This window comes from Rattus norvegicus, chromosome 1 (genome assembly GCF_036323735.1).
Source record: "Rattus norvegicus strain BN/NHsdMcwi chromosome 1, GRCr8, whole genome shotgun sequence".
Taxonomy (NCBI): Eukaryota; Metazoa; Chordata; class Mammalia; order Rodentia; family Muridae; genus Rattus; species Rattus norvegicus.
The window spans coordinates 208138324-208279047 of record NC_086019.1 but is presented as its reverse complement, the minus strand read 5'-3'; the positions used below and the strand labels follow the sequence as shown (position 1 = coordinate 208279047).

At 46.6% G+C, this 140724-nt stretch overlaps 4 protein-coding genes, 1 long non-coding RNA gene and 2 other non-coding genes across 22 annotated transcripts in view; 5 read left to right on the top strand and 2 right to left on the bottom strand.

The window, feature by feature from the left end:
- Positions 1 to 9204, top strand: part of Tnfrsf22 (tumor necrosis factor receptor superfamily, member 22) — a 15980-nt gene extending 6776 nt beyond the window's left edge. The window contains exons 2-6 of one of the 3 annotated variants that reach the window (XM_039101294.2): positions 640 to 745; positions 4708 to 4836; positions 7034 to 7145; positions 7961 to 8034; positions 8893 to 9204. In XM_039101294.2, coding sequence (XP_038957222.1) covers positions 640 to 745; positions 4708 to 4836; positions 7034 to 7145; positions 7961 to 8034; positions 8893 to 8969 — 498 coding nt within the window. In that variant the 3' untranslated portion in view covers positions 8970 to 9204. Of the gene's footprint in view, positions 1 to 639; positions 746 to 4707; positions 4837 to 7033; positions 7146 to 7960; positions 8044 to 8892 lie in introns of all 3 variants that reach the window. The other 2 variants (XM_006230917.3, XM_039101295.2) reach the window with 2 other exon arrangements.
- Positions 9205 to 26617: 17413 nt separating this feature from the next.
- Tnfrsf26 (tumor necrosis factor receptor superfamily, member 26) lies at positions 26618 to 46677 on the top strand. The gene is made up of 8 exons (NM_001419492.1): positions 26618 to 26741; positions 35872 to 35953; positions 36838 to 36966; positions 37328 to 37439; positions 39441 to 39508; positions 42317 to 42439; positions 43007 to 43045; positions 44943 to 46677. The coding sequence occupies exons 1-8, from the start codon at positions 26694 to 26696 to the stop codon at positions 44957 to 44959; spliced, it is 618 nt and encodes a 205-aa protein (NP_001406421.1). The 5' UTR covers positions 26618 to 26693; the 3' UTR covers positions 44960 to 46677.
- Positions 46678 to 51620: 4943 nt separating this feature from the next.
- On the bottom strand, positions 51621 to 51701 carry Trnav-aac16 (transfer RNA valine (anticodon AAC) 16). The gene has a single exon. It is a non-coding gene; the product is annotated as a tRNA-Val (tRNA).
- Positions 51702 to 52854: 1153 nt separating this feature from the next.
- LOC134483952 (uncharacterized) lies at positions 52855 to 53641 on the bottom strand. Its single transcript, XR_010061163.1, has 2 exons — positions 53586 to 53641; positions 52855 to 53071 (listed from the first exon to the last, which is right to left on the bottom strand). It is a non-coding gene; the product is annotated as an uncharacterized LOC134483952 (long non-coding RNA).
- Positions 53623 to 95956, top strand: Cars1 (cysteinyl-tRNA synthetase 1). 3 transcript variants are annotated; one of them, XM_006230713.5, is made up of 23 exons: positions 53623 to 53777; positions 60095 to 60343; positions 64351 to 64442; positions 65779 to 65867; positions 66409 to 66505; positions 67120 to 67218; positions 68344 to 68493; positions 75743 to 75883; positions 76829 to 76917; positions 78227 to 78348; positions 80739 to 80851; positions 81443 to 81571; positions 81892 to 82021; positions 82105 to 82208; positions 82541 to 82638; positions 82876 to 83065; positions 83665 to 83733; positions 87211 to 87292; positions 90697 to 90777; positions 91580 to 91647; positions 93685 to 93744; positions 94181 to 94264; positions 95125 to 95956. In XM_006230713.5, exons 1-23 carry the CDS (start codon positions 53753 to 53755, stop codon positions 95257 to 95259), a joined length of 2496 nt encoding a protein of 831 aa, XP_006230775.1. In that variant the 5' UTR covers positions 53623 to 53752; the 3' UTR covers positions 95260 to 95956. The 3 variants fall into 3 exon arrangements, with proteins under 3 accessions (XP_006230775.1, NP_001099789.1, XP_038964041.1); NM_001106319.1 differs by lacking the exon at positions 60095 to 60343 and having other exon boundaries at positions 53679 to 53777; positions 95125 to 95908; XM_039108113.2 differs by lacking the exons at positions 53623 to 53777; positions 60095 to 60343 and having other exon boundaries at positions 64353 to 64442; positions 65798 to 65867.
- A 7494-nt stretch (positions 95957 to 103450) lies between these two features.
- On the top strand, positions 103451 to 139943 carry Nap1l4 (nucleosome assembly protein 1-like 4). 12 transcript variants are annotated; one of them, XM_006230824.5, is made up of 16 exons: positions 103607 to 103683; positions 104475 to 104571; positions 111240 to 111270; positions 112885 to 112943; positions 115241 to 115340; positions 117505 to 117646; positions 117811 to 117897; positions 119559 to 119690; positions 121363 to 121434; positions 124403 to 124542; positions 126635 to 126780; positions 129108 to 129130; positions 129784 to 129903; positions 132426 to 132455; positions 133311 to 133367; positions 138903 to 139942. In XM_006230824.5, the coding sequence occupies exons 3-16, from the start codon at positions 111257 to 111259 to the stop codon at positions 138939 to 138941; spliced, it is 1161 nt and encodes a 386-aa protein (XP_006230886.1). In that variant the 5' UTR covers positions 103607 to 103683; positions 104475 to 104571; positions 111240 to 111256; the 3' UTR covers positions 138942 to 139942. The 12 variants fall into 12 exon arrangements, with proteins under 12 accessions (XP_006230885.1, XP_063124152.1, XP_006230886.1 ...); XM_063268091.1 differs by lacking the exon at positions 138903 to 139942 and adding an exon at positions 134761 to 134796; XM_063268066.1 differs by lacking the exon at positions 103607 to 103683 and adding an exon at positions 103691 to 103890.
- On the top strand, positions 122056 to 122182 carry Snora54 (small nucleolar RNA, H/ACA box 54). The gene has a single exon (XR_005500151.1). It is a non-coding gene; the product is annotated as a small nucleolar RNA SNORA54 (small nucleolar RNA).
- Positions 139944 to 140724: the final 781 nt, after the last annotated feature.

Sequence of the window (140724 nt, the reverse complement as noted above, 5' to 3'; positions counted from 1 at the left end):
AGCAGGGTTCTCACTTTTTTGTCCCTTGGCAAGTTGTTCCAGCTGGTGCCTCACCTGGAAGCAGCCCCACCATAGGAAGCAGCCATCAAAGCTTGAGGTTCGGATGACAGGATCCTAGAAGATCACAAGCTGTGCTAGAACATGAGTCGCTAGCTTCTAAAAGTGATCTAGGGATGGAGTGGGGGGGCGTGATACTGCTGTGCAAGCAGCCAAGAGCCACCAGGCTTGGCAGTGATGTATTGTGCAACCTTCTCTGGGCAACTTCAAGCTTCAGAATTTGGTTTGTTTGTTTTTTAAGATTTATTTATTTATTATACATAAGTACACTGTCACTGTCTTCATACACCAGGAGAGGGCATCGGATCCCATTACAGATGGTTGTGAGCCACCATGTGGTTGCTGGGAATTGAACTCAGGACCTCTGGAAGAGCAGTCAATGCTCTTAACCACTGAGCCATCTCTCCAGCCCAGCTTCAGAGTTTTGTAGCATAGCATCAGCTACAGCATAGCATCAGATAGTCCCTGCTGTGCTCTGCACAAGGAGGCCCCATCTTAGTGCTTCCTTTTTCACCATCATGCAAACCATCCTCTGCAGGTACCAATAAATATAAGCTGCCCCTTGTCCTCTTCCACCCACAGGTAATGGCTATGCTACAATCACACTCCAGACAGAGCCTGAACTCCTTCAACTGCGCCCTTGGTGAATACAGGTCTAGTGACCTGTGCTGCAAGTTATGTCCTGCAGGTGAGTTCTTCACTGGAACCCAATGCTGGAGCATAGATGTGGGTGACCTTTGAAACACACCAGAAGCTATACAAGATGAGGAGGGTGTCGATCAGGGAGCTCAACTCAGCCACTGCCTACTCTTTCAAACTCTAGGAAGTGCCTCCTAACCCAAGTACACAGAGCCACACACCCACACCCACAAAGGAGGCCCTCTGTGCTCAAGAGCATTGGTATGAGTAGTCATAGCAAAGCCTCACTGGTGTAGGGTCACCCAACTATCCACCCTGCGAGGCATGAGTTCTATGTTCGTATCCAAAGGCACCCAGCTGAGAGGAAGGTTCAGAAAAGGGAGCCTGGAGGGTGAATGTCATCTACCTGTACTTGCCATGGCTGCCAGGATACCTCCAACCCCCACTGCCACCACTTCCAATGGGGAAAGTAGAGCTGGAACATCTTAAGTAGCTTGCTGTGGTCACACTCTATCCTGGTGGCAATGTCTGTCCTTGTTCTTTCGCTCCCTGCCAACACAGCATGTGTTCTGTATTAGGAACCGTGGTTGTGTAATTTTGTTTTTCTGGGGAGATGTGAACCCCAACTGTTCACTCCGGATAACAGGAAGTGATCATAATCACTGAGAACAGAGCAGAGAAGTGATTTACCCGAGTATGGTTTGGTGAGCCATTGAGTTTATTGGGGTTGCTTAGGGTGACTAAGGTAACTGCATATTGTAACCATACCCCAGCATAGGTGACAACTTATTGCCAGAGTCTCTTTTCTAGAGATTGTTTAAAGTGTCCTGTGGCTGTGAGAAAACACCATGACCACAACTTTTATATAGGAATGGATTTATTTGGGGCTGAATTACAGATTGAAAGGTTTAGCCCATCATCACAAGGGCTGGAAGCCTGACTGCAGGTAGGCTTGAAATAGATAAAATGGTGTTGGAAAAGTAGCTGAGAGTTCTATGTTTGTGTCCAAAGGCAGCAGAAAAAGGCAAACATTTGGACCCCTGAAACTGCAAAGACCAGCCCTAGTGACACACTTCCTCCAACAAGGCCACATTCTTCATCCTTTCAAATAGTGTCACTCCCTGGTGACCAAGCATTCAAACATATGAGCCTATGGGAGCCATTCTTAGTCAAACCCCCCACACTTAGTGCTTCTATAACCCTGGGCAGAGGCCTTGTGACTCTGGTAACTTCACGAGCTTCAGAGCCTCCTAAGCTTGAGTGGCTTCCGGAGTCCTCTCTTCAGGAGGCCCCATTTAGAGAAGTAACTCCACAAGAGCCTCTAAGCTCAGGAGTTTTCTCTAAGGACCCAGAATATGCAGAAAAGCTGCCACCTTCCTAGTTAGAACTCATTGCGACCAAAGGTTAAAATGACCACCACAACAAGAAGAAATTAGACTTCCTGATGGCAAAGATAAAACATGCCCCAAGGAACCCCACCCCCCTAATCTTTAGGAAGTAGTCTAGTGATGATGTCACCCCTTTCTGACCCCTGACTTTATTCAGGGATCTCTTTCCCCTCCGTCCTGTTTTCTCTCTCATCTAGTGTTAGGGGGTAGAAAGGGTGGAAGAAAAGGGGTACAGAAGGGAAGAAGAGAAAAGAATCCACCAAGTAGCCAAATCTGTCATCTGTCAATACAAATGTTCCAGAAATCTTGTCATGCCCCAGATTGCCATGGTGACTGAAGGCCCATGGGACACGCAAGCCCACTGAAGTGAAGCTGTCCTGGTCTGCCACCCCAGATAAATCCTTTAGCTTTTTGTTCCTTAGGCTCCTGTGCATAGCAGAGCTCTCCTTGCAAAGTCTAATTCCCAGCTGTTGAGAGAGCTGAGCAAGTCTGTGTCCAATGTAGGGAGAGTCATGTAGGGCCTGAGGGCAACTACTTATAGCTAGCTGTAAGCCTCAGTTTCTCCCCTCCTTCCTGGAGCAGAGCAGAGGGGTTCCTCTGGATACAGAACATAGATGTGTGGTAAATAAAGATGTGCACTAGTCTTGCCAAGTCCAGTCTCAGTCTGGATCCTCTGCAGGGACACCATGGCAGCCCTTGCCAGTCAGAGTCAGCCTATCCCCTGCTACCTCCTAACAGTCCTTCAGGAGAAGGCCATCTCCTGATACCAGAAGACAAGTAGGTTTGAAGCCAGTGCTGCAGACAGTGACAGGCACTACAGGGGCACTGTACTCTGTCCCCAAAACTGGCCACTCACGTCGGCCTCAATCCCAAAATTTAGTGCTTGATTTTAACATTCTTTTATGGTCACTCATGTTCTTGTTTCAAGTTGGTTCGTTTCAAGAAGAAAACAGGGCTGGAGGGGTGGCTCAGCAGTGAAAAGAGCTTGTTTCCCAGTACCCACATCAGGCATCTTACAACCCCCTGTAACTCCAGCTCCAGAAGTTCCAGTGCCTTCTTTTCTCTCTATGGGTACCTACACATATAGGTGCAGACAGATAACACACACAAACACAAACAATAAAAATAAATCTTTAAAATTACAATCGACTTCTGTAAATGAAGATTTACTGATGACCAAATAGAGTCAAACACAAGATGTCCACCCGGCTTGACCCACCGCAGGCCTAGCTGAAGACCTGGACTGACTCTGCTGCATCCCACCGCTGGCAGCTCTGACCCCATCATGTCTAAGTCTCCTCTCCAGTGGATTCTGTATGTCTCTCACCGTGTGCTAGTGTCTGGGATTGTCTTTCAGGGAACACATAAGAGTCACATGTTTGCTGGGCCTGATCGTTTCCCCATAGTTTATTGTTTTCTTTACAATTAATAGGAAAGAAATTCCAGAGCCACCTAAACACCACTACCATCACCTTCTCCTCCTCTTCCTCCCCTCCTCCTCTTCCTTTTGCTCCTCCCTCTTTTCTTCCTCTTCTTCCCTTTTCTTCCTCTTCCTCTTCTTTCTCTTCCTCCTTTCTTCCATTTCCTCCTTTTCTTCATTCTCTTCATTCTTTCCTCTCCCTACTTCTCTTCATCATCATCCTCTTCCTCCTCTTCCTTCTTCCTTCTGCATCTTCCTCCTCTTCCTCCTCCTCCTCCTCCTTCTTCTTTGGTTTTTAGAAACTTGGTTCCTTCATGTAGCCCTGGCTGTCCTGGCTTTGTAGACCAAGCTACCCTATAGCTCACAGATATCTGCCTGCCTCTGCCTCCCACGTGCTTGGATTACGGGTATGTGCCACCATGCCTGGCTTCAGTTGAACACGTGTAGCTTGACAGCAGAGCCTGAACCAAGAGGTACAAAATGGTCCCAGGAGAACCTGCTAGGACAACAACAACAATGAAAAACTGTCCTGCCTTTAGGAAAGGCATGAGGAACCGAGGCAATGGTGTTATTGTGAGTTCAAGGCCAGCCAGGACTCTTGATTGAGCCTTTGTCTTAAAAAAAAAGTAGGAAAAAAAAATCTAGGCATGGTAGCTCAGACAAATTGCCCCAGCACTCAGGAGGCTAATGCAGGAGGATTGCTATGAGCTCCTAGCCAACTGGAGCCATACTGTGAAAGCCTATATTAATGATTAATCCCAACAACAAGAGCAAAAAGAGGCCTGAGAAAGAAAGTTCCTGGTAAGTGACAAGTTTATGGGGCAGTAAATGGAAGTGACCTGACTTTACTTAGGTCTCAACTGCCTCTGGGAACACTGGGACTGCTACTCAAAGGGAGAACGTGGGGCTTGAGGTTCCCCAAGTCAGTTACTTGTGCCTTAGACGCTGAGCTCCTAGGGAACCAGGAGGTCATTCTACTCACCCCAGGTTAGCTTGGTTCCTAGTCCCCTGAGGGTCAGATATCCACAGGACTGAGTACAGCTCAGGGAGCCAGCAGCCCTTACAGAAGATCCTCAAGCAGTGTGTGACAGCCCAGAGATTATTTTGAACTTGTGCTAAAGACGCTAAGCCTACCTAAAGCCACCTAGCCCCTTATCCCTGTGTACCTGGAGCAAGGCTTACCTCATTTGTCCTGATCCCCAGGTATGTTTGTCCAGGAGCCCTGCACGATTCCTCATACCCAAGGACGGTGTGAGACGTGTCCCCCAGGATCGTTCTCAAGGAGTGCTAATGACCTCAACTCTTGTATACCTTGCTCCACCTGTACTAAAGGTGAGTATATGACTGAGCAGATGCTGGACTAGCTGTGAAAGCCAGCAATAGCGTCAGAAGCATGTTAGTCTGGTACTGGGATGGAATATTTATGACTGATGGATGCCAGGATACAGCCAGAGAGTCCCCACTGGCAGAAAACTTATTTCTTACAGATGGGCACGGTTGTGCAACATTTAATCCCAGCACACAGGAGGCTGGTCTCTGAGTTGGAGGCTACCCTGTTTATACAGTCAGTACCAGGGCAGTTCTAAAGGTTACACAGTGAGACCCTGTCTCAAAATCAAACCAAGGCAAAAATTATTCATCATGAGTAAGAGGGACTCAGTAAAAAACAATGTCAGAAAAATCATTATCACAGCCTTCTGCCATTTTTTTAAGATAATTTTCCTCCTAATTATCAATTGAATGCAGAACGTAGGGAAACACATGCAGGTACCTAGAAAAATAACCCCTCCATGAATTAGCAGTCATGTGTGTAAGTTCTCAGACACAGAGAAGGGCTTAAAGAATAGGCCAGAGGGCACAGGGATCTGGGAAAGCAGTGGAGGGAAGAGGCCTACACCTGCAGAAGTCTTGACAGGATACAGAAATGTAATAAAACATTTTTCAGAAACTTGAAGCAGGCTGAGCATGGTGGTATATGCCTTTAATCCCAGCACTCTGAAGGCAGATCTCTGTGAGTTCAAGGCCAGCCTGACCAATATAGTGAGTTTAAAGACATCCAGAGCTACATGTGAGACTCTGCCTCAAACAAAACAAAACAAACAAACAGACTTTAAGCAATGGCTGGTGGGATCGGTGCAGCTTAGTGATAGAGCGCTTGCCTAGTGTGCAAAAGACCTGGGTTTGTTCTCTGGCATTTTGGGGAGGATTCTGTTCTGTGGGTGCATGCATGCGTGTCTGTGTACACACTCCTATGGCACCGAATCATGTTAAACTAAGTGACAAATACTACAATATCCCATGCTTCATCCCTGTCGTTTGCATCTACTAAGCACAGAGATGGAAGCAGGCTGAGTGTAGGGAGGGGCACATAGCTCTGCTCCCCAGAGCTCGGTCACTTCAGTGTGGAGCCTCATTGGAGAAATTAGGATCCAGTTCTTCCTCCCAGCTCCATGCTCCCAGAAATAAGACTCAGACTCAAAATATATTTTCAAATACCTTGGCCATATAGCTAGGCTCTTTTCTAGCTAGATCATAACTTTAAATAACCCATTCGTCTTAATCTACACTCTACCACATGGCTGGTTACCTGTACTCAGGTACCGTGTGTCTGTCTCCTCACATCTTTCCGGACCAATCTCCTTCCTGGCTCTATCCCAGAATTCTTTCTCTCTCCCGGTTGTTCCACCTCCTATTTCCTGCCTAAGCCATGGGCCATCAGACTTATTATTGACAGGTGCCACATCCATCTAGGCATAAGACATTCTCTCTACACAGCCTGATCTATGTCGTGAGTTCTAGGACATCCAGGGCTACCCAGAGAAATATTGTCTCAAACAAAGCAAAAAGACAGAACCATATTCCACAGTCACAGATTCCCCTGATGCTGTAAGACATCTGCAGAGAGCTGGGCTGAGAGCCCTCTCCGCCTATATTCCCTGCTGTACTCTGAGAAAGGACACTGCGTAGCTTCAGAGAATGGTGAGAGGTAACGTTTATAGCTTGAGTGTTTGTGGTGCACTGAACTATAGGCACAAGGTTAAAGTGGAATACCCCAATGGGAAACTATCTTCTTTTATAAGCCATTGAGTAAGTCTCAATTGAGAGAGGTGTACGCCCAGAGCCCAAGGACCCTCCAGGGGTCTGCTCACATGGTCGCGAGGTGTTCTTCAGCAAATAATAAGGCCATTAAATAAAGCACCTTCGGAGACGTCTGACGGGGAACCTTGTGGGGCAGCAGTGGGCCTACAGAGCAGGACCACCAGTGACGGAGTCCTCAGGACAGTTGGATGCTCTTACACAGGATGCTGAACAATGGACCTCCTAAGCCATCATCTCGGGTCTGGGTACCACCCTGGAGGCCCGAGGATGAGGATGCTCACAGCAGAGCTGTTTATCACTCAGTACATCTGTGATGAGGATGTGAAGCTTTTACCAGGACACGCTGTGTGCCTTTCAGGTGACGGTGGGGTCTGTGTTCATATGTGAGGGTTCTCACCTCAACCTGGCCCTATTCTTCCCTTGATTGCAGAGCAGGAAATGGTGGCCGACTGCTCTGCCACCAGTGACCGGGTATGTCAGTGCCAAACAGGTCATTACTACTATGACCCGGAAGTTCCAGAGTTTTGCTGCCCATGTACCACGTAAGTACCACTGTGGCCTGGGTAGGTGGTAGCTTTGTAGGTTGCCTGAATAGCCTCTTATGTCCAGGGAGAGGGACAGTCTGCATTATACTTTGTCAGGCGACATTGTGCGGTGGATACTTTGTGGTCTGGGTGGTACAGGACGTCTTGCTGGAGATCTCCATGCCTAATGTCCCTTGAGACAAAGTAGACAGCACCTGGCAAGGGACTAGGTTTTCCTAAGTGATGTCTTCCAGAGGGCTCTTGGGTGTGTTTGGCTTTGGAAAGGCTGGTTTGGGAAGGTAGGACCGGGTTAAACTGTGTGAGGGAAAAAAACTGCTGGGCAAGGTTTGAGGAAATCCTGTGGTTTTGCCCCTCAATAAGAGAGACAGTGTCTGGGACTAGAAAGATGGCTCTGTGGTTAAGAGCACCAACTCCTCTTCTAGAGGTCCTGAGTTCAATTCCCAGCAACCACATGGTGGCTCATGACCATCTGTAATGCGATCAGATGCCTTCTTCTGGTGTATCTGAAGACAGCGACAGTGTACTCATATACATACATAAATAAATAAGTAATCTTTTAAAAGACTTTTAAAAAAGAGTGTCACTCCAGTCAGATGGAGTTGTTGAGTCCTCAGACCACTAGAGGGCGCCAGTACAAGGCACATCATCCCTCCAAGGCCACCAAAGAAGTGTGGCCAGAACACTGCTTCAGATCTTGGATCATAACGCTGCTGCGTGATGTGGTATGGAGTGGCATCATGGCCTGCTGGACATCTTGTGCTGCTGATGGCAGGAGGGTTCTGGCAGGAAGAACTGAGGGTGTCTCTCTGCAGGTGCCCCCAAGGAATCCCTGCCCTTCAGGAATGCAACCCCACCAACGACACAGTGTGCCGTCAGTCTGCTTCAAGTAAGACAGGTTTGTTTTTAATTACTATGACTATCTTCTTACTGAATGAAAATTTACATACCATAGCATTAACTGTTTCAAAGTGAATATCAAAGTGACACTGAATGTCCCCCAAAAGTATATCTCTGTTAGACCCTGACCCTCCCAGGATGATCTACCTCAGTGGCCTGGCCTATCTGAATTCTTCACAGAGGTAGAGTCACCATATGTCACTTTAGTGTCTGGGTCTCTGAACATCATGTTTTCTTTTAAAATATTTTACACATATGGGTGTTTTGCTGCATGTATGCCTGTGCCATGTGTGTGTAAGAGGTGTCAAATTACCTAGGACTGGAGTTACAGATGGTTGTAAGCCACCATGTGCATGCTGGGAACTGAACCTGGGTCTTCTGCAAGAGCGCCTTAACCACTGAGATACCCAAGCATCATGTATGGAGGCTGATCTAGACTGAAGCTCTGTCAGGGCCTCATACCTTTTCGTGGCTGAATCATCCTGTACATACATTGTCTTGTTCCTATGTTGATGGGATTTTTTAATAATTCTTTATAATACATAGACCCTTGCGCCAAACATTCAGTGGGGGAAAGGGCAGCCTTTTCAATAAATAATTCTAGCAAAAGAACCTATACCTGTGAAAGAATGAAACTGGAACCCTGTTTAACAACATATGCAAAAATGAGGGCTTGGAGTGAACCTCAGTGGCAGGGTATTTTCCTGGCATGCATGAAAACCTAAATTCAATCCCCAGCACTGCTAAAAAAAAATACAATAAATTCAACTAGGGCACACTGGTCATGGCTTATAATTTCAGCATTCTATTCTTGAGCTGACCAACTTCTTGTTTTTCTCACTTTTAGATTCCAGAGACCGGGTATTCCTACCAATTTCCCTATTGCTGGGCATTTGTCTGATGTTGTTGTCTGCTGTATCATAAGACGATAATGGTTCTACAGATGTTGTCTTGGCTATCGTTTTATTGCATGAAGAAACACCATGGAGGCAACTCTTTTTTTTTTTTTTTTTTTTTTGAGAGAGAGACAGAGTTTCTCTGTGTAACCAGCCCTGGCTCTCATTGTCTTTGACTCATTTGTAGACCAGGCTGGCCTCATCCTCACAGAGATCCAGACTAAGGCAACTCTAATAAAGGAAAACATCTAATTGGGACTGGCTTACAGTTTCAGAGACTCAGTCCATTATTATAATGGGGAGCATGGCAGCATCCAGGCACACATGGTGCTGGAGAAGGAGCTGAGGGTTCTGCATCTTGATCTACAGGTAGCAAAGGGAGACTGTGTGCCATACCGGGCAAAACTTGAGCATAGGAGACCTCAAAGCCTGTCCCCACAGTGACACACTTCCTTTAACAAGGGCACACCTGCTCCAACAAGGTCATAACAACTAATAGTGCCCTTCCTTACGGGCCAAGCATTCAAACACATGAATCTATGGGGGCCAAACCTATTCAGCCCAACACAGATGTCATTTGCTGAGTGAAGCGCTCTGGTAGAGGCCCTCCTTGAGAATAAGTGACGGTTTAGAGGAAGGCAAGTCCTGGGTGTCTGGTTCAAAAGAAACTCAGAACAAATGGTGAACTGTGGTTCCTATTAGCATACCAAAGAGCATGCTGGCCTCTAGGCTCACTCAGCACCTGTGGCTCTTCTCACCTCACCTCTACCCTAAACTTCTCCAGCTCATTGGCTTTCCTTCCCCCAGCTTCTCATTCTTGTAATGTAATAACACTACCATTTCGGCCGGCCATGTGCTTTCTTGATTCTCCCTCCCTTTCCCCCTCTCTTTTGGTCCTTACTTCTCTTCCTCTCTCACTCTCCAACCCCCCCATCAGTCTTCTGGCCATGTTTAATTTCCTACTGTCTTTCCACTCTGGATTCTTCCAGATGCCTCTGGCGGTGTTCTCCCTCCTATCTACAATAAAAACCTTCCCCCTAACCATAATTGGAGCAGTCTTGCCTCATTTTATATATCTGGTGCCTGAAACCAGGGAGGAATATATATGAGCCCCTTTGGGGTTCAGCCTCTCCTAGCCAAACCATGCTGATGGTTTGATGACTTCCTACATAGTCTCCTAAGATACACATGTATGGATCATTTGTTCCTGCAGGCTTCTGCCACCAACCATACTTGACTCCAAACCTAGAGTTCACCTCTTCAGCTGCTTCTCCCCTCTTCCTGCTCTAACCATTTGTTTTTCCTCACCTACTCAGAAAATTTCCTCTTGGCTAAGGGTGGGGTCAGAGCTCTTGCTCTCATGCCAGTACCAGCTCTCCTCTGATTTCCAGATGAGGGGTGGGGTCAGTTCTGCACAGCCCTCAGACATTTGTGTCCCCAAGAAGAAGCCCAGCCCAGGGATGTCCACCTGGACTTTGGTAGGTGTGAGATTATTTCATTACACAGGTGAAGGCAGGTACAAGATAGAACGAGGCCTGTTGTTGGACGAGAAGGAAGGATGATAGTTTGAAGGAAAAGTTTGAGGGAAGAGGAGGAAACTAGAATGACAGAAGGGGTGGGGGGAGTGAGTGAGGGAAGGAGGGAGGGAGGGAGAGAGAGACGGGGCGGGGGAGGCACCTCAGAGAGGACATGGAGGCTGACGTTAAGATTCCACTCTGTATATTTACAGGATGTTATGAATATTCTTAAGGGGTGGATGTGTATAGGGCCTCATATGTTTAGGTGGGCAATTAATATCTTATCAATTGGATCAAAAATTATTGTGCTTGTTGTGTCTTCTTTCATGTAGCAATTTAAGTTTAAGAGAGTGTGTGGCAGCTAGAGACACGAAGCCACCACGGAATTGGGATGTGTGTTTCTGGCAAGATATCTACCAGATATCCTGGGGTGCTGTGGTGCCAGACCTAGTGGGGGCGAAAGACGGCCTTCTATTTTTTATAATTTTACAGCAACAGGTAGGAGAGCCCTGTTGCTGCAGGACCAAAACAGTTACATACAGGTACTCTAGCTCGGCCTCACAGACTGTTTCAACTGGGCATGCACACTCCTACCTCCAGATGCTCCCACAGCCTGGACAGCAGGGAAACAACCAGCTCCTCCCAGGTGTGGCAAACAATCCAGATTATTGGCTCAACCCCTATAACGATGCTCCAGTGTCAGCAGGAAGAAGTCATAGATGATTATATCCCCCTTGTTTATCATCAACAAAAGGCTGGGATGTTTGGTTTCAGACCCCTGGACAAGTTGCTGGGGTGCATATTTTACATACCAAAGCAGACCTGGCCTTCGGGTTCTCCCAGTCCCTTCTTGGCATACTCTGCCCCTAATCCCAAACTTTCCACCCCAGGGGCTGGGCTGCTCTAACCCAAAAGGCTCTTCCCTATATAATCCAGATGTTTTGGTCTCCCTTGCTCCCCACCCCCCCCTGCACATGCACACTTTCTCTTCTCCTTTCTTCCCATTCCTATGGTGACTTCCCTGGCCTCCTTTCCTGGAATCGGTGAATTCACTGAGAACAACTTCCCAATAAACCTGTGTTTAATATAACCTAATCTGACTTGAATTGGCTCATTTCACCGATGGAGAAATAACTTATCAGCAGGGAGTATTTCTAACTCTTAAAAGGGCAAAGAGGAGTGCAGTTCAGTTCTCACTAGTTTCTATGGTTAATTTAGTTAAGGTCTCCTTTAAGGTCAAACTCATTCTTTCAATCTGTCCTGAACTCTGAGGGTGATATGCACAGTGTAATTTCCATTTAACTCCCAAGGTTCTAGCTATATCTTGCACATCCTAAGTTACACATGCTGGTGCATCATCAAATCCTAAGGAACACCACACCTGGGGATGAGTTCTTCTAACAGTTTCTTTGTCACTCTATGTAAAGTTTTCTCTCTCTCTTTTTTTTTTAAATCAGGAATACTTCAGTCCACCCTGAAAAGATATTTACAAAAACTGAAAATATCTGTATCCATATCAACTTGGTTGGATCTCAGTGAAGTCCAATTCCCAATACATCCCGAGGCAGTTTCCCATTCTCTTTTGCCCTTGGCACAAGAACTCCCAATAGGGTCAGTCACCCATGAGTCAAGACATCTGGAGACTGCATCTTTCAGAATCCGCTCCAGGCCAGGGATACAGTAGTCCCTGTTGAGTAAACTGGTCAATTTAGTCATACCTGGATGAATCCAATTATGTAATCGTTGTACCAACATCCTTCCCGGATCTAGGGAAAGATTCATCTCCCATCAGTGGTGAAGTGCCATCCTTCCTTGGCAGAGGTGTTGGAGACTCTTTGCATGGTACCCTCAGACCCTTTGGTGACTTCATATAAAGATCTAGCTAATTCAGCAAATCCAGTAATCCAGAGCCTTGCTTATCCTGTTGACCCCAAAAATTCTGACTTGACTTTTCATTGATGGGATAGGAATTCCTAAGATTGTCTGTTTATGTGACATGGACAAGGACCTCCTACCTTCCTAGAGGTCAAATGCCAGGTACATGGCCTTCCTACTGCAGAATTGGAACTTCTTGGCAGACACCCTGCATCCCAGCCATTGGAGAGCTCCTAGGAGCCCTTCAGTGACCAGTCTATGTGGTGGCAGCAATCAGTATTAGATCATCCACATATTGGAATAACGTTACCTGGGGAAACTTCAGTCAGTACTCACTCAGATTCAACTGGGGAAATCTCATCAATGATGGTAGGAGAGTTTTTGAAACCCTGCAGTAGCCAGGTCCAAGTTAGTTGTCTGCTTAAACCATTACCCAGATCAGTCCAACAGGGACTTAAATAGGCCAACAGGGATTGACTTTTACAGGTCAGAGGTATACTGAAGAAAGCATCTTTTAAGTACAAGACTGTGTGTGTGTGTGTGTGTGTGTGTGTGTGTGTGTGTGTGTGTGTGTTTCTAGTGATAGCATAGTCAACAGTGTATACAGGAGGTTAGGAACTGTGGAGTGAATGTCCTCCACCCTTTTGTTGACTTTCCTTTAATTTTATACTGAAAGAGCAAGAGTTGGGGCCAATCTGGGGCCAATGGAAAAATTCCCACCAAAAACCTCTGAGTACAGGGCCCCCTCACAGGAAGAAAAAAAAAGCTAGTTTAGTTCCTAGAACAAGTCAAACAAGCCACCTGTGGCTTCCAACCGACCCCCACCCTGGGGAAAGTCTTGAACAATACACTGAGTCAATCTGAAAGTTGTTTCAATCCACCAAATGTGGATAACCACATAGTACCCTGGTTAACATTGTACAAATTCTGCCCCAACTGTTTGAATTATGCCCCAGTTGTTTACATAGCATATAACTCCCTGTTAGAGTCTGCTCAGGGTTGTCTCCCCTTGAAGTGGGAGGACCCCGACATGATTAAACTCCTCTTGCTATTGCATGAATCACCACCTCTGTGAGTCTCACTCAAGAGGTCCTGGAAGAGGTTCAATTCGGACCTCATAATACTGGCTGATAGTACTTTGTCCCTGCTTTCTTTATGAGAAGTAGTAGATTGTTCCATGATCACCTACGAGATACTAGGATTCCCAATTCTCTCCCTCTATCAGTATAAATTTGGATTCCATGTTGGGCTTCTGGGCTTCATGGGATACTGGGATAATGTACCCAAAAGGGATCTACCAAAGCCATTGGGACTGCTTTTCCACCCACACACCCAGATTTGGACCCTAATGAGGCAGCAGGTAAGGAGTCCCTTAAGGCTTTTGCCAGACTCTCTTGGGAGGTTTCTGAATGGCCACCAGATGGCCTACAAATTTGTCAAAAGTTGTCCAAAGATAATGGCCTATGTGGAGTAAATTACAGTTAAATTGAAAGTTCCCTCAGAGAGCCAATCTATCCTGAAGGTGGGCCATTTACAATGTCAGAGGGTCTCAAGTTTGCCAGGGTAGACTGAGAAGCTTTGAAAATCCTTAAAATGAAGAACAAGTTCAAAAGAGAACTGGATGGCTGATTCCCATCTTAGCATCAAGGACAAACTCCAACACCAAACGGAAAGCAAAAGTAAGACCTAACAAATGTAGACAGTCTAGCCCTACAAAAAGACTGACAAGAGACACAGACAAACCAGATCCCTCATCAAAAGGGACCAGAGGGGGCCTAAGGGGGCCAAAGGTTTTTCATCCTCCCTAGACTCAGAAAGCAGCACCATGTTGAGTTTCTCTCAAGAATGACCAGAAACAAACAAAGCAAGAACCAGAAAATCAGACATAAATACAGAGGTTTCCTTGAAGCCTCCAACTCAAAAAATTGCCCTTGGGTAGCAATTTTTGGGAATCACAGATGAGCTCCCAATTGTTGTGAAGTCAGGTAAAAATCCAATACCTGAGACACACCACGTTTTCTTAACCAGAGCAACTTTATCGGTTTGAACAGCAACCTAACTGGCCAGAGGCACAGCACAGACTTTCGAGCTGATACTGAGACCCTGACACTTCTGGGTAAGCAGGTTTTACCTAGAAAACCACAAGCAACATGTGTAAGATAGAATCACAAGATCGAAACCCAAAAGCAAGTGGTCTCTAAGATTACACAAGAGGAAATAATGGCAGACTGGCTTCTTAATAATAGGTTTCTGTCTCATGGGTTTTGAGGTTAGAATGGAAAAAAAAAATGGAAAGAAAGAAAGAAAACATATGTGTAGCCTTGGCTTGATGTTAAATGATACTCAAGTCTCAGCCAATGGGTGTCTGGCTGACTTCGGATGCAGTACTCAAACCAAGCTTCATCCTTTTACTACGGTCTATTCATAAACTGACTTGAAAACATAAGTCTACCCTTTGTCTTTGCGACTGTATTTATAGTCTAAAGTTTTGTTTTGGTGCTAAAGGATCTTCAATTAAGTCTTCACTTTAAAGGCCCAAATTTAACTGAGATAAAAATCGTAAAATCTTAATCTTGTATCAGCTACTAACTTGTTGTAAACTGTTAAGAATGATTAAGACAAATTCTTTAATGATCTCAGAACTATTCTCATAGTCATGCTAAGCATAGATGTAATTTATTTACAGGAACAAGCTTTATTTAGCTTGCTATATGTTTTCAAGGTTAAGTCCAAAGCAGGTAACTAAAAGTTTGCTTAAAATTAAATGTACAGAGAGCAGGGATCTCAGAAGTGTGGCCAATCCTGAGAGCACAGGGGAGACCACCACTTCTGCTCATTCCTGGCCCAAGAGGAGCCTGCTCCACTTGGAGCTCTCAGGACACAGGAGCTGAGGAAGAGTCTGAGACAGGGTCCTTCTGGTTGACCCTGTGACATAGCTCTCTGTACACAGATCCTGCTGGGAGAAAGCTGGTCTCCAGGACTGCTGACACACAGGCTTACAGGAGGGTCAAACCACTGTTAGAGACAGCAAGACCAGCTAACACCAGAGATAACCAGATGGCAAGAGGCAAGCACAGGAACCTAAGCAACAGAAACTAAAATTAAATGTACTTAATAGATGGTGCTCAGACTCCTCAGAGATCTGCTGAATATGACATTTAAAGTATTTAATGAAAAGGCTTCCCGTGATAAACAGAAATTCCAGCTACTAGCATCAACCCTAAGGTCTCCAAAGAAGATGGGGCATAGACAACTTTACCTGTATTCTGAACACTAACTGTTGGGCAAAGAACTGTTTCATGTTTTGCCCCCCACCAGGGATGTGCCTAAACCGTATCCACTGCTAGGTTGACTACCCTCCTCTGTCTCACCAAGATAGGTCAGTTTTCCCAAGTTCCTCCTCCACAGGAAAATCTCTCAGATCTGGGTCTTACAGCTGAGGACTTAATGCTGTCCTGTGTGCCATGGGGGGCGGGGGGGGACTTAGGATAACTGCCCAGAGGCCACTGGGTTATACCTCCTACTCTAATGTATCTTTCTCAGCTCTCTGATGCTGTTGACGGCTAACTGAAGCTTTATCCTTTAACAGCTGCAACCAGCCAGCTCCTCTCCCAAGGCTGCAGCTCCCTGGTCATTCCATTTTGTGTGTAAAAATAAGACTAGACAGTTTCCTCTGCTGGACTTCACACTGGAAGAGACAAACTCACAAAACAGGTTTCAATGTAACTTTTTGCTATTCATTTAGTTAAAGGAACTTGCTCTGCAAGGACTGCTGTCACTAATTAATCACTTAGGCCTCATAGCGAATTACGGAATGGGAAAAGACAATCTTTGATGTTTATGTAAGTTGTGAGGGTCTAAGAAAGTAATTTAAGGTATGTAAATGCAAGTTGTAAAGGTCTACGGATGCGAAAGCTTAAATAAGTGATGAGGGTCTATGAAAGTGATGGTAGGCACGTGAATATGAGTTATAAATGTCTGAGGAGGTGATTTAAGGTATGTGAAAAAAGAGAAATGTTCCACATTCCTTCTTGCTATGCTAGTTTTATTCTTAAGACTTCCAAGTTCAGAGTTTTCAGGTTTGTTTGTTTGTTTGTTTGTTTGTTTGTTTGTTTGTTTTATATGTGTTCACTATAGCTGCCTTCAGGCACACCAGAAGAGGGCATCAGATCCCCCTATAGATGGTTGAGAGCCGCTATGTGGTTGCTGGGAATTGAATTCGGGGCCTCTGGAAGAGCAGTCAGTGCTCTTAACTGCTAAGCCATTTCTCTAGCCCCCATCAGAGTTTTACATTCGACAATGGATTTCTGATAAACTATTTATCTGTCCCTGGTAAAGTATTGACTACTTTTTGTTGGGTTTCAAGCCCAGAACAATCAGCTGAATGACTACCTAACATACCAAAGTGGACCCAGCCTCCAGGTTCTCCCAGCATCCCTCAGTTCCTATTGTAACTTTCCAGTCTAGAGACTAGGCTTCCTCTCCAACCAGCTGATCTTCACTACATAATCTATATATTTTTGGCTCTCTCTCTCTCTCTCTCTCTCTCTCTCTCTCTCTCTCTCTCTCCCCCCCCCCCCCCCGTCTCCCTGCATACATGTGGTCTTCCCTGGCCTCCTTACTTGGGACCAGAGTACCTGCTCAAGAGCTGCCCCTGATAAACCTTCCTTTATGCTTTATTTTGACTTGAATTGGCTCATTTCATCCTTGGAGAAAACCTATCGCTATTATCATAGTCACAAGCTCAAATTTTTAAAAGCGCAAGTCTGCTGATTTTTACTATGTGAATTTCAGTACAGATTACAAACAATGGTAATGCTAACATATCTAAAACTTTTATCTCTTTTTGTAAACTTTTGAAAAAAATCATGTAAGCTTCAATGAGTCATAACTTGAATCCACCTGTCATAGGTCAAACAGGTTCCTGAAAAATACTCCTATCAACCAATAGCCTATGCTTCTCCACCTACTCCCTTAAGAGTAGGCGTTCTCTCTCTCTCTCTCTCTCTCTCTCTCTCTCTCTCTCTCTCTCTCTCTCTCTCTCTCCCTCCCTCCCTCCCTCCTTCCCTCCATCCCTCCCTGTCTCCCTCCTTCCGTCTGTCCCTCCCTCTCCTCCCCATACCTCCAACTTCTAGGACCACAGACCTGGAAATTTTAAGTGTACTTCCAAGATAAAGATTTCCCCCCTAAGGTCCTTAATTTTAGTTTCTGACCCTAGTCTATATCTGTCCAGATTTCCAATCAACTGAAGACTGAAACTGCTCCAAACCAAAGCCAGTTAGCCCCAGACTTGTTAAAAACTGATGTAAACTGGATAGATGCTTCAAATCTGACAAAATTTCCAACCAGCCTGAGCCCTTGGCTTGAACCAACATTTCCAGACTGATCCAAAGCTACCTGCTCTAGTCCAAAGTGGTTCCATAGAACCTGAGTAGGAGAGAACCAGAACCCCCCCCCGCCCCCCAGGCCTGCACTCTCTCTTCCCAGTCTTTGACCAACATTCTAGCCTTCCTGTGTCCTGACAATCATGATTTCAGTCAAGAAGCAGTTACAAATGAGATTGTGTAGGCCTTTGTCACAACAAGTTGGAATAGTGGGTTTAAAAGAAACTCAGGATAAATGGCAAACTGTGGTTTCTATTAGCACACCAAACAGCATGCTGGCCCCCAGTCTCACTCAGTACCTGCAGCTCTTCTCACCCCACCCCTACCCTAAACTTCTCAGACTCATAGGCTTTCCTTCCTCCATTTTCTCATTCCTATATAGCCCTGACATTTTGGCCATTCACCCTCTTGGCCCACCCCCAACTTCCCACCCCTTGTGTTCTCTTAGCCCCAACTCTCTTGGTCCTTATTATTATTTATAAAGCAGTATAATTACAGCAGCTGCAGGAATACCCTAGAGGGCCCATGCTGAGGAATCACTTCGTGCAATATGCCTAGTATAAAGGGAAATTTATCGGAGGAAGGGAGGGTGAGCAGGGACCTGGAAAGAAGGTAGAGAGAAAGAGAGAAAGGGAAGGAAATGATACAGAGAAGGACAGCAGAGAGCGAGAGAGAGAGAGAGAGAGAGAGAGAGAGAGAGAGAGAGAGAGAGAGAGAGAGAGAAGAGGCCAGCTGGGAACATGTGGGAACAGAGAAAGAAAGTGAAAAGGGGGAAGAGAGTGGGATAGCAAGAAGTCTTATAGGCCTGGTTCACACCTGGCAGGAGGGAGAGGCTAGCAAGCTGTTACTAGCTGGCTGTTAGGTGGAGACTAGTGGAATTGTCTGTCGGCCAACACCCCTCTGTAAATCGCACCCCTCCAGCAGCGATCTGGGTCAGTCTGCTGGTCATACTTAGTCTACTACTTTATCTCTCTGCTCCAGACACTTCCAGATACCTCTGGCTCCCTCACATCTATAATAAATCCTTCCCCTCAAACATACCTTGGAGCAGGCATATTCTTACTGGCCTTACATTGGGAAACTTGTTGTCTTAACCCTCCCCACTTCCCCCACCTCCACCCCATATCCTCTTCCTGCCCTGGAAAAAGTGTTGGTCTTGGGGCATGAGTCATCTCCAGAAGCAGCAGGGTACAACGCTTGCTTCCTCTAGAGGTCCACCAGTTGACTTATTTGTGATCCAGGCAGGATATTTCTTAAGGGGCTGCTAGGTTCATGAGTAAAGCTCACTTTACTCTCCTTTACCTGCTTTACACCCGTACTGACAGATTTGGTGGCTTAAAACAACAACAAATTTTTTTTTTTTTTACAGAGGCTATGATAGAGTCTGGAAAGAAACTGGTTGATCATGCAACCCTGAAGATGAAACCTGTGACTTCCTGCGAATTCCAGGCCAATTTATGCTACATATTGAGTTCCAGGCCAGCCTGGGCATAGAAGGAACCCAATCTCAAAAGCGAAAATGAAAAAGAAAAGATAGACTCAAACAAACATGAAGGTCACAGGTGTGTCAGACTGTAAACTGCTAAGCCGGAGAGAGATGACACAGTGGTTAAGAGCTCTTGCTTCCTGCCACACTGAGCGCCTTCATCTGCACCCCAGGCATCATCCTGTACGGGGGTTCCCTCTCAGGGCCACAACCCCAGCACCAAGTAAAACAGAAACAGGAAGACCCCCTGGGTATATTAAGTGAAAGAATATGATATCCAAGTCACGCCTGCCTCAAAGGAACTGATACTACTTAAGAAAGCCACAATTTAAAGTCTTCATTTCATATTACGTATTCACTTGAGTGGTGTGCATGTACCTGTGTGAGGATGTCAGAGGACAGCAAGCTGTGGGAATTAGTTCTCTCCTTCCGTTATGTGGGTACCAGGGATTCTGAACTCGGGTCATCTGGCTTAGCAGCGAATGTGGGAGGTGGTACCTGGCTTGGATCCTCTTTTAGTTTCCCATGGGCCCAAGTGAGGAGGCAAAACTTTGTAGCGTGAATTTTAAGTTTCAAGGCAACTTACAGTTTGAGTTTGTGCTTTTCCGATTATAGTTTTGTGTCTGTGTTAATCCCACCAGGCAAGAATAAGACCACTCCCACAATTTTTGAGCCGAATTTGAATCAAGTTTTATTAAATACTGGCCAGGATGATGGACACTGGTCAGGTCCATACCAGGGCTACCAGAAAATGCACAATTTGCAGAAGCTTACAAAAGCAAACTCAAGTGTGGACTGAGCCGTATGACCTTCTATGATGGTTCATATATGCTCGGCTGAGGGAGTGGCACTATTAGAAGTCATGGCCCTGTTGGAGTAGGTGTGTCACTGTGGGTGTGGGCTTTAAGACCCTCATCCTAGCTTCCTGGAAGCCAGTACTCTGCTAGCAGCCTTCAGATGAAGATGTAGAAATCTCAGCTACTCCAGCTCCATGTCTGCCTGGGCACTGCCATGCTCCCCCCTTGATAATGGACTGAACCTCTGAACCTGTAAGCCAGCCCCAATTAAATGTTGTCTTTATAAGAGTTGCCTTGGTCATGGTGTCTGTTCACAGCAGTAAAACCCTAACTAAGACAGAGCCCACCGCCCCCTGCAGTGGGAGCCACCTCCAAGTATGTGGTGGAGGGATAGGAGAGACGGGGAAGAACTATGACAAGAGGCGTGAAGGATCCCCATTTGATATTAATGCAGCCATTTCTTAAGAATGGGAATCTTTTAAGCTGGCCCTTGCTTAGCCCCTAGACGTTAGACAATAGACCAGAAAGTACAGAAAGCACATTCCCACCCACTCTCTAGGAAGCTGCCCGACCATAAGAACAGGTGGTATAGAACATATTTACAGCAGGGCATTTACAAGGCAGGAAACATCTCCGGGAAACTGACTGACCACTATAGATTGTGCCCCAGGATGAAAAAACCTACATCTAGTTAGATGTCCTTGGTACTGACATAGCTGTGCTGACATGGGTGCGGCCTTGTCCCAGGAATTCCAGGATGAGAAACATCTGCCTAGTTATCCTTGGCACCGAAATAGCTGAGCTAATGAAACTGTGTAACCTTAACTGACTGTTTAAGCTGTACATTTCCGTTGTTCGAGGCTCTTCACATCCCTCCTGTGTGAGGACCGTGTCGAGCCCCAATGCATTGGTATCCCAAAGTAAACCTCTTGTTTTTACATCAAGACTGAGTCCCGTGTGTTTGTGCAGTAGTGGGTGTCCTCAGGACTGGAGCGAGAGTCTCCTCTGTCTGAGGGTCTTTCAGGTGGAGAGGAATAGTCTGATGTGAGCAGCCTGCCCTGCCACCTGAGGCCACGGTGAAGTCCTGGCCAGTGCTGCTGCTAAGGGCTATGCTTTGGTCTGTAACCATGAAATAGCACAGGCAGGTCTGTGTCGATGTCTGTGGCTCATGTTACCACCAAAGATCATGCAGATGTCCCTGGTCTAGGCTGGTACCTGGAACCACATTGATGTCCAAGGCCTGAGCCAGAGCATTTCCTGTCTTTCACTGGCTGCAACACTCAAGAGAGCAGGCCCTGGATCTTACCTGGGCAGCACAGTTGAGTTGGCCCTGGTGGCAGGGGCATGGAAAAACTGCCCTTGCCACCCATGTACTGTGTGGTATTGTGGGTGAGGGAAAGATGTCCTTCCCCTATGGCCCCTTGCCACCTAGGGCAGGCAGGAGAGCTGCCTCTGGCGTCGTGAGAGCAGGAGGGCTATTGCTGCCTCTCACTGGCTACAGCACTTGGAAGAGCAGGTCCTGTACCTCACCTGGGCAGCACAATAGAGCTGGCCCTGTTGAAGTGGGAGCTGGAGAGCTGGCCCTGCCCCTTGCCAGCTGTGGCATTAGGTGACCTAGCTGGGGTAGTACTGGAGAGCTTGGCTTGGCAGTATGGAAGTGGAAGAGCTGGTGACTTACCAACTTAGCTAACTGACCCAGATTCAAGGCCCTGAGTTGACCCACCCCAACATCTACCCCCATCTATTAACTGTTAGAGTGTGTGAAGGGGCCAGTCTTACAGATACGAAGCTGCAGGATACCCAGGACACAAGGCAACAGGATATCAGAGAGGAGTCCCAGTGAGGATTCAGTATTGATGGTGTAACAGAAACCAGAGGCCTTGGACCAGACCAACCAATCATTGTAATGAACATTTGCAGATGAAGATGTTTTTTGGCAAAAGGGTATATACTCTGTGACACATTACAGTTTCCACAACAAGATGAAGGTTTTTGGTTTTTTTAATTTTCTTTTGGGGTGAAGGTTACAGGGGAGGAGGGCATATATGAAGGGGTAGGATTGGAGTACATGATGTGAAGTTCACAAAGAATCAATGAGAGAGAGAGAGAGAGAGAGAGAGAGAGAGAGAGAGAGAGAGAGAAGAAGGAGAAGAAGAAGAAGAAGAAGAAGAAGAAGAAGAAGAAGAAGAAGAAGAAGAAGAAGAAGAAGAAGAAGAAGAAGGGGGAGGAGGAGGAGGAGGAAGAGGAGGAGAAGGAGGAGGAGAAGAAGAGGAAGAGGAAGAGGAAGAGGAGGAGGAGGAGAGGAGGAGGAGGAAGAGGAGGAGGAAGAGGAGGAGAAGGAGGAAAAGAAGAAGAAGAGGAAGAGGAGGAGGAGGAAGAAGGAGAAGAAGAGGAGGAGGAAGAAGAAGGAGAAGAGGAAGGAGAAGAAGGAGAAGAGGAGGAGGAGGAGGAGGAAGAAGGAGAAGAGGAGGAGGAGGAGGAGGAGGCGGCGGCAAACCCAAAAGCCATAGGCTACATTATTTCCCATCAGGTTCAATCAGGGCTAAGTATACATCAGATGAACTTCCTGCCTGTGTACCTCTTTTGTCTACATCCAATCAGGGACAAGCATACATCCTGACGTATTTCCCCCTGCATACCTCCCACCTACATGTGTGATCAAGCACACCGGGTGCAGTTAAGTCAAACTTGTTTAGGGGTGCAAAACATATGACTTGTTATCTTTGTTAGCATGTTGTCTAAGCTCCACCCCCACAGTTATCTGGCAACAGGCAAGGTATACCTGACTCACTATAAAAGGGGCTGCTTGCCCCCTCTGCTCTCTCTTGCTCTTGCCTTCTTGCCCCTGCTCTGTCCTCGAGCCCCTCTCTCCCCATTCCCCTCCCTCTCTCTCTCTCCACATGCTCATGGCCAGCCTCTACTCCTCTACTCTCCCTCCCCATCTGCCTTTCTCTGTCTATACTGTCTTCTCAACTCCCATCCCCATGCCCTGAATAAACTCTATTCTATACTATACCATCCTGTGGCTGGTCCCTCAGTGGGATGGGATGCCTTAGCGTGGGCCTGCGGAGGTACCTGCTTCCCCCACACCTCATTATACATCCACCAAAACATATTCCTCCTCTCCTTATCTTTTTATAAACACAACCATCTTCCATAAATATTAGCTTCCAGGACTTCAGGAGGTATCTGTCCCTGGGCAGGGTGGGCCTTAGAGGTTAGAGGCATTTTTGTTTCATAGGTCTCTTCAGCACAGTAATAAAAACTTAAAGCATAACTCTGGTTCTCACATAACCTGAATAAAAAGCAGCTTCTCTGGGATGGCTGAGAACTAACCAGTTATTTGTCTCCAGACACTGTATGCCCCTCTGTGGCTCTCTTGAAAGTACCAGAAACCTAGCTGATGTCAATTCCAGTAACTTTGGTGACTCATGACTTCCCAGCAGCCCCTCCACCCAGCACCTGTGACTGCCGATTGGGCCTGCTCATTCATTGAGCTTCTGATGAACCATTTTCTTTTTTCTTTTCTTTATTATTTTAAAGACAGGTTCTCTCTAGATAGTCCTGGCTGTCTTGGAGCTCACTATATAGACTGAGCTGGCTTTGAATTCATGAATATCCTCCTGCCTCTGAATGTTGGAGTTAAAAGCATGGGTCGGGCCACCACATCCAACTCCCTTTCCATTCTCTGTTCATTCTCTGTTTTCCGTGTTCTCTCTCCCCCCCCCAACCCCCCACAAATACACACACACACTGGCTCTGATGCAAGGATCACAGTTGTGACACCCTCACAGGTATGACTAAGGATGAGCCATGGGTGGGCCTGAGATTTGGACATGCAGAACTCTGGGGCAGCTCTAGGCCTGTGTGTGTTGAGAGTGGTCATCTCTGCGGCCTGAATTATTGATTGGTTGTTGGGGGTCTCTGATTCCTACAGGACTGATTGATTCTCGAGGGTCTCTGCTACCTGCAGTATTGATTAATGAGTAGCACTAGTGAATAGCAAACTCAGGTCCTCTGAGTTAAGTCTCAAACCTGGGGCAAATGGCTGAGGTACCTATTTAACATATTAAAGCAAACCTAGCCTCCAGGTTCTCCCAGCATCCCTCAGTTCCTACCTGCTACAGGATATTGCTGACATATATCACCCTCTAACCTGAACTCTGCAACCCAGGGGATGGGCTGTGTGATATGTTTTATTAAGCAGTGGCTTGATGTGGTGGGAGGGGATGCCTTTTGGGTGTTTACTTGACACGAGCTGGAGTTACCACAGAAAAAGGAGCCTCCCTGGAGGAAATGCCTCCATGAGACCCAGCTGTACAGCATTTTCTTAATTAGTGATCAAGGGGGCAGGGCCCCTTGCGGATGGTACCATCCCTGGGCTAGCGGTCTTGGGTTCTATAAGAAAGCAAGCTGAACAAGCCAGTAACTAGTAACATCCCTCCATGGCCTCTGCATTGGCTCCTGCTTCCTACCCTGTGTGAGTCCGAGTCCTGGCTTCCTTTGGTGATGAACAGCAATATGGAAGTGTAAGCCGAATAAACCCTTTCCTCCCCAACTGGCTTCTTGGTCACGATGTTTTGTGCAGGAATAGAAACCCTGACTAAGACAAATTGGTACCAGCATAGTGAGGTATTCCTGTGACAACCTGATCATGTTTTGGGGAAGACTGTAAAAAGACTCTGGAAAAAAGACTGTAAAAAGAGCTCTGTGGGATGTTCTGTAGGAGCTTGGAAGATAATGTTGAAAACAGTGCAGATGATGGAGGCCTGCCTTGTGAAATTTCAGAGGGGAAATTAAAGACTCTTATCAGGGTAGCCGCTATTTTGATTGTGACGATCCTGTGGTTTTTGGTTAGCTGGGGCTGAAGAATCAGCTGCGATTAACAAGATGCCAGAACTACTAACTCGAACCTTTGCATTACTGGGACTATTGATGCTGGTCAGCTGGAGCTAAGGAAGTAGTGGTGATTAAGAAGAGGCCAGCATCACTGAGGTGAAATCTTCTGGAAAGTGTTTTCTGAGAGCACAAAGAGGCTGTGTTCCAGAGATAGCCAAGATTGAATCTTGTGCTGTGGCTGGACTTAGTAATGTGTAAGAGTCAGCTGGGTGGTACTGGTTTTGAGGGCATGAAGGAGGAAGACCAGCTGAGGCTGGGCACGTGAGAGGCCATGGAAGGTCATTGGTGGAGGTGCAGCCTCAGTTGCAATCGATGCCCCAGGACTGACGGGGTCATGCAAAGGATTTGAGGCTTGGCACCATAAAGAGAACCTGTGAGAGGCTATTGGTGAAGCCTAGTTGCATCAGAAGATAGCAGCGTATTGAGATGCCAGTACCATGAGATGACCACCAAGAACAGCAACAGCAGTGGAGTACAGTCATCTAGAACCTAGAAGACAAGGTGTGTGCTACAAAGGGCAGAGCTACCAAGTCCCCAGATCCACATTCTTCTAAACAAAAGCATAGTGAGGCCTATCAGCAATACCCCAGTCCCTGGTACCAACTTCTGTCTTAGTTCTGGTTTTACTGCTGTGAACAGACACCATGACCAAGGCAAGTCTTATAAAGGACAGCATATATTTGGGGCTGGCTTACAGGTTCAGAGGTTCAGTCTATAACCATCAAGGCAGGAGCGTGGCAGCATCCAGTCAGGCATGGTACAGGCAGAGCTAAGAGTTCTACACCTTCATCAGAAGGCTGCTGGTACAAGATTGACTTCCAGACACCCAGGCTGAAGGTCTTAAGCCCATGCCCACAGTGACATACCTCTTCCAACAAGGCCACACATCCCAATAGTGGCACTCTCTGGGCCAAGCATATACAAACTATCATGGCTAGCTTTTTTGGTTTTTGTTTCATTTTTGTTGTTTGTGTTAGATCAGGGTTTCACATAGCCCACGCTGGTCTGGAATTCATTCTATAGGTGAGGGTGACCTTGAGGTTTTGATCCCCTACTGACACCTCCTGAGTGCTAGGATTACAAATGTGTACTACTATCTAACTGGGTAGCCATGTTAGGGTTGGAACCCAGGGCTGTGTGCATGCCAGGCAATCATTCTACCAGCGGAGTTGTATTCCTAGCCACCAGCAATAAGGGCTACATTGTATACCTAGTATTGTGCAATCAAGCCAACTCCACCCATCCACCTTCAGAACTTTCCTTCTTACTGGCTGAAATTCTGACTCAATAAACTACTTACTCATTCACTGTTGGTCCCTCTCCAGTCTAGCTGCTTCATCCTGCTTTCTGCCTCGGTAGCCTGAGACTCTAGGGTCCTCAGAAGTAGACATATATACTGCTTGTCTTTTGAGACAAGCCAGTTCCTTGCAGTCCAGGGCTCTGGAAGGGAATATAATGTGTACGAGGCTCTCCTTCCTCTTTAAGGCTGACCCACAGTCCCAGGTCTGGTTAGTCTCACTATTGGTCAATGCATGCATGCATCTCTCAGCCTGCCTCAGCTTTCAAACATCTTGGTTCTGAAGTGCCTTTCGCTGCCCCTTGGAGCCAGTGAAGCCCTGAGAGACTCTGAAAAACTTCTCTGTAAATTTCCAAAACACTAACAGCTCGAGTGAGCAAGGAAGTTAGTCTTGTGGGGACCGGAAGTAGGGTGTGGTTTTAAGTGCCTCCTAGTTGGCTGGGCTGCAACAGGCCACTCTTCACACTGGGCATCTCTCTCCTTGTCCTGCCTCTTTTATGATGGGCAAGCTGAAGACTCTGCTACTGCCAGGGCTGCTCCTATGGGTGAGTAGAGGCACACGCGTGTGGGGAAATAGCGGGCCACCAGCAGGCTCTCATGGCCAGCACGGCACACAGGATCTTGCCAGCGGTAACACTAGATCTCCTTTCCCAGCTCCTGGCCTGTACAGTAGAGGTGGAGGATGGGGTGAGAGAATCTAACGGAGGAGGAGTAGTTGGTTTTGTATCTTTTATTTTCTTGCTACAAACCCCTGCTATCTAGCTTTTTTTTTTACCTTTTCCTTTCCTCTTTCTTCCTTGTTTTTTGGTTTTTGTTGTTGTTGTTTTTTTGTTTTTTGTTTTTTTTTTCTTCTTTTTTTCTTTTTTTTTTTCGGAGCTGGGGACCGAACCCAGGGCCTTGCGCTTGCTAGGCAAGCGCTCTACCACTGAGCTAAATCCCCAACCCCTGTTTTTTTTTTTTAATATATATATATATAGGGTCTCACTCATAGTAGTTCTGGCTTTCCTGGAACTCACTGTGCAGACTAGCCTGACCTCAAGTTCACAAATACCCATTCACCTCTGCCTCCTGAGTGCTGAGATGAAGTGCATGAGCCAACGTGCCTAGCTAGCTTTTCTATGAAAGTGGGTTCATCACTTTCTGAGAGTCTCCTGTCCCTTCTTACTTTATAAACATTTGTTTTTTTATTTTAATTTTGTGTATGGTATGTGTGTGTGTGTGAGAGAGAGAGAGAGAGAGAGAGAGAGAGAGAGAGAGAGAGAGAGGCAGAAGAGTGAGGCAGACAGAGACAGAGTGAGGCAGAGTAAGGCAGACAGAGTGAGGCAGAGTAAGGCAGACAGAGAGAGAGTGAGACAGAGTGAGGCAGAGACAGAGTGAGGCAGACAGAGTGAGACAGAGAGAGAGAGAGAGAGAGAGAGAGAGAGAGAGAGAGAGAGAGACAGCTGTATTCCTATGTATCATGCCTGTGGAAGCTAGGGGCATCAGATTCCCCTAGAGCTAGAGTCCCTGCTTGTTGTAAGCCACCATGTGGGTGCTGTCCTTTGCAAGAACAAGTGCTTTTCACTGCTGAGTCATCCCCCCAGGCCCTAGCTTTTATTTTTAATATTTTTAAATTATTTTACTTATTTATTGTGTGGGGGGCTCACCTGTGGTGGTCCGAGGACAATCGTCAAGAGTTGGTTCTCTCCTTCGACCATATGGCCCCCAGGAATCAATATTAGGTTGTCAGGCTTGCTAGCAAGCACTTTTCCCATCTTGCCAGTCCATTCCCCCTCCCTCTTTTGAGACAGACATTATATAACCCAGGCTGGGCTCCAAGCCCGGTCTTCCTTCTCAGCTTCAGGACTACTGGAATCCCAAGCCTGAGCCACCAAGCCTTGACTACCCATTGGCATTTTTCAAGTGTGATTTTTTTTTCCTCCAGATTGTGCTACCAACCTGATACGGGATGCATAGGCCTGTAATCCCAGTACTCAGGAGGATCAGTAGTTCAAAGTCATCCTCGGCCACATAGGGAGCCCAGACTATAAAATACAGTCTCAACATTGCTGTAGTTTTTGTATTACTACCATAGCTGGTTTGTGATAGAAGCTGATAGAAGCAGGCTGACTCTCTTTTAACCTCACACAAACAAAAGTAAAAGTAGTCAGCCCGCAACAATGACACTTCCTCCCCACTGTCTGGTGAGATTCTGTCTTCTAGATAACAGTGCCTTCCAAGTGCCTGCCCTTCAGGCAGTGGACCCCAGCCACCTCCAAGGCATCAAATGTCCACAGGTTAAGGAATATGCTCACCTCTCTACCTAAGGGACTTGTGAGGATGGGCATGTGATTCTGGGCACTTTCTTAGTGTTCCTGGCCTCTGGGAAAAGAACTGAGATTCAATCCAGTTATAATTAAAATTTGTATTGATTAATGTTAGCAGGACAACAATCTTTGAGCCAAACTTGAGATTGCCAGGCAAACTGGGTGATGAAGAAAAGATCTCTCTCTCTCTCTCTCTCTCTCTCTCTCTCTCTCAGCCAGTGGTCTTAACTGCTGATCCATTTCTCCAGTCCCAGAAAAAAGGGTTTTTTAAAAGCAAAAACTGCAAGAAGACTTTGAATGTCTGCACATGCAAGCCAAGAGCTGTTTTGCTCGCTAAGATTGAGTAGTCAAGGTGATCTGAACATCCGCATGAGCAGGTTACAAAGGCCAGAAAGGAGTCAGTAGGAACATAGCAAGTAGAAGGTCACGGTACAGGTCTGGGTGAGTCGGGTTTGTCAAGAAGAGAGTTGTGTGTGTGAGGATTCTGAGCGCTTACGAGAAACTCAAAAAAAAAAAAAAAAAAAAAAAAGACAAGAGTCTTGTGACCTCAGTTCTTTCAAAAACAGGAAATTGGTTTTTTCTTCACAGCCCTCCCAGGTGTAGATAGGAGTGAGTTTCTTAGATTATTTACTACAGTGGCTGTTGTTATTCATTTATATGCCTCTGTGGAAAAATAAGTTTTTGCCACATGCACCTCACCCTTGTGATCACATACTTTATTCATGTGACTCTTCTTAACCCTCGGAGTATAAATTATCTGATGCTCTGAATGAAGTTGGCTATTGCATGAGACTTTAGTCAGCCTCATGTATCGGCTCCACTCTCCCAGGTCCCACTGACTTCAGAGCACAGGGTCACTAGGAACTTATCTTCCAGGGACTGGATTCAGAGACCAACAGCTAGTGGGTGTGAAGATGGACGCCTGGTATAAAATAGAGGGTGGTTTTTTTTTTGTTGTTTCCTTTTTTTCTTTTCTTCCACATGGGAATTTGAAGAACAATAGTCACTTCCTCTCTTGTGGCTTCCTTATCATCATACCAGAAGCTTTGGTGAGTCACTGTGGCTAACTCTAGTATTTATGAAGCCCAGGGAAGGAAAAGGAGGTACTGTTCTTTTTCAAGTTCTGATTTTCTCTGGTCAGGCTACTCAGTGAGTCTCCTCTGTTGGATTTATAAGAAAGTGCCGGCATGTTCAGCTTTCTGTCTGGCTTCTGAGGATCTAGGCTCAGGTCCAAATGCTTGTGAGACATGTGTTTTACCAACTGAACCATCTCCTCATTTATTAATTAATTTAGTTACTTATTTGGTGCTTTAGATTGGATATGATGGCACAGACTGTAAACTCAGCATTTGGGTAAGCAGAGGCTGGAAGATCGCCATTTCAAGGTCATCCTCAGCCTCACGGTGAGAGCCCAGCCTAGGCTACATGAGGACATGTCTAACAATAGTAACATCAGATAGAAAAGGGAGAGCCAGGAGATGGCCAGCAGATAAGGCTCTTGCTATGCAAGCTTTAGGAGTGAAGTTCCAATCTCTATAACCTATATAAAAGCAGTTGGGAGGGGTTGGGGATTTAGCTCCGTGGTAGAGCACTTGCCTAGCAAGTGAAAGGCCCTGGGTTCGGTCCCCAGCTCCGGAAAAAAAAAAAAAAAAAAAAAAAGCAGTTGGGTATGGTAGCCCATCTGTAACCCCACCCCTCAGGAAGCCCAAAGTGGCAGGGCTTCCTTCAGGCAAGCCCTAGATTTCAGTGAGAGACCAAGTCACAGTAAACAGAGTGGGAAGACAACCCAAAGTCAAACTCTGACCTCCACATACACATGCATACAAATACACAGGATCCATACGTGTCCACACCTGCACATGTACCATACACAAAATAAATAAATAAAAGGAGAACTTTGAATGAAACTGAGGCCATGACCGCTCTTGGGTATGGTTGAGGAGAAGGTTTTTATTAGAGATGTGAGGAAGAGAACAGCCACAGGCATCTATCTGCAAGAGTCAAGAGTCTACAACAGGGAGAGAAAGTGGTAGACTGGACATGGCCAGCAAACTGAATCAGACCATGAGAGGAAGGAGGGGAGAGCAAGAAAGGAGAGAGAGAGAGAGAGAGAGAGAGAGAGAGAGAGAGAGAGAGAGAGAGCGCTCTATTGACTGAAATGTTAGGATGTTTGTTTGGTTGGTATGTTGGTTGGTTTGGCTGGTTGTTTTTTTTTTTTTTTTAAGACAGGGATAATGTCAGGTTTCTAACAGGAAAGAGAAGCTAGGGAAAGGGAAGCTCAGGAGCTGTAGAGGTTTATGTTAGAGGGCAGGTAGTGGTGGTGGCTGGGTTGATGAGAAACTTGAGAGGAGCCAGGACTTTGTCCCAGGTACTTGTGGTGCTGGGAGAGCCTGGTGGCCAGCAGAATGCTTTAATATGTTAAATAGGCACTACAGTTGTTTGTCCTGTTTCTTTGGAACCTGACCGACATTAGGGCTGGGGATGTAGCTTCCTTCGGGTCATGACCTTGAACTAAGGATCCTCCTGCCTCTCTATCTCCAAGAGCTGGGAGCACAGATATGTTCCACCACATCAGTGCTGAACAGGACTGAGAATGGAAACCAGGGCCTCATACGTGCTAGACACTCTAACTCAACTACATCTTCAGTCTCTTGGTTTTATTATTTTATTTAAAAAAAAAAATTTGGCCATGTTAAATACTGAGGCCTTGTCCATGGTAGACAGTCATATATTCAGCTACATGACCAACCCCCCCTTTTTAACCTCAGAAGGCACCGGTGCCCTTTTGAAAACAAAATTAAAGCCTGGGGTGGATGAACACACCTGTAGTCAAGCTATTTGGAAGACTAAGGTGAAAGGAATGACTTAGTCCAGGACTTTCAGACTAGCCCAGTGTGTGATTTGAATAAGAATGGCACCCAAATAACCTCACGTCTTTGAATGCTAGGTCATTAGGGTGTGGTGATACTTGAGAGGGATTAGGAGGTGTGGCCTTGTTGGAGGAAGTGTGTCACTGACTGGAGGGCTTTGAAGTTTCCAAAGTTCAAGCCAAGCCCAGTAGCTCTCTCTTCCTGCTGCCTGCATCTGGATGTAGAATTCTCAAACTCCTTCTTCAGCACCATGTCTGCCTGCATGCTGCCATGCTTCCTGCCATGATGTCAATGCACCAAAGTTCTGGGGCTATAAACCAGCCCCAATTAAATGCCTTCTTTGATAAAGAGTTGGTCATGGTGTCTCTTCACAGCAATAAAACCCTGACCAAGACATCTGTCCAACTTACCAAGAACCTGTTTCCAAACCAAAATGAACTAAATGGGTGGTGATAGCACATGCCTTTAATCCCAGCATTTGGAAGACAGTGGGAGATGGATGGGTCTTTGTGAGTTCAAGGCCAGCCTGGTTTACAGATCTAGAACAACTAGGACTACACAGAAAAGTCCTGTCTCAAAACCCTGGTACTTCCCCCAAAAAACTAAATATGAGCCTGGTGCCCGGTCTTGTAATCCTAGCTATTTAGGACAAGGCAGGAAGATTGCAAGTTCAAGCCTTCCCTGAGCTATAAAATGAGTTCAAGGCCTGCCTGGATATTTAGTGAGACTCTGTCTCAAAAAATACAAAAAAGAAAAAAAAAACAAAAAAAAACAAAAAACAAAAACAAAAACAAACAAACAAACAAACAAAAAAACCAGGCATAAAGTGGCAGAATGTTTGCCTAGCATATACGAAGTGCTGGGTCTAATTCCTGGGGGCCTGGGGTAGGTAGGGATGGGGAGTGAGAGGTTTGGGGAGCAAGCCAGAGGCTCCAACCAACCCAACAACCCCAACTGGTAAACTGGCCAATATTTAGCCACCACTCACACATGGTTAGATGCTCTCTCCCTCCCTCCCCACCTCCTTCCCTCTTCATGTGTAGAAGAAGGCACACGTATCCATGCAGGCCCAAACGAAAGGCTGGTGTCTTCCTAGATTATTCTCTTTCTTTTAAAAAACTGTTTAAAAATCTGGGTGTGGTGGTTTCCCAGCACTCGAGACAGAGACAAGAGGATCTCTGAGTTTGAGGCCAGCATGGTCTACAGAGCAAATTCCAGGACAGCCAGGGCTACACAGAGAAACCAGGTCTCCAAAGACAAAATTCAAAGGTACAAAGACTTCCAGAGGTGTGGGGCACACACATTTAATCAAAACACTCATAGACAGAAAAATAACTAAATTTTAAGATTTAAAAAATGTTTATGTGTATGCATCAAGTAAGTTTATGTGTGCTGTATGCGTTCCTGGCAACTACAGAGGTCGGAAGAGGGTGTTAGGTCACCTGGGACTGGAGCGTAAATGGATGTTTGCCTCCATGGGGTTACTGGGAATGGAAACCAGGTCCTCTGGAAGAATAGCCAGTGCTCTTAACCACCGAACCATCAGCACAGCCTTGGAGACAGGACCTTTCAGTGAACCTAGAGCTAATTCATTCAGCTCTGCTGACTTTCGGTGACCTTCAGATATCTGCCTGTCTCCATCCTTGAGACTGGAGTTAGAAGTCTTCACCATATTCAGGTTATGTGAATGGTACTGTTACAAATTCAGGTCCTCGTACCCCAAAGACACGTTCTTGCAAATGTCTGCCCACCTTCAAAAACTGCTCCGTAGATCATTTTATGTTTATTTAAAGGTATCTTTATTTCTTTTTTTTTCTTTTTTTTTCTTTTTTTTATTTTTTCGGAGCTGGGGACCGAACCCAGGGCCTTGTGCTTGCTAGGCAAGCGCTCTACCACTGAACTAAATCCCCAACCCTAAAGGCATCTTACATAATATATGTTGGTTAATATTCAACCCACGCTCCGCAGCCTGAAATTTATGCCTCCAGCAGTTTCTCCAACACACGTTTCATCTGTAAGGGTATTATTAGGACATTCTAATACTCGGGATAGGAAGCAGTTTCTTGCCTCTATGCTTGGAGCCATTTTAAACAGCAAGATAACCCATGTAAAACACCACAAAAGATTCAGAAACAAGGGTGACTGATATCCGGTAAAATAGACACACTTGTGCAGTGAGAGAGAGGTGAAACAAGAACAGAAAGTACGTCCTCGCTTACCTTCAGCTGGGAGGATGTGTCAGATGACTCGGGAAATCTTAACAGCCCAGTGTGGTCACATTTTAATCCTCACACTCGAGTCAGGAGTGGGTGAATCTCTGTGAGTTGGTGGCCAGCTTGGATATGTAGCAGGTTCCAGGCTAACCAAGCTGCATAGTGAGATGCTGTCTCAGTGTGCATGTATGTGTGGTGTGTGTGTGTGTGTGTGTGTGTGTGTGTGTGTGTGTGTGTGTGTGTGTGATTAACTAATTTAATTTACTGGGTCCTCTGAAAGAACAGTAAGTGCTCTTTACTGCTAAGCCATTTCTCCAGTCCTGGGGAGCTCATTTTTTTTTTAAACTTGGTGCATATTAGTGAATAACTGAAAAAATACCACTGGCCAATATTTAGCCACCACTCACACATGGTCAGATGCTCTCTCCCTCTCTCCCCACCTCCTTCCCTCTATATGTGTAGAAGAAGGCACACGTATCCATGTAGGCCCAGACGAAAGGCTGGTGTCTTCCTAGATTATTTTGGAATAAATGTTAGGGAATAGTTGTATTGACAAATACGCAATTTGTGAATAATGAGGCTCAAATATACTGGTTAAATAAGTAAACACGAAACTCTGTCGAAAATACAAAAAAAAAAAAAAAAAGCTGGCAAGACAACCTCAGCATCCTGTAAAAACCAGGTATAGCAGCATGTGTCTCTAACTCCAGCACAGGGGAGTGGATTCTGGCAACTCACTGGTAGCCATTCTAATCAAAACTGAACTCTGAGTTCACTGATAGTCCTTGTCTTAGGAAGACGTGGGGCCAGAAAGGTGGCCCAGTGGGTAAACTTGCTGGCCCTACAAGCCTGGTAGCTTTAGTTCAATCCTCAGAACCGTGTGTGGGTCGAAGGAGACAATGGACCCCACAACATTGTCCTCTCATTTCCAAATGCACACCACGGCACAGGCTATAATGCTATAATAATACCTTTAATTCTAACGCTGAGGAAGCGGAGGCAGGGGGATCTCTGAGACCAGCCTGAGCTACATATTAATTTCCACACAGGTAGGAGCTACATCTCAAAAAACAAACAAACCAGTAAGGTTATAAAAAAACTGAGGCCACACAATGAGCACACTCTGTATGCATACAAATGTACATTCATGCACAATAAGTGTGCACAGATACAACTTTACAAACATTCTTTTTTGTATGTTTTGTTTTCTGAGACAGCATTTCTTTGTGTGGTCCTGGCTGTAACATACTTTCTTTTCTTTTTTTTTTTAAAGATTTATTTATTTATTTTATATATAAAGTAGCTGTCTTCAGACACACCAGAAGAGGGCATCTGATCTCATTAAAGATGGTTGTGAGCCACCATGTGGTTACTGGGATCTGAACTCAGGACCTCTGGAAGAGTAGTCAGAGCTCTTAACCGCTGAGCCATCTCTCCAGCCCCCTTTCTTTTCTTTTTTAGAGATTTGTTGTATGTATATGAGTACACGGTTGCTGTCTTCAGACACACACCAGAAGAGGGCATTGGATCTCATTACTGATGGTTGTGAGCCACCATATGGTTGCTGGAAATTGAACTCAGGACCTCTGGAAGAGCAGTCGGTGCTCTTAACCACTGAGCCATCTCTCCGGGGTAATATAGGTTCTTAAAATGTAGGTTACAGCTGGAGAGATGACTTAGTGGGTAGAACCATGGCTGCTCTTGCAAAGGACCTGGATCGTGTTCCTAACACTCACATGGTGGCTCGCAGCCATCTGTAACTTCATTCCTAGAGGATCCACACCCTTTTCTCTCCAAGGATACCAGGCACACACATGGTATACATACATACATATATATATATATATATATATATATATATATATATATATATATACACACACACACACACACACACACACACACACACACACACACATATGCATGCATATGGGAAAAAGACTCATGCACATAAATGAATCAGGGAGAAAATTTAGAGGGTAGGTGTGACCACCGAAAGAAACATAAACTAGAACATAAACACTTCACTGACATCAAAGGCTCACAGCCATGCAGGTCACACACCAATGGCAAAGGCACAAAACTGCCAAAATTTGGAAACTGAGGGAACCTATTTGCAGGGTGGCCCGCACTACTACCAGTCAGACATGAACAAAATCGTAGTGTATGCTCTGCAGGAAGGTTCCATATGGTAGCCAGGGTCAGGTTGGGGGCCATTCACCTCCTCTGTGCGTCAGGTCACATAGGGCTGGTTTTTGAGGGTAGTTTTCCCCTTTCTGCTTCTAGGTCTTCAAGGTAAGCAGCACAACCCAGTGTGAGTCGAATGAGTTTAAACACGAGAACTTCTGCTGCCAACTCTGCCCTGCTGGTGAGTCCTGGGATGCTTTGCAGAGGTCTGGCCTTCTGACTGGAAAAAGGTGCTACAGGCCTTTAGCCAGGGCTGGGCTGGAGACTGCACTGAGAGAGGTAGAATCTAACTGAAGTAGGGAAATGGGGGTCACCTTGGCAACCAGCTGCTTCTTGGCCTCCTATCCGCCCTCCCCCCTACCCAAGCACTGCCCCTGGCTTTGGAGGGCAGAAACCAGAGGGGTTGGTGTGATGTGTTCTACAGAAGCAGCAAGGATCTACACATTTCTGTAGGCACACCTACCTGCAAACACACTTACATGTGCACTTATTTGCAGATGAGTCAGTGGACAGCCGTTTGGGTCTGTACACACATCTGCACACACTTATGGGCACATAGCCATGTGTGGGCACATCCCTACAAGCACACTGCAGAAACCAGATGGGACTGATTTGATTGACCGATGCAGAAGCTGGCACGTGCACAGAGCTCCTGTTGTTAGGAGTGTGTGTCTCTCCTGTGCTTCTTCCATAGGCTGAGAAGATAGCCACCGTGTAACTCATGTGCTGGGGACCTCGTCTTTAGAATTTGGAGCTCTGCAAAATCATCCTGGGCAGGCAGGAATGGAAGGGGGAGACGGGCATATAGGCTGATTATAGGTCCGCTCTCTGGGAGTAGAGAGGAAGAACCTTACACAGACACCCTGGAGGATGTCAGTCTCAGCCAAGGGCTGACGTAAGGCCTCCACACGCTAAGTATGAAGACTATGGCTGGGTATCCAACTAGAAAGTTCCAAGGTGGCTAGGAGCCCAGGAGTGGGTAGTGTGGGAGGTCTGGCCACCAAGGACATCAGGGGATAGGGCTTTTGCTGGGCCCTTAGACACTTCTTTTTCCTCTCTTCATAGGCACTCACCTCATTAATCCATGCCACAGGAACCGTGGTGAGAGTGAATGTGCCCCATGTCAAGCTCAGCACTTCATAGATGTGAACAACAGGGAACCTGTCTGCTCTCGCTGCTCTAAGTGCCGGGATGGTAAGCACACAGCTGTGGCCATGAGGGCAGCCCTCCCGCTGATGGTTAAAGAATGAAGACTGATAGGGAGAGGGGCCTCAAGTAGATAAGAAAGATGCCCAACTCTGACTTCTTCACACTCCTTACCTGACACAAAAGCCTGATGGGCTTTTTCTCACCTCCACCCCACCACCTCTCCCACGATAGAACACCTGAAAGAAAACGTTGGGGGCTGGATACTCCTTGGGTGGGCACCCGCTCATTTCCCAGGAGGCTGCTTGGGTTATGTGTCTAGGGGGAAGAGCCTGAGAAGGTGACTTTAATATGTCATTGAGTGGTGTATGTTAGGACGAACTCCCACCCTGATGACCTGTTTCCACAGACCAAGAAGAAGTGTCCGAGTGCTCCAGTACTGCTGATCGTAAGTGCTGGTGTAAGCAGGGCACCTACTGTGATTCTGAAAACTGTTTGGAGATGTGCCATGATTGCAGCAGGTACCAGCCGGGAGAGGGATACTGAATAGAGTTCCCTGTTCCTACCCGCTAGCCCCCTAGTCTCTGAGTCCCTGTCTGTAGAGGGGCTCCTTAGGGAAGCACCTGCCACAGAGACAAAATCAAAGGATGCTTCCTCCTGGAAGCTGCCTGGAGTCAGTGCTCATTCCTTCGCTAACTCATTCACTCACTCAACAAACAGCCTTTGAGCCCCAACAGTGAAAGACATAAAACATAATGCTATGTATGTATTATCTCCAGCACCATTAGTGGTAGACTGGGGATGAGGCTAAATTGGTAGTGTTTATATGTGCAGCATGTATAAGGCCCTGGGTTCTGTCTCCAGAACTATAACCCAGGTGTGGTTAGCCTGGCCCCGGGGAAGTAGAGGGAGAAGGATCAGGAGTTCAAGGTCAACTACATAGCAAGTTTGAAATCAGCTCGGGGTAAGAGATACTGTCTCAAAAGCAATACTGGTGAGCGAGTTCATGACCATGGGGACCATAACATACTCTGTTGGAGGAATCACTCTGACAAGATTACCTTTGAGTAAAGACTCAGTGAATCAGGGGGAGATGGGACCATGAAAGTTTGGGGGACAGAATTCTAGGCAGAGAGGGTGACAAATGTGACTCAGTTAGGAGTGGGGAAGGAGCGCTAGGGAGGTGGCCCAAGGATAAGCATTTACTGCTTTCCTAAGGACCTGACTGAGTTCACTGCTCCCACATCTAGGGACTCACAGTTGCCTATAGCCCCAGCTCCAGGGACTCGAATGCCCTCTTCTGGTGACCACTTACAAAACTACACATGGAATGAAACAGAAAGTTATTCTTGTGTGGTTCTGGAGCCCAGAAGTCCAACATCAGAGGTTTTCACCAGTCCTCACGCCCTCTGCAGGCTCTGGGGCAGTGGCTCTCAACCTTCCTAATGCTGCAGTTCTTTAACACAGTGTGGTGACCCCCAACCATAAAATATCTATCTATCTATCTATCTATCTATCTATCTATCTATCTATCTATCTATCTATCTATCTACCTATCTACCTACCAACCTACCTACCTACCTATTTTGGGTTTTCAAATTAGGGTTTCTCTGTGTAGCCCTGGATGTCCTGGAACTTGCTTTGTAGACCAGGCTGGCCTTGAACTCACAGAGACCTGCCTGCCTCTGCTTTCTGAGTGATGAGATTAAAGGGGTACCCCACCACTGCCAGCTCAAAAAATTATTTTTGTTGTTACTTCATAACTGTAATTTTGCTGCTGTAATGAATGTAAAAAAGTCATAAAATAAATAAATATTTATTTTTTATGGGCATAGGGGTTTGCCTGCATGTCTGAGGCCCATGGAGGCCCAAAGAGGGTGTTGAATCCCCTGGGACTGCAGTTATAGCTGATAGTGGGTCACCATGTAGACGTTGGGAATAGAATCTATGTTCTCTAGAAGAGCAGAAAATGTTCTTAACCACTAACCTATCTCTCTGCACACATACACCCCTTCTATTTAAGACAGAGTCTTACTGTGCATCACTGGTAGGCCTGGAAGTCCCAGCCAGACTGGTTTGAACTCACGACATTCTGCCTGTGTTTGCTTCCCAAGTGCTTTGATTTGTTCACCACCACACCAGGCTATAGCTTACACCTCTGAGGCAGGCTACACATGCTTAAACATAATTCAGGAGCCTCTGGACTGTGAGGGGAGGAACCTGATGTGAGTGAAGACTGCCTTCAACTCTAGTGCGATGGAGGCTCTTGCTTGTCTGTACCTGCTTTCCTCTTCCTCATCTTTGTCTCTAGGAAGACTTTCCTCTATGTGGTCTTGATAGCCAGGCGCTCTATCCAGGAGGAGGGAGGGTCCTTCCCCTAACCATCACAGACACCTAAACTATAATCACGCCAGAGTGCTTTTGCCAGAATGGCTAGTTATAGCACCATGCTGGGATGCGGTTGATCCTTCCTAACCCTGTGGGTAGTGGGAAGGAAGTGACACACCCTGTTTTCCTTCCAGCTGTCCTGAGGGCAGAGTCATCCAGGAATGCAATGCCACAATGGACACTGTGTGTGACTCCAAGCAAGGTAAGGGCCTGTCTCCTAAATTCGCACTAAAAATTTCTACTGCTGCATTGGCTAGTTTTTATGTCGACTTAACACAGGCTAGAAATATTTAGGGAAAAAAAAGAACCTCAATTGAGAAAATGGCACCCATCAGATTGACTGGTAGGCACTCCGATGAGACATTTTCTTAATTAGTGATTGATGTAGGAGGATGTGGTCCATTGTGGGTAGTACCACTCCTGTACTGGTGGTCCTGGGTTCTATAAGAAAACAAGCTGAGCAAGCCAGTAAGGAGCACTTCTCTCTGGCCTCTGCATCAGCTCTTGCCTTCATGTTCCTGCCCTGTTTGTTTCTCCACCTGGAATTCACCTGTTGATAGTCTCAAGCTGTAAGTTGAAATAAACCTTTTCCTCCCCAAATTGCTTTTGGCCGTGGTATTTTACTCCAACAAAAGACACTGTAACTAAGGCAGCTGAGAAGGTAACATTGGCATCTATAGTCACTATTAAACTCTACCACAGTAGGAAAAATACTCAGGGACTATGAATAAATGACTGTTTGGTCATGTGCCAATAAAACATTACAAAAGCAAACAGTGAGCTGGATTTTGCTTGGAGGCTGGAGGTCGGGAGTCTCATATTTGGGCTGAAGAGATGGCTCAGCTGTTAATGTCTAGGCTCATAACCCAAAATACAGAAATCTTGTCTTGGTCAGCAAACGGAATGCTAGAGTCTAGTTGGAGCTTCTCCTCCTCGATACCTCAGTCTCAAACCAAGGTGTTTGTGAGTCTGGGCCTTCTGACTCTGCGTCTGCCACTGGTTCTGTCTTCAGGGAGGGTCCTGATGTCTGAGGACTCGAACCCTCTTTATCCTCTGTCTACAATGTAGCGTGAACACCCCTGAGAGCTGGGACATGTTGATCTACCTTTCAAAATCAGCTTGTCCACTTCCACAGAAGTTTTTTTGTGTGTATATATGCATGTGCGTAGTATATGTGTTTGCGTATGTCTGAGTGTATGCACACATGTGTGCATCTGTGTGTGAGGGCCAGAGGGCAACACTAAGCACTGAGTGTCTTCCTCCATTGCTCTCCCCTTTTTTAAAATTTATTTTTATGTATGTATATACATACACATATGTATATTAATATATTATATATAAATATATAATATGCATGTACATGAATGTATGCTGTGTGAACAGGTGCTTACCAAAGCCAGAAGAGGATGTTGGATCCCCTAGAGCTGGAATTAGAGGTGGCTATGAGCACCTGACCAAACTTGGGTCCTCTGGAAAAGTAGCTCCTCCACCAATTTTTTTTAAGACAGGGTCTCTCGCTGAACCTGGAGCTCACCAATTTGGCCAGAGTGGTTTAGGCAATGATCTGCAGGGATCTGCCTGTCTCCACCCTGCCATGCCAGTGTTGAGGTTACAGGTGTAGACTGTGTGTGTGCTCAGGCTACAAACCCAGATGCTCACGTGTGTGGCTAGTACTTTACCAGCTGAGCCATCTCCCCAACTCAAAGAACGTTTCCATTAAAAACTACAAGCAGGGGGTTGGGGATTTAGCTCAGTGGTAGAGCGCTTGCCTAGCAAGTGCAAGGCCCTGGGTTCGGTCCCCAGCTCCGAAAAAAAGAAAAGGAAAAAAAATAAGGCTGGGGAGCTCAGTGGATAAGAGTGCTTGCTGCCCAAGCACGAGGACCTAAGTTCAAATCTCAGAACTTTGTGTGTTCATGCTTCTATCTCTGGGGATCACTGGCTGTCAGCCTGACTGCAGGTTCAGGGAGAACCATGTCTCAAGGGAATAAAGCAGAGAGTGATAGGGAAGCCGTTCAACATCCTCCTCTGACGTCTGTACACACACGTGTGTGCCAGAGCACACATGCACATGGGTACACAAAGCATGTGATATCTAAATAATTAAAGAGTAAAATAATTTAAAATGAAATTTAATAAAAAAATAAAGTAAGGATAAACACCCAAGTGTGAGGGCACAGGTCTGTAACTTCACTGCATAGGCTATTGAGGCAGGAGGGCCTGTGAATTGAAGGCCAGTTTGGGCTATCTATCTAGTACTAGACCAGTCAGGGCTACATAGCAAGATCTTGCATTTAAAAGAAAAATAAGTAAGTGGGAGCTGGAGAGATGACTCATTGTTTAAGAGTGTTGGTTGCTGTTACAGAGAATGTCTAGCACCCACATGGCGGCTCACAACGGAAAGTAATACCTAGGTAACTCCTGTTCTGAGGGATCTGGAGCCCTCTTCTGGCCTCCACAGGGACTGCATGCACGCAGGGGCAAGACATACCTGTAGACAAAACACCTACACATAGGGAAAGAAATATTAAACACTAAAAATAAAGTAAATAAATAATAAGCAACGGTTTAGAAGGATACTTAATACAAATGACAAACAATAATTAAACACACAAAATATAGTCAGGTCTTATCTGAGAGTAAGACAACCTTTAGGTTGAGTGCTGTGTGGGAGAGACTGGCTTCACTGACCCTCAGCCATTCAGGTAGCAGATGACAGAGCCTGGGGTCCACAGTTCCCTCTAGCCTGTTCCCTCCCCAAAGTATCTACCTCCTGGGCTCTCCTTGGGCTGTGATTTCACAAGGAGGGAGCCCAGGACTCCTGAGTGGCCTCAGCAGTCTGTGGGCAACAGAGCCACCTGCTGCTGTTCTGGTGAGGCGCACACACCCTTTGCTCCTTCTAAGGACCTTATCAGGAGCCCACACCTCTGAGCCTACAAATGAAACAGGAACTTCTGTGGTCTGTTACTCTAATGAAGATTGTTCTGCCTCAGTCTTTTCTCTCTCATTCCAGGACTGTCAGGCCACTCCCCTGAGCTTTGGGTTATTTTGGTTTCCATAGCTGCCGCTATTGCCACCGTTGCCATCGCTGCCGCCGGTGTCATTGCCTTCATTCGCTACTCCCGTCATAAAAAAGGTGAGTGAATGCCTGGCAGTGGTGGTGCATGCATTTAATCCCAGCATTAGTAGACAGAGACAGGCCGATCTCTGTGTTTGAGGCCAGCCTGGTCTATAGACTGAGTTCCAAGACAGCCAGGGCTACACAGAGAGACCCTGTCTCAAGAAACAAACAAACAAACAAACAAACAAACAAACAAAGAGAAACAGTGGTGAGTGAAGGCTAGAGCAGTCTGTATCCATGACAAAAATGCATGTGTAACTGTGTATTCCTGTAAATGTGCGTGCTTTCGTGCATTTGTGCATGGTGCATTGTGTGTGTGTGTGTGTGTGTGTGTGTGTGTGCACACGCACATGCATGCGCGCACACACACATACACATATGCCGCATGTATGCAGCAGGTGTCCAGAAATCAAAGCATCAGATGCCCTGGAGCTAGAACTACATGCAAGGGGCTTGAGCTGCCTGATATGGGTATTGGGAACCGAACTGGGGTTCTCTGCAAGAGCAGCTTTCACACTTAACTGCTGAACCATTTCTTCAGTCTCAGAGTGTTTGACAAGCTCTCTGGCTTTCTCGTTCTAGATAGAAGAGCCCTAAATGATGTCAACGACACCGTCTCAAGTAAGTAGGTCATGATGGCAATGAGCACCTTTCAGAGTGCCCCAGCCTGGAGCAGGGGATGGAGGGATGGGTTAATGGGACTCCAGCATCCCACTCCTCCCAGAGGTTCAGCTATAGGTTGCCAGGTTCTGGAAATACAAGTATAAGTTTGCTATGAGTTCAAGACATTTCCTCTCCCTTGAGAAAGCCACTGCACCAGTGAGTCTAAATTCACTGAATGTATCTTTTTTTTCTGGATCCAGGAGAGATGATTTAGCTCTGGAAATAGTATGCTGGGAATTCTTTTTTGTGGGGAGGAGTGGTCAGAATCTCATATAGCCCAGGCTAGCCTCAGGCTTGCTATAAAACAAATGACCTTAAATTTTTTTTAAAATGTTCATATGTGTATATATGAAATGGATTTATTTTATTTATATGAGTACGCTGTTGCTTTCTTCAGAGACACCAGAAGAGGGCATGGGATCCCATTACAGATGGTTGTGAACCACCATGTGGTTGCTGGGAATTGAACTCAGGACCTTTGGAAGAGCAATCAGTGCTCTTAACCACTGAGCCATCTCTCCAGCCCTGATCTTAAACGTTTTTTTTTTTAAAAAAGTTTGTTTCGAAAAGTATATGCATGAGGTTCCCCCCCACCCCCCATCTATTTGTATGTCTGTGCAGTGGGTGGATCCCTTGGAACTGGAGTTACTGAGCTGCCCTCTGGATGTTGGGAGCTGGATAAGCAGCCAGTGCTATTAACACGAAGGCTGACCAAGAGCTCCTGGTTCTTCCTTCACCTTAAGTACTAATACACACCTAGTTTCCCGGTCATTGTGGGTGCTATGCCTGTCATCTTTTCCTAGAAATTCATGATGGTGGCTCCTGGCCCTCCCATTGCTGAGGGCTCAGGTCTTGTTAGGGTGGCAACGCAGTTCCAGAAAGCCGAGAGGTGCAGCTGCCTAGGCCTCCCCACCTGCGCTTGTATCTACTTTATGAGAGTGGAAGTCTGCTCTGGGAGGAGACCTAAAGTTCCAGTGGTTTAGACAGAGTAGAAATTGAGGCAGAAAATCAAAGGGATGTGTCTTATCTTTATAAAGAGTACCTTGAGATGTCATAACAGATGACCGCAAAGTGGGGGTCAGCCCATCAGGGATATACTGTCTCATCATTCTAGTGGCTAGAAGTCTAAACTTAAGGTGTGCCTACAGCTAGGTCTCCGAGTGGATGAGGGTCCCTCCTGTCTTTCCAGCTTCTGAGAACTGTCAGTGCTTGGTTTGAGGCTGCCTAAACCAGTGTGCCACCATCTTCAGATGGCCCTCTCTCTGCCTGACCAGTCCTTGGAGCATGTCCTCACCTATTAAAAATCTATCCAACTAAGATCCTAGTTGAAGGCAACAGGCCAGGTCAAGGGTTTATCTTTTGGAAACCATGGATCACCTCAGGATAGGCTTGTCCCAGGATCTATCTGGTCATGCCCTGATGTCACATAGTGTAGATCTCCCTGGCATCTCATCTTCTCAATGAGCCTTGGGCGGAGCTAACCACTTCGCCAGGCACTACCCTGAATGCTGGAGGCCTCATTAGGGTAAGGGAAGGGCAGGGTTAACCTCCATAAACTATTCATCCAGAGCCTCTGACCTTCCTACAAGAGAGCAGAAGTTCCTTTCAGAAGGAAGACTTGGCTTTCTGCCACCTGAGTAATAGATTAGTAGGTTAGTGACGGTCTTGATTGGCCCTGTCCCAACCTGGGTCTCCTGACCACTGGGGATTACTTGGGGACACAAAGAGCCTCTCCTCTCCTGAGAAGCCGAATCACAGGACTGCTGCAGCTTTCCTCCAGAGTGTTTGAGAGATATAAATAGACCCTTGGTTGTGTGTGTGCATGCATTATTGTTGTTGTTGTTTGTTTCCCCAGCCTCCACTATGCTATAGAGTCCTGGAAGGTAAGCAGATGGCATTCCTGAAGCTCACCCGGATTGAAAGAAGTTGAAATTCCTGAGGTGCACGGACGGTTAAGGACTCAATGAACAACGACAGCTCAACACTATTGTTTCTAAACTTGAGAGAGACCTTTCGGAAACTGTGACAATTTAGCTGCTAAAGCTCGTGTTTGTCTTGCCCTCAAGACAGAGTCAAATGTCTTTTGGTACAGGACTAACATTCCTTTGGAGCCGATACCCTTCCTTCCGATGGCACACCCTGTAGACCACAGATCTGTGGCATGCCTTTCTCTCCTGTGAAGCTGACAGTTCTCTGTGCAGCTAGAGGGCTTCCCTCCTTGAAGCCTGCCATGACTGGCCTCAGAGATATGAGGCTTTGTGCTGTGAACTTGTAAGCTAGAATGAGTTTGGGCTTCTGGTTCTCAGAATGTCTTCTTAGAAGCTGAGGATGGGAGGACCCAAAATATTGTCCTTTGAGCCCACATCAGGGTGTGACTCAGACAAGGTGCTTTGTTATACACATAAGTTCATAACAAACCCACCCTGGTGGGCCACCCTGAGCAACTGTGGACTTTGGGACACCAGGCATTGGGATTAGTGTCTGTGTTTTTAGGTTCTCTATTCCCCAGGCATCTTAAGAACTAGCTTTAGTCAAATATAGTAAGAAGGTATAGGTGTGAATAAGAGTTTCTCAGAAGCTATGTTTACATGTTAATTGATTAACTTATTATTATTTTTATTTTGTTCTTGTGTTTCGAGATAGGGTTTCTCTGTGTAGCCACGGCTGCCCTGGATCTCCCTTTGTAGACCAGGCTGGCCTGGAACTCACAGAGATCTGCCTGTTTTTACCTCCTGAGTGCTAGCATTAAAGGCATACGCCATCGCCACCCGGCTGGGATTGAAGGTGGACACCAGCACCGCTCAGCTAACAGAACCCAGCTTTATGGAAGGGGCCTTGTGAAGTGTGTCAATGTGAACACGTCTTAAGTTTTATTGTACACAATTGATCGAGTTGATTATCATCAAAAAACTTTCTCCCAAAATTGTGCTGTGCTCAAATATAGCTAAAGTATACAGCTGCGGTCAGACTTCAGAAGTTTGGACTAGTGCAGGCGAAGTCGTGTTGAACTGGATTTCCTTTTCGCCTCTATTGGATCATTACTCTGCCAGCCTTGGTGTTTGCGGAGATCCCCAAACATCCTAACAACAGATAAAAACAACAACAACAACCACAACAACAACACTATAGAATTATTCCGTTGATAGAACTCTATTCTCCACCAGTCCAAGTACTGTGAATGCTGTCATGCACTTGAAGCTGTAGCTGATTACCACTGTGCCTTAACTCTTAACTCTTCCTCTCATGTGCCTTACTTTATAACGTTTTGTTCTGGTCTATAAAACTCCATGGAGCCATGAAATTGGGATAGCTAAACCCGTTTCTAGGGCCACAGTCATTGAAGTTTGGGACCAGGATAAAGTATTTCTAATTCCCTTTGAAAACTATTTTCATCTCTACTTCAGGACTGGGGTCAGTGACAATGCCCAAGACCTGCTTATGTGCTTTAAGTTTTTTGAAATGCTAATGCTGCCAAGGTAGTGCCTCTGCCCAAAGTTGTACAATATCACAGTATATGTTTTGGTCATTTCCTTTTCCTTGACATAATGTGATGGTTAATTCTTTAAATTAAAAAAAAATATTTTATTTGATATGTGTGGATGTGTTTTAGTCTATTGCCGTGACAGACACCAAGATCAAAAGCAGCTTGGGAGAGAGAGTTTGTCTCCTCTTACACCTTGTAGTCCACCAGGAAGTAAAGTCAGGGCAGGAACTCAAGCAGGAACCTGGAGTCTGGAACGGAAGCAGAGGCCATGGAGAAAGGCTACCTTACTGGCCAGACTGACTTTCTCAGTCTACTTTCTTACATACCCCAGAACCATCTGCACAGGGGGTGATCCCACCCACAGTGGGCTGGGCCCTCCCACATCAGTCATATTTTTCAACAAAATGTAGCCGGGTGTGGTGGCACATACCTTTAATCCCCAAGTAGAAAGCAGGCCTATCCATATGAGTTCCAGGTCATTCTGGTCTACATATAAGGTCCAGGACAGCCAAGGCTACATAGAGAGACCCAGTCTCAAAAAAAAAAAAAAAAAAAAAAAAGGCCCCACAGGCCTGTCTATAGGAGGCAATTTTTCAACTATGGTTGAAATATTCAGATACCTCAAGCTTTTGGCAATTTGACAAAACAAAACAACCAACTAGCCAGGACAAGGGGTTTTGCCCTGCCTTTGCCCATGTACCAATCCATGCCTGGTGCCCATGGAAGCCGTAAGAGGGCCTTGGAAACTCTGGAACTGGAATCATGGACAGTTATAAGCTACATGGATAATTGAACCCAGGTTCCACTGAGTCATCTCTCTAGCCCTGTGATGGTTAATTCTGGTTTTCAGTACGACGTGATTGAGAGTCTCCCAGGAAGTGACTACAGGCATACCTCTCAGGAAATTTCTAGCTCCAGTTAATCAAGGGGTGAATGAACTGTGAGTCAAAACACACCTTTACTGCTTTTGTCAAGTGTCTCTCCCCCCACCCACCAGCCCCAAGACTGGATCTTACTCTGTAGACCAGGCTGGCCTGGAACTCACAGATAGCTGCCTTCCTCTGCTTCTTGAGTGCTGGGGTTAAAGATGTACACCATCATATCCAACAGGTCTTTTGTTTATTTCAGTTTTTTGCCTTTGTTTTGAGATAGGGTTTCTCTGTGTGGTCCTGGCTGTCCTGGAACTCATTCTGTAGACCAGGCTGGCCTCAAATTTGGGGGTTGCCTGCTCCTACCTCCAGAGTACTGGGATTAAAAGTGTATACCACAGCCAGACATTCACCACAGCCAGATACTTTTTTCTTTCTTCCCTTTTTTTTTTGGAGACAGGATTGCACTCCGTAACCCTGGCTGGATTCTAGGTAGGTGCCTATTAATAGTATGTACCACTACATTTGGCTGCTGTTTTAATATCATATTTATTAACATGCATCTGTGTGTGTGTGTGTCCGTGTGTCTGTGTGTCTGTGGGCTTATCCACATGAATGCAGGTGCCCTTGGAGGCCAGAGTAGTCAGATCCCCTATAAACTAGAGTTAAAGGGCAATTGTGAGCTGGGAACTGAACTCTGGTCCTCGGAAAGAACAGCATATGCTCTAATGGCTGAGGCATCGTTCCAGCCCCAGGGGTTGGTTTGCACACACGATCTAACTCTTTGCCCAGGTTGCCTATCTGTGCCATCCAAGCATCAGACACACAGTCCTCTGTGGAAGCCACCACAACAAAACATAAAGCTTGGAGTTCCTGATATGAAGATAGACACACGGATTCTCTGGGTTCCTTATACCTGGAAAAGAGAACTATATTTTACACTTCAGTATATTAAAAGGCTGAGATGGGTTACTGGGTTACTGGAAGTGTCCAGCCTTATCTAGAACCTTAGAGGTCAAAAGTGGTCAGAGCTCCCTGTGAACATACTTTCCCAAAATGGTACAGCAAAAGGCATTTCCTTTTGGAAAATCAGTCTACAGTGGTTTCTGTTCAGGAGAGACTTAAAAACACCCAAGGGAGATCAACTGAATCACAGATGGCCTTTGAGTTTAGATTTGCCCTCAATGAAAGCTTTACAGGCTGTCTGTATAGCTAGTCATTCTCCTGCCTTAGCCTCCAAAGGGCTGGGATTACAGGTATGTGACCATCACCTGTAGCTTCATGCCTTATGCTTTTTTTTTCTTTTTTTTTCGGAGCTGGGGACTGAACCCAGGGCCTTGCGCTTGCTAGGCAAGCGCTCTACCGCTGAGCTAAATCCCCAACCCCATGCCTTATGCTTTTAAAAATTATTGGTAGTATTAGGAATAAGTTCAGGGTTGAAAAGAGACCAGCACTCCAATGAGAGTGAAACTTTACCTCTGACCTTAGGGCACACAGAGGGAGAACAGCAAGCATGCAGGGAAAGGAGGTTTTCTCAGTTCTTATTTTAACACAGGGGATGGCTGAGACTTTCCCCATTGTCTGGGGTTTTTTAAGGTGCAAAGGTGGGGCTATAGAGTTGCCTCATGACCGAGAAGTTGAGAGCATTTGTTGCTCTTGCCCAAGACCTGGGTTCAAGTCCCAGCACTAGGGGATCTGATGCCCTCTTTTGACCTCTGTTGTACTGGGCATACTTATGGTATACATACAAATGTCCAGACAAAACACATAAAATAAATCTAAAACTTTTTTACAGTGCTAAGGAAATGAAGGAAATTGGTAAGGAATCAGCGACTTAATTCATGTACATCCCAAGAATGCAACTGGGCCTATGTGTGTGAGTGTGTGGAGGGGATTAATACGTTTGCGTAAAGATTTTTTTTATAAGGTGGAAGAGATAAAAAGACTGGAATATTTTATCCTAAACAAAAGTTTTAGTTTTACACTGTTTGACAGAAAAGACTAACATTTAATATTTCTTATAGTATCATACACGTGACTGACATTCTTCCACTCAAAGTTGTATCATTTATCAATATGTACCTTGGTAATTTTAGTCATTTTTTTAAAGACAGGATCTCATATAGTCCCTACTGGCATGAAATTCACTTATAATTGAGATTGGTTGTTTTTTGTTTTTTTTTTTAAGATTTATTTTATTTTATTTATACGAGTGTACTGTAGCTGTCTTCAGACACACCAGAAGAGGGCATCGGACCCCATAGGGATGGTTATGAGCCACTGTGTGGTTGCTGGGAGTTGAGCTCAGGACCTCCGGAAGAGTAATCGGTGCTCTTAACCGCTGAACTATCCTCTCTCCAGCCCCGGCGGATGATCTTAAATTCCTAAGTCTCCTGTCTCAATCTCTGGGGTTGTAGGTGTTCCCGACCATTTTCCCTGTCAAAAGTCACGGGTTCTTTTTTTTGTTGTTGGTGGTGGTGGTTGCTTTTTGGTTTTTTTGTTTTATTTTTTATTTGTAAAACAGGGTTTCACTCTTAGCCCATGCTAGCCTGAAACTATACAGCCTAGGTTGCCTTCAAATTTGTGGTAGTCGTCCTCCCCCAGTTTCCCAACTGCTAGGATTGCAAGCATGCGCCACCATCCTGCTCTCTTTTGTGGGACTCATCAGAGAGGACTGCTTAGACATGGGAAGATGATAGAGAATCTTATTAGTTGGCCAGCAACTACACTGGTTGTTCAGGGTCCCAGTAGAGCACTGAGTCTTTCTCAGGGTCAGCTTTTAAGCACAAAAATCAGGTTCTGGGTTGACGTACTTCAGTTAACAAGAACAGCTAGACAGAAGTAGAACTACAGACGCCATAAGCAAGGCAAGTACATTTAGAGACTGTCCCCAAATTGTATGGACTTGGACACGTTAGGTCCCTGTTTTAGTTTTGGCAGGTGGTGCTTGCCTCGTTTTACAGCCTAAATGCCACTTCCATATGGAGTCATTTGTACTAAGGTCTGGGGCCCTGTTACACGCTGGGCTTTACTTTTTAAAGTACTGCTGTCACAGGGCTGGAGACACAGCTCAGCAGCTAAGAGCTTGGCTGCTGGGGTTGGGGATTTAGCTCAGTTTACACACTGGGCTTTACTTTTTAAAGTACTGCTGTCACAGGGCTGGAGACACAGCTCAGCAGCTAAGAGCTTGGCTGCTGGGGTTGGGGATTTAGCTCAGTTTACACGCTGGGCTTTACTTTTTAAAGTACTGCTGTCACAGGGCTGGAGACACAGCTCAGCAGCTAAGAGCTTGGCTGCTGGGGTTGGGGATTTAGCTCAGTTTACACGCTGGGCTTTACTTTTTAAAGTACTGCTGTCACAGGGCTGGAGACACAGCTCAGCAGCTAAGAGCTTGGCTGCTCTTTCAGTGGACCGGGGTTTCGCACCCAGCACCCACACCGCAGCTCACAACTACTGGTCTCTCTACTTCAGTTGTTGGGGGTCTGTTGCCCTCTGCTGGCCTCCTCAGGTACTGAACAGATGTACATGCTGGCAAAACATCCCTACACATAAAATAAAAATAAATCTCAAAAACTTTATAAAGAAAATAGAGTACTGGCAGTAAAAAAAAAATGCAATACTTTTTGAAAAAGTTGAGAAATTACCAATATATATTCTTTTTTTTTTTTTTTTTTTTTTGGAGCTGAGGACCGAACCCAGGGCCTTGAGCTTGCTAGGCAAGCGCTCTACCACTGAGCTAAATCCCCAACCCCACCAATATATATTCTAATCAATTTAATGTGATGGTTTGTATATACTTGGCCGGGGAGATTAGGAGATGTGGCCTTGTTGGAGTAGGTGTGTCAGTGTGGGTTTGGGCTTTAATACCCTCATCCTAGCTGCCTGGAAGCCAGTCTTCTCCTAGCAGCCTTCAGCTGAAGGGGTCAAACTGTCAGCTCCTGGACTGAACCTCTGAACCTGTAAGCCAGCCACAATTAAGCACTGTCCTTATAAGAGTTGTCTTATAAGTTGGCTGGAGAGATGGCTCAGTGGTTAAGCACACTGACTGCTCTTCCAGAGGTCCTGAGTTCAAATCCCAGAAACCACATGGTGGCTCACAAACATCTGGAATCCAATGCCCTCTTCTGGTGTGTCTGAAGACAGCAACTGTGTACTCAAATACATAAAATAAACATTTTTTTTTCGGAGCTGGGGATTGAACCCAGGGCCTTGCGCTTGTTAGGCAAGCGCTCTACCACTGAGCTAAATCTTCAACCCCAAAATAAATATTAAAAAAAAAAGAGTTGTCTTATGTGGTCATGGTATCTCTTCACAGCAGTAAAATCTAACTAAGACCTATGTGATAGGTTACTTCTCTGCTGCCTATGAAATGAGCCAATTCAAGTCAGATTAGACTATATATAGGCAGTGTTGGTATCAGGAATTACTTTCACCTCCATCAGGGATACCATTTGGTCACTGTTGCCACGACAACGACCTTACATTCCCAGTATATCTTTGGCTTAGTTCCCAACTTCACCTGGGAGCAGTTATGTTATATTTCAAATAAAAAGCATTTTTTGCCCCCTCTTTCTTTTCTCTTCTTTCATCCCTTCCCCTTGTCTTGTTCTCCCATTAAATCTCTCCATGTGGAACTCTGTTGGCTTGGTGTGCTTTATTCAGGCGTGGGCCAATATTTAAACAACAGGCGCGTTTATTAGGAAGCTACTCTTGGACAGGCGAGTTCACTGGCCCCAAGAACAGAGACCAGGGAAACCACCATAGCAAAGGAGGAGAGAAAAAAGAGAAAGGGAAGGAGCACAGAGAGAGAAGACAAGGAGAAGGACATATGAGGAAGACCAAAACTTTTGGATTATATAGGGAAGAGCCTCCTGGGGGAAGGGCAGCCCAGCCCCTGAGGTGGATAGTTCGGGGTTGAGGGCAAGCGTTTGTCGGGTAGGAACTGAGGGATGCTGACCTGGAGGCCAGGTCTGCTTTTTTTTTTTTTTTTTTTTTTTTTTTTTTTCTTTTTTCCGGAGCTGGGGACTGAACCCAGGGCCTTGCACTTGCTAGGCAAGCAGTCTACCACTGAGCTAAATCCCCAAGCCCCAGGTCTGCTTTGATATGTAAAATTTGCACCTCAATCCCTTGTCCTGGGGTCCAAAACCAAACAATATATATTACTGTGTATCAGTTGTTCGTTGTTTGTTTATATTGAGACAGAGTCTCCTTATGTAGCCATCCATGGCTGACCTGGGAAGGGAACTGCCTGTTTCACCCTCCTGAGTTCCTGGGTTCCATGGTTGCCACACATATATGATTTTTTTTGGGGGGGTATTTTCATTGTATTTATTTCCTTGCACACATACATATATAATATATATGTATATATTTTGTATAATTTATAATATAAATATATAAACTTACTTACTTACTTACTTACTTACTTACTTTATTTATTTATTTATTTATTTATTTATTTATTTTCTTCCACCACAAGCATGCAAAGCCCACAAAGGCCAAAAGTGAGTTAGGATCCCCTGGCACTGGAGTTCCGGTTGTGAGCAGTTTTGATTGCTAGAAATCGAACCTGTGTCTTCAAGAAGGGTAGCCATGCTCTTAACCGAACTGTCTTCCAACCTCAAAATAGAGCTTTTGTAAAAAAAAAAAAAAAAAATTGAGACAGGGTCTTACCATGTAGCTGGCTATGGTTTTTGTTTGTTTGTTTGTTTGTTTTGTTTTGTTTTTGTTTTTTGGTTTTTTTTTTTTTTCGGAGCTGGGGACCGAACCCAGGGCCTTGCGCTTCCTAGGTAAGCGCTCTACCACTGAGCTAAATCCCCAGCCCCAGGTTTTTAAAATAATACTTTTCATTTTTTTCTCACAAACCTCCCTCTGGTCTTGGGAGGCGATATCATACACTCAGGCAAGAAAAGGATTTAGGAGAGTGTACAACAGGACCAGCCTGTTTACTGGCTTATTGCTTTTTGGAGAATGTCTCAGAAAGGGCGTCTTCTTTACCCTATCCCTCCACTCTGAGTCCCTTGCCCCGCCCCTTCCTTGCATTTCCTTAATTTCTACTGGCTTCTCATTCCCTCGTTTCGCCCCGCGCCTCCCAGCCCTTTTCAGCACCCCGGGAATACGCTTCTCATTTAAGTTCCGCGCCAACCTGAACTGGAGTATTCTCCCATCGTTCCCCACGCCGGCGTCAGTTCGCAGTTGCCTAGCTACTGGACGTGCCGGAAGAGGACTGCTTGGGCAGGACTTCCGGCGCCGCGGTTGCATCAGATTCTGGAAAGCGTCTGTGGCGGCAGACGCGGGTCTTGATTCCCAGTGATGGCAGGTTCCTCCGCGGAGCAGGGTGAGATTTGCGGGGTGACTGTGGGGCTCTGGGGACAGCCTGGGCTGTGTGGGCAGCATGATCCAAAGAGGCAGTGCCCAGGCCAGTGCTGTGGCGACAGCAGTGGAACGAGTGGGTAATGCCAAGCGAGGCTGGGGTGGAGGGCAGCATGGGCCAGGGACACAAGTCCAGCTCGGGTCTGTGGAGACAGCCATGGACTAAGTGGGCAGTGCCCAGACCAGTGATCTGAAGATAGCAATGGCCCAAATGGGCAGTGGCAGGCAAAGACTGTTGGGCAGACGATCCCTGGACGGGAAGTGACCAGTTAGGGCTCTAGAGTGGAGGCTGTTTGGCTGGGCAGTGGCTAAGTCAGGGCTCTAGGAACAGTTCATGCCCAGGTGAGCAGTGGCAGGCTAGAGATCTGGATTTGGCAGTGGCTGGAGTGGGCAAAGACAGATCCTCAGGTAGGTAGAATCCAGGAGGCCAGGGGCTCTGGGATAAAAAAGTCTTCAGGTAAGACTGTGGGGACAACTGTTGCCCAAGGGGGCAGTGCCAAACCAAAGCCTTGGGGATGGCCAGTGTCTCAGTGGACAGTGACAGGCCAGGACCTGGGGGTAGGTTGCCGTGACCCCCTGAAACTAGAATATTGCTTGATGGGACCTGACTGTTTTTGTAAGCTCATCCCTTCCTCAACTTCAATTTCTTAATTGGGTTAAGGCTAAAGTCTCCTTGGATACTCAGCAGTAGGAGAGATGGTCCTGGACCAAATAGTGTGTCTCCAGCTGGTGACTGCATGAGACCTCACCACTCCCCCTCCTGCCCTGGCTGGACTTTGGGGGTGAGGCAAAGGCCCAAAGATTATTTTGGTCTTCTGCCCAAGCAGGTGGGTGGAAGGGCATATGAGGTTGGTACTTAGGGAAGTAGGGCAGAGGAAGCAGGGACTCCATGTACACATACATGAAAGAGCTTGGGGTTTTATGAAGGCTTTAATCTCCAGTGTGGTCAGCAGTCACCACAGGGCCCTGTCCAGTCAGAGCATCACTGTCAGAGCATCATTGGCCATCTACTTTATTGCCAATTGGGAGAATCCCTTAGAAGGCAGTCACTTATGTCACCCCGGGGTAGACCTGGGCTTTGGCAGATCTCTGAGGAGCAGTGTCTTTTCTCACTGTCTTTTTAGCATGTGGGTTCTAGAAAGAACAGAGGCCTTAGCCCAGATCCTGAAAGGTCAGAAGCAAGTCTTCAAAGGCAGAATGCTTGATGTAGGTTTTAGTCTCTGTGAGGCAGGCAGAAATTAGATGTGAGTTCTGACTTCTCAGTTATCTGTCTGCAGTGTAGGGTACACCAAGATTTCTTAGGCATCCTGTGGTGCTCTGTGGTCCCTGTGGCCTTGCTGAGTCCCTGGTAGGTGGTTCTGATCACCTGAGTACCCAGATAACATGACTGCTTAGCATGTGCCTAGTGACAGTGGTACCTGGCTCTGTATTCCAGTAGTCCACTCAACTGACATGCCTAGATTCTAGCTGCTTCACCACCCACAGCAGCTTTTAGAAGTCCACTTAGACTACTGTAACACAGCAGCATGGCCAGCAATTCCACCCTGAGCTGCCCAACAGGTCTCTGATCACAACTGTGTCCATACTCACAATACAGGAAATGGTTTCTGCCTCTGAGGGTGGTGTAGGCATTGAATGAGTTCATAGGAAGAACTTGCAACAGTGCTTGGTGAGTAAGGACCAGATCTGTCAGAATTGAGACTCTATGACTCACTCACTCCATCCATCCATCCATCCATCCATCCACCCACCCATCCACCCATCCATCTAATGAGACAGGGTTTCATATAGCCCAGGCTGGAATTCCTGATTCTTCTGCCTCCTGCAGGGATGGCAGGTCTCACAACACCATGTCTAGCCTCCTCTTTGACTTAAATAAAAATGTATATATGGTGTGCAGATCACAAGGGAGATCTCAAGTCCTGAGGGAAGATGACCCAAGAGTCAGAACCTCCATGAAAATCCAGGAATGGGCGATGGTGGGTGCGATGGCATGTGCCTGTCATTGAGTAATTTTAGTGCTTCAGAGGCCGAGGTAAGGGGATCTCTGGGAATTCAAGGCCAGCCTGGTCTACTGTAGCAAATTGGAGGCCAGCCATAGATACATAGTGAAACTTTGTCTCAAACAAATTAACAAAAAGAAAGAAAGAAAAAAGAGACTAGGGGAACTTTCAACAAACCCAACAAAGCTATGTGGGTACGCATGAATAATTCTTATACTCTGGGAGATGAGACAGGAGGATTGCCAGTTTGAGAGCAGCCTGGACTACATGGAATCTTGTCTCAAACACCATAAAACCACTCAGGAACTGGAAAGCCACAGAGCAGAGATGATCTTGAGTTGCAACGTGGCAGCATTTCGGTGACTGCTTTCTCCTTCCTGTTTCCTCAGAAGATGACCAAAGCTCTGGGTGACATGGGGCCCGATGTCACCCAGAGTATGGGATAGCAGGTTTGTTTCAGGACCTCCGATGGGTGGAGCTCATCTCAGATACCAGATTTTTCCCATAGTTTAACCACGCAGTCTTCATAATCACACCTAATGTGTAGTCTGTCTCGGTACAAGTCCCAGCACAATTGTAATGGCGCCTGTTCCTTGTGACCCTTCCTGTGCAGATGAGCACCCTGAAGACTAGAGAAGTGAGGCGATTCAGTCTGCCATTACCAGAGCTAGAGACAGGGCTAGGTACCCCTTGGTGCAGGCGCTTCAGCCACCATGCAGCAACTCTTTTTCCGAACCTCTTAGAATGACAGGGTTGGTTCCAGTTGCCAGGTACAGGAAGTAGAAAACAGAGCAAAACGGACCTTTTCGAAGGATGTAGATATTTGCTCATCTGTGACCTTATGTTCCTGGGATGTCATTCATGGCAATAGCCAAATATGAGGGTGTTGTCTAGGACCTTGAGTAGCAGCTCCTGGTGGCCGTAGAATGGGAACCCCATGGGAAAGCAGAAGCAGGAACAGCTAGAGGGCCCAAGGGGTGCTTTTGCTGGGAGGAAACAGTCTGCAGGTGTGGGTATTGTTGGGACATCTGCAAGGTGACAGCTTTGAGGGACACTTAGCAATAGTGGCAGTAGTAGACTGACAGTCAAGAGCAAGTGACAGTATAGCCCCCTATGAAGTCCAGGCTTGCTTACCCTCTGGGAGCTTAGGGGGCTGCACCAAGAAATGCATTCTTCCAGTGCACTTGAAATGGGACAGGGACGGCACTGAGAGCAGGTGTGAATGCTGATGGAAAAAGCCAGGCGGGATGCTGCCTTCCACATATTAGGACTATGGGTCATTGGAAGTGACTCTTGCTTCTTCGTTGTGCTGAATGCTAGCCTCTGTGCAGTCTCAGTGGCTGTCTGGCGAAGAGTCCATAGCTGCGTCAGTTACTGTCCACCTTTGGGGCAGTCCCACCATCAGAAGGCTCTGCACTTTGTATGTTCAGGGGATGAGCTGCAGCTCTGCACTTCAGTGGTGGCAGAGTAGATTGGGCATGATGTGTGAAGGGTCCTGGTGATGTCAAATTTGCAGACTGGGCCTGGGAGGAATTCTTTTGTTGTCAAACAGTCATAAGCTGGGGAATGGCTTAACCAGCTACCCTGAGAAAGCTGACCTGTTGTAGGCATTTCCTCCAGGAGTTTCTGCACCGCCCTGGTTGGACCACCTTACACATTCTCAGTTCCCCTTCTCACCTGGCCAGGCTTTGTTCCCTCACAGTGAGTGACCTAGGCTGCTCTAGGCAGAGCCTTTGGGATCCTGTGGTCTGGCACATTCCTCAGGGAGCCTCTGGAGTCCTTCAGTGATTACAGTCATCGTAAGGCAGGAGCAATTACAGTAATGACAGCAGCAAGCCTGGCGCTGGCTTCTAGCCAGAGGTTTGTAAAGCATGTTAAGTGTAATTGCACTTAGTGCTCCAAGGCTTTACGAGGCTGATGCTAAGGGTGGTTCCTTCTGAAGAGGGCAGGTGCTTAGCCTGCTGGCTAGGCCCATCTCCCAGAGCGCCCTGCAGCCCAGTGCTATTTTTCAACACTGGCAATTGCAGTTCTCACTGGGGAACCTCGTGGGTACTTAGAGAGGAAAACAGAAGCGATGAAGTAAATGTTTGGAGTTTTCCTGGGCATGGCGCAGTGGTGCTCAGGGATTGCTAGGCAGGTGCTGCCTAGCTTCTTGGGTAGCCTCTTTGTCTGAGAAGAGATGTCCTGCTAATTTCACCCACATGGCCTAGAGGCAGTACCAAGAGAATGCAGTTGGAGGGCCCTCTTTGTAGAGTGAAGGCCCCTATCTAGCCCCCTCACCTTGGCTGAGGGGCTGAAACAAGGAGCTGTTCTTCAAAGCCACAACTGAGTCCTGAAAGCTCCTTGCTTAAAGAAGGAAAGGGAACCGAAACCAGGAATTGTAACTTTTATTCTCCTGTAGTAATTGTTATCCCAAGGCTTACTGCCCCAGTCTGCTAACCCAGGCCTACTCCTGGAAGCTTCTAGCCTCTGTCCAATCTAATCTAGGGCTAGATTGTTTTCCAACTCTGAGACTTACTGCTGGATAAGATCGCCCTTTCCACTTCCTTCTGAACTCTAGTTGGCTGGTTCAACTTAGCTGTTCTGGTTCAAACTCCTTTCCAATGCTGACTGTTTCAATCTGCTGTCTCTTTCTCTTGGCCTCACCTGAATAGCTCTGCTTATCCTCATACTAACTTTGGCAATCTTTTCTAATGTTCTGGTTTCTTTTCATTTCTCTGGCCCATTCTGTCCTCACCTGTCTCTCCTAGTAAAACTGCTTCCTCCCTTTTTACTCTCAACGCTGCCGTTTAAGTAACTTCCCTTTCTTCTTGTGAGAGTTGAACATAGCCTATTCCGTCAAATCTTTGCTTCATCAATGTGTGTGCCACACAACTTTACTTTCCTTGTTTGGAATTAAAATTGTGTACTAAGGGCTGAGTACTAAGGAAAAGATACAGGGCTTGGAGTGTGTCCTAGGGTTTCTACTGCTGTGCTAGAAGGGCATGACCAGAAACCACCCTGTGAAAGAAAGGGTTTATTTCTTCAGCCCTCAGGTATCATTCTATATTGCTGAAGGAAGCAGGGAAGGAACTCAAAACAGGGCAAGGACCTAGAGGCAATTGCTGATGCAGAGGCCATTGAGGAGTACTGTGAGTGACTTGTTTCTCATGACTTGCTCAGCCTGCTCTCTTACACATCCCAGGACCACCTACCCAGGAATGGCACCACCGTGATGGGCTGACTCTCAATGACTAATTCAGAAAATGCGCTACAGACTTGCTCCTAGGCCATTCTGGTGATGGAATGTTTCCAACTGAGGTTCCTTTCCCTAAGTGACTAGTTTATACCAAGTTGACATAAAACTAGCCAGGGCATGATGTAAAAGTCCATCCATGATAGAAGCTTAGAGTTCTATCCTCCTGGAGCTCATGCAGAACATTGCCTGAAATCTGTCCACTCTTAGGGGTATGGGTGATAGCAGTCGTAGCTGTTACACCCTTTGTAGCGGGTGCCCCAGTGGAGGGGTCACGTGTCCTCAGAACAGTTCCTCCTGGCAGGCCTGAGCACTCTTAGTGGGTTTGGAGAACCTAAGGATGTATATGGTATTTCGCTTCTGGAAGCCATGTTTGTTCCAGTCTACAGGCTTATGCATGGCTGTCATGCAGAGGGCTCCTTCAGCTGCTACCCTCTCTGAGCATACAAGTAGCCATTTCATTAATTGTGATTAATCATTTATTTTGTGATGCTGGGCCTCCCTTATACTTGTTAGGTGAGTGCTTTGAGCTGTATCTCCCAGAGATCCAGTCTGCCTCTGCCTCTGCTGAGATTAAAGGTGTACATCAAAATGCCTGACCCAAGTTAGCCATTTTAAAGTACACCATCCCTGGTATTAACATCACTCATGGCACTGCAGGCCACCTCAGTATACATGTGAAACCTTTCCTAAAGGCTCTAGGAGGAAACCTGACCTGCTCCACTGTCACCCTACCTTCCTCCTGCCAGCCACTTCTCTGCATGCCCACCCTGAGGTCCTTCCTCCTCTGGATGTCTGACATGCAGGAAAGGGCTTTGACAAACACAGCTGTCTGGCCCTTGTTCCTTGGCAGCTTCTTTGCGCATGCCTGACATCCTGTGACCTCTTGGTTTTTCTATCCCATGCTCCCTTGCCTGCCTGTCTGATGTCACATCTCCCCTACTCACTTACCTGATATGTGTTCTTCAGCCTGCTTGCCTGCCTGCCTGATGTCATGGGTTGCCTGCCCTCTGACCTGACATCCTGTGCCCTCTGTCTTTGCAGCTGCTGACTACAGGTCCATTCTGAGCATTAGTGACGAGGCAGCCAGGGTGCAGGCCCTGGACCAACACCTCAGCACGCGTAGCTATATCCAGGGGTACTCCCTATCGCAGGCAGACGTGGACGTGTTCAGGCAGTTCTCTGCCCCTCCCGCTGACTCAAGGCTCTTCCACGTGGCTCGGTGGTTCAGGCACATAGAAGCGCTCCTGGGTGGCCCCCAAGGCAGAGGCGAGCCCTGCAGGCTCCAAGCAAGTGAGTAACAGCAGTGAACCTCTGCTCCAAGGTCAAGGGCATGAGGTACTACAGGGCAGTGGATATCCTGCTGGAGACTCACCTCCATATTTCAGCCAAGTATTCCCATGGGGAAGAAGCCATGCTTGTTGGATCTGTAGGGTGAAGTCATGGCTCAGACACCTTTGGGACCACTTCAGGGCTATACTAGATGCTGCTATAGGCCAGTCCTGGGGTTTAGCTAATGCTTTGCTGATAGTGGCTCTTGGTTCTTGTCTTTAGTCTCATAGGTTACATTTGTTTCTCTTTAGGTACAGTGTCACTAAATATTAGAGCTGTATTCATTGACATTGAGCTTTCAAAAAAACTCATAAGTCCTTCCTGTCTGTGCTTTGAGATGAAATCAGTCAATGCCTGTGGGTGCTGCTGGTATCCCTGGGCACAGTTGTTAGGATGGGGAGGCACTACTGGAAAGGCTGTAGCTTGGAACGAAAATGGTTTGTCATCTTGATCTGGCCATGTGGGAATGCTCCCTTCTGTGGGTGTTCTAAGGCCCTTGAGCCCCAGATTCCTGTTGCTGTAATACACTTCTCCTCATATGGCTGAGTGCTGACTTATGGAAGTCCTTGCTGGTGGCCTCCTTGGGGCTTTGCAGGCTTGGGTTGGGAACTTGGAGCATGTTGAAGGATCTGCTAGAGTCAGAAGATGTCTTGATTTTTCGGGATTATCCCAAGTAAAACCTTGCTCCAGCCTAGGTGGGAGGTATGGCTGCATAGAAGTCACCCCTGGACCTGTGCTGTTCCTGTGTCCAGCACTGTGTCCCAGGTGTCAACTCTGTTCCAGATGTAGCACCAGGTGTCTTCTCCAAAGGTCTCAGGGTGTCAGATTGAACACTGTGCCCCAACTCCAAGTTATGGCAGTAGGAAGGAGATCAGGAATGGACTCTGGTCTCAACAGCCACCCATCTAGACTTCGTTTATGGTCCTGGGAAGAACCAGACACACCAGTGCCTGTGCCAGTGGACACAGCAGAGCATTGCTTCTCAGGGGCCTGCCTCATGACCATGGAGGGAAGAGTCTCCCACTACAGTCAGCCACTGTCTACTGAGGCTTCTCTGAGGGATGCTGTTGAATGGAAGATGGACCAAGGACGGCACTAACAGGATTATCCTGCTCCCTCTAGCCCCACAACTGCCCACAGGGCCATCAGGACCATGTAATCTTGTGAAGAAAATGTATTAGGTCAGATCCCTTAAGCAAAAACATGCAAAAGCATGGCTGGGGGAGAAGGAGGCTGTGGCTGGGCTGCCCGTAATGGTTTACTGGCTTTTGGCAGGCCTAGGCTCCAGAGTCCAGTGTTTGCACCATGTCTCTGGATTGACAGTAGCTCTGTCTGGCTATGATGATTAGAATTCTGCCTGTCCTGAGTGCCTTCTAAAGCATGCTCTCCAAATGAGGACACTTTCTCACTTGAAGCTCGCAACATAGCCCACTGTTCTTACTGCTTGCTGCTCTGTATATGTCACTTCTTGTGTTCACCACCCTCGCCTCCTCAAGGCTGAAGCCTCAGCAGCAAAGTATCCTCTCACATGTGGAAAATGTTTATGTCCTTTTTAGCCTTCATAGCTCTCTTCCCGAGGAGCCAGCCCACTTCCCACCATCCTTCCCTCCGTTGCCCTCAGGGCTTTGAGCTTGCTGGAGAGTGCTTACCTGGATGTGGGCTCAAGCTACCTGATTACCTCACACTCTTGAGGCTGGCTGTTGCTTCCCAGCAGCTTCTCCATCTTTGGACCTCCAGTGTCTTGCATCCTATTTTCAAAGTGCAGCTGTCTGCGTTACAAAGCTGTCTGTTTGTAGCCAAGGACACTTTCAGTACCAGGACCCATGCTACCACTGGAGACCTGGAGTGGAGTGGGGCTGTTTTCATGTGCTTGTGTGGAGGGACTTTCAGAAGAAACCTAAACAGGCTGGTTACATCTGGGGAACTGTCCTGGCTGGTTCGGCGTGTCAACTTGACACAAGCTGAAGTTACCACAGAGAAAGGAGCCCCAGTTGAGGAAATGCCTCCATAAGACCCAGCTGTAAGGCATTTCTCAACTAGTGATCAAGGAGGGAGGACCCAGCCCACTGTGGAACAGGGACATGGAAGTGTAAGCTGAATAAACCCTTTTCTCCCCAACTTGCTTCTTGGTCATGATGTTTTGCGCAGGAATAGAAACTCTGACTAAGGCAGAAACTGTTGTGGGTCATTGGGTCATGGGTTCGGGAAGAGCCTAAGAACCTCACCTGTGTGTGCCCTCTTGATTCACAGAGCCTGGGCAAGGCAGGCTGTTGTGTATCTTGTTCTGTTGTGCCCTTTTTCAACCCAGAAAGTGCCCCTACCAGATGAGCTTAAAGCCTGTCACTGACTGTGGGGTGTGGCAGCCTTCAGTGTAGCAGCCTTTGGTAGTGTCTCTTCTTGTGAGAATCCAGCCACACCTCCATTTTTGGTGTCACCTTTGAGTCTTTTGAGGCAGGACAGTTTCAGAGTCCTCCATCACATTGAGATATTTTCTGGTCAGGTACTGGTGTGCTCAGAGTAAGCTGAGACTGAGCTTGGTGTCTGGTGAAGGTTTGGGGTTTTCTGCCATCCCATCCTGTGTCCGCCTGTGATCCTACACTTACCTGGAGGAAGGAGCTCCTGCTTGCTGCTGACCGATGTCATCTCGCTCATCTATCCCCACACAGTGATGGTCCTCTCCTTTATCCTGAGCCTGTTTATTACCAGTCTCTCTCCTCTATTCTTTCTAGTATGATCTGGGCAAGGATGGAGCTTGGAAATGGCCTGTACCCATAACATATTTCTCTGTGACTCTTAAAGCAGAATCAACAGGTAGACCTGCTCAGGTGTTGTGTCTTATAGGCAATTTTGCACAGGAGTCAGAGGTGGCCAGATGTAAGAGAAGTATCCATGGTGAGGGAAGGCCAGGACCAGGTCAGCTCAAGACCTTCCACCTGTGCTCAGCAGAGGTGAGGGGGGCTGATGGACTGGACACCAAGGTGCATTACAGGTGGCCCAGTGAAATCCATACATAGACCTGCATAGGGGAGCAGCATAGGGCCTAGCTCTCAGCAGGAGTAAGGAAGAAGGCAGGTATGTCCAACGGAGCATGGGCAGACTGTGGGTGATCACATGGTTTCCTGGTGGGCTTCAGTCAGCTTTTCTGGACTGAGATTGTGAGGCTTGAAGCATCACCCCGTGACATCTCAGAGTGCCCAGACATGCAGGTTAGGGACAACTTTTCAAGAAGCAGGTCTGTCTTCAGGGAAAAAACCTCAGGCCTCAGACACATTCTAAAGAGTGACTGTGTCGTGTAGTACCTAGAGAGCAGGCACCGCCTGAGAGAAAGAGGCCGGGTTGTGGGGCTGGCCAAACCAGTGTGAACCAACCAGGATCAGGGCAGGGGTGCAACAGACTTGTATCCAGAGGTTAGGGTCAGTCTAACTGTGAGGCCAAGCCAGATTTGATGCCAAGTCAGAGACAAGGAGGAGCTAGAGGCATTCTTACCTTGACTTTTGTTGCACCTGGTGACTTAGAGGTGGCCCGTGTGTCCCAAAGTGTCCACAGACTCTTACCTTGCTCAGGCAAAGGATCCTAAGAGCTGGAGCTAGCCAGGGCTACAGTGCTACTGCCATGTCATAGTCAGAGCCTGTGGAGATCCAGAGGCATGGATAACAGTGTGTGGTTAGAAGGGAGCATGACCAAGGGGTGGTGGTGGGTGTGGCATGGCCTTGAGTCTCTGGAAGTCTTGTGTGTTGGGATGCAGCAGCAGAGTATTAACTGAAAATCACAAACCACATGCCTCTAAGCCGAACACTGAGGAGGTTGAGGCCAGCCTGAAGTACATGGGACGTTCCAGAACAGCCAAGGGCTACAAAGTGAGAACCTTGTCTCAAAAGCACAAATGCCATTGTTCAACCCTGGTGTTGAGAGGTGACCCTCGTACTACAGGATGCTGCCATGTGACCTATCTGCTTTTCTGCCTCCAGGTAAAGGCCGGCGAGTGCAGCCTCAGTGGTCCCCTCCAGCAGGGACTGAGCCCTGCCGGCTCCGCCTATACAATAGCCTCACCCGGAACAAGGTAAGAAAGTTAGGGTGGCCTGTGCCCTTGCAGGGCACACCATAGTCTGTTAAGCACATAGCTCCCTCAGTTTAGGCTCAGAGTCCTTCTGTTATTGCTGTACTATGGACTCTGCATCTTCTGTTACTCCTCTGCCTTGGCCTCTGCAACCCAGACAGAACCGTGCTCTGAAACTAGGGCACAGATGCCTTGTACACGATGCTTTGGGGAAGTCTGCCTGCTGGCCTCCCAGCATTGGCCAGGCCTGAGTGTTCAAGGTCGCAACAGCCAAGCTGAGTGCTGGCAGCTTTCAGGCGAACTCATGGTTATCATACACTGTCCTAAGCCAAGCAGATTAGGCAAAGTGGCAAATCCAACAGGTGGAGCCCCAGCATGTGCCAGGAATCCGGTATGGCCTCTTGACCTGATAGGCTCCTCATGGTTTGTTATACTTAGCTCACACCCATAGTGCCACAGGCTTCAGAAAGCTCTCCAGTTGTGGGATGGTTATTATTTTTTTATGTTTCACTTCTAATTATGTGTATATACGTGTGTCTATGTGAAGATATATGCATGTGAATACAATGCCCACAGAGGCCAAAGGCTTCAGGTCCCTTAGAGCTGAAGTTACAGATGGCTGTGAACCTCCCAGCATGGGTGCTGGGAATTGAATTCAGGTCCATCAAAACAGTATGCACTCATCTCTCCAGCACCCTGACTGAGTATTTGATCACGCACTCAGCAAGCAGGAGACACGTCTGGGACAGGTCATGTATGCACAGCTTATGTACTCGCTGGCAGTAAGATCCCCAGAGAAGTCTGTGAGTGTTTGGATGCTTTGGCCCCTAAGCCAGGCTCCTCTGGGAAGGACAGACCTTGGCTATCTGCTCTCAGCCTTTTGTTCTTTTTCTGAAGGAGGTGGCACTGGTGCCAACCCCCTGAGGTGGTTGTCTAGAGCAGTTAGGATTCAGACTGGTATTTGTTAGCTGCAATTTTTGCTAAGCTGACATTTTCACAACTTTGTTTCCTTCTCCAGCCTGAGGAGGAGGACGAGGAGGAGGAGGGCTCCAGGGAGGGAGGGGGTGAGGATGCCTCACCAGGCTCTCACTACACAGCTTACTGAATCCTATGATATTATCAGTAAAACAAGAGACAGGAGGGTATTGCTGGCTGTGGCTCAGGCCTGTCATCCAAGTATTTGGGAGGTGGAGGTAGGAGGATTGTAAACTCAAAGCCAGATTCTGGCCCCCAAATAAATGGCCCTCAGCCATCAGTTAGCGTGCTGTTTGTGGCTCCTCTTGCTGTGCTGTGGAGTGTCTTGAGTTTCTGGTGATGGCATTCCTTGTTTTTTAACAAGGATGTATTTATACCTCAAGATGGGAAGAAGGTGACGTGGTACTGTTGCGGGCCGACTGTCTATGATGCGTCTCACATGGGACATGCCAGGTGGGTCTGATGCTGGGGATCTGTTTGCTGGAGGAGTAAAGGCAGCAGAAGGGGGAGTGCACAGAGCCTGTGCTTGCCATGCTGGAGTCTACCCAGACACCGTCTCCACCCCGGGACCCCTTCCCTGACCCACACAGACACACAGATCGGGTAAAAGCCATGGAGCCTGCCCCAACGAGCTGAATTTCCTTAGCCCGGGTGCATGGTCCAGAAGTGCTGAGGGCCACAGGTTTTCAGACTTTGGACTATTTTTGTATAAACAGGAAGTCTTTGGGATGGAACCCATGCTGAGACATAGCATCTACGTATTTCATGTACATCTTATACACATAGTCTAAAGGTCATTTTAATTCTTAACAGTTTTGTTCACGAGACATTATTTCATAGTGTAGAAGTTTGTCTTTGTGGCATCATGTGGGTGCTCAGAAAACTTGGGATTTGGGGGTGTTTTCAGTTTTAGGGTGCTCTGTTGATGTTCTTCTTGCAATATCAAACTCACAGGCACTGTGTGCCAACTGGGGGCCGTGCTTTCCTCTGCCAGGTCCTACATCTCTTTCGATATCCTGCGGAGGGTGCTGAGGGATTACTTCCAGTATGATGTCTTTTACTGCATGAACATCACAGACATTGATGATAAGGTAAAGGGAGCACCCGTGTCAACGTGCAGACTTGAATGGGTAATATGAGAGGAAGCGGGACTTTAGGATAAGAAAATACAACTGCCAACCATCTCTTAGCGGGCTGGACTGGATGGTTTGAGTGTGAGGCCATTCTGGACTGTGTAAGGAGTTTCGGGACTTGGCTACATAGATGGACAGATGGGCTGGAGGGGAGGCAGGCTCATGTCTGACCTAATAAACACCGAGTCCCCACTGTGAACTGATTCACAGTTTATACAGATGTAGAGTCATTTGTATAGGTGCCCAGATGGTGCAAGAAGTATGCAGATTTGGGGCATTGGCTAAGTTTTCATAACTCGGTTCTTTGGAAGCAGGTCCACTCTGTATCTTGCTAGCTGAGAAAGCGGGGGCCTTAGTGACCTGTCCTTAGACACCCAGATGTTCACAGTAGACCTCAGCCCCACTTTACAGGTACAGAGGGAAGGGTGGTAATGGTGTGCCACAGTGTTACAGTGGTTGGGACCTGTGGCTGTCCCCATGCCTCTTGACCCTCACTCAGAGTTGCAGTGTAAGAGCAGTTCTACACATGGGAGGCATAAGCTCTGATCATAACCAGTCTCCCACCTCTGCAGATCATCAGGAGGGCGCGGCAGAACTACCTGTTTGAGCAGTATCGGGAGCAGAAACCTTCGGCTGCCCAGCTTCTGAAGGATGTTGGTGATGCCATGAAGGTAGAGACCGTGGATACTACCGTTGCCTCCCCTAGTGCCTCTTAAGCCCTGTGTAGGCCCTTTCTAGGACGCAAGCCAGCTTCACTGGGGCCCCAAAGCCACAGCAGGTGTTGCCCCTGCCAGGCCTAAGAGACAGTCACCAGGGCAGAGTTCTGTAGGCTCTATAGTGTGGAGTAGGTGGTGCTCCTGTCGCTTAGGGAAAGTACTTGATCAATTTCTATCCCTCTTGTTGTCTGGTCCTTAGGTCCTCAGTGTTAGGCTCACGAGCAATCCAATGCTCAATTCTGACCACAAGGCAGACTCATGATCTGTAAGTCCTCGTCGTGTTCATGGTGCTGAGGATGTATGTTCTCCCCACTTCCACACCTTTGCCCTGAACGAGCCTCCTGTCAATGTGTAGTTCTTAGATGTGTCTTAGTTGTTTTCCTATTATTGTGATTAAACACTGACTGAGGCAACTTACTGTTTATTCTGGTCATGAGCCCATCATGGCAGGGAGGCATGATAGCAGGTGCAGAAAGCCCAGAGTTCACATCCTCAGACACAAGCACAGAGCAGAGGGAGCAGACTGGAAGTGGTAGGGCGTGGCTTTAAGATCCTAGAGCCTGCACCCTCTAAAGCTCCCCAGACAGCACTGCCACCTTGGGACCAAGTGTTTAAATACAAGAGCCTACAGGAGACAGATCTCTTTTAAACCATCATACTCATGGTTATGATCAGTCTGCTTCCTGTCACATACCACCCTTAGCAACTACAGTAACAATCTGGGACGCTTGTGGCATTGTCCCTGGGAAAGAAGAAATTAGGCCTGAAGTTAGGGTGTAGCTATCTTTGGTCTGACAGGACTGAGAACTCGGGAACAGGGGCACTTTTGACATGAAGGTGTCCTCCAGCTGTTGGGGTTTGCTGGGTGTGCACTGTTACACCTATTTTGCTTGGGGCAACTTACTCAGTAAGCTTAAGCGCCCTGCCTAGCCACGGATGAGGAAAGGCAGCAGATGTACCTGAACTGGGAGCTAAAGTCTGAACAGTGGGGAACACAGTATTCTCATGCCTTGAGTTAGCTTTTTAGGATGCAGGGTTCTGCCCATGCCTGACATGTTTGATGTGTTCTTATGGTTGTAGCCATTCTCAGTCAAGTTAAGTGAGACAACAGACCCTGACAAGAGGCAGATGCTGGAGAGGATCCAGAACTCTGTGAAGCTTGCCACAGAACCACTGGAACAGGCTGTGCATTCCAACCCCTCTGGAGAGGAAGTAGACAGCCGTGTACAGGTGAGCTCTCCCAGGTCCTGAACAGCCCGTTTGTATAAAATGTCATACTGTGCATAAGGATGATCCACATTCAAGGTGACCCGGGCCTGTGGCTCCATTCTTTGATGCTTACTTAGTCAGTGTTCCATCTCATCTGTGACCCTCAGGCTCCTCTGTGATTCTCCAGGCTTGGAAGCTCAGCACTACCCGGCCTGAACCTGGGCTTACCTGAGAACCCATATTGCAGCTCCCTTTCCCCGTGCTCCCTCCTACCATTTCTACTTGGAGTGCAGGGGAGTAGCCAGCTGTTTTCCTGATTCCACAATTATCCACTGGATCTTGCCCTCTGTTTCAGAACCAGCAATTGAAGGTGAAGTGAGCAGCAACTCATGGTTGGCAGTGCAGTTGGGGCTGTCCCTCCCTCTTGCCTAGTCTCCCACTCCTGAACAAAATCTCCTTGAGACAAAAGTGAGGGCACCATCCTGCTCTCTGTCCTTCCCCTTCCTGCTAGCACCCCCTGCTGGCCACTCTTTAACTCAAGGCAACCAGACACAAGGATCCTGGCAGAATGAAGGTGTACTTGGGAGATGTTTGGGCTTTAGTGTTACAAATTGTGGCCCACCTTCCCCTGACCTTGGGTCCCCACCTGAACTGACCATTCTACCTTTGCTGTCTTTTTCTATTCAGGTTTCTCTCTTCTGTGTTCCTATAGGACAGAGTCTAGTGTTTATGACAAGTCAATGAGTCTATGTGGATAACCTTGAGGGCCATGTTCTTTCCCTCAGTTGTGTTTTTGAGATGGGCCCACATGAGGTCATTGCCATTCCTCTGGGCTAAGATCCTTTCTAATGCTTCTGAAGTGACCCAACAATCTCACCATAAGGTTTCTCTCACCAGAACCCGTCCTAAAAATATCAGATATTCCAGAATTTGGGAGACTGAGGGAGGAAGATTGTAGCCAGTACCAAGTCATCCTGTGCTATATATGGAAGTGTGTGTGTGTGTGTGTGTGTGTGTGTGTGTGTGTGTGTGATATGTGTAACATAAAAGCCGCCATGTTAACCCTGTAAGCACACAAATCTCAGTACTGAGATCAGCCACACCTTCATCCACTGCACCCACATCCACCACTGGAGCTTGCCACCTTCTCAAACTGAAGCTACCAATGACGCACTGGTTGTCCCACCCTGTCCCTAGACCCTGGTACTATATGCTGCCTTCTGTGTGTCTGAGGGTTTAGGGACCTTGAGTGAGTGCAATTTTAGTTCTTTTGACTGACTTCTCAGCACCGTGTTTTCCAGGTTCATCCATGTTGTAACATAGGCCAGCATTTCTGTCTATTTAAGGCAAATGACCTTTCATTATGTGGTGGACCCTGGCTGTCCACTCCCACTCTGTGCCCATTTATGTTGTTCTACTGTTTGCTGTTGCAGTGCTGAGAACATGGTGTACAAATCTCTGTTCAAGCGCCTGCTTTTGGAAGCTCTTTGCTATGCCAGAAGTGGAATTGCAGGATCCTTCGTTGAGTCTGCATTCCCTTTACATTCGTGGCATGCTGTTAGCACAGCACACTGGTGCATTTTCACCAGCATTGGTCCTATACCTGTGTGGGAGACACTCCCTCCTGTGGCCTGTGTTTGCACTTCCCAGCTGCTAGTGCTCTATCCATGTGTGAGCTGTGGTGTGGCATCTGTGGTGCAAGTTTCTAGGGGTTTCTTTAGGCCATATTCTAACATGGGATTGCTGCCGAGTGTTAGACCATATATTTGGGTGACTCCTGGGAGTCCCCAACACCACCCATACATCCCCAGGTTCTCTGAAGGACCTGGGGTACTCGGTACAGAGTTGTGTTGTCGTCTGAGATTGGTCACAGTGACACAGGTAGGACACCCATGTTGAGAACAGGCAGATGCTGCAGAATTCCACACAGCTCTGAGTCGGCCTACACCCAGGACAGAGCACGTCTGCCTGGAAAGATCAGCCATGTAGGGAAGCTCACAGCAGCCTCAGCAGTCAGGGCTGTGGTTTCTCCACTCAGCACAGTCAACAGCGCAGACTCCAGGAAGCAAGGCGAGGGCTCCATGCCCATGGTCTGCCGTGTCAGAGCAGAGCCCATGGGGGCTGCTGCAGCAGGGAGAGACACCAGCTGCTCAGGAGAAGGAACATTTCAGCTCCATTGGTGATCAGCTTGGCCTTCTGTCTTCCCCGTTTGTAACCTTGACAGTTGGAACTCTCTTGACAAGCAGACCCATTCCAGGGCTGTTCCTTATGGAACAATAGATGCTCCTTCACTCAGGAAATTCCAAACAACTTAGAGGCTTTGTGTAAGGAACCAGGTCTCTGTAATTATTTCATAATACCACTGCTTCTCATAGAAATGCGTCATTTAAGTTTCCTCTGTACCTTCCTGTGGCCTGATATAGCTCCTGTCTTTAAGACTGGCTGATAATCTATATCCCATTGTCTAGATGGACCCATATGCTTATCTGAAGGGTATCTTGCTTCCAGGTCTGGCAGTTATGAATAAAGCTGCTACAGACAGCTGTGTGTGGGCTTTGTGTGGACATAAGTTTTCAGTTCTTTTGGGTAAATGACAGTGAATGTAATTGCCAGATCATATGGCAAACGAATGCTTATTCCTTACGGAACTGCCAACTGTCATCTAAAGTTTCTGTACTTCATTGGCCTTAAAAGGAGTCGTCCCTACTGCTGTGCCACCAGTAGAGTCCTGAAGACTCTGTCACCACCATAAGTGTGGGGCTTGTGGTAATTGGGTTGGGTTTATTATGTTGTTTGGTGTGTGTGTGTGTGTGTGTGTGTGTGTGTGTGTGTGTGTGTGTGCAGAGGTCGGAAGAGGGAGTCAAAGCCTTTGGATCTGCAGTTATAGGTGGTCATGTGTACTAGGATTTACACTACCATGGTTGAACAGCAAGTGCTCTTAACCTCTGAGCCAGCCCTAGCCCCTGTACTGGGTGTATATTATTTTATTTTGAGGCAGGGTCGGTCTTTTAGCCCAAGCTGGCCTGCAACTCATGTAGACCAGGTTGACCCTGAATTTGTAGAGATCCACCTGTCTCTGTTTCTGTGCCTGGCTTTGCTGTGTTGATTTGTATGTCGTTGATGGCGTGTGTTGTCAGGGACCTTTCATGACTGTTAGTTTGTATGTTGTTGATGGCGTGTGTTGTCAGGGACCTTTTCATGACTGTTTTGGAACTACTTTAAGGAACATTTTAAAAATGTTGATCTTCAGGTGTTCATTGCTACTTATAGCAGATACATATCTGTTCCTGTGATAAAACACCATGAACAAAGGCAACGTAAGGAAGAAGGAGTTTGAGGGGGTGGTTCCAGAAAGTCCATGATGATGGGGGAATGCATGGCAGCAGGCAGCCAGACCAGGAAGCTGAGAGAGCCAACGGGAAATGGGGTAAGGCTATAAACTGAACACCCCCGCCCCGAGCCCTGATGTACTTCTGCCTGCAGAGTTCTGCCACTGCCCCAAATAGCACCCCTATCGGTGACCAAGTCTCCAAATGCCCGTGCTTGTGGGGACATTCTCCTCCTAACCACCACACTGATTCTTTTTTTTTTTTTTTTCTTTTCTTTTTTTTGGAGCTGGGGACCGAACCCAGGGCCTTGTGCTTGCTAGGCAAGCGCTCTACCACTGAGCCAAATCCCCCAACCCTGATTCTTTTTTTAAAATTGTATTTTTATTCATTTGTCAGGGTAGAAGCACATACCACTACATGAACAAGGAGGTCAGAAGACAACTTGTAGGAGTTGCTTCTCTCTTTCCACCATGTGGGTCCCCGTGATTGAACTTAGGTTGTCAATCTTGGTCTCGTCGCTTTGCTTTTCTTCCCCTCCCCCCTCCTCCCCTCCCCTCCCATCTCTCTCAAGGTTGGTTGTTTTATTTGTTGGTGTTTTGTGTTACTGTGACAAATTCCTGAGGCAGCCAACTTACAAGAAGTGTCCTACTGGGTTAACTTCGGAGGTTTGGGCCTTTGTTGGCCCTGATGCTTTGGGCCTGGACTGAGACTGCAGAGTGTGGCAGGACAGGAGGATGGAGGATGCTACTCATTTTGTGGCTGTTGGAAAGCAAAGATGGGAAGGGCCCATCATAGTGACCTGACTTACTTCTGCTAGACCCTACTTCCTCTCTTCCTCTCTTCACAGTGTCAACGCTGAGAGGCAACACTGGGGCCTCTCTGATAGACACTGACATCTCTGTCTACACTGTGGCCCTCACAGTGGTCCTCAGTTTCCCTGCTTATCTAGAACAAGCTGATTGGAGCTGCCCAGGGTTGGCCATTCCCTCCTCCAGGTATTCTTTGCTCTGGCAAAGCTCTGACAGGTTCCTCATTGGTTAAATAGCTTTCCTGAAGTCTGTGTCATAGGTCATAGAGTGTGACTATACCAGAACATTTGAGTCTTGGCAAACTAAAAATTATAGGGATATATTCTTTATAGTTCCTGAGGCTGGACTCTCCATCATCCTCTGTCAGGGCAGACTGGAAAGAGAAGCATGTAGGAAGTTCACCTCTGACTCTTACACAGGGCACACTAATCCATTCATTGAAGGGTAGTGACCTGAACACCGATTAGCCTGGCTTCCTCACAGTATCAGGGTTGAGTCTGCAGCCTCTGGGGAACATGAAGCTCAGGGCAATTGGGTAGGCAGACCTTCTGTACTTCAGAAAGGCCCCTTCTCCTCCTGTCCCACAGGTATCCATGATGAGAACCTGGTAAAGCATGGTGACTAACTCTCTGGGAGTTGACCCTGGGGAGTCCGTCCAGGCTCTTTTGTTATCGGTCACATTGCTGGCTTTGCTGCCCACACTGGCTCCATTAGCTGTCAGCTCATACATCCTCTCCTGAGCTCTGCTGTCCTACTGCAGTTAGGACCTCACATTCCCTTAGAGCTAAGAAGAGTCTGTGCTTTTGTTTCTGCCCACACCTGCTCTGTGAGTGGCACAGCATTTTCTACATTCCCTGTGTGTCCTCACTGCTGACATTAGAACTAAAATCCAGTCTTTTTCTCTTAAGAATTTATACATTTGGAAGCCATCTGATTAGGGATTTCAAGTTTAAGGTTAGTTTTTTTCTGAGGTATTTCATTTCCTGTCATGTTGAAGGCAACTTAGTCCCTAGAAGTACTCAAACCCACTGGCCCCTGCACTGGATGGCCAACATGGACTTAAGGGCCAGCCTACCTCTATCCCTCACTCAGTGGCCTGTTTCTGGGGCAGGTATTGAAATCCAGCCTGCTGCTTCCTGTTTGCTGAGTGATCTTGGCCGGGCTACCTTAAAATCAGTGTAGGCCAGGCTAGCCTTTCTTCACACTCCTTAGTGTCCCCAGTGCTGGTATTGCAGGTGTGAGCCCAGGGTCTTCGTTTCTTTTGCCCTCTGTAGTTACTGCCTTGTGGGCTCCTAAACCATGCTAAGTGGGTGTTGTCACTCAGCAGCACATCAGAGTGGTCACTTCTGAAATAGCGTTTCATGTTGTAACTAAGTGGCCTAAAGTACATGCTCCCCCTCCTTCCCAAGTAACCCCTCACAGCTCCCAACCGCAAGCTGTAGTCTCGATTTTAAAGCTTCTGTTATGAGTCTCAGCCCTCTGCCCTTTCACCCCAGTCTCTTCTCACTGAGGTCAGACTCACTTTCATGACTTCTATTTTCTGCCCAGCATTTCCTGAACATCCATTGGTCCTGTCACTTGTAGCTGTTAAATACAAATTTCTGGGCTGGAGTAACAGCTCAGTAGTTAAGAGCCAGTGGTTCAAACGACCTATAAGTCTAGCTTCTGGGGTTCTGCAATCCTCTTTTAGCCCCTGTTATACTAACATTCATGTGGCAGGCACATATGGATACACATGAATAAAAATCCTTTTTAAAAAAGTGCAGAATTGGGGTTGGGGATTTAGCTCAGTGGTAGAGTGCTTGCCTAGCAAGCGGAGGGCCCTGGGTTCGGTCCTCAGCTCCGGGGGAAAAGTGCAGAATTATGGTACCCCCTGCTAGTGGGTGCTGGCTGGGCTTTGTAGCCTACCTTTCTAGAGCTCCCAAGAACAGTCACAGTATAGGCTTCAGGTTATACTATGGCTTTAGTGCTGTGACCTTCGAATGGACTAGATTTTGATGGTACCCACTTTCCTACGGATGGGGTGCCCATGGAGCCAGCTGTCCCTTGGACAAGACAGTTCCTATTAGTCACACCAGATGGGTGTGTGACTAGGCTCTGAGTCTTCTCTCTGGTAGCTTTGAGAAGCACTGCTGAGAGTTCTTAGTGGGAAGTCCAGCTGTTGGCTGCTTAGAACAAGGTCCGTTCTAGTTTGGTCTCAGGAGTGGTTTGCAGGATGTGCTGCTTGGGTACACTTTTCTCCAAGCCTCTGGGCTGCCCTGCTGACTGCCAGCTCCCAATGTTGGCAATAGCTAAGTGCAGGATGCTGTCCTGTAAATGTCGTCTGTTTCTTCTGCCTAGCTCCTTCTAAAGGCTCTCTTGTGGCCTCCTGCTGTCTCATAAGACGACCAGGTATGCATGTGCTGCCAGCCTGCTGACTGTCACCTGAGTTCTTGGCTGTCCTAGAACTCATTGCTCACAGTATAGACCAGGCTGGCCGTAGCCTCACAGAAGTCTTCCAGCCTCTACCTTTGCTTTTGAGGCGCTAGGATTAAAGGCATGCTACCACACCTGGCTCCTTATTTATAGCCCAGACTGGCCTCGGGTCGTAGCAGTCCTCCTGCCTCAGCCTTGCAAGTGCTTTGAGTAAAGGCATAAGCAACTACACCCAGCTTCCTTTTACCTTTTCTCTTTCCCCTACCCCTTCATTCGGGGAAGAATGTGAGCCCCCTGAAGAGAACATTGACAGCAGTACCAGCCTGTGAGCTTCCCTGAATCCTTTCCTGCCAGTGTGCTGGGCCTGGTGACCTCCCTGGTGCTCTTGCTGTGCCAGGTTATCTGCATGTTGTCCTCTGCCCCTTGCTCTTGGCTTTGTGCTCCTGTGATGGCTTACAGACTGCCTGTGTGGCCTCACAGCCCTGCACTGCTGAAGGTAACATGCTCAAAACATTCATCCTGGGGCGGTGAGGACAGGCGTTTTCTCACCCAGCAAGAGTACGGTTGGAACGTGTTTTACAGCACCAGTGGGAGTGGCAGCTCGTGGATGCTGCTCTGCAAGGCTGGTTGTGACCTCAGGGCACTGATTGGCTCCTGGCATCTTGCTGGTTTTGCTTGCATGAGACCCAGCCTGTGTATGGGTCTCCTTTCTCGTAGGTGTTGCTGGAGGAAGCAAAGGACTTGCTCTCTGACTGGCTGGATTCTACAGGTGGCAGTGAGGTGACTGACAACTCTATTTTCTCCAAACTGCCCAAGTTCTGGGAAGAAGAGTTCCACAAAGACATGGAAGCCCTGAATGTGAGTGTTTTGTGTTACCTGATCCTTGCTTTCTCAGGCCAAGCTCTGTGTTCCACTTTCTTATTCTGGTAAAGCCACAAAGCCTGTGGTCCACAGTTATCTTCGTTTTGCAAGCTCAGTGAGTGGTTGAGTAAACCTTGACCTTGAATGAGGGGTGAGAGATGCTTCTCCTTGTTTTTGTGTTTTCATGTGTATTGTTCCCACTCCGGGCACTTAGGAGTTCCTTGAAAGGGAGTCAGAGGGGTTGGGGATTTGGCTCAGTGGTAGAGCGCTTGCCTAGCGAGCGCAAGGCCCTGGGTTTGGTCCCTAGCTCCGAAAAAAAAAAAAAAGAAAAGAAAAGGAGTCAGAAACCCAGGGTGGAAGCCAGCATTCAGGAGGCAGGGGCAGGAGGATCATGGAAGTTCATGGCCAGTCTGAACTGGATAGTGTGATACTGCCTCAGAAATCAATAGCCTTTAACCCCAGGTCTGGGAGGGCAGAGGCAATGTAGATCTCTGAGTACCGTCTCCAAAAAAAGAAAGAAGCAAGGAAAAGGAAAGGAAGGGAAAGAAGAAAAAACGATACATAAATAGGGAGTAGCTGGGATGGCGGACTCCTCAAAGACAATAAGTCTGTCATGGTCTTCAGGACTGTCCAGAGGCCATGCTCGGGTGCCAGCCCCCTCCTCTGCAGGCCCCAGGCAAGGAAGCACCAGGTCTCTCGGCTACCTTGTATCTCTTCCTGCTGAAACAGTTCTCTGGCCCTTACCTTTTATTTTAAACTGGTTTCTATGGAATGTCCCTAAAGGCCTTAAACTTGTGATCCTTCGGCCATAGTCTCCCAAGTAGCAGGGCTGACACACTTTGTGGGCAGTTCCAAAGTCATGTGCTTTTCAAGGAGCATGCTTAGCAGAGGCTGAGGTTTTCACACTCATCAGGAGAAAGTGCTGAGACTCTGTCCTTACAGGTTCTCCCTCCTGATGTCCTGACCCGTGTCAGTGAATATGTGCCGGAAATTGTGAACTTCGTCCAGAAGATTGTGGACAACGGTTATGGGTGAGCGTGAGACACCTCTCCTTTCGGGCCACACCACACAGCTCCGGGGGGAGGGAGTCTGGGTGTGGGGGCCACACCTTCTCACCACCCAGCTCAACCCTGACCTAAGCCCTCTTCCGTCTAACTCCCCTGCAAGAACTTGCATTACATTATGGATGAAGTCCTTGCTTTATACATACATAGATAGTATGCTATTGTCACAAGATTTAACTGGGAAAATGCCACTTTGCTAATTGAATCAGGAAACAGGCTGGAGTGGCAGAACTGGTTACAAACTAGCACCCAGCAGCCATTCTTTTGTAGCTCTGTTACAGTCTTCATGACTGCCCAGAGGCCTGTGCTCAGCTGTCCTCAGCCTCTTCTTCCTGCTAATAGGGAAGAACCAAGTTTTTCTGTCTACTATGTGTTTGTTTTTCCACTAAACCAACCAGTGGGAGGGGAGCCAAGGAGGGAGGAGGTGCTATCTGAGCAGTAAGAATTCTTCTGAGTGGCCCAGTGGCCTCCCCTAGGTGTTATCAGGAAGACCTGGCCCAATGTCTGTTTGGAAGCTTGACAGTGATGACCATAGGTCATTGGGGCCATGATAGTAAGCTTGGACACTGCAGGGCCCCTTGAGTCATTGGTACCATTCAGACACTTTAAGAGTGTGTGTCCTATTGCCTGGCTATAATTTTTAATATACCCAGCTCACGGCTACTGCTTTAGCATGTGTGACAACTGCAAACTTTCCCACGTCCCTCAAGTTAGCCTCTTCAGAGGAGTCTTAACAGGGAGTTATGAATGGTGCCCTGGTGTGCACCTGCCGACTGCACCACTGGACCCGATCTCAAGTCTGTGCTCTGCGTGCTGGCTGCTCAGGCTAGCGAAGAGAGGGCTCTATGCACAGAGTCTGCTGCCACTGTCTCTGAAGTGACAGTGCCACTTTACCCAACATGACAAATGGAGACACTGGTCTAACCAAGTGGCAAGCTGGGTCAGAGAGGGCATTCCTTGGTGCTGACATACAGTAGCACCACATGGAGAGCCGCAACAGGATCGCACAGTAGATGCAGACAGAGGAGAAGCTGTGTCACACGGGGTTATGCCATTGCTGTGCCATTGAGTGGAGATGTAATCGAGTGTCTACATACACCAAGCAGATCCGTGTGGGGTACACTGCCCCAGGCATCTCAGCCCATGAAACTGTGGCTTCTGACCAGCTGCAGAGAGCAGAGGATTGGTGGCCTCAGGCCTTGGCACTTCCTAGCCCTTCGTGCTTTCTCTCCAGTGCTTTGGTGTGCGGTGAGACCTCTTCTCCTCTTGTTTGCAGCTATGCTTCAAATGGGTCTGTCTACTTCGACACAGCCAAGTTCGCTGCTAGTGAAAAGCACTCCTATGGCAAGCTGGTGCCTGAGGCTGTTGGGGATCAGAAAGCACTTCAGGAAGGGGAAGGTAAGAGTCCACAGAGCACATGTAGAAGTAAAGCTAAGCTGCTCTTCCTTGCTCGTGGCCCTCCTACACCAGGTCTCTACCCCATGTACACTGCACAGGCACATGGAGAGCAGGCTGCTTCCCCAAAGGAATGTCAGGATTTTTCTTCTCAAGACAGCATTGCTTAAGAAACAGAAGTCAGGGGTTGGGGATTTAGCTCAGTGGTAGAGCGCTTGCCTAGCAAACGCAAGGCCCTGGGTTCGGTCCCCAGCTCCGAAAAATAGAAAAAAGAAAAAAAAAAAAAAAGAAACAGAAGTCAGTACTGCACGGTCCTGACACAGAACTCCTGGGACTTCAGCTGTTATAGCAGGCACTTGTCAGAGAGGCCCTGAGCGACCCTAATCTGTTGTGATGAAGCACCTCGCACAGAGGCCCCAGAACCCGTGGCAGAGCGTGTTGCTTAGATGTCTGTGCAGTGGTGTGTGTTGGTGATCTGGTTCTCAGTATTTTAGACACAGGGGTCAGGGTTTTCCTGGATCAGGAGGAACCACATGAAAACACTTTTCAGAAGTGCTTATCTTATAGTAAAGCTAAGGAGAGGCTCACAGAATCCAGGGTTGGGAAAGTACAGTGTCCTTAAGATGAGGAATTACTTTCTTGCCAAATATATCTCCAGATGACTCCCTTATTTCTGGAAGTCAGTCTAGCCATTAAAATGTAGGCTTTATAAAAATACCAGCTTTGGGGCTCTATTCTAAAGAAATATCAGAAATGAAAAACTCAACAAGGGCTGGAGAGATGGCTCAGTGGTTAAGAGCACCCGACTGCTCTTCCAGAGGTCATGAGTTCAATTCCCAGCAACCACATGGTGGCTCACAACCATCTGTAAAGAGATCCGATGCCCTCTTCTGGTGTATCTGAAGACAGCTACAGTGTACTCATATATATAATAAATAATAAATCTTTAAAAAAAAAAAAAAAGAAAAACTCAACAAAATAACATGGGAACCTTGGCAAGAGAGAAACTAATTCAATTGAGCACTGGTATTGGGCCCAGTATTAGGTGAAGTGTGTGGTATTAAAGAGGAGACTTCACAGTGATAAAGCTGAGGGTTCCAAGGCCACATGCTGACACATGCCTAGAGCCAGACTCCTAGAGCCAGAGCCGGCCTTGCATACTTTGCAGAATCAGAAATGTTAGGTAGGCAATGGCTAACAGTGAATAAAAGTTTTGAATATGCCAGATGTGGTTAAGGAATCAAATAGCACCTTTCCCCTTTGACATTTTGTTTTTAATGTGTATAGTGTTTGCTTGTGTGTATGTCTGCACCATGTGTGTGCCGGGAGCTGGAGAACAGAAAGTAGGAGTTTCAGATGGTTTAAGCTACCATGTAGGTGCTGGGAATTGAACCCAGGTCATCTCATAGAGCAGCCAGTGACCCATCTCTCTAGCTTCTGGGATCTTTCCCTTTAAGCCCCCAGATCGCAGGCCAGGTGCAGAAGGAGTTCTGAGCTACTCCCAAAGGGTCCTTTCATTGTCTGACCAAGGCCATGGTCAGGCTTTCACACTACAGCGATGGGAGACTGGCAAGCTACCTGAGGTTTCTACCCCTGAGTCCTTCAGAGGAAAGGAGGCCACAGAGGCACAAGAGGCACAGAGGCGGCTGTAATGCTGACCGCCAGGTACATGTAGCTGGGAATAAGCAGAGAGGAAAGAAATGATCTGGCAGCCAGGCAGAAAACTGGCAAAGAAAACAATACATGGAGAGTGCAGAGGAGTGAGGGTAAAGGCAGGTGAGTGAACAACTTTACGCCCTGGGAACTGGCTCTCCACACACACACAAATAACATGGAAACCTGGCTGCTAGCCTAGATTGGCTGAAAGAGGGTAGCTGAAAGAACATGTTGTATAGCTCAAGAGCTGTGGTTCTGGATGCTTTTTGCTGGCAGAGGAATAGCAGAAAGGAACAGGAGCCAGGCTGAGGTCTGTCCTGGGTGCTGCATGTATCTGCATTTCTCCTGAGGAGATTATTTTCACTCCGCAGATGAGCACATCAGACGTAACAATGATCATCTCTGGGCAAGGAGGGGATAGCAGGAGTCCTGCTCAAGCATTCTGCATCCAGTGCATATCCCATATCTGGAGCTTATGTTTCAGGATGCCTTAGCAGTGCCTCCCTCCCACCACAACTGGGGAACATCAAGCCTGGGCACTTAGTTCCTCAAAGATGGAGCTGACTTAGATTCTGAGTTAGCTTTCTAGAATAGCAACTGTTCTTTCTGTTCCAGGCTCCCCATGGGGCTCCATGGATGCAAGGATTGGGTAGACTCTAGTACAGGGCCTGAGCCTGAGGTAGAAGATAGTCACCTGATACTAGATGACCCTTCCCGTTGCCTTTAACCATTCACAGGTGATCTGAGCATCTCTGCTGACCGCCTTAGTGAGAAACGCTCTCCCAATGACTTCGCCTTGTGGAAGGCCTCCAAGCCAGGAGAGCCATCCTGGCCTTGCCCCTGGGGAAAGGTGAGTGAGCTACTGGTGGGAGAAGGGGCAGTGAGAAGAGATAGTGTCATGGGCTGCTAGCATAAGTTCCCCAGTACTCCAATGGGCAGCTCTGTTGGTGGAGTGGGTATCAGGAAAGGATGGGCAGTGCTGCTGGGACCAGAATCTGGTTCTGGAGCAGTGAAGAGCTGCAGGGCCCATAGATGCTGGGACCTCTGGGTGAGCAGCTTTTCTTCTCAGGTCTGGGTTTCCTGATCTATTAGTGGGGTGCAGTCAGACTGGGTGCCTTAGAGGCTTCTGCTCTGGGTTTCTAGGCATGTAAGTTGATGTTCTTGGTGCTGGAGTCCAGATGAGTATGTGACATGCTTGACTTGGATATATGTGGCTATTTGTCACTTATTGGATGCTTAGGAGTCCAGAAATAATTCCCAGACTCTAGCTCAGCCACAGCCCAGACTGAACCGTTTACACAAATTTTCCCTTAGCTTCTTCCTGTGAAGATTTTGAGCTGATGCTGCAGTGAGAGGTTCGGAGGCATAAAGGTCATTTGCTTCAGTAATAAAGGCCTCGGCAGGCTTGGAATGGTCAGCAGGGTCCTTTATGTGTCTCTAGGGTCGTCCAGGATGGCACATAGAGTGCTCCGCTATGGCAGGCTCGCTCCTGGGAGCCTCAATGGACATTCATGGTGGAGGCTTTGACCTCCGCTTCCCCCACCATGACAATGAGCTGGCACAGTCAGAGGTAGGTAAAGACCGGTTGTCCTGCTAGAAAGGGAGCATAATGTCCTTCTTCCTGCTTTACTGGAGAGACATCAGCAGTACCCTCAGGAAGAGCCTCCTGATGAACTTGACTTCCATTTTGGGAGCTGAGGAAGGGTTAAACCCTGGTCATTTGTCTGAATCCCAATAACAGCCTGACCTTTGTTAACAGGCAGGCTTAGGTCCAAGTGAGTTGTGCCCTGCTGGCACATCCCTCCAATCCTCAGGGTCTCCACTTAAGAGAGGAGTGTCTAGCACCGCCTGACAGGTGAGGTCTCAGGCCTTCCCCGTCTCTGTACTCAGGCCTACTTTGAGAATGACTGCTGGGTCAGGTACTTCTTGCACACGGGCCACTTGACAATAGCAGGCTGCAAGATGTCCAAGTCACTGAAAAACTTCATCACCATCAAAGATGCCTTGAAGAAGCACTCAGGTGAGCATGGTTGCTGCAGAAACCCTCGGCATGGGTATCAGCAGCTGCTCGGGAATAATGGCAGCCATGTGTCTGCTCCCCAGCACGGCAGCTGCGGCTGGCTTTCCTCATGCACTCCTGGAAAGACACACTGGACTATTCCAGCAACACTATGGAGTCTGCACTTCAGTATGAAAAGTTCATGAATGTAAGTGCCCAGTTCTTGCCAGAGGAGGGGCAGCAGTGTAGGTGGTATGAGTCTTCTGACATAAGCCACGGCACAGTGATGGCCAATTGATGCCCCTTCTTGAAACGGATGGCTGCAAAATGAAGGCCATGTTCACATGCGTGCCATTCATTCTGACTCAGGCTTCCTGCCCGGGGAGTGTGTCACGTTTCTGTGCCAAGGGTAAAGTGTGTTTTTGGAACTATGCGTTGTGCTGACAGATCTCCCCTCAAGTAATATCATGTTAGTAGGACATCAAGCTTTCTAGGTAGAAGCTTGTTCAAATGGCATTAACCTGACTTCCATAACTTCAGGAATTTTTCTTAAACGTGAAAGACATCCTCCGAGCCCCTGTGGACATCACTGGCCAGTTTGAAAAGTGGGAAGCCGAAGAAGTGGAGCTCAATAAGAAGTAAGGTGGAGCCTTTTCCTTGCGGGGAGGGGGGAGAGAGAGAGCATGTGCGCATGTGTGTCTGTGTCTGTGTGCGCTCATGTGCGCGCGTTTTCTGGGCTGGCTGAGTGAGAGGCCAGGCCCTATAACGTCAGAAGTACAATACTTGCTAATGGCAGCGGCTCTGGTTTTGGGCTCCAGAGAACTCAGATGGAGCTTCAGGCCTGACTGTTGCTTCTGTTCCTCTTCCTTGCTCAGCTTCTATGACAAGAAGACCGCAGTTCATGAAGCCCTGTGTGATAACATTGACACCCGTACTGTCATGGAGGAGATGCGGGCTTTGGTCAGTCAGTGCAACCTCTACATGGCAGCCAGGAAGGCCGCAAGGAGGAGGCCCAACAGGGCTCTGCTGGAAAACATTGCCATGTACCTCACCCACATGCTGAAGGTGAGCCTGGCAGCAGGTCCATGATGGGACCTTAGCTTCTGACTGGTACTTGGAAGCTGCTGCATGCTGACCAGGATGGTCACCCTGGTCGGAGGCCTCCCTGAAATGTGCTCAGAGCCTTAGAGCCTCCTGTGGTCACAGCTCTTTGTTACTGCTCTTCTCCCGTCTTGGAGTTTGAGAGCAAAAGCCAGTGAGTGACAACCCTTGGCTCTGAGCTCCGAGCACACCTCGTGCAGCACAGTTCTGGCTCCAGGCCACCATGCTCTGCAGCAGCTCTTCCCTCCAAGGCCAGTGGGACTTTCCCTGCCTCACCCACCAAGCCTCCAGGGGTTTCTAGCTGGAAGAGGGTTGGAGCCACAGCTCAGAGCCAGGGTGCACCGTGGATGGATGCTGCAGGCACTCTGGGATAGGGTAAAAGGGCTTAATGTTGCTCTTTTCCTGCCTCTCCTCTGTCGTGGAGACCACCCACATGGTCTGACCTACCTATCCCCAGAGAAGACAGACAGTTCATGAGCTACTGGCCATAGGTGACACCTCACCTCTGTATATATCCTGTGCATCCCATATACAGTTTGAGTCCTATCTGTTTCTCCCCTCAGATCTTTGGAGCCATAGAGGAGGAGAACCCCCTGGGTTTCCCGGTTGGTGGGCCTGGAACCAACCTGAATGTAAGTAGAGCACACTGAGAAGATTCCCACGCGCCAGCTGCTGCCACCATCTTTATGCTTTGAAGCCACCTATGTCCTTTCACAGTAGTTCCTCCATATCTCTGTATGCCTGCCTGTGTGCATGCATGCATGTATGTGTCTCTCTCTGTGTGTAGAAAGGTCAGAGGTCAGCCACAGAAACCATCTGCTTTGTTCTTTGAGACGTGGTTTGGGGGGGTGTCTCTCACTGACCTGGGACTCTCTAATTAGGCAGGTTGGCTAGCTGTTACCTGTCTCTGCACCCCCAGCACTGGGATCAGAAGCATGTCCTGTCACCCTGGCTTTTTTGTGTGGGTGTTAGGGCTCAAACTCAGGTCCTCATGTTTGTCCAGTAGCACTTTACCCACAGCTGACTCCTCAATCCCCCTCTATAATTCACCTCTAGGTTGTATTTAATCCCATGTTATAGATGCTGTGCAGATGGTTTATATTGTAGAGTTTGGGGATGATGGTACATGTTCGGTACAAACATACAATTTGTTTTTCCTCCAAATACTTCAACCTGAGTGTCTTAGTTAGGGTTTCTATTGCTGTGAAAAGACAACATGACTATAGCAATTCCTTTTTTCTTTTAAAGATTTATTTATTTATTGTATGTGTATGAGTACACTGTAGCTGTCTTCAGACACACCAGAAGAGGACATCAGATCCCCATTACAGATGGTTTCGAGCCACCGTGTGGGTGCTGGGAATTGAACTCAGAACCTCTGGAAGAGCAGTCAGTGCTCTTAACCACTGAGCCATCTCTCCAGCCCAGACTATAGCACTCTTATAACAGAGAATATTTAATTTGGGGCTGGCTTACGGTCTCAGGTTTGTCCCTATGGTCGTGGCAGGAAAGCACAGCTGCCCGCAGATAGACATGGAGCTGGAGAAGGAGCTGAGAGTTCTACACCTTGATCCACAGACAGCAGAAGGGGACTGAGCCAACTGGGAATAGCTTAAGTATAGGAGACCTCAAAGCCTGCCCCCACAGTGACACACTTCCTCCAACAAGGCCACATCTCCTAAGAGTGCCATTCCCTAATGGTCAAGCGTTCAAACACTTGAGTCTACGGGAGTGATTCCTATTCAAACCACCACGCTGAGAATATGGAGTGTGGACACTCCAATCAATGGACTTTTTCCTAAAGGTCATGTGTTCACATACCGCAGTGCTACCCTGGGGGAACTCCCACTATTTACCTTTGCTCTACAGAGCGGCCAGAACCTCATGTCAGGCTATGTCCAGCCCCTGTTCTAGCAGCAGTGCCAAGAAAGTGGGAAGCAGCGGTCCCATAGATCATCTGTGTACCAGTCTAAGCATGCAGAGAACCCCAGTTAGAACAGACCCATGGTCCACAGCTGGCTTCAGTATTTGCTGGTCTGATAGACTCACACGACTGTTACGTTCCTATGCTACATAAGGACAGAGCACTCTTTAATTGCAAAGCTAAGAAAGTGTATATAAATATTTAGATGGAGCATCTGCTGTGCTAATGCAAACAGTAGCTCAGTACAAATGGAAAGACAAAGCTGTCTCAGGGCTGTTTCCTACTGATGAGCAACCCAGGAGGCCCCTCCTCCACACTGGGCTGTCAAGCTGAGCCAGCGCAGCTCAGAGAAGAAACTGTCAGCGGGAACTGTTGGTGTGGTGGCTTCTAGACTTTGCCAGATAGGAATCACTGCTGGGGCTTTTTAAAAATCCCCACAAGGCTCCTCTGTCCTCTTAACAAAAGCCCTGCCAGCTTTCTTTTTTTCTGTCTTTTTTAACATTTTATTTTTAATTGTGTGTATCATGGGGGAGGGTATTTGCAGTGAATTCTGGTGCCCTCAGAAGAAGGTATCACATTTCCTGGAGCTAGAGTTAGAGGTGATTGTGAGTCACCTGATACAGATGCTAGGAACTGAATTTGGATCCTCTACAAAGCCACAAAGTGTTGAGCCATCTCTCCAGCCCTCCCTCTTTTCTTTGAAAACAAAAAAACAAGACATAACTCATAGGTCAAAGTCATTCTGCCTTTGAACTTAAAAGTAGCTTTTAGTCTTCAGCAGTGCTGTGGTGTTGGGGAGGCATCTTAAGATATAGAACATCCTGGGCTGGAGAGATGGCTCAGCAGTTAAAAGCACTGACTGCTTTTCCAGAAGTCTTGAGTTCAGTTCCCAACAACCCATGGTGGCTCACAACCATCTGTGATGGGATCTGATGCCCTCTTCTGGTGTGTCTATATTGTACTCATAAAATAAATGAACATATATCCTGCATCCCCAGATGGGCTCATTAGCTCCTTGAAGTTAGCTTGTAGGAAGAAGCAACCACAGATAAACATGGTAAGCCTGTGAGAACAAGTATCCTCTATCCCACATTTCCCATGCAAAGTTCAGGTGATGACTTTCACGTTTAAAGGTTCTGTGTGAGCCAGAGAGGCAGACCTGAGCCTGAACCTCTTATACCCAGGTAGAAGCCAGGCAGCAGGATTTCAGCCCCAGGAGACATTTCTGCCTCTGGAGACAGACTCTGCCTTCCACCAAGGAGCCTCCTTGAGTACTGGAAGCCAAGTTTGGCTGTATGGTGACTAACCTATTGAAACTGTCCAAGGGGGTTACAGATAAGATCTGGTTCACTCTGGAAGTCCAGAGCCTCTGCTGCTTTGAGACCATTTCCCCTCTGTCTAGAGGAGGGCCAGGCCTAGTCATCTCAGACTTCAGTACTTTCTTGCCTTCCAGACAATGTTTCTCCCACTTCCTTATCTTGGCTCTCCAGATACTGTGTAATTGAGACATAGAGAGACCCTATTCAGAAGTCCCAGACCTTTCTGGTCTCAGAGATAGAGAAATACACTGCAAGATAGTTCTAGATTCAGACTCCTGATTGGGTCTTATACAGTGTGGTTTTGGGTCCCCTGGTTTTATCCTTAGTGTCATTGTAGGTAGTGACCCTTTGTACAGGTATTAGTGTGTGTGTGTGTGTGTGTGTGTGTGTGTGTGTGTGTGTGTGTGTGCGCGTGTGCAAGTTAATAAGATGACTAGCAGGCCCTCATGTAACCACAAGTGGTCAGTGCATGCTGACAGCCCATTAGAAATGCTATGGACAAGTTTTTGACAACTGGGTCTGTTCTGAGGAAACCATGTCGTGTCAGCAAAGGACAGCATAGTGTCTGCTGAAGTGTATCCTGCTAGAAGCCCGAAAGTACTTTTTGCTCCCTGGCCCACGTCACCTTTATTAGGTACTTGGAGCTAAGGTGGCTAGCTTCTTCACTCTGTCCAAGAAGGTTGGAGATAGGGTCTGGCTGCACTCCAGCACATGCCGCTCTCATACCAGTTGACATGACAAGGACTCATGGACTTCAGGACATAGAGTTCAGCAGCATGTCTCCTGTGGCATATCCACTGAACTGTTAGGTATTCAGTTACAAAACAGCAATGGCTCTTGTGATTCAAATCTGTTCTTTCCAACAGCTCGAGTCTACAGTCATGCCCTACCTGCAGGTATTATCGGAATTCAGGGAGGGTGTGCGAAAGATTGCCCGAGAGAAAAAAGGTAAGGCCCCATACTGGGTACCCCACCCTTGCTGCCCACGCTCTGCTGGGTTGGTTACCTGTGATGGTTGTCCGTGGAGTGTAGGTGCATAAGCCCCATGCCAAACTGGACCTCGTTTATTCCTTGGGCCTCAAAGGCAGCATTGTATTGGGTCAGAGTTTCTTTTGTCTTAGAACATCTCAGGCAGAACCTTTCCTTGGGCCCGATGGTCAAGTATCTGCATAGCTCTTGTTCCAATAGAGGCAGGACAGAGGGCCCTATGTGCAGCCAGCATGCCCTTTGGTTTGCACTCCTCTCCTTTCTGTTCCTGGTTACCTAGGCTTGAGACACTGGAGAGTGGCTTGTCCTGCTAAAGTCTCAGGGTGCTTAGAGAAACTTCTGGGGTCAGAGCTAGAGTCACATTAGTGCTCTGCCTTATGCATGTTGGTATCGGGCTGCCTATGTATACCAGTTCTTCATCCTCTAAAGTTAGGTATATGGTTTGAGAGATAGAGGATTACTCAGGGTCCAGAGAACGACACCACCATCTGTGCCAGGTAGTTCTGGGGACTCACCCGCTGCTAGCACAGGTAACCCCAGCAGGCACTCTGTCTTGGAGCCTTGTTCAGGGAAGGTTTCTTAGCCTTACTAGGTGCTACACTGATTACAAAGTGGCTTGCTTCTCAGCAGGAATGCTATTGGCCACGACAATGGTGGCCTCCTATTCAGAAGAGTTTCTCCTGCCAATTCTCCAGTAGGCTTCCATGCTGGTCCCAGACCTAACAGCTAGTTTCAGATCTAAACTTCCATGACACTGGGGACCCCAGAAGCCTGGTCTGTGTCCTCTGTGAGTCATGTAGGTGACAGTACCAGGCCTTTCCCAGTAGGGGACTAGGCTCAGGCAGGCATATAATTTATTAAGGTGGATAGTTGTAACAAAAGTAATCTTTTTTTTTTTTTTTTTTTTTTACAAAAGTAATCTTAAGGGCTGGAGAGATGGCTCAGAGGTTAGGAGCACTGACTGCTCTTTCAGAGGTCCTGAGTTCAATTCCCAGCAACCACATAGTAGCTCATAACCATCTGTAATGAGGTCTGATGCCCTCTTCTGGTGTGTCTGAAGACAGCGACAGTGTGCTTATATAAATAAATGATTCTTTTATTTATTTGTTTGTTTGTTTGTTTTAAGTAATCTTAAGATTAGCAGTTGGTGCAGGGCTCCTAGCACAGCGCCTCCTCCCACTTCTCTCCTGGCCTTCACTGTCACACAGTGCTGCTTCTACAGCTGCAGACTGCCCTATTCTGGCCTTTCATAGAACATAACATCTTTGAGGTCTGTCCATGCCATAGCTGACATCTGTTTTGTTCCTTCTCAGGGCTCAGGGGATTGTTGGCTCCTGCCTTAGGTCTTGCTTTCTCTTCACTTCTCTGATAGTAGTTGTGAATGGTGCTCTAAGGACAGCGGCCAGGCACTCACTGGAGACAGATTTCAGTTTTTCTAGGCTTGCCCAAGGGAGTGGGAATGTGGGTTTCCTATCTCCTCTACTTTATGGATTGATCTCTCCCTCTCCCCCCTTCTTTCTCTCTAGTTCTACCTCCCTCACCCCCTTTCCCACTTAAATAAAATGTGGGTGTTCCTTTTCATACATGTACATGAAGGCCAGAAGTCAAATTTGTTCCTCAGGATCCATCACTTTATGAGGTAGATTCTCTCACTGGGTCCTGGGAGTCACTGGTTCAACATGGCCAACTGGCCAGCAAGCTCCAGGAAACCACCCTTTTCCATCTCTCCAGTGCTGGGATTGAAAGCTCACAGCTCCACACTGACTTTTTCTATGGTGCTGGGATTTGAATATAGGTCCTTTTGCTTGTGTAGCAAGTGTTTTTACCCACTGAGCTCTTCTCTTTGTCCTCAGAGTAAGAACTGTCTCTCTGTCTCCGGCCTGACATTTTTAATTTTTATGTATTTAGGTGCTGGCAATGGAGGCTAGCTAAGGCCAATTTGAAAGGGAGCCCACACACTGCAGATGTTCTTATTTCTAAGCAGTGTTTGCCTCTTAAAGAGATCCTGCAAATGCCTGCAGCGCTGTGAGGTTGTGGCCATTGAGGGTCTAGCCTGATGCCCTTGGGTATATTTCCTTCAGGGAAAAGCAGAGTTTTTGTGTCCAAAAAAAACCATCTAGGATTAAAAAAAAAACAAAACAAAACAAAAAATCATCTGTGATCAAAGCCTTTAGGCCTCTTGGTTCCTAAGTGCAGGGGGAATCGGAGTCTCAGCCTGGGCAGTAGAGAATCTGTACTGTATCTGCTGTGGGCCGTGGTGCTGAGCTGGCTTTCCAGTGTCTATCCCTTAACCCTCCACAGAGAAGGGTAAAGTGGCTGGTCATCATAAGTACTAGCACCAACAGAGAGGCCAACTCAGAGGTTAGGAATGTGCAAGCCTTCAGGGACTGGCCACACCCACAGTCCTTTCATTCCTACCTGCTCTGTTGTCTATGCTCGGCTTCTCTGTCTCCTGCTCTTCTGTGTATTCTTGCTCGGCCTTGGGGGCAGCCACTTCTTATGGTCACCAGGCCAGGTCTGACCAGGCTAACCAAGCTCCCTGTTAAGCCAGATCCAATGTCATCTCTGAGGTTGTATGCCGGTTTCCCCTGTCTGTGACCTTTCCATATCTGTACCTGGTGGTCAGACTAGACTGACATCTCCAAGTGAGACAGGCAGCAACCAGAGGACCATGCCAGCCATCAGACCCAGCCTAAACCCCAGAGATCCTTCACTCCACATACATTCTGATTTGGCAGTGCATTCAGAGCTGGTTTGGGGAGTGGGGGATCTTGCTGAGCAACCAAGGAGCTCTTAGCCCTCAGACATATGAACAAGACAGCTGAGGTGGACCTGTGGCAAGTGTGTGAGGAAACAATGTTAGGGAAGGAAGGAGCCCCTCAGGACATCAATATGACTCAGGCAGAGTCCCTGAATAACATTGGTCTAGAGACAGGCATGAAGGGACATAACCTCAGTGCCGAGCCAGGCTGGCAATGACTGTGATTTTGGGTATTATGGAGCCTTGTCATTGTGGGACAAAGTTTGGCCATACCAGGCTCTGGGCAGCCAGACTTCTCCCTGCTCAGTGTCTCTAGGGACAGCCATAGAATGTTATCAGACAGGTCCTGACTCCCAGCACTGGTCTGCAGTGGCAGAACAGCCAATTGTTCTTAATGGACCCTATGGGCTTGCCATGAGGGTGTGTGTGAGCCCGTGCTCTACCTTGGACTTTTCTGGCAGTGGTAGCATGGGTAGCCTCCTGGCCTCCCTGGTTTCTTTCCAAATCCAGCACCCAGCATCCACTCACCAGCACTATAGAAAGCATGGGTTTGGGGGTCCTAGGCCTTCTACAGTCTAAAGCAACTGCTCTTTCTTGCCTACAGTCCTTGAGGTTCTGCAGCTCAGTGATGCCCTCCGGGATGACATCCTGCCTGAGCTTGGGGTGCGGTTTGAAGACCACGAAGGTGGGTGATTCCTTGAGCTGGCACCCAGGTAGCTGCTCTTTCCTACTTGTAGCTGACCTGCCTTTGCTCACACTCTGGGGAGATAAGCTGCTTTGTGGAGCCTTTTGTCCTTTTGTTTTACACACACACACACACACACACACACACACACACACACACACACACACACACACAAGAAATCCAACTGTTTAATAGTCAAAGTTACACAGGGTAAGAACGCAGAGCTTGTCCAAGGCCGCCTGTGCTGTCTGAAGGTGACTGACAGCAGTGGCTGACTCGAGCATGCTGCTCATTTCCTTCCAGGGGTTTGCTTAGCATACGACAAGTATCTTAATAAGAAGAAAAAGACAATGGCCAGCACACTGTTTTTAATATCGTCTTTTGAGGCAGCACTTTACTGGGTAGCCCAGGCTAGGCTTCAACACATGGCAGTTCTCCTGCCTAGCCTCCCTCCTCACCTGCTAAAATGATGGGTTGAATTTGATGATTCCAGATAGGCAAGGCCTTCCTATTTTACCATGATACTGTGTTTTTATAGTGCTGGGATGAATCTCCGACCTCGAGCAGTGCTACCCAAGCAAGCATTCTACCCCTGATCTGCAGCCCAGCCCTGTTTTGTTATCTTTTTACCAGTTTTCTTTTCCTGGCGCTGATTTTTATCTGTGTGAACCAGAAGGCAGTGTCATGGGTCCCCATGTGGGAGTGCTGTTGGGGCCTCAGCTAATGTGCTCATGGTTTCAGCCTGGCTAGCAGGCTAAGGGCAATCCACAGTCCCTGGGCCTCACCGCCTGTCTCCTTCCAGGACTGCCAACAGTGGTGAAGTTGGTGGACAGAGACACCTTACTGAAAGAGAAGGAAGAAAAGAAAAGGGTTAGTAAGTCGATGTGATGGAACTTGAGTTTGCTGGAAATGAAAACGGTTGGATTTTTATGTTGTTTTAAGAATGGATGTTTGGGTTGGAGAGTTGAGGCCTTTAATACCAGCATTTGGAAGGCAGAGACAAGTGGATCTCTGTGAGTTTGAAGCCAGACTGATCTATAGAACAAGTTCCTGGCTAGCCAGGGCCACACAGAGAAACCCTGTCTCGAAACTAACATACATCCCCCAAAAAATCATAAATAAGTTAGCTAGGAAGGTAACTCCTTCAGAAAAGGACCCTTTGGCTGGGTGTTGTGGTGCATTCCTTTAATCACAACACTCAGGATGCAATCACAGTATCTCTCTGAGTTTAAGACCCGCTGGGTTTACGTAGTTCATTCCAGGCTAGCCAAGGCTGCATAATGTGACCTTGTCTCCAGTTAGCCTTTTATTCTGTTGTGTTTTGTTGAAACAGGGTCTCATGTGTCCCAAGCTTGGGATCTAGCTAATCGAACTCTTGATCCTCCTGCTTTTACCTCCAAGTGCTAGAACTACAGGGGTGCGCCACCATCCCCTTTCAGGTGTTTTTGTTTACCTTTTAAATTGGTTTATCTATTTTAGTGTAGTGTTACTATCTATTGGGGGTAGCAGTAGACAGGATGGTGGCTCAGCCCTTGGGGCAGCTTTTCTCATGGCTGCTGCTATTGCTCAGCCCTTCCTGGTTTCTCTTGGTTTTATATCCCAACACCTTAACATTTTTATTTGGGTGTATGCATATATATGAGTGTATGCCACAGGAGTACAGACACCTGTAGAGAGGCCAGAATGGGCTCTGGGCCCTGACACAGGTGCTAGGAATCCTACTTGGATCCTCTGGAAGCATAGCACGTGCTGTTCAGTACTGAGCCATCTTCCAGCCTTCGTCCCTTTGTAAAGATTTGTATTCTTATTCATGTCTACATGTGTGTGAGTGTATGCCACATATGTGTGGGTACCCATGGAAGCCAGAAGAAGATGTCAGACCCTCCTGGAGCTGGAGTTACAGGTGGTTGTGGCCTACCTGAAAAGGGTGCTAGGGTGCATGGAGTTGACTCTGCAGGCCCCCACCCTCTTCTTGATGAACTTGAGTGCCCACTTGACCTTGATCAGCTCTAGAGCATGAAGCTACACGCCTCTAGATCATGGCCTGCGTGAACTTTGTGTGTTCAGTGAGGTGCCAGCTATGCCTCGGCTTGCTGGAGTTTTGTCACCTTGTTAAGGCCCACAGCTGTGGAATGGCAGAGTCATGGCTGTTGCCTTCAGTGGCAGTTGTGACAGGAGGGTCAATACTGCCTGGAACAGGTGGATTCCTCAGCTACAGTGAAGCTCATCACTTAGGAAGCATGCGTGTGCCGCCTGGCTCCCACCTGATGCCAAGTGTCCTGGGTGCTACCATTTGCCCTACCATTTTGTTGGTGCATCCTCTAAGTGTCCTTCCCCTTGTCCCCACTCTCAGTGATTGGGAGAATCCCTGCATGTAAGGATTTGGGTGTCAAAATGGGAAAAAGAACAGAAGTGTGTTGTCATAGTAAGTGTAGTGATGCATGTCTCTAACCAAGAGACTGAGCCAGAGACTAACCTTGGCTATACAGTGACTAACCTTGGCTATACAGTGACTAACCTTGGCTATACAGTGACTAACCTTGGCTATACAGTGGCTAACCTTGGCTATACAGTGACTAACCTTGGCTATACAGTGAGACACTGTTTCAAACAAAAAAAAGGACTCACATTTCTCTGCTCTCACTATCATAACTTTGGATGCACTGAATGGATGATGGGTACCTTGGAGTCATTGTGCTCCATGGGCCAGGCACAGGCAGGCACCATGTTGGGTGGATACCAGCTTGGAGAGTAGGCTCAGGGCAGCTCTCTCCTGGGGACCTTGGAGAAAGGAGCAACGCTGATAGCTGACATGGAGGGCCACGGTCAAGTGCTATGGGATGGATAGGGCCTGACAGGGCAGCAGGTGGCACAAGAACACATCTCGGGTGTGTGCTGTTTCCCCAGGCTGAAGAAGAGAAGAGGAGGAAGAAAGAGGAGGCGGCCAGGAAGAAACAGGAGCAAGAAGTAACTATTTTACTTGTTTATTTAGTGCAGGGTCACGGGGAAAAGAATCACACCTTGAGCCCTGCCACACAGTTCTCTGTGCCTTCTCTGGGCTTAGACCAGGTATCCTTCGGAGTGGAGCTGGCCTTTGCCAGCATCCCTCAGATGGTGTCCTGGCCCCTGCAAAGGACAGGTTGTCCTTAGTGGTCCCCCAGCTCCACAGTCCTGCCACCTGAGGATTCCTGTAACCCCCCAGGCCTCTGGAATGGATGCTTAGGTGGCCTTTCACTCCCTGCTTTTGTTTTCCATCCCAGTTTTTCTGCGGGACTTATGTTGAATTTAAGGGCATGGAAAGCATGTGGTAGAGGAGATAGGGTGGGAGTATGGTGGGTGGGTGGTCTGTGTGCTGCTTTGGCTGTGACATATATTTTGTCTGCGTGTGTGTTGTGTGTTCCAGGCAGCAAAGCTGGCCAAGATGAAGACGCCACCCAGTGAGATGTTCCGCTCAGAAACCGACAAGTATTCTAAGTTTGATGAAAATGTAAGACAGCCCCTTCGGTAGTTCACAGCCTCCAAGCTGAGTCCAAGCCATTGGATCTCCTGTTTGGAGTGGGTCTCCTGTAAGGACAGCTAGGACCATCCAGCTCCTGTTGGGCAAAGGCTAAGCTAGGCTGTCTCTGCCAGTTATGTGGTTAGCTCTGGCTGTTAGCACTGGAGGTTCTGACCCCAGACCCAGTTAAGGTGACAGAAAAAGGAATCTGTAGGTTGTACAGCAAACCTTTCCAAATGCACAACGTGTACGGCCACATCCTTGTCCCTTAGGTGTCTCTCTGCAGGCCCTTGGATTCATTGCTGCATCTGCCTGGCCGCCTCTGAGCTGAGAAGTTATAGGCCCTAGTTGGACTCTGCCTCTCACCCTAAAAGAGTGCTCCAGGCTTTTCTCTGTCTGAGCTGCTAGAGCTCCACTGCCAGATCGGTACACTGGACTAAGGATGGGGACAACCAGAGGTGTAGACTCACCCCTGTGATCCCCGCACTTTAGAGATAGAGGCAGAAGCAGCTCAAGTGTGGAGCCAGCCCTATCTTTTTGTTTTATTTTGGTTTTTGACACAGGGTTTCTCTGTGTGGCCCTGGCTGTCCTGGAACTCACTCTGTTCTTGAACTCAGAGCTCTGCCTACCTCTGCCTCCCAAGTGGTAGGATTAAAGACCTGAGCCACCACTGGACAGCCAGTCTCTCTCTTGAGATCTGTCCCCCCATCTCAAAAGAACACTAGATAAGCAAGGGTGTAGATGCTGATCCTGAGTAAACACAGCCACATCAGAGAAAGAGGTGTCTCCTGTCAGCAGGGATGAGGAGTGAAGGGCAGAGGGGACTGATGGCGTCTGTGTGGTCTTTGCAGGGTCTGCCTACCCACGACACTGAAGGCAAAGAGCTGAGCAAGGGCCAGACCAAGAAGTTGAAGAAGCTCTTTGAAGCTCAGGAGAAAGTGTACAAGGAGTATCTGCAACAGTTGCAGAATAGCAGCCTCCAGTGATACCACCGCAGCCCAGAAGGGGTCCCTGCCAGCCTGGCCGACATGGACTAGGCCACACGGCTCAGGCCCGCCCTCATCATGTTTACAGCTGCTCTCACACCTGAATCAGGCAGAGTGGTAGCAGCTCTGGGACACTGGTAATAAATTCTTCTGAACCACCGGCAAGGCCCGGTCTGCCCTCTCAGCACTGGGGCGAGCTGGCCTACAGGTGCCTGCTCAGCAGCTTGGGACTTAGGCCTCCTGGTCAGTTGAGCCCCTTCAGCCAGCCTGCCGGAGGAATTTCCCTCACATCGGCGGGCCGAGCTAATCTCTGCTGTGTTGGCACGTTTGGTGGTATTGGAGTAGGAAAAAGGCCGACTCAGCCCAACGGATCCCCCTGAGCCCCAGACAAAAGCCACTCAGTTGTCTGTCTGGCTCTGATGAACACACACTGCAGGTTTCCCAGAGCAACTGACAAAGTGGCAGCAGGACAGTTGCCCTGTGGGATGGGGCTCTGGCAAGCTGCCTGCGACTGCCGTTATGACAGCAAGCCCAGATCAGCACCACGGCTTGTAAGATAAGGGATTCTCTAGTCCAACCTGAAGTGTTTCTCCTCTCCACCTGCTCCTGCCTGTTTGTTCGCCCTTGCCAAGAATCAGCACCTATGCTGAATGTGTCTAGCCTTCTCTAATGATTAAAAAGAAAAGAAAGAAAGGTATACCTGCCTGGCACCTGTAAAGGGTTGCTTCAAAGAGACCGGGGCAGGCATGGATCCCAGTTGCCACAGAGCCCATGTGGCAAGTATGCTGGTGTCTGCTGTAAATATACTGCCACTCTGTCCCTGTGACAGACTAAGTTGAGAACTCTCCTGGAGACACCTGTGCCTGGGGTATCGTATTGTGGAGTGTAGTAGTGTGAGACTGCAGGAGGTCATACAATGTCTTCCAGATAGTAGTCATCAGACAGGATCATCTGAGGTGTGCACCTTGTGTCTCCAGTCTCATGAGGCTTCAGGGCGAGCATCTCCAGCCTTACAAGCTGTGGTTCCATAGGTACATTTCCTGAGAGAGAAGCCACCAGATGGCTTTCTAGGATGGAACTCTGCAGGTCGGCACAGTTCCTCTTTGGGCTTCTGTTTGGAAGCCTCTCAGGCCTACCTGTGTCACTCTGAGGAGAGGAGACAGGTTCCTAGAGGGTGGAGGCTAGAGAGGCCACAAAGCTGTAAGGCAGCCTGTAAGAAGTAGTTGGCTGTGAGCTGCAGAAGTGCAGAGGGATGCATGGGCTGCAGCACCTCCTTTGCTCTTAGCATCTACAGGTGTTCAACCACTGAGCAGAACCCCAGCTATTATCTGAGGCAAAGCAAATGAAGCGTTGGTGGCAGTAGCCAAGAGTCTCGTGTAAGAGGTAAAACCCAAGAAGGAAAGGAACAGCCGTGCATTGTGGGTTGAACAGAGCAAGACGGAGGCACTACCATGGTCCTTCCAGGTAGTATACATGGGCAAGCTGGCAGAGTACAGCAGCAGGGCATTCTGGGCCCTAAATGCCCTCCCTCTCCTACAGCAGTGGGCAGTCATGAGAAGTGGTCTGCCCACAAAGGAACAGGACAACCTGGAGAGACAGCTATAAGCTGGGTCTCCAGGACATTATGCTAAGGGAGAAAGTAGCAGATCTTTAAAGGTCCTACATTTCCAAGTGGTATTTTCAAATCCAACCTGCAGAGATGGCAGTAACAGGACAACCCTGCCTGTGTGGCATGACATAGAACATGATATAGCAACCATGCTTACTGCCAACTGGCATTGATCTCATGTTCTAGTCATGCAGGATGGAACATTGTGGGAAAAGTGCGTGTGTTGAGGTGGTAACTGTTTCAGCTGCTGTTGCTGGAAGAGAAGACAAGATTCCCACACATGCAGAGAAATGGACACAGGAACACAGAGGCAGAAGCTTCTGGGGGTGCCAGGCCCTGCCCTAACCCTGGTTCTACACAGCCATTGAGAATGTGTTTCTGGTAATGCAAGCTCCTGGTGTATGGTACTTCCTCACAGCAGCTACAGGAAGCAGACAGCCAACCATTTGCCTCCCCTGCTTTCTGTAGCAGAAAAATGGGCATGAACTAGTATTTTGTTTAACCAGCAGAGTTCAGAAGGAGTAAATCAAGGGTCCAGCTAGTGTATGGAAAACAACTGAATGATGTAACAGACTGGGGAAGGTCAGAATTTCCACATACCTAGTAAGACTGGAGAGATGGCTCAGCAGCAAAAAGCAGACTTTGCGTCTCCAGGGGACCCACTTTAGGTGGCTCACAACCTCCTGTGACTCCAGCTTTGGGGCATCTGATGCTTCTGACCTCCATGGGCACTGGCACACAGGTACACAAACCCACACAGAGGCACACATACAATTAAAAATATAAAACATTTGAAAAAGTTAATAGGATTATTGGATGTTCCCAAAACAAATGTCTGGGATAACAGATGTGTTGGTTCAATTGCTACATGGTAAACATGCATAGAAACATCACTTCCTACCCTAACTATATAATTACTATGTTTATTAAAAATGAAAACACAGGGTTGGGGATTTAGCTCAGTGGTAGAGCGCTTGCCTAGCAAGTGCAAGCCCCTGGGTTCAGTCCTCAGCTCCGGAAAAAAAAAGAAAAAAGAAAAAAGAAAAAGATGTGTTAAGGAAAATGAAAACATTATAATATCAAAATCAGGCACGGTGGCACACACCTTTAGGATCTCTGTAAGTTCCAGGCCAAGAACCAAATGGTCTTCCTTGTAGGCAAGTGAAATTGTCACCCTAATTTTGTTAATTTGCTGAGACAGATCCTCACCCTATAGCTCAGGCAGGAACCTCAGCTTCCTTGGAATTTTGGGGTGATTCTCTCACCTTAGCCTCCTGAGTTACAGGATTTCGGCCACGAGCCACCATACCCAGTTTGCTACCTAATTTCATAACAAGCCATTGCGTGAATGACAGACTCCACTGAGTCAATGAGTTCACTGGGCTTGCAGGAGCCTGAGTTAAGGGAAACTAAAGAAGAATGGGCAATCCCCAAACAGCCGCCATCACTGACTCACTCCAGCTTGGGTTCCCCATACATGGAGTCTCACCCTCCACCCTATCATTAACGTTCTACTTTCTGTTGACTAGCATCTGCCAAGCTGTGCAGCTGAAGCAAAATTGCACACAGCATGGAGGGAGGCACAGGAAGAAGTGGTTGGGCTCCCAATGACCTTCACCACATCTTATGAGAACACAATAATAGATTCACTCCATCTGAGGCCGAGAATCACAGCCACTCTGTTGAAGATGGTAATGGCTGTATATTGTAATTTGAGGCAGACATCTTGAGGGGTTCAAAGAACTACTCTTCTGGGAGGTTGATGTTACAGGGTTTTTCAAATTCCTGCTGGGAAATTCCAGGCCAGACTCACCCAAACGATGCCAGAGGACCCGGAACCACCAGGTATCAGCATGATCCTTGCTAGTTAGAGTCACCTGACATTACCTTCACATCTAATCCCTGTCACATCAGAGGCACCTGCCCCTGAGGACATCTTTGTGGGCTCCCCTGCACTGAGCAGGGACAAGAGCCAACCTGAGATAGTCATAGGACCTACGATACGTTACACTGCTGGCTGCTGGCTACTGTATGGCCTCAGCCATTATCCACTCTGGAATTCTTTCCTCCAAAACCTGACACTCCCAGAGGCAGGGAGGTAAGGGCAAGGAACAGGTGTTGAGAACTGCACAATGCAATGACCCGAAGCAAGGAGATGGGGGTTCTGGCTAGAAGCAGAGGCCTTAGGGGAGGGGACTGTCAGCAAGACTCAAATCATAGAAGGGTCTGAGGCAGGAGCATGCAGACAGACAGAAGGGACTTAAATATTATTCTCAACTTTCTTCGAAACTCTTTAAGAGGCCTAGAGGGACAGTCAGGGCATGGACAGCACCAGATGCAGGCCAGTAGGCTTCAGGTAGCATCTAAACCTTGAGTGAACTCAACAGGTCCTAACCACTCAAACGGCTGTTAGAGATAGGTGTGGTGGGGCAGGCAGGCTGGGTAACCCCCAGCTATTTTGGACTCTAAGGATCCTGAGTTCAAGGCCATCTTGGGCACTTTGATGAGGCTATTAAATAATATAGCTCAGTGTTTGAGTGCTTGGTTAGCATGTGCCCTGGGTTTAATCATATTGGGGGAAAAGCTTCCAGGACTGGTCTTCAGCTCAGCTTATAAATCCCACAGTTTCATTACTGCTGTCTCCCCTCTGCACTCAATTTCCTGAGCACAGGGCTTGTGTGGGACCAGATGTCCCCTGTGGGCTTGGTGTGGTCTGAGGGGCGTGGTTAAAGGGATCTGCTAGGCTGCAGTTTCTGACCGCTGGGACACTGGGTGATTGGATTCTTGTTGTTACTACGTAAGTGGACAGGAGTCCGTGAGAACAGCTAATGCTGGCCTTAAGCTGACAACTCACCTGGTGCTGCTCTAAACCCATCCTCAAGTCTCTCGAAGTAGGCACATGGGGGAACAGACACAGGCACTTATCCAGAGCCACCAGCTAGTTAGGGGTCTCACTCAGGAGTCCCTACCCTTCAACAACGCTGATGGTAGTATCTGCACAGCCAGACAACGAGGACAACTACTAACACCCTGCTTTAACATCAGGTGAGACGCACAGGGGTTCTCAGAGTTCAAGAACCAATTCCTGGCTCTGCGCACATGACATCTGGAGATGGCCCTAGAAGTGTTATCCCATCAAGATCAAATCTTGAGTAGGCCTAGGATTTGGATCTAAGGGAAGGCCATGTACAGACAACAGTTAGGGTTACAATTTTGCAATCACCAGCCAAAGAAAGCCTGGAGCACCATGCAGTGGAGAATGCAAGGAGGGAGGCCCCATCCTGAACCTCACTGGAGTACAGCTGCCATGTTCTCACTTCAGTCTGCTAATCTCCAAAGTGCATTTCTAGTTAGTAAGCCGTCAACTTGGGCTATTTGGACGTACCAACTCAGAAAAGCAGTATAGCATTCTCCGAGTCCTTGCAAACAGGAGGTTTTGGGAGAATGTTGCCTACCTGCTAGTTAAATCACTTCAGGGAAAGTCTTCACACACAGACCATGTAGAAAGACCTCCCATCAGACCATCTCCCACAGTGCCTCCCACCTTGTTGCCACCCACACTAACCTCCAGGTGTGGTAGATGCCATGACAGAAATTAAGCTTGAGACTATTAAATAGATGGGACTTGAATTTGAAAATGCTGGCCAGGGGCTGGAGAGATGGCTCAGCGGTTAAAGAGCACCGACTGCTCTTCCAGCGGTCCTGAGTTCAAACCCCAGCAACCACATGGTGGCTCACAACCATCTGTAATGTGATCCGATGCCCTCTTCTGGTGTGTCTGAAGACAGCTACAGTGTAGTCGTATACATGAAATAAATAAATAAAAAAAAAAATTGCTGGCCAAAGCAACCTTTACCAGACAAAAGGACCAATTTCTTTTTAAAAATTCCATGTGCATTGACTGGTGTTTGGTCTGCATGTATGTCTGTGTGAGGGTGTCAGATCCTCTAGCACTGGAGTTACAGACAGTTGTAAGTTGCCATGTGGGTGTTGACAATTGAACCTGGGTCCTCTGGAAGGGTGGCAGTGCTCTTAACCACTGAGCTACCTCACTAGCTCCCCCTCCCCAAAAGATTCATTTTTAAGAAATGAAGACAATTTGTTCATTCCTGCTTGGTAACCTTATTTGCTAGCCAAACTGAATGCTTTTTATAAACTGACCTGGGGAGGCTGGGCTGGTACTGCACTCCCTGCTCCAGCCCCAGGCTACATAGAGGAGATACCTCCCTAGTACCCTTGGCGACAGCAGTGAAGGCTCATAGCCCAACATGACGCATTTCCTTCCTCCACTAAGAGGATCTCCACTAAGGTAAAACTGGATCCTTGACTATACCACATTAAAAAAGTTTCAGGACAAGTCATAGTGAAGCAAAGTGAGCAAGCTTATTAAGCAGAGATAAGAAACGGTGCATGCTTTGGATTTAAGTGTGGGCACGGAGGAAAAGGCAGTCTTGGATGGAAGTCAACCCATGTTTAAGACATGAGCGCATGCTGCTGAAAGCCAACCTGCCGACCGTAAGGTCAGCTGTTGGTGTTACCCTGTGGCTAAGTCAGACTGTTCAAAGGATGTAATTCACAGCAAGAGCTAGAGACTAGGTTTAAACTGGGTGAGGATGACACATGCTTTTAATCCCAGCTCTTGGGAGGCAGAAGCAGGTGCATCTCTGAGTTTGAGGCCAGCCTGGTCTACAGAGCAAGTTCTGGGACAGCCAGAACTACATCAAGAAACCTGTAGATAAAAACGAACAAAAGACAATACATTTTATTAATGTTTAAAAATTGTGTCATGTTGTAGACCCGCACCCACATACACACCTTCTGAGCGCCTCTCTTAACCCCTATGCTTCAGCTTTGTTAATCCAGGCATGATGGTGCACACCTTTAATCCTAGGAGGCAGAAGCAGGCAGATCTCTATGAGTTCACAGCCTAGGGCTACATAGATTCTGTCTCAAAAATAATAATGAAATATCTTTATTAAACTTGTTACCAGTTGTTGGAGTCTAAGCATTTTATTCAAGAGATTGAAATAAAGATACACACAGATTGTAAGCTAGCAAGGAAATTGTATCCAAAAGTGAATAGTGCAGATCAGAAATATTTTGTGACAGGCCCAAGAGGCTGGCCTTGAATTTACAGAGATCTGCCTGCCTCTGCCTCCTGAGTGCTGGGATTAAAGGTGTGTGCCACCAGTGCATGGTGTCTTATTTTTTCTTTTTTAATATTAAAAAAAAATATGTTTGGGAGGACTTTTACACTGCCCAGAGCATCATTAGAAGAGGGGGGTGTGGTGTGCGTAGTCCAAACCAAATGTCCCTGGCTGCCAAACTATTTTCTATACTTGTCTGATTTAACTACATCTACTCCCCAAATAAAAATGAGGTAAACCCTGGCTGTGGTGCTGCACGGCTTTAATCCAGCACCACGGAGGCAGAGGCAGGCTGATTTTTGTGAGTTCCAGAACGGCCAAGTCTTTTCCACAGAGAAACCCTGTCTTGGAAAAACAAAACCAGCCACCAACCAATCAAAAACAACCTTATATCTTGAGGCATGTCAGAACAATTTAAGTAAAAACATATAAGCTTATTTACTTTTCTTAATTTTGGGAAAGGAACTGTTTTTTTTTTTATATATATATAGTTCCAATTTAAGGATGAGAGAGAAATAATACAGTAAAACAATGCTGTAGACCTTCTGGCCTTCAGTAACCACACTTCGTTTTAATTTTTTGTTTAGTTTTGAGACAGGGTTGTGTTGCTCAGACTGGCCCTAAACTGGGTACATAGCTAAAAGTGACAAATTGCTCATTCTATCACCCGCATCTTTTATCTCACAAGTGTTGGGATTGAAGACCATGCATGCTGCATCACCACATCAGCTTTGTTTCCAACTACCCTGTTGGTAGATTTTGTTAGGAAAAGACCCAGTATCTGCAATCAAGTTATTTACTTTTATCAGATGTTGTCTATTGCTTCCATGAAAACACCATGACCAAAAAGCAAATTGGGGAGGACAGGGTTTATTTGGCTTACACATATTGCTGTTCATTATTGCAGGAAGTCAGGATAGGAACACAAGCAGGGCTGGAACCTGGAGGCAGGAGCTGATGCATAGGCCTTGGAGGGGTGCTGCTTACTGACTTGTACAGCTTGCTTTCTTACAAAACCCACCATCAGCCCAGGGATGATAGTACCCATAATGGGCCTGGCCCTCCCTCATTAATCATTACGAAAATGCCTTACGATTAGATCTTATGAAGGCATTTTTCTCAAAGTTCCCTTCTTTTAGATAACTACACACAAAACCAGTCAGTACAGATGTGTTGAACTTTTCTACCCGAAGGGTAGTCCCAGGTCAGGCAGGAACTGTAGACAGAGGGCCAGAAGGCCTTGGGAAGTAGGAGGTGCTTTGAGTTGTAAGTTATCTGGGAAGAGCGCTGCCGACAAAGCCTCAGGAAGATCAAACCTTAAAAAGAGCCGGTTAGAGTTACAAGCCCAAAATCTTACCCGCGCCCAACAGCCCCTTTAAATAGGCACGGAACCGCGCGTGCGCCGAAGTACACGTCACTACTCTATTTACATATAGCTCGCGGGCTTAGGCTCGGCGCCGTGCCCCCTCAACAGATTTTGATTGGATGCCGCACCTCCTAGTGCCTGGTGCAGTTGATAAACATCTCTATTGTCCATTCATCGCCCGTCTTGCTCCCAGAGGGCGGAGCCTGGCAGTACGGCCAATGGCAGGTGGTTTTGTTGGCGACCACGGCGGCGCAGCCCCGGAGCGAGCTTAGGACGGGCGCCACTGCCGCAGGAGGCGCGAGGTGCGGTGCTGGCGGGTAACGGCGCGGCGGGCGGCTGGAGAGGGACTGGGGCGGAGGAGGCAGAGGCGGGGGTTTGGGTGGCGCGGGAAGGCCGACGCCCCATGCGGCGAGCAGAGGCGGGCCGCGGCCCGGTCAGAGGTCCGTGTGGCGGGTGGCGGCGGATGGCGGGCCCGTCCCTCCTCAGTGCAGCCCCGCCCCCGGCTGAAGGTCAGCGCGCTTTGTTCCCGCCGCCCGCGAGTCCACGCGAAGGCGCGCAGGCGGTTCCTTGAGAGGAACAAGGCCTCCCCAGCGAGGTGGGCCTGGGTGCGCCTTGTCTTAGACCGCGCCTGGGAAGGAAGGGGTCTACTGGGCCGCCGCCTCGCCCTTCCGGGCTTTGCATGCTCTCCGCACAGTGCCCTAGTAGACTTCACTCTCTGAGTCTGCTGTGGAGGCGGAGCCAGTGTAGTGACACACAGTGAGCCTTCAGACCCGTGGGCCCCCTACAGTCGCCAGCAGTACCCCTTCTCCCAGGGGTATTCTTGGGGCAAATTGGCCTGCACTGACTCCAATTCTGCTTTGCTGCCTCTTGGAGGAATTTCCGCGGTAGTTTTCTGCGCGTACGTTGCCGTAATGAGAGTATGCATATTCCCCAGCAAAAGACTCAAGTTCAAGTTTTTGGTCCAAAAGTTACATGCTTTTAAGTTACTGCCACCTTCCTGTCATAGTAGTTGCCTCCTCTCGATGACTAATCTCTGCTTACTACACACCAGGGGCTCCTTTAAGCTCCTGACGTGTCTTAACTCTATTCACAGTAATACGTGATGTAGGTGCAACAGGCAGAGTGTGCCTTAGCAAGAAACGCCTGGGTTCAGAAGTGGTTCAGTTTGTGGAAGATTTGTAGGTTGTCAGGTGAGCATCCCTAATCTGGAAGTCCAAAATGTGCCATAAAGCTCGAAAAGAAATGGGTTTTGGGATGTTCTGATTTTTTTGATATAGGAGTGTTTGACCTATATTGCACGTTAAGTCTCTGTTAGGTCAAGTGTGATGGTAGCTTGCATCTAAACTCAGATTAAATCTGGCTCAGTTTTAATAGTAAATATTTATTGTTAAATACCGTGTTGAATCAGACACCATTCAGATGATCAGTGAGATTCAGAGAGAACAGAGCTTTACAGAGGGATGGTTCACCTGTCTACAGCGACATCATTTTATGCCTTTAACTAAATGCTGTAAAACTCAGTTGTCGGTCGGTTTTTTTCCTTAGTTGACCAATACGATTGGTTCACAATGTCATAAGATCTAAACACTTATATTTTGATGTTTTAGCTTTAAATCCTGAACTGTTTTTCAGAGTTAATATAGAATAACTGGTGAAAATAATAGTGATTTTGTAATTTTCTGGAAATTCTGAAATTTCATTACCAAAGTTCTGGGGAGAAAATGTATATATTTTTGGGATCCTCACAGAAGTCATGGCAAGTACGGCTTGTGAGCTGGCCATTTGACTTTGTGTAGTTGAGTATATAGAGATTACCAGTGGGTAATAAATAGTACTGCAGGGATGGGATTCTTAGGGGTGAGGTAGTTCACCACTTTGGTCTGACTTTGTGCTGGAATCTTAAAATGTCCCAGCTAAGATAGATATAGCAGTATACACAGCTGCTCTGGAACTCTTTAAAATCTGTCTTGGTAACACAGCAAGACCCCTATCTCACTTTTTTCCCTATTTGCCTGTTAGTGAAAGTATACTAAGTCCCTGATAGCTGTCTTTATGCCGTGTATAAAAGTTTGTGTTGTATTTGTATACAAATAAAAAGGCCAGTACCAAAAATTTTGGTTTTGAAAGAAGACAATTCTGGGCAAGAGAGTATTAGAGGTGGGAAAGATGGCTTAGCGGTTAAGATCATTGCATGCTCTTGCAGAGGATCTAGGTTTGAGTCCCATATTCATAGGGTGGCTCCTAATGGTCTATAACTGAAGTCCCAGGGTTCCAACACCCCCTTCTGGCCTCTGCAATTAGTGCACAGACAAGCAGGGAAACCACCCATACACATAAATAAGTTAAAATTTTAAGAAAGGGTAGTTTAAATCTGTGAAAGTCTAAGGGCAACTCTCAGTGTGAAATAGGCAGATAGATGAGTACTTTTGCTTCTTGGATCTAGGCCCAGGTGCCTGAAAAAGAGGCAGTAGTAATGAGCTGTTGGGAACCTCTAGCCAATGAGTACAAGGTTTTTTGTTTACTTAAAAGGAAGTGTAAGTGGGTGTGCTGACTTGTATCTGTATTCCAGCGCTTCAGAGGTAGAAGCAGGAAGCTCAAGGCCAGCCAGCACTACAGCAAGAAAGATGACGTGCATTTAGGCATTTAGAATTGAGGCTGATGTCATTTTGCTGCACCTATTACTGTAGTGGAGGAAGGTGCTCGGGAAATAGCAGGGACTTTCTTCTACCCTCGGCCTTTGCTAGGGATTCCCTGCTAATGGTAGCGAGGAGGCTAGACCACGCTTGGGAGACCTGTTATTGATCGTAGATTGGGAAGCCTATTTAAATAGGTAAATAGCAGAGTCTTGGATTGGACTTTTAGGCATTTTGAAGACATAGTTGATGGTAGCATAGATTTGCTTTCATTTAGCTGTCAGATCTCTGTCTTCTTTAGGGAAGCTCGCCTGTTTTGGTCTGTTATTGAATTTTACAGTAACAGGCATATTGTATTTTTATTGTGTGAAGACTATAAAAGCTAGCTTTGTGAACTTTACCTTTTGACGTTGACTGCTTGCTGCACAGCCTTAAATTTCCTTTTTTCTGTGTTCTGTCAGCTGTTGCAACAGTGTGCTTCCATCCTGTGTCTAGAAAACTCAGTCTAGTGAGGTGAGATTAGCTCTGAGCTTTATGTACAAAAAGATATTTATATTTATGATTGAAGTCCCACTCAGCTGCTTCAGAGTAGCTTTATGGCTTTGTGTCTTATTCATGCAAGATCTCCAGCACATGTCGGGTCTCCAGTGTAAAGCAAATAGTGAGTGCTCTTGCCTTCCTGCAGTGTGAGAGTTAGATGCAGGGGGACACTTCTGAGACACTAAAGTCTTGGGAGGTTGTAATTTCAAATATGGGGGAAGACAATGCCTCTTAACAAGAAGAGATGTTAGTGCTGGATTAAGAAAACTGTCTTAATATCTGCTTGTTCATATTTTCATCACTTTTCCAAGTGCTACAGAGGTACCTCTTCTACCAGAGGAGCGTTTTGCTTGAGGAAAAAGAAAAAAAATTTTCCTTTCTTCCCGAAGCCTGATGGTTTGTTTGGCCTCTAGAAATCTCTGGTGAGATGACCTGCTGGTGGTATTTCAAGTACATGTTGTAAGCAGGTGTGGCTAAGGAAAAGTCCTCATCTTGTGTCTTCCAAAATTGCTTAGGATAGGCCAAGATGTTAAAAGGTAGTTCAGTACCATGGAACTTACATTCAGGGATTAATTAACTGGGCTGAGATATCTGGCTACCTGTTTCATGCCAAGTCCTTTGCTAAGCCCTGAACTCTGCATTGAGTCAGTGGACATGCTCTGCCCTCCTGGAAGTTTTTCTTCTTTGGTCCTTGGCCTCACTGATGAGAAGTTCCAGAAGCAAGCAGAAAAACACCACCTAGCACCTGCAGTGACCAATCTAATGTACATCTGATTGCTTAAAAATATTATAGGCTAACAAGATGGCTCAGTTGGCAAAAGGTGTCTGCTGCCAGGCTTTAAGACCTGAATGTGTTCCCTGGCTCCACATGGTTCAAAGGAGAGAACTGACTCCTGGAAATTGTTTCTGACCTCTATGTGTATGGCACAAACAACTTCTCTACCCCCATCCTAGGGGCCTTTTCTGGTTCCTTCTTAAAACAGTTCATTCCTTTTTTCCCTTTGACATGATCCTAAGTTGCAAGTCAGTACTCCTGTAGGACCTAGTTACACATCCTTAGCTTCTCTGGCCTGCCACTTTTCAGGCTGTGAACCAAGTTACTGTGCTTTAGGGTTCTTTATATTCGTGCACATACATGCATATGTGCTGGAAGTAGAAGTCAGAGGACAACTTCTGGGAGTCTGTTCTTTCCTACCATATGCGACCCAGTAATCAAACTCACATTATCAGGCTTAGTGGCAAGCACCTTTATCCACTGACCCATCTCTCCAGGCCAGTTTAGGTTGGTAGCAGTCATTTGCTTATCTTGTGTTAAGACTTTGAAGACCTTTGGCTCTTATGAAGACAGATAATATATAAAAGTGTAGGTTTTGGGGGGTATACCACTCCACAGCTTATGCCTTTCATTGTCTATCAGGAGTGCCGGTTTAGGTGTTCATGGTTAAGAGCCCTGGCTGCTCTTGCTGAGGACATGAGTTTGGTTCTTATTACCTATGTGATGGCTCAAAACCACCTATATAACTCAGTTGCAGGAAGATCTGGTGCGGTGCCCTCCTCTGGCCTTTGGGTATTGCACATATATGCTAAACAGGCAGGCATTTATATGCATAAAAGGTTTGTTTATTTGATTTGGTTTTTAATTTTTAAGAAGTAGCCAGTTTAAAATTTTTCTTCTGAAAGTTTTTTTGCTGTGTGGAGAAAAAAAAAAGGGAAATGAGGGGCTGGAGAGATGGCTCAGCGGTTAAGAGCGCCCGACTGCTCTTCCAGAGGTCATGAGTTCAATTCCCAGCAACCACATGGTGGCTCACAACCATCTGTAAAGAGATCTGATGCCCTCTTCTGGTGTATCTGAAGACAGCTACAGTGTACTTATATATAATAAATAAATAAATCTTAAAAAAAAAAAAAAAAGGGAAATGAACCTGAACCTAAAAGGAAGGGAACCTAAACATCTGTATTCTATTAACTTAGTGTCCCCTGATGACTGTCATAATCCAACATGATAATCCAACATGATTGTTAGGGGTTTTATTTGTTTTGTGTTTTAAGACAGGTTCATCTGTAGCCCAGTCTGGCCTCTAACTTGCCATGTAGCCAGCATAACCATGCCTTCCAAGTCCTGGAATTAACAGGTGTGCATCATTATGTCTGGCTCTTGATGCCTTTTAAAAGTAGTTTGCCTAACAAGGCTTTGTGCTATGGCTTCATAAAACCAGTATTAAACCTGTCATTTTAACCTTAAAAACAAAATGATGTTTCTCTCAACACCTGCATAGCTCTCTATGACTTTCAGTGTTTGGTAAACACAGTAATGGATGGTGCTGGAGCATGTGTTGGCACTTTGCCTTGTCTTGGTCTCAGTGTGCAGAGGATAGAATCACTGGGCAGGATAGTCTGTATGAATCTGTCATGGAGATGGGCTGGCTTGCTGTACCATTGGTGAGGCAGTTGACCTTTACAATTACTTCAAGTGGGTGTGGTTTCTCAGTCTTTGAGGGTGAGACATGTGCTGAGGATTACAGTTCAGCTGGGAAGGGGTGGTGGGCTGGGAGTGTAGAGAAGTCATGGATAGGTAATGGGGTACTGTAATTATGGAGCCAAAGTGTAAGGAATGCCAGTGTGTAACAAGCTCAGCAGTATTTATTGCTCGTTCTTTAACCCAGAAATCTTACATGAAAATATTGCCATCTAAGTTAAGAATAGCAAGGGATGGAAACCACATTTGACTATATGGTAGAAAAGCTTTGTTGGACATCTGGGTAATAGCGTTTGCTGGCATTAAGAATGGTGAACTTTGTAGGGTAGATGCAAGAATGTAGATCTTTGTGGCCAGTGGGTTTGGAGTGGCTACTCCAAAGAAGATCTAGGGTCTGAGGAAGGTTCTTTGGAGGTGAAGCTGAATATGGGAAGCTGCTGTGTTGCTGTGGGTTTGGTCATCTGTAGTATTGTTGTTGCCTTACTCTTTTTGCTTCCATAAAATAATTTTTAAAGGACTAATCATATGTACTAGCTGACACAAGAGTTATCCCAGTGGAAGGAGCTCCAGTTGAGGAAATGACTCCATGAGATCCAGCATTTTCTCAATTAGTGATCAATAGGGGAGAGCCCAGCCCATTGTGGGTGGGATCTGGAGTGAGCTGGTGGTCCTGAGTTCTATAAGAAAGCAGGCTGAGCAAACCAGGGGAAACAAGTCAGTAAGCAGCATCCATCATGGCCTCTGCATCAGCTTCTGACACTAGGTTCCTGGCCTGCTTGAGTTCCTTGTTCTGACTTCCTTTGGTGATAACAGCAATGTAGACATGTAAGCAGATAAATCCTTTCCTCCTCAACTGCCTTTTTTTCTTTTTTTCTTTTTTTCTTTTTTTCTTTTTTTTTTCCGGAGCTGGGGACCGAACCCAGGGCCTTGTGGTTGCTAGGCAAGCGCTCTACCACTGAGCTAAATCCCCAACCCCATTAACTGCCTTTTTGGTCATACTGTTTCAATGCAGTGATAGAAACCCTAAGACATGTGACCTGTTTCTGTGCTTTTTGAGTTTGTTTTGAGATGAGGTTTTCTGTGTGTCCCTGACTGGCCTGAACCTCAATATGTAGACACTTGCCTGTGCCTATATCAAATCCTGGGATTAAAGGCATGAACCACCTGCACACATTTTATTTTGAAACAATAAAAACCTAATAGAAGATTCAGCTATTTAACTGTGAAACAGTTGCCTATCACTCTTGCTGGAACTATCTTTCCTGTCTCCTGTTTTCCTAGCAGAAGCATAGCTTTCAGAAGGTCTCATTATGTACACTCTGTGAATGCGAGGGGCTTTGTATAGTTGCCTCAATTCATCATACCCCTTTGAAGTAAGAAGGCTGCCTTAAGATCGGGTATTCTTATAGAGTGGTCATGTTGAGTGTCTCACAGTGTTTTTACAGTGTAGGTGACATAAAAGATAGATTAGCATTCTGTGTATTTATTTGAAAGACAGTTCAAACAATGTGCTTTTGAATTGTTTCAGTAAGTTGCTATGTGGGATCTGTTAGGTTTATTGTAGAGAAAAGGCAGATTAGGATTCTGTTTTCTTATTGTGAAGTCTGGTCACTTTAGTGTCAGTAATAATGCTGTGGATCTAGCTCAGTTTATAGCATGCATGATGTCCTGGTTTTTATACCCAGCCCTGCATAAGCCCAGCATACTGGTGTATACTTGTCCTAGTACTGGGGATGTAGAGGCTGAGGGTCAGATGTGCAGTGCAGGGTCATCAACTATAAAGCAAATGGAAGGCCAGCCTGGGATGGATACATGAGACCTTGTCTCAAAAATAATTTTTTTAAAGCATAAAACCTAGATTCATTTTAATTTTATTTTTTGACATGGTCTCACTGTGTAACCATATTTGTCCAAGAACTCTATGCCTCAAACTTATAGTGATCTGTTTGCATCTGCTCCCCAGTTGTTGAGATTAAAGACATGTACCACAATGTCCAGTAAAAGCTAGATCTTAATTAAGTGTACCTGTCTATGAGATTAGACATGTGACTGCTCATATAACTTCAGGTCACATCAGGACATTTCCATTTCTTTCACTTGCAGAAAGGTCTCAACTGCTACGACTGGTGGCATGCCATCATGGTCTTGGAAGAATAATGCAACATTTTTGTGTATGTGTGAATGTAATTGTGAACTTTCTCATTTGTAGGGGACAAAGGTGTTCAGATGGCAGAAAACAGGTAAGCCAAAATGGACTTTGTTTACTAGACTTCGAAGTTTAGGTAGGGAGCTAGAGCCCACTGTTCTTCAGAAACTAGAATTCAAAGTTTACTAGTTTAAACTTCAAGTGGTAATGTTTTTTTCTCCCTTTTGCTGGCAAAGAAGTTGATCTCAGGACACCACCTGTCTCAGACGAAGTTTCTGTGCGCCCTAGCCTTTAATCCCTATGTCTGTACTGTGGTGAAATTACTGTGACATACCTACCAGGGACCACGGAAAGGGTTTTTAGTGGGATAATCAAGGCCAGTGCTGGTTGACTGTTGTTTTGATTTTTTTTTTTAAGTTGGCATATAAAATAGTAGATTTTTCATACATGTGTGTCATTAATTTTGCTCATAATTGCTCTTCATTTTCCCATAGTTCCCTCTGCTTTCATGTCACAGAGATGCACTATATGGGGTTGTAGAACTTTGTCTTCAGGAAGGTATACGTGACTTTTTGGTAGCCAGTTAGGCCTGTGTTTGTGAAGCCCATTGTTTTGGTGATGCTGCATGGTTGGCAGAGCATTGTGACCATTGTGTCTATTGCACAAGGCCACTTGTGTGCTCTGCTGACCAGAGGGTAGCCTGTTGTTCCAGTGGTGTGGTAAGCACTACAGACCAATTATACAATCAAGAGACTGACTGTCAAAGTAAAAATTAATGGGCTAGAGAGATGGCTCAGTGGTTTAGAATGTGTACCACTTTTGCAAAGACTTAACTTTTTGTTTCCATCACCCATATTAGGCAGCTCACAAACTCCAGTTTGGAGGATCTGATGTCCTGTTCTGGCCTCCATTGGCATTTCACATACCCACATATGGACATATTCATAAACATAATTTTTGTTGTTGGTATTTGTTTTGTTTTTAAGACAGGGTCTTATTGTTCTAGCCCTGGGTAGCATAGAACTCCCTGTGTGCACAAGGATGGCTCAAAATTCTTAGAAATCTACCTGCTTTTCTGTTCCTAAATGTTGGGATTAAAGGTGTATATCATCACACATGGCACATAAAAGTTTGGGGTTTGTTTGTTTTGTTTTGTTTTTTGTTTTTCCTTTTAATTTTAGAGATAAAAATGAGGCAAAGTGTGGTGGTTCACAATTGTCACCCTAGGAAGCCAGGGCTACTGAGTTAGACCCTGTCTGAAAACAGAAAGGGAAAATTAAGAAGTTTTATCAAGGGTTACGGATTAAACCTGTGTGGAGCAGCCTTTGTATTGGGTGTGAGGAAAGGGAGCTGTATGGATGTGATCTTCTTAGATGGGAGGAAGTCTCCTTTAAATAACATGTATGTCCGTGTTGTCTTTTTTGTTTGTTGTCTCCCTACCTCCTTGGGGGACAAGGTCTTATGTCGCTCTATCTGTCCTGAAACTCATTATGTAGACAAGACTGGCCTTGAACTCACAGAGATTAACCTGCCTCTGCCTCCCAAGTGGTGAGATAAAAGGTATGGTGCAGCATGCCTAGCTAGTGTCTTCACCTGACCTGGAGTCTCTTGCTGTACAGATCCCTAATACATTGGATAAACACTGAAAATGCAATTGGTGCTATCTCTGAGAGTCTGTTCATAATACGTTGTAAACTTGTTGTTTTAGTCTTTCAGATGGAGGCCCAGCAGATTCTGTGGAAGCTGCTAAAAATGCCAGTAATACAGGTCAGTGCAATGGATGAAGCAGTGATTATAGAGGGTTTCCATGTGAGACCGGTAGTCTTTTCTCCAGAACCACTGTTAACAATAATTACAGTAACAGTAATGTATTTCTGTCTCAGAGAAAAATGAGCATTTCATTTAGTAATTCATTTAGAAATTCAGCTTCATGAAAAAGAACACAGTCTCATTCACTGGCTCTCACATGACCTGGGTGTCAGAATGTTAACTAGGCTTGCACCCAACTTTCCTGCTAATTTTGAAGCAAAACCTAGATGTATTGTTCTGTATGTAAATTAACATGCACATATGATTAAATACATATACACAATAATGATAAAATGAAAAAAAAAAACCTTAATCTGTCTCTGAGTCAGGTATGCAGACCATGATAAGTGTAATTCCAGCACTTAGGAGTCCAAGCAGGAGGGTCTTAAGTTCCAGGTGGGCCTGGATTGTATGAGAGGGGAATTGTTCAACTCCATCACCTAGTGAAGGACAGTTCCTACTCTCTCGGTGTCTCCTTAGGTTCTAAATAATAGTTCAGTGTTATAAGTTCAAAACAAAGGCATGTGAGAAGGAGGTCAGAGGACTTTTTACAGATAGCTTTGGGTGGGGGAAGGACTTTCCAGGAAGAGGGCATTCTGGGGAGAGCCATCTCTTTGGACTAAGTGGGTGGATGCTTTAGAAGCTAATCGTGTCCTTGTCCCTGGCTTCTAAACACCAATGGGACTGGAGAGCAAGGTGTAACCAGAGTTAATTACCAACCCCTGAAAGTTGGTAGTCAATGATCTGAGAGGCCTAGGGTGTAGTTGGCTATAGGCAGGAACCTCTGACTATCACCACCAATGCTGGGGTGATTAACAAAGATACTTTTTTTTGTTTTGTTTTGAGACGAAGATACTTTTTTTTGTTTTGTTTTGTTTTGTTTCTTTGTGTAACCCTGGCTTTTCCTAGAGATGGCTATATAGACCAGACTGGCCTCAAATTCAGATCTACCTGCCTCTGCCTTCCAACAACCCCCCCCCCATACTTTTTTTTTTTTTTTTTTTTTTTTTTTTTTTTGGTTCTTTTTTTTCCGGAGCTGGGGACCGAACCCAGGGCCTTGCAGTTGCTAGGCAAGCGCTCTACCGCTGAGCTAAATCCCGAACCCCGATACTTTTAAGATACAAGTCACTAGGGGTTGGGGATTTAGCTCAGTGGTAGAGCGCTTGCCTAGCAGGCGCAAGGCCCTGGGTTCGATCCCCACCTCAAAAAAAAAAAAAAAAGATACAAGTCTCTAACAAGTATGTTACTATATATAGAAATTAGGAACAAAGATAAGTAGACATGTGTTGGGGATTTAAATACTTGTTTATTTTAAAGCAAATGTGGTCTGAGGTAGTCTTATCTGGACCCAACACAAGCCTCTTTTCTTATACTGAATGCCGGCTTAAAAAGCACTGGGGGGCTGGGCTGGAGAGATGGCTCAGCAGTTAAGAGCACCGACTGCTCTTCTCAAGGTCCTGAGTTCAATTCCTAGCAACCACATGGTGGCTCACAACCATCTGTAATGGGGTTGGGTGTGTCTGAAGACAGCTACAGTGTGCTTATATACATTAAGTAAATAAATAAATATTTAAAAAAAAAAAGCACTGGGGGGGCTGAGGGGATGGGTAGAGAAATGGCTCAGTGGTTAAGTAAGTTTAAGTGCTCTTCCAGAGGTCCTGAGTTCAATTCCCAGCAACCACATGGTGGCTCACAACCATCTGTAATGGGATTGCCCTCTTCTGGTGTCTGAAAACAGCTACAGTGTACTCACATACATGAGTAGTACTAGGGTACTACTCTTTTGTTTGTTTTCTGAGATATCCCTGTGTACCCCTGGCTGTCCTGGAACTCATTATGTAGTCTAGGCTGCCCCCAGAATTCAGATTGTTTTCCTCTCCTTCCTCAGTGCTGGGATTAGCAACCTGTGTCACTGTACTCAATTAGGAATATATTTCCAACAGACATTTGTGGTAATAAGGATTGAATCCCAGGGCTTCATGTGGTAGGCAAGTACTGCACTACTGAGTTACAGTCCAGCTCTCTTGTGTTTTTTGTGTGTGTGTGTGTGTGTGTGTGTGTGTGTGTGTGTGTGTGTGTGTGTGTGTGTGTTTTGTTTTTTTTTTTTTTTTTTGTTTTGTTTTTTTGAGATAAGGTATTGGCATGGCATTTCCTTGCTCAGCTTTTTGAACTTGGGTTGACAAGCCTGAGTGGGGTCCATGTTGGTGTTTGGGTTCTTGGCTTCTAAGTAACTTTTCATTTCCAACTCCTCATAGAAAAACTCACAGACCAGGTGATGCAGAACCCACAAGTGCTGGCAGCTTTGCAGGAACGTCTTGACAACGTCTCTCACACTCCATCTAGTTACATAGAAACGTAAGTATATAGCCAGTCAAACAGCAGAACAAACTGCAAGTGTGGTTTTCATAGCTCAGGAGCAGCTCATCTTGTCTGCTTGGTAGTGCACAGTGCCACCATGTGGCTGGTAGAGGACTCGGCTAATAAGCTAGAGTGCTCTCTGGCCAACTGTAGGACACCTGTACCTTTAACATTTACCCTTGTCAGGAGGCCTGTGTCCTGGCTCTGTTGTATGGTAGAAATGAGAAGCATTGCTTCTCAGGGCCTCCCTGTCTGCCTTCTGGAAGAGATGAACCACCTCGAACTCCATGTCCTGTTGGGTATGGCTTAGCTGTTACATTAGGAGGAGACACCACATATTTCCTGTGTCCATTTAGAAGCCTTTATTTACTCTACTCAGTGAATACAGTTTGTTTGGTGGAGTAGGTGGTAGGATGTAGTTAGGGAGTTGAGAGTGGTGTCTGGTTTTTTAGTTTTGCTCACTGGGACAGAGGTACAGGGTGATGATATCTTGTGAGAACACAGCTTCACATATTTGTTGGGTCAGCACTGGCTGTTTATGTGGGACCTGTATGGCATTACTTTTTGGGTTTTAATTTAAACAATTTTATAGGTTAAATTCTTTTTTCTTTCATATTTTGGTTTTTCAAGACGGCTTCTCTGTAGCCCTGGCTATCCTGGAACTTGCTCCAGAGACTAGACTGGCTTCAGAACTCAGAGATCCACCTGCCTCTGGCATGTGTGTTCTGGGACTAAAGGCATGTGCCACTACTGCCCTGCATGGTTTTTGTTTTGTTTGTGTGTTTGTTTTTTTCTTTTGATTTTAGGAGTGCTCATACAAACAAAGAGAAAAACTCTGGAATAGAGGCAAAGAAACTCATAGTTGGTGTGATTAGGAGAGAGAATTCTATGAAGGTGCCTATAGACTTCATGTCTGTTCAGTTCCAGCATCAGGTCCCACATTGTTTGAGTCCTTATCAGCTAGACTACGTCTGGTCCTTGTTTGGGAGTTCTGCTTTTGCTCTTTATTATTTCATCCTGTTGTGTATGTATAGAGGTCAGAAGACAGTTTAAAGGAGTTGTTTTTCCCATCCTACCTTGTAAATTCTTAAGGGGCCTAACTCCTCAGGTCATTAGGCTTGGTAGTAAGTGTTCTTACTCACTCAGCCGTTTCTTTTGTTGGGTTTTGTCTATTTTAAATTACGAGTGTATATGTGTGTGCATGCAGACTAGAGTGCAGATGCACATAGAAGCCAGAGGCATCTGATTTCATTAGAGTTTTAGGTAGTTCTCAACTACCTAAACTCAACATGAGTGCTAGGAACTGAACTCAGATCTTCTGTAAAAGCGACAAGTAGTGTTGAGCCATCTCTCCAGCCCCAATCTTTGGGTTTTTGAAAGATAAAATTGTGTATGATGGCCTAGTCTGTTCTTGAATTTACTGTGTAGCCAAGGCTAGTTAGCCTTGAACATTTGATCCTTCTACATCCACTTCTCAAGATTATAGTTGCATAACACCTTGCCTGGATTCCCACCTATTTTGTTTTTCGTGTATGTGTGTGTGTGTCTGTGGTGTTTGTGGGTGTATGTGTCTGTGTGTGGTGGGAATTGGACCAAAGGCTATCTGCATATTAGCTTAGTGTTCTACCTGTGACCTACACTTTTCCTCCTTGGTCTTTGTGTAGCCCAGAATAGCATTCAACTTCTGCTACTCTTATTGTTGTAGCCTCCTACATGGTGGAATTGCAAGTATACTCTTTTTTTGTTTTTCTTTTGTTTTTTGTTTTGTTTGTTTGTTTGTTTTCCATCATCAGTTTGGTTGGGACAAGAGATCAATTTTATTTTTATAAACTGATCCCACATTTCTGCTTTTGGTATATTATGAGATTGAGTCCTTTTTTTTTTTTTCTTTTTTTTTTTCTTTTTTTTTTAAAATATGGCCTCTCTACATATCCCTGACTTGTCAAGTAATGGAGCTGGGTTTGTGCTCACAGAGAATCCATCTACCTCTGCTGGACTTAAAGGCATGTACCACCTTACCCAGCAAGCAGTCCATTCTTTTCTGTTGGCTTGTTTGCAAGTAGGGTTGTAGTAGCTCTTTCTAGTCAGGATGCTTATTGTATGTGTATATGTAGTTATTTGCTGGCTGGCACCAGGTGTTTTAATTCCTGTTCTCTCGTAGTTTACCTAAAGCTGTCAAAAGAAGAATTAATGCTCTGAAGCAGCTCCAGGTGAGGTGTGCGCACATAGAAGCTAAGTTCTACGAGGAAGTTCATGACCTGGAGAGGAAGTATGCAGCCTTGTACCAGCCTCTATTTGATAAGGTGCGTGCTGTTAATGTGCTTGCCTTGTGTAGTAAACTCCTGTGGGGTGAGACACGGTACCACCTAGGGAATTTGTGACTCTTTTCAGAGGCCTGTGTAAACATTTTAGCTTTTGAGTTTGCAGAGAGCCTAATGTGCTGATGGCCTCTTGGCTTTTTATGTAGAGAAGAGAATTCATCACTGGTGACGTGGAGCCCACAGATGCAGAGTCAGCGTGGCACAGTGAGAATGAGGAGGATGACAAGTTGGCTGTAAGTTTCTATTGTATAGTGTTGTTTAATCCCAGCTATTTTTGTGGTATTGGGAGATAACTCAAGGGCTTGTTCCACTTCATGGTTTCCATCCACAAAGCTTTGTGGAGTGGGACTTGGGTAGTCCCTTCCCTCCACTGAGTGTACGGGTTTGTGGTGACACCATAGCATCTGAGGCAGTGTGGTCAGTTATCAAGACAAGTGAGTTATGACCCCTTCTCAGTGGTCTGTGCAGCATAGGATTGGAATATAGATCAAGCAGGCACTAATTGATAGTAGTGTGGGAGACGTGGTGGAATATGACTTTACCCCAGCATTAGAGAAACAGGCAGACACATTTCTTGAGTTCCAGGCCAGTGTGGCTACATAATGAGATCCTGTCTCTAGAACAAAGCTAATCGGTGGGAGTCCAAGGCTTGAAGAGCTACAGGTTACAATGGGTGGGAGCTGCACATCTTTCTCCTCAGTGGGGAGGAAAACACATGTAGAAAGGGGCCATCTGGAGCCTTAGGCTGCTTATCCTCACTCTGTCTTTAGACTAATGGGTAACTGAATGACCAGCGTCATGACATTCTATCCATTTTCTATGACAGTCTCATCCACATACCATGAAATTCTGGCATGGTACAAGGTTAATTTTAACTTGTATCCTGGTGCCTTGTTTGCTTTGTTTATTTGTTTGTTTAATTAAAAGGTACTATAGATGTAACCCAGAGGCTCACAAGCAAAAGGCAAGTTTTCTACCACTGAGTTACACCAAAGCCCGTCTGCCTAATTTTGTGTTTAGATAACAGATAGCCTTGATTCAGTAGAACTATCTTTCAGTGATCTTTTCTGAAATATGTTTAATTTTTATGGTTATATATAATGCCTTTTTTTTAAAAAATGGTTTCATTATGTAATCTTGGCCAACATGGAGCTCACTGTGCAGACTAGGCTGGCCTTATACTCATAGATGGCATATACCACCACACCTGGCCAGTGTTCTGCTTTCAGACATTGGCAGAACTTGGTTGAAGCTGTGGTTTTGCATTAGTTTGTTCCTAATCATCCAAGAAAAGACCCATTTTGGTGGTTTAAATATCTTTGCATGTTGTTCTGACATAACAGGCTATCGTGACAAGCATTCTGAATTCATTTGCTTCAGCTTCCTTTAGCCTACCTTCTTCCTGAGGCTATTACAAGTCTCTCTTCCATGGTACTGCATGGCCTATCTGATCACAATGCTGGTGTTTGTCTGCATGCTCTGTTTCCTAGGAACTGCAAATCCACGTTGCTGAACAGTTGATTACAGTGCTGCTGCAGCAAATAGGTTTTCTTGGGGTTTGTGTGCTTGCTTTGTTTGTTTGTGAGACTGCCTTGGCTGGCCTGGAACTTGGTATATAGACAAGGCTGCCCTCAAATTATGGCAGTCTTTCTGCCTCTGCCTCTCAAGTGCTGCAATAACAGCTATCAACTACCATACCCAGACTGAATTTGGGTTTTCTTCACATTTGTGGTAATGGATGTGACGTCATACATGTGTCTGCTAGAAGTTACTGTAGTTTTCTTCCGTGTATGATGATAGGAAGCTCACCAAGCATAAAATAATTACAGTAAGTTCTTGAACTGTGTTAAATTTTGATTTCATTGACTTTTTTAAAAAAAAATCTGTTTTATAGGGAGATATGAAGAATAAGGTAGTCATAGCTGAGAAAGAAGCAGCAGCGGTGGAAGAGCTGAACCCCAAAGGCATCCCTGAGTTCTGGTTTACCATCTTCAGAAATGTGGACATGCTTAGCGAACTGGTGCAGGTGAGAGGCTTCTGCCTGCTGAGCAGGTGGGCTTGGGGAGACTGGAGTGATGCACAACTCTTGTAGAATGTTAAAGGATTGGCCGCTTGTAGTTGTACACTGCTTACCTGGGTGCTGCTGAGAGGTTCTTTAAGATGAATACAAAGTCTCCTTTTTGGGGACTGGCACTTGGGCAGCAACCCTGATCCCTAGGGGAGAGACCTTTGTTGGAGGGAGCCGAATTTTCTTTGGCAGTTCTTGGCAAGGCTGACAATTCTGCCCACACCAGAGCTTGAGAGGCTGTCTCCTGTACCTCCCTTAGGGAGGGAATCTGGGGAGAGGTGTTTTCAGAATCTGCTCACATGATCCATATATGCCCCAGGGTGGCTTATAGTCTTCTTTGACTTTATGGGATGGGAAGTGTGCAAAAGGGGGAGAGGGTGAGTCAGGTTAATGGGGACAGTTGTGTTTTCTTCTGTGGTTCTGGGTGTTGTTGCTCACACTGCTGGGTGGGGATAAACCAAGTAAAACTCGGTTGTAATGAGGTGGAGTTTCCAATGTAGTATTTAGGTACTAGACTGCCTAGTTCTGGGTGTCACTCTTATTGTATGTGTAGTCTGGCCAGCTTTCTGGCAGCTCTGTGAGGGATGGAGGCATAGGCCTTGCTGGTAATGTTGCTTTGCTTTTGGAGAGAGTGTTGGTATTTCAATGGAGTATATGTGCGTGTGTTTATTCTCAGATCTCCATATTGGTTCTCATTTGATATTCAGATATCCTGTTTGATGTAGCAATAGATACATGATAGACTGCTGGGCTGGCCATTAAGATCGGTTACCTAGTGTGGCAGACATACTGGTGTAGAGCTCCATGCACCTTCATCAGTGTCAGATGTGACTGCTTTTGGTGTGGCCTATTTCCAGAACTATCTTTTGATCTTTTTTTTTTCCCCCTGTTAAATACCTAATAGATATGGTTTGTTTTTATTCTGTGATGTCAAAAAACCTCAAAATTAGGACGTTGTCTTTAGTGGGCTTAGCTCTTAGAGGTTTGGAACCTTAAATTCTGGGACTCAATGGCAACCCCAGGGTGAATGAATTAATCTAACCTGTAAGTAGTGTGTCGTTGTGAGAATCCAAGTCTTCATTCCTTTAGCTTTTTCTCATGTAGGCTTTCTACCATACAAGTCTAAGCAATAGTCATTGTAAATCAGAGTAGTGGGAGTCATTGGCTCCTGTATGTTAGGCTTTGAAATATTCTTTGTTCTTATAGAAATGACATACGCAGATTTGGGATATTAATTGTCCTTGGCTAGTCCTGTGCAGGAAGACCAGCAACTCATTTAGCCATGTCTACTGATGCCAAGCCTTTTACTTTGTCATTTTAGATGTTGGGGGCCAGAAGTTTTGGTTGGTGTGACACTGTGCCAACTGCAGTGTCAAGTGGTGGCAGGCGAGCCTGGGACTTGCCTGTAGCCAGCATTGATTACATTCTAGACAGGTGGCAGCTGGTTCTTGGCATGTTGTTGCTACCACCAGAGATACATAGTGATCAGATTTGCATTGCTTTCCAGAAGTTATTGCTGGACAAAGACAGGATGCCAATAGGGACAAGTACCCAACATCTGGGACACATGCCGCTGTGATTGCCATGAGGTGTGGACTGTTGTTCAGGGTTCTCTCTCTCTCTTTGTTAGGAATATGATGAACCAATCTTGAAACACCTGCAGGATATTAAAGTGAAGTTTTCAGACCCTGGACAACCTATGGTGAGTAGTGACCAAATTCCTTATTGATTGACTAAGGTGCAAAAGATTTGATTCTTGTCACTCAAATTTGGGCATCCCTGAGGATGCCTGCTCATTAGACTTCTCTTGCTGCTGCAGTTGGTAATGGGCACATTTGGCTAGTAATACAGACCATATCATGTCCCAAGACTGGGCGGCCAGCTGGATATAGGCTAGCGCCGAGTTGACCTTGGTTTGACTGCTGTGCTGTGGTTATTACCTGGTCAGCCTCTGATTTTCTGTTTGGTGGAGATGATAGACACCATACTTTTCCTAGGTGTCACATGGAGAAGGCAGCAGGACGTGGTGGTATGAGCTTGTAATCCCAGGAGGGAGGTGGATTACTTGATTATGGGAGTCAGAAGCAGCCTGAGTTACAGCACAGTAAGATCCCTTCTTAAAAGAATGGCAAGAACATACACAAATAAACATGAACAACACTGATTCAGATATCCAGATACTAAGAAAAGTAACCTCCCTGGGTTTTGCCTAAAATAACCAATGTAGATGTGACCGAAACTACCCCAAAACAGCTTCAAACATGGGAGGGGGTCTGGCCTCTGGGAAGATGGGCTTAGCCTAGGCTACGCACCTTCTACTCAGAAGCACTGTTCGTAACCTGTCAGTCTTGCTGTGGCTGACGGGTTCCATTCCAGTGCTACAGGATTTCCAGTGACACATGACTGACTGGCTGGCTAGTGGCTTTCAGTTTCAGGTCTTGGAGACATATACTCTTAAGAGGAGATAGTAGGCAAGGGATCTTGAGGGAAGAAGCTAGAGGTTTTTGTCTTCTCACTTCTCCCCCAGGCCCTGGTTAATAGGTGGAGATAGGACAATGGGTGGGATTTCTGTATCACAGTCCTTGGGGCAGCTGTATACACCCCATCCCTCTTTCTTTATAAAAGTTAACATTCAGCTGTCAACTCTGAAGATGGGGCCAGTGTGTTTGCTGCCTCTCTTGGCCAGGGGCTGTGTGTGGCCACAGAAGCTCCTTCCCACCCAAAGCTCTGGCTGTGCTGCCTGATCTCTGCCTTTCCTGAGCAGGCAGATTGGAGATTCTCCATGGTGTTTTACTTTCAGTTCATCCAGATTAAATTGTACTTTTGCCTTCATATGAATTATTTCATTGTGTGAGTTAGGATCTTGTTGTGTAGCCTGGGCTAACTCAGAATATAGACTGAGCTGACTTCAAAGTTGTGGCCCTCTTGCCTCTGCTGCTCATGCTCTGGAATTACAGGCATATGCTACCTTGGCTGGCTGGGTTTGGTTTTTGTTTTGTTTTTGAGATAAACTATTCACACTATTATCTCAGGCAGGCCTGAAAATCATGGCAATCTCCCCCTCCCTCAGCCTTCCAGGTGCTTATTAGAATATAAAGCAGGAGCCCACCTACTCTCAGCTAGGTCCGATTTTTTTTTTTTTCCTTTTTAGTAGCCTATTTGCTTTCTGAGGACTGTTTCCATCCATTCCCAGCCAATCTTATCTTCTCTGCGTGTAGTTGAGGCTGTACTCCTTGCTGGGGCAAGGGTTACTGTGAGCATGATGAGCTAGGATAGGTGTTGAAGTTAGGCTCAGTTCTTCCTTCTAGCTCCATGTTCCCAGAAGTAAGACTTAGACTCAAAAAATATTTATAAATACCTTGGCCATATAGTTCTAGTTAGGCTCTTCTCTGACTAGATACAACTTAAAATATCACATTCATCCCAGCGTACATTCTGCCGGGTGGCTCTGGTTACCTGCGCTCAGGTACCATGCATCCGTCTCATCACATTTTCCTGGTCAGTCTCCCGCCTGTCTCTATCCCAGAATCCTTTCTTTCATGGATGTCCCACCTCTATTTCCTGTCTAAGCCATAGGACATAGGCTTTTTTAAGTGACAGGTGATGCATTCATACAACACACAAGAATATTCTCTCCACCAGAGTGGATTGTACTCCCAACACCACCACCCCCCCAAAAAAAATCATAGATGATTATTATGGGGAATCTTCAAAACATAAACAGGCTAATGCAGAGAGCTTGCACAGATCTCTCACCTTCTGGTGTTGTTTCCTTTTTGAATTCTGGGTAGAGTGAGCACAGTAAAGAAAGCAAAGCTGCCTCTTGAGGGGCTCCTTATTCTGTGAGAGTCCTTCCCAGCTGGGAAAGTATATGTGTTTGTGCTCCAGCTCATAGACAAGCAGGGGCAAATCCATTGTGTCTTGATAACCAACTCTTACTGTGGGTCAAAGGAGGTGTGTCTGTTTCTCTTTATGAGTAAGTTGAGGGTGAATCATATCACCCTAAAATTTCTCGGGTAGAGTGAATTCCCAAAATCAAGCTATTAGATCAGGCACATTTAATTCTTTTGGTTACATGAATAGGCATATGTCCCAGAGCACTGCCCAGTCCACAGAGGTTTGTGTTTTGGTACATTTTGCCTCAGAAAAGCACATCTTGCTTGTTTTTGTTGTTTTGTTTCTGTTTTTTTTTTTTTAAACCAGGTTTCTGTGCAGCCCTGTCTGGCTTGAACTCAGATCTGCCTGCCTCTGCCTCCCAAGCACTAGAATTAAAGATGTGCATCACCACTCCCTGTTTTCTTTCTTTTTTATTTATTTATTTTTTTTTGTTTACATATTTGTGAATTGGCTGGGTTTTTTTTTCCTTACTGCCACTGGACTTGATAGGCCTGTTTTTTGCAAATATTGTCTGCCTGTGTACACTCTAACGTACTGTGCAGCTTCAAGGAGCAGCTGACTGTCCTATTTACTTCCCACGAAGGATCCTGTTAGCACTCACTGCAAGGCACAGAATCTGATCAGATTTCATACATAGAGGGACTGGTGCAAGGCGGGGCTGCCGGTGTTAGTTTTAATAGGAAGGCCTGCAGCCTATGTAATATGTTATGAGTTGGTTCCTTAAGTTCTTTGTGCAGATGTTAGGTGGTTCTTACTTTGGATTTTTGCTTCAGTCTTTTGTGCTAGAGTTTCACTTTGAACCCAACGACTACTTCACCAATCCTGTCCTGACGAAAACATACAAGATGAAATCAGAGCCAGACAAGGCCGACCCTTTTTCTTTCGAAGGTCCTGAAATTGTGGACTGTGATGGGTAAGAACATGTCTTTCTGCAACAAAAGCAGTAATGGTTTTGAATTTTAAAATGAAGAGTCAGGCTGAGTCAGGGTGCATGGGAGTTCAAGACCAGGCTCTGCTGCACAGCAAGATCTGTGTACAACAAAGAAAAAGATCAAAAATGGGAATGATGTAAAAGTCTTAGGGGCCAGAGAGATAGATGGCTGTGTAATCATAAGGTTCAGAGTACTTCTAAAACAAATCATATATTTTTACCCCAGCTTTGAGGGTGCAGAGGACAGAAAGATTGCTGGGAGTTGTGGGCGTCCAGCCTCGTCAAGAAAACAGGAACCCTGGGTTTAGGAAGACCCTGCTTCAAAGGATTGAATGAGAGGGTTAGGGGAGGACACCTGAAACCCTCTTCTGCCTGGCATCTGGCATGTATGCAGAGGCCTGACATGCATGCACACACACACACACACACACACACACACACACACACACACACACACAATTTGTACTTTCAGCTATACAGAAATAAATTTTTTTCGTTTGAGACAGGGTTTCTCTGTCACAGAACTCCCTCTGTAAACCAGGCTGACCTTGAACACAGAGATCCACTTGTCTCTGCTGCCTGAGTGCTGGATTAAAGGCGTGTGTACCACCACCCAGCAATAATTTTTTAAAAAAAAATATATTTTAAAGTCTGGAACCACTTAAAAGCCCTCAGATATTGTGTACAGTAGCTTATAGTTGGGAAGCTACAATGTGAACATGGCCAAAACTGGAAAGTGTATTGTCTCTTAAGGTTCAGATAAACTTGCAAGCCCATCCTCAGTTTCTGTTTGGGACCAGGCTTTGAATTCTTTAGATAACCAGAAATTGAAGGGTTTTGTTTGTTTTTTTGAGGATACTGGAGATTAAACCCAGGACCTTTTCATAGAAGACCAAGTGCTCTCCCACAGGCTTGTGTTCTCGGCCCCAAGTTTTCTTAAGATTTATTTTTATTTAGTGTGTATGAGTGTTGTGTCTGCATGTGTATCTGTATCTGTACCACATGCATGTGGTGCCCACGGAGGTTGAGAGACATCAGATGCTCTGAAATTGGAATTGAGGGTGATTGTGATACCACTGTGGTTGTTGGGAAGCAAATACTGGTCTTTTGAACCATTTCTCTAGCCCACCCTGAAGTGTTTTTGGATTGTTTTTGAGACAGGGTGCATTAGGTAGCTCTGGCTTGCCTAAAAAACTTGCTTGCTCTATAGATTAGGCTGAACTTAGATATCCACCTGCCTCTGCTTCCGGAATACTAGGATTAAAGACTGCCACACCGTTGTGTCCAGCAAAGCCCCAAACTCTTAAGAGCAAAAGTATTTGTTGAATGGTGAAGTTCAAACTATGTCACAGTCCACTGACAGCTTTAGAATATGGCACCGAATTTGCTACCTGATAAATGACAGTGTTGGTTTCTAGACCACTCGGTAGAGATACAATTTGAAGGTGACTCATGGTTATATCTCACTGTTTGAGAAAGTGACTGTTGAACTTACTAGAACCAGCTCAGTGTTGTTAAGGTCACTAAATGATTTTGGGCTTTATTAAAGTCCTACTTGATTCAAAGGCTTGGAGTATTAAGGGTTAGGTTAGGAAAGATCTTTTACCAGGGCCAGTCTGTCATGTAGAAGGCTTGACTTTTCCATGTGTTCGTGAGCAAACATAATTCAGCTACCACCAGAAGTGAGACAGTGGCCCCTACTGTCCTCTTCACATAGTTGATTTCTGAGTTGGGGTGCATGAGTGCTTACCCTAGATGTGCTCAGATGTAGCAGGTGGTGAGTTCTTGAGCATTCTGTGGACTTGACAGGGCTTGCACAGAAGATAGTTCAGAGTCCTTACGGACTACTGTGGAAGAGTACAGCTGTCATCTCAGAGCTGTAAGGCTTTAGATTATTGGTTATCCCAGGATGGCTAGCTCTTGTTAAGTTGCCATACAGATGGACTTTGGGGTTTTTTTCCCTGGTTTGCAGATGAGTGGTCTCAGATGTTCCATAGGGCTCTGGCTTCCTTCCTTGATAGTGGTGGAATTTCTCTTAGGGCAGGTGTCTAAAACAGCTGCCTTGTTCCTGCAGGTGTACAATAGACTGGAAGAAAGGAAAAAATGTCACAGTCAAAACAATCAAGAAAAAACAGAAGCACAAGGGCCGGGGCACTGTACGAACCATCACCAAGCAAGTGCCCAATGAGTCCTTCTTCAACTTCTTCAGTCCCCTGAAAGGTGGGCAGGGGCAGCTCTGTGTGCTGTGTGAAATTGTGCCGTTCCCTCATATTTGGTTAGCTCTTAGAAGTTGTATGTGCACCTCAGGAGAGGATGACCACTTTTCTGGGCATGTCAGCTTTCTAGGCAGGAGGCAGGCACAGATTCTCTAGGACACTTCCTGGCTCAGGCTAGTCACACTTAGAAACCAAATCACCTGTCCAACTTTTTTTTCTTATAAATTTAGTTTTCCCTAGTTTTATACAGTTCAACAGAGCACAAGGCTTTACTGGAATTGCTATGTGATAAACACAAATACATCGTTTTACATTTTTTAAAGGCTAGGAACAGAATTGAGTATTGAAGCTTTCTGTTAGTTTTCTGAGCTATATAATGAAGATGGACCTTGAGCCTAGTAATAATGACTGCAGTCTACTTAGTCCCATAGTAATTCTATAATCGGGAAGGTATTTGGCCAGACCCTTTCTTAGTGTTAGAGAATGGGTTATAACGCATTTTCTTGTCATTTTTCACGAAGGGACCATCACTGGACATAAATATTCATCCCTGCTGCCAATGTTATCCAATGTAGAGTTGTTTTGGGGGACCTTAGGCAGGTCCATTCCTGGATCTGGGCACTTGGCTTTGCTTTGTCCCAGAGCTTGCTGCTGTTGTCCACCATATGTTCCTCATGGGACATTTGGGTGATGTTACTGTAATGGCCATTTTTTTTTTCTTTTTTTTTTTTGGAGCTGGGGTCCGAACCCAGGGCCTTGCACTTGCTAGGCAAGCGCTCTACCACTAAGCTAAACCCCCAACCCCGTAATGGCCATTTTCTATGATTTAACTTTGAACCCACAAAATACAAAGTATGTTAGGAAGCTGAGTGCTCCAGTTTCCTGTGTAGGGAAATTCCATGTTGGACCAGGCTGGCTATGTGGAGCCAGATGGAGGGTCCTTGCCTTTAAGAGTCAGCTTCTTGATGGGCATAGTGCACATACATGCCTTTAATCCCAGCATTTGGGAGACAGAGACAGGTAAATGTCTACATAGTGAGTTTCAACAGCTGTAGCTATATAGTGACACCTGTCTTAGGAGGTTTCCTAAAACTATTCTTTTTTATTTTTTGGTTTTCCAAGATAGGGTTTCTCTGTAGCCCTGGCTGTCTTGGGACTTGTTCTGTAGACCAGGCTGTTCTGGGACTCAGAGATCTGCCTACCTCTGCCTTCTGAGTACTGGGATTAAAAGCAAGTGCCACCATGCTAAACTCCCTAAAACTGTTCCTAAAGCAGCTGTGAAAGTGGAGTTCATTGCTAAGCAGATGTGATTTTTAGGGGTGATATTTCATAGTGGCACAACTCTAAAATTATCTCATTCCGTTTCTAGCCTGCATTTTAAAGGAAAATGAATATAAAACTGTAAACAATGTTTTCAGTAAGTTGAAGAAGAGAAACTAAGGAAGTGGCTACAATTTTAGTCAGGCAACATATAACAGTATCAAGTGATGAGTTCTAGGAACAGGAGAGGAGGATGGTGTTCAGGCTCTGGGTTACAGATTTGGGGATGGAGACACTACTACATAGTGTAGTCCTCATTGACCTTTAGCCTACAGAATTGCTCTAGAAGTCATGTGCTGTGGTGCTTGTCATTGGGGAGACAGGATCCAGCCCTCAAACTCTGTTCCTTGACTACATGGTAACAGCCTCTTGTGGGTGGTGCTCATACACCCAGTGCTGTGTTTTTGTACCAATGAATGCTGCCAGGCTAGAACAACAAATGACATGAGCCCTGTGAGAAATGATGGCACCACCAGTTAAATAGAGCATTAGATCTACTCCAGCACATCGCTAGTCAAGGTCCAAATCATGTGTCAGGTGATGGTTGCTTGGTCTCCTGGGGGTGTGGTAAAAAGCCCACATCTTCTGTTTGGCTTGGTAAATGTCAGCACCACTTTGATGGTCTTGCATGTAGACCCTCATGGATGCATCATCTTAGGTGAAAAGGTGCACACTCTCTGTAGGGTCATCCGCAGAATGCACATTCTTCTCTTTCCGCCATAGCAGATAAACATGCACCATTCAGCATTGAACGGTAAGCAGGGTTAGTCTCTGTATGGTGCCCATAGGGCAGCTGATTCACCTACCTCCTCATCCTTCAAACTCAGCTTTTTTGCCCAGTGCCTTATCTAGCTGAAATAATGGTAACAGATTGAGCTTGTATAATGTTCACAAGGTGCCTTGGTTCCTCGTTGGGGGTCTAAGAGAGAGGTCTGCCAGCTAAATGCCCTTCAGTGTGGATGTTAGAATGTTGGTGTCATTGTAATATAAGTGTGTTTTCTTTCCTTCTAGCCTCTGGAGATGGAGAATCTCTGGTAAGATATATTGTCAAAAAGCCCTGATTTTTTGTCAAGTATTTCTTGAATTAGCACTTGCTCTTTCTGATCCATTCTTCCTCCTTTAGTTTCTGTAGTTTCATCAAAGTGAAGTCAGAATACCTGGAGCTTGGGAGAATGTTTTTTTCATGCCTGCCCTTTAGTCCTCACTAGAGACCCCAATCCCCTACTCTGAAGCATAGGACAAGCGGCAGAGCTGCAGCCCACCTGCCTTGTTGTTTTTGGGGTATTTTGTAGTGTAATTTGAACATTAACTTTAAAGTCATTTTAAGTAGCTTTGAATGTGGTGACTTTTACCCAGCAGTGCAGATCATTCAGAAGTGAGTGTTTTTTTTTTTTTTTTAAAGATTTATTTATTTATTATATATAAGCACACTGTAGCTGTCTTCAGACACACCAGAAGAGGGCATCGGATCTCTTTACAGATGGTTGTGAGCCACCATGTGGTTGCTGGGAATTGAACTCATGACCTCTGGAAGAGCAGTCGGGTGCTCTTAACCACTGAGCCATCTCTCCAGCCCGAGTGTTTTTTTTTTTTTTTTTTCAGAAGGGAGTGTTAAAGGGATGGGGAGGGTACTAAACATGTCTTTACCCCCACTGAAATGAGTTAACTATTGATTTTTCCCTCTCAGGATGAAGATTCCGAATTCACCTTAGCCTCTGACTTTGAAATTGGGCACTTTTTCCGTGAGCGCATCGTGCCACGGGCTGTCCTCTACTTCACTGGGGAGGCCATAGAGGATGATGACAATGTATGTGGGGAAGGGGGGGGTGGTCCCCTGGGTGCTTAGACCTGTGTGTGCTTAGACACTCTGAACTGTGGCCTGAAAGCCCAGAGCTGTGTATTGCCTCATTATTCAGACCCAGGGCCCTACAGCTCTCTTGTGCTTATGACAGTAGACTAAGGGGAAGAGAATCCTAGAAGCTATAGTGAGAGGAGGGGCTATCCCATGAGGCTGTCAGACCTCAGTCACCTGGGAAGCTAGGATGTGACTCGTTTACCCTTGCCTTCTTAAGACCCTGAGGGTCAAACTGTTCTTTGAAAAGGCTGAGAACTTGAGCAAACTCCAGTATGAAGAAGCCCTTTCTTAGGGAGATTGGGCCACACCAGACAGTTACTGGCAGTGGATTTATACTGGCATGTGTCGTAGTACTGCCCTGCAACAGAGGCTTCTACCCTGTGTGATGTGTACCAGGTATTGCTTAGGGGGACATACTTTTAATGTGACCTGGCACAGGTTCTCATGGTGGCTAAGGCTTGGGTTGTCCCAAAGTTATCACAGTCTATAGAGGTGGACAAGTTATTAACCTTCATTAGAATAGCTCATGAGTCTGTTGGAGCTTTGGATGGGGAGTGAGGTGAGCCCTCAGGTCCAATGGCCTGTTCCTGATGCAGGGAGGGCTGCCTCTCCTGATTCATCCGGTGGGTATTAGTTTCAAGGTCTTGTTTGTTCCTTAGGCAGAGATAGTTGTGGATATTGCTTAACACTGGTAGTTTCCTGCAGTGCAGAGGAATGGGTTTTAGTTACACAACAGTTCTAAGGCAGCATTCTCAAGATGGTGGCAGTAGGGCTAACTGTGCACACCGCTGACATGTGCCACTGTAACGATAGAACCAATGTTGAAGTTAGCTAGAGAGTCATTGGAAACTTTGCGCCCAGTTCAGTGGTCTTCACACTTGACACACAGGGTCTGAAAGGCCTAAGCCAGCAGTGTGAGACTACATGTGCAGAGACTATATATGTCCCTCTTCTTGATCAAGCCCTAGAGTGTATGATACTGTGTAAGTGAGCATTTACATAGTCCTTCTGCTTCCATTACAGAGGGGCTAGCTGCAGCATCTTTCTCACCAGGTACTTGAAGCAAGTGTAGGAAACACACTACAACTGGGTACCATAAGACTAGAGGGTTGTTGGGGGGAAGCAGCTGGCCCTGTCCTGCTGTGTACTGTGCACATGTGGGAGGTGCACTTGGTGCAGACCCTTTTGACCCCACCAGATGATTTCTTTTCTCAAGATCGGCTCCTGAGGAAAGAAATGTACTTGAATCTTAAGATACTGATGCTGGGTTAGTTCAGATACAACTTTTCTCTTGGATTCATGAAGTACAGCTGTTATCTTGGCACTCAGGAGCTTGAGGTAGAATTGAGTGGTTTTAGACTAGCTTGGGCTATATAGGGAAGCCCTCATTTCAGAAACAAAAGACCTGTCTTTTAGAAACCTGCTTGGATGCCATGGGAAAAAGACATTACTTTTTGTCTTCTTGTGATGCTAGGAGGCAAGTGGGTTCTGGCTTTTCAAAGTTGCACTTTCATATTGTCTCAAAGGAATATGCGCATAGTCTTATTTTATAAGTGGCAAATCTGCTGCCGTCTCATGTGCCAGTAGCCACTGGTACCAGAGTGACCAGCCTTTAGGAACCCACTCATGTTTCGAACTAGAAAATGTCTGACCAAAAACATGTTAACAGAGAAATTGACACAGGGCCCTGGTTGTGGTTTGGCATTAGTTTTGACTAAACACCAAGATTTTATAAATGTTTATACAATAAATACATAAAAGAGAAACCTAATAAAGTCTGTCCTCTATCTGAGGTATGAAATGCCAAAATTTTTGTATGCAATTAAATAGCTGACTAACTTAGTTTAGCCTTGGTGTTAGTTGGGTATTTGTTGATGTGATGAAGTGCCATCACTGAAAGCAACTTGGGGAGTATGTTTACCTGGATCTTCAATCATCCAGGAAAGTAAGGTTAGGAACCTAGAGGCAGAAACTGATGCACAGACCATCAAAGAATGCTGATTACTGACTCGTTCAGCCTGGCTTCTTGTAGCACCAAGAACCACCAGCCTAGGGGTAACACCACATACAGTGAGCTGGGCCCTACCACTTCAGTCATTAATCAAGAAGATGTGTCATTGGCTTGACTATCGGTACATGTCATGGAAGCATTTTCTCAGTTGAGAAATGCCTCTAGTTGCCCCTGTTTCAGTCTGAAGATAGAGAGGGAGCTATTCCAGCATGTTCAACCCACAAATCTGTGTCACACCTCCCCATCCTTAACTCTTAATTTGAGCAGCTTTCAGTCCTGGGAGGCCCCTCATACACGCAGTGCTGATCTGCTATGTCTGCAACAACAGCCTGTGCCTCATGGATATCTGCATGGAGCCATCCCTGCTTCTGTAGCAGCACCAAGCTTCATGCCACCTTTACAGGGTGCTTACCAGCTACATTATAGTTCCAGAAATTTAAGTTGTTTTTCTGTTTTTCTGCAGTTTGAAGAAGGCGAGGAAGGTGAAGAGGAGGTAAGGAAGAAGTCACATGCAGTGTTGTTACTCTAACCTCGTGTGGCTTTGTCTTGTCTGCTTGAAGTTAGAAAGTCCATAGACCTCACTCTGGTTTCAGTTGCCATTTTGAAACCATTTGGTTTTGGTGCCCATAGATTTTGACCCTGTAATTGCTTATCAAGATATATATATTAGGGCTGGAGAGATGACTTAGCTGTTAAGAGCACTGGCTGATCTTCAGAGGTCCTGAGTTCAATTCCCAGCAACCACATAATGGCTCACAACCATCTATATAATGAGTTCTGATGCCTTCTTCTGGTATGTCTGAAGACAGTGACAATGCACATATGTTAAATAAATCTTTTTTTAAAATGTATATTCGTAACCATTTAATAAGGAATGTCTAATTTTTTGGAAATGTTTCAGAATTATCTGTGAAAATGAAGAGAGACAGAATAGTTGTTAGACACTGGCCCTAATGCAGGACTCCGCTGTGATTTGCTTATGGAAAGGAGACACCATAGAAAGCTGAGCTTATGGATCAGTCTATTCAATTAGTTTTTTTTTTTCTTTTTAAAGAAATAATGTTTAAGATTCTACATGTTTGGGCATGCATGTGTGCTCTTGTGCTTGTTCCTGTGGAGTGCAGAAGGCATCAGATAGATCTCCTGAAGTAGAAGTTTGCAGTGGCTGTGAACTGCCTGATACAGATGCTAGGAACTGAATTCATTCTCTCTGCAAGAGCTATTTGTGCTCTCAAGCAGTGAGCGTCTCTAGCCCTGGCTTCTTTTGTAAGAATAGCATGTGTTTGAGGAGTAGGCTGTGTGTCACTTTATACAGGTTAATCATCACTCTTTTGTCTCTTTAATACAGGAATTGGAAGGTGATGAGGAAGGAGAAGATGAGGATGATGCTGATGTTAACCCCAAGGTTAGTTATTTGGGGACATCCCGAGCCTACCAGTATTGCACAGTGGGGCTTTTGAAGCTGTTCCCACTTTGAGGCAATGATACTAAGAATATAGGTCAGAAAAACCCACAGTTGAGGAAAGGCTACTCGTGCCTGCAACATTAGTGTCAGATTCAACCAGGGGTCATTCAGCTCTGTAACATGCATTGCTTCCCGTTCTTCCCTAGAGGGATGTTGTGACAGGAAGCACCCACATTGTATGTACGTACACATATACATAGCGATTGATTGAACAGGACAGGAAGACTGGCAAAAGAAAAGACAGTAGTTTGCACTACCATTTTGACCAGGTTTTTCACTGTGGTTTCTGGAGACTTTGTTAGGGGGCTGGGGCACCCAATGACAGGATGCCCTGAGCTGCTCTAGTGCAGCCATACTTCCCTGTTTGACAATGTGTGGGGTCTGTTAGAGTGCATCCTGGCCTGGTGTCCCTTTGCTTTGCGTCTCTGACTGGCTAGTGTCCTTCTGTTGTCCTTGTTTTCCCTGCGTGGAGTATGTGCTATAAGCTGTCAGTGCAGTTACTTGGTGTTGTGGCTGCTGTGCTGCTGGGAATGCATGCACACAATAGGAAGCTTCCGAGAGAAAAATGGGAGTGCTGCTGCCACCGTCATGAATGCCACTCTCCTCTAAAGGTCATTCTTGGGTCATGGAGACTGTACTACCTGGTGAGCCTCGGGGTGTTGGCTGTTCATGCTCTGTGAGCAATGGATGGACACATGGTCACAGTGCAGTTGGCAGGGACCAGGGCAACTTGTCACGTGCATATTACAACTTGGCACCTTGGCCTCTGCTATGCTTGTCTCACTTAGCCTCCATTGCATCTCCTCTCCTCCCATTTCTTTTCCCTATTGTTTTCCCTTTGTCCTGTTGCAGAGCCTTCTGTCTCCTTTCATGTCCCTGTTTCTGAAGAGAGACTCTTACCCAGGTTATCACCTGATTAGTTGAAAACCCTGCAGACACTTGGCCTTTTGCATTGTCTAGGGGTGGAAAGAAGCCTCAGATGTAGTGTGGGCAGTGGGGTACAGTGGAGAGCTACTGTTGCAGGCAGTCCAAGGGGTGGTCCTTCTGTCCTTAGGTCAGGGTGTGATTGTTCTGTGGCTTCATCTGCATCCTCCAAAGTGGAGGGTAATTGAAATCCTCACTCAAACTGCACAGTGTTGTCTGGGAGTTGTTTATTGTAAAGGGAATAAGGTTTGACCTTGGGAAGGTATGCAGCTCTGCTGTGCTGAAACTGCTCCTATCCCTACTGGAAGCCCTTGTATCATGAGAATGTGGCTTTTGCCTCCTGTATAATTTTTGTGCATTTCATTTTCTTTCATGCTGACAGTTCCTTTCAATTTTTTTCCCCATTTAGGTGTAATTTTTGTGTTAATCATTCATGCGTTTCTAGGTAAGGTGGAATCTGTTCATACCTAACTTCCAAACTGCTGTCTGTACTTGATTCATTGTATTACTTTGATTTCTGGGACATAGAAAGGTGTGATTCATTACTCCTGGGCCTTGTGAGTGGCCTTGTACTGGCTCTACAGTTAATGTATTTGTAAAACCAGCACAACAGTGAGGCTAAGCTCCTGCCTTCAGGGCCTGGTGTTTTTTGATAACTGGGCAATGGGCTATACTTTGGGGAGCATTGTCACTTGTAACAGAAAAAGAGGCTCTGGGGATCAGCAGCTGACAGGATGGCCATAGGAGCCACCCTGGACAAAAAGCCCTGATAGAAAAGTACCTGTTGTCTTCACTGCACCAGGCTTAGGTACTATATGACTGTAGTTTCTCTGGATTTGTCTAGCTGTCTGCTGAGGGTCTATACATCCCATCAGGCATTGTGTAGACCTGTGAGTGAACAGACAATCAGATCAAGTGGCCTGGTGTCCTTGCCAGTATGACCACTAGAGCCCCACCTCAAGATTGGTTTGGAGGATGACAGAGCCAGTTGTGGACACAGTGTGGGGCACCTTGTTTTTTTCCCTGTTTAGTTTGGAGAGCACACTCACCTGTAAGCAACTAGCAGTAAGGGGAGGCCCTTGCCAGTGGCAAGGTCTTCCCTGTGGGGTGCTCACAGCTTTTGTACATATCTAATACAGTAAGAAAAGGAGGAAAGGCCAGGCAGAGTGGGAGACACCACAAGGATCCCATGGGTAGGTCCCTGCCTTTTTAATATATAGACAACAGTTTATATGGAATTGTCCAGAATGACAGCAGTCCAACAGAGCCTGGGCCTGTTGTCTTTAATGGGCTCACTCTGGGGCCTTCTTCACTCTAGTAGTTAGCTGCAGTTGACTGTCAGTGTTAAAATTTCCCTCTTTATCAAGGCCATGGTAGCAGACCGTGGTGGGTGTCCACCTGCAGGTAGCTTTGGTGTGGGCCCTGCTCTCTAGTGCAGCTAGCATGGTTGAGCATAAGTGGGCTCCGCTCCACCTTTTTCAGGCCCACTATGCTCTTGATAGCCCCACCTTAGATAGTCCTGTGATGATCAGGTTTTGGCCGATTTAATGTATTTTAAGTGCTAGTGTTGAGGGACCAATTTGTAAGTAAGATTTGTGGTGTGGCAGATGCCACAGTTCAGTGGCAGTTTAGTTTCTGACTGTCAAAGGCCAAAGCCAGTAAATTTTCCATTTGCAAAATCTCCTTGAAGAAGTTGTTATCCCAGCAGGAGCATAAGTGGACACGGCTGTCTACTGCCTGGCAGGGTTGGGGTCTGAAGCTGTGGTTTCCCTGTGTAAACCTGCTGCTTCACTGTTCTTGCCTTTGCAATGGCCTCTTCTACCGCCTTGATAAAGATTATGCTCCTCGGCAGTTTCATTACCTAAACTGCTATGATCGATATTTTGGATTTTTACACCCTCACGTTTTGGTTTTATTGAAGACAAAAATTATACATTTCCTGTGGTCAAAATGCCATTTCATTTAAGTAATGGGATAAAGTTTCAGGCTGCCTATGTTCTGAGGCAGTGGAAGGAGACACCTACTCCTTGCCCAGCAGTTTTCCACCTGAAATGCCTTTATTTTTCTATGTGCTGAGGGGAGACCCCAGATGCACCGCAGCCCCTAGAGCTCCCACTCCTTCCCTTGTGTGCATTGCTTGCCTTCCTCTCTCCTATCCCTGCTGTACTTGCTTGGGACACCTGCCTCTCTGATGTTCTCTAGGTCAGTGGGTTAGTGACCTTGGCCACTGTTGACTACCTCTAGGTCTAGCCTTGGCTGTCTTCTGACAGCTCTTGCTTGATTGGCATCTGTATTGCGCTTGCTTCTCTAGTGCAACAACTCATAGAATGAATCTGTTATAAATGGGATTTACTAGAGTGGCTTATAGTCTGCAATTCAACTATCCTAGCAATGGCAGTTCAAACATCTGATCCTTATTTGGTCCACAAAGCTGGATGTCTCAGCTGGTTTTGTGTCTATGTCGGCATCCCAAAGAAGTAGGCTCTAATGCCAGTGAAAGTATGGACTTGCCAGAGAGCGAGGGCAAGCAAAGAGCAGAAACTTCCTCCGTATACTTACACAAGCTACCCCTAGGAGGCGTGGCCTAGATTTAAAGTGGCCAAATAATCCAATGAAAAATTCCCCACAGGAGGAGTACTCAGCAGCTAGGGTTTGAGTTAATTCCACATACAGTCAGGTTGACTGCTGAGAATAGCATAGCATCTCTGGGCTTGGGTTCCTTGTTGATTTACAAGGCCCCTAAGACACAGGTAGGGGTGGGATCCCTAACCCACCTGGATGGCTCAGTGGTGAAGAGCAGAGCGCTAGTTGTTCTTGAAGTAGTCCTGGGTTCAGTTCCCAGCATCCACACAACAGTTTGCAACCATCTGTAATTCCAGTTATAGGGGATCTGATACCTGTCCTCAAACGACATAACACGCATATAAATAAAATTTTTTAATTGACAGAAGTAGAGGTTTAACCAAGCCAAGGTTCTCTCTTGTGTGCCTCGACACTTTTTGCCCCTGAAGTGTGAGGTCTCATGGTGGACTCATCTTACACCATAGACATTTCTGGTGTTAGCTTACATGTTGACACAATATAGGTTTTTCTTAGACACCCCCCCCCCAGTCAATTTTTTTCTTTTTTTTTTTTTTTTGGGCGGGGGTGGTTGTTTTTCGAGACAAGGTTTCTTTGTGTAAACAGCCCTCGCTGTCCTAGAACTTGCTTTGTAGAACAGGTTAAACTTGAACACTCAGAGATCTGCCTGCCTCCACTTCCTGAGTGCTGGCTGGGATTAAAGGTGTGTGGCACCATACCACACCACACAGAACAGCTTTTTAACAAATGTATTCTATTGGGGCTGGAGAGCTAGGCTTGGCTTAAGAGCACAGGCTGCTCCTCCACATGACAGCACAGGTACAATTTCTGTAACTTGTTCCAGGCAAGCTGACCACCTCCTCCTGTGACCTTTGAGGACACCAGGAACGTATATGGCATGCAGACATACATGTAGGCAAACACACATGTTATCTTAGCACTCAAGATGCAGGAACAGGCTTGTGAGTTCCAGGACAGCCGGGACTACATAAATGAGACCCTTTCTCAAAACAAAAGTACATTTTTTTTTTCCAATGCAAGCAGATCTTTTTTTCCAATGCAAGCAGTGAGTTTCTAGGTCAGCTAGAATTTCATACATTCATCTAAAAATAATAGATTTCTGACGTGCCGAGGATCAAGCTCAAGGACTTGGGCACACCAGACAAGTGCTACACTATTTGTCTGCATCACTAGCCTTTGTTACTTGGAGACATGAGTCTGGCCATGAACATGCATTTCTGTGCGTCAACCTGGAACTACAGGTTATATCATCATGATTTTTAGTTGTAGTTCCCAGGGTTTGGGGGAAGCAGATGAGTTGAGTACATATCTTAGCTCTGAGACAACAGTAAGGTTCTTCTCTGTCCTCAGGCTTTTATTGTCTTCCATACAAAGCTCCCAGATCATGAATGGGTTTTAAAGATACCAGGTGTGTGTTAGGTTAGATTGAAGTCACCTTGTTCTTCAGACAAGTGTGATCTAGACTCCTGCTCTGTGAGACTGATAGGAGCTCTTTATAGGAGCTGGCCTCTGGCCATTGTTCCTGCACTATGGACCGCTGGAGTTGAATCTGTTCGGGTATTAGTAGAGAGAACCAGCCTGCTGGGAAGGACTGCCTTCCCTGCATGAATACCCAGGACAGGGCTGCCCTAGAGAGGTAGTTGCTGGCACAGGCAGGTGTGATCTGTACCAGCAGCAAAGCCTCTCACATGGCTAGTTCCTTTTTGTGGCCCCAACAAGGCTCTGCCAAGCACATTCTGAGTTAGACTTTACATTAGAACAGGAAAGCAAACACCTGGGACTCTTCTCCAGGGAGCTGACCTGTTTCGTGGCAGCTCTTTAAAGTCCGTTTGTGGGAGCCATCTTTTTGGTAAGAAGGAATAAGCTCATTGAATTCGGTTCTTGTGGGATCGGGAGGCTTGATGAGCGATACTGGTTTTATTCTCTTCAAATCCTGTATTCTCCTTGCAGAAAGAACCCATCCAGCCAGCGGAGTGCAAGCAGCAGTGAAAAGCAGCGACCCTATGGGGCTGCCTCGTGGACGGCTGTCAGGACCGCAGGCTGCAGGCAGGAGCCTCAGTCCCTGCCAAAGCAGAATTTTGTTGACAGTGCTGTGACATCTAACCATTTCCAAGTGCATGATCCTCTCCCCCTTCCCTTCTTACTTTGCTAAACTTGTACAGTGAAGACTGCTGCAGTTCAGAATAGGAGATTTAGTTGTAGCAGCTGCAGCTTTGGTGCCTGAAGATCGCTTGGGGTGAGCCGGGGCTGTGCCTGGGATTGACAGCCTGGTGATTATGTGCACTCAGCCCTCCCCTACTGAAAAGGCCCCATGGTTCCAGCCGCCGAACTGTGTGGGAAGCTGCTCCAGCTGCTGTGCCCTAGTCATCTCCCAAGCACTGTAGAGGAAGCTGTGCTCGCCTTAGAGCATTTTTTTCTTGTGTTTTGGTTTTAGGGGTGGGTGGGTTGTTGCACACACCTCTGAGGCCAGAGCTGTCGGGTTCACCCTTGTACTTATTTATTTAGTTGTGCTTGGGGGGCTTTGAACTTCACTGTCCTCCTCCCACTTAGGAGACCACGCTGTTGACTTGATCAGGAGAATGTGACACCAAGTGGAGTGAGGCCCATGGAGGAATTCCTGCTGCTTCCTGCCACCAGCTGCTCTGTGCCATGCAGAACACATGTTGTTATAGCTGCTGGAAGTCGGCAGGCTGTAGCCTGGGGGCAGAAGTTCTCCCTCAGTAGGATCTCTGGCCTGTAGAGCACAGCTTCAGCTTGTACTGTGCACACCAGGGCCACACCTGGGATTGGTGACCAGTTGGTGGTTAGTGTGGGGGGGGGGGGTGTTTCCGAGTGTGTGGTTGTGTCTCTGGTAGCCAGGACAGCCATGTCCACAGTGACCAGCCATGTAGAGCGTGCTCAGCCTTACCCAATAACACATTTGTAACTGAATACGGTGTTTTCAATTTGTACAGAATAGTTAGAATATTCTATTAAAGTTGTGAAACAAAGCGAGTTTTTTGTTGTTTGTTTGTCAGCCCACTTGCCCCTTCTGACTGCCCACAGTTGGCCACACCTTGCTGGACCAAAGACTCTAATCTGCAAACTTTTGTTGATGAAGCTGTGAAAGCTCATTTTTAGAAGAGAGCTGTTTGACTGGAACCAGCCGGGCGCTCTGGGAGTATTTTGCTACTGTAATAAAGGCTTTAGCAAATGGCCACGTGGGGGCTTGAGAGATGGCTCAGCAATCAATAGCACTGGCTTAGCTTCCAGAGGAAGTTTAGTTCACAAACCCACACGATGGTAACTTTATCTGTAACTTCTGGGGAACCCTCTTTTGGCCTCTGTGGGTACTGCATGCATGTGCACAAATCTACATGCTGGCACACACCCATGCAATAACAAATTAGGGTAACACCTCTGGATCTGGGACTGCTTTGTAGATCAGGATCTAGGAGAGATACGTTAAAACACATACGTACGCACGCACATACTACAAAAAGATCATAAGGGATTGTGCGGGTTCTGAGATGATGTTGCTATATATGCCTGTTCTGCTTTAGCTCCCAGATGCTGGGAAGTCAGGCTGGTGACCATTTCTAACTGAGCTTAGTGGAGGAAGACCTCATCCCTGGAATACCTAGGAAAGTGGCCACCTTCCCAGTGTTCCTGGCCTGTCTGCATGGCTGCCCTATCCCTTTCCTCATAAGAGCTACAGGACAAGGCTGTAGGAGAAGTTAGGCTGGAGGTGGGCACCCTTCTCTCATCCTGCCTCCTTTCCTAGGGAAGCCTG

What these genes read in the sequence shown, in the direction of transcription:
- Cars1 (XM_006230713.5), top strand. Translation starts at nt 53,753, where the DNA reads ATGGCAGGTTCCTCCGCGGAGCAGG. An exon ending in AGCACTTCAGGAAGGGGAAG is followed by an intron (nt 78,349 to 80,738) that starts GTAAGAGTCCAC and finishes AACCATTCACAG; the next exon opens with GTGATCTGAGCATCTCTGCT. An exon ending in GGAAGAAACAGGAGCAAGAA is followed by an intron (nt 93,745 to 94,180) that starts GTAACTATTTTA and finishes TGTGTGTTCCAG; the next exon opens with GCAGCAAAGCTGGCCAAGAT.
- Nap1l4 (NM_001012170.1), top strand. An exon ending in ACCAGCCTCTATTTGATAAG is followed by an intron (nt 117,647 to 117,810) that starts GTGCGTGCTGTT and finishes CTTTTTATGTAG; the next exon opens with AGAAGAGAATTCATCACTGG. An exon ending in CTTCTTCAGTCCCCTGAAAG is followed by an intron (nt 126,781 to 129,107) that starts GTGGGCAGGGGC and finishes CTTTCCTTCTAG; the next exon opens with CCTCTGGAGATGGAGAATCT.
- Tnfrsf26 (NM_001419492.1), top strand. Translation starts at nt 26,694, where the DNA reads ATGATGGGCAAGCTGAAGACTCTGCTACTGCCAGGGCTGCTCCTATGG. An exon ending in CTGCCAACTCTGCCCTGCTG is followed by an intron (nt 35,954 to 36,837) that starts GTGAGTCCTGGG and finishes CTCTCTTCATAG; the next exon opens with GCACTCACCTCATTAATCCA. An exon ending in TGTGTGTGACTCCAAGCAAG is followed by an intron (nt 39,509 to 42,316) that starts GTAAGGGCCTGT and finishes CTCTCATTCCAG; the next exon opens with GACTGTCAGGCCACTCCCCT.